Source organism: Sinohyriopsis cumingii, unplaced genomic scaffold, assembly GCF_028554795.1.
Source record: "Sinohyriopsis cumingii isolate HCF-2022 unplaced genomic scaffold, ASM2855479v2 utg003301l, whole genome shotgun sequence".
NCBI classification, from domain to species: domain Eukaryota; kingdom Metazoa; phylum Mollusca; class Bivalvia; order Unionida; family Unionidae; genus Sinohyriopsis; species Sinohyriopsis cumingii.
Window position 1 is genome coordinate 3,819 of NW_028316451.1, and position 144,179 is coordinate 147,997.

The 144,179-nt window shown below is 36.1% G+C and overlaps 1 protein-coding gene across 1 annotated transcript; it reads right to left on the reverse strand.

Moving 5' to 3' along the window:
- Positions 1 to 30,787: 30,787 nt before the first annotated feature.
- On the reverse strand, positions 30,788 to 93,544 carry LOC149769746 (coiled-coil domain-containing protein 148-like). Its single transcript, XM_089949776.1, has 12 exons — positions 93,453 to 93,544; positions 90,712 to 90,908; positions 80,958 to 81,345; positions 71,493 to 71,671; positions 68,203 to 68,398; positions 66,930 to 67,077; positions 64,060 to 64,266; positions 58,595 to 58,735; positions 50,200 to 50,318; positions 39,505 to 39,622; positions 33,661 to 33,711; positions 30,788 to 30,931 (listed from the first exon to the last, which is right to left on the reverse strand). Exons 2-12 carry the CDS (start codon positions 90,767 to 90,769, stop codon positions 30,788 to 30,790), a joined length of 1,749 nt encoding a protein of 582 aa, XP_089805902.1. The 5' UTR covers positions 90,770 to 90,908; positions 93,453 to 93,544.
- Positions 93,545 to 144,179: the final 50,635 nt, after the last annotated feature.

A 144,179-nucleotide genomic window follows, 5' to 3' on the forward strand; every position in this document is an offset into this window, starting at 1 on the left:
CTTACATAGCCATGTCTTACATAGCCATATCTAACATAGCAATATCTTACATAGCCATATCATACATAGCCATATCTTATATAGCCATATCATACATAGCAATATCTTACATAGCGATATCTTACATAGCCATAACATAGCCATATCTTACATAGCCATATCATACATAGCCATATTGTACACAGCCATATCATACACAGCCATATCTTACATAGCCATGTCTTAATTGTCACATCTTACATAGTAATACCTTACATAGCCATAACATAGCCATATCTTACTCAGCCATATCTTACATAGCCATATCATGCACAGCCATATCATACACAGCCATATCTTACATAGCCATGTTTTACATAGCCATAGCTAACATAGCCATATCTTACATAGCCATATTTAACATAGCCATATTTACACATCCATAACATAGCCATATCTTTCAAAGCCATATCTTACATAGCCATATCTAACATAGCAATACCTTAAATAGCCATATCATACATAGCCATATCTTACACAGATATATCTTACACAGCCATATCTTACAAAGGCATATCATACGTAGCCATAGCTTATACAGCCATATCATACATAGCCATATCTAATATAGCCATATCATACATAGCCATATCGTACACAGCCATATCTTACATAGCCACATTGAACAAAGCCATATCATACACAGCCATATCTTACATAGCCATATCATACATGGCCATATCTTACATAGACATGTCTTATATAGCCATATCTAACATAGCAATATCTTATATAGCCATATTTTACATAGCCATAACATAGCCATATTTTACAAAGGCATATCTTACACAGCCATATCTTACATAGCCATATCTTACATAGCCACATCTTCCATAGCCATATCTTATATAGCCATACCTTACACAGCCATATTTTACATAGGCATAACATAGCAATATCTTACATAGCCATATCTAACATAGCAATATCTTACATGGCCATATTTTACATAGCCATAACATAGCCATATATTACAAAGGCATATCATACACAGCAATATCTTACACAGCCATATCTTACATAGCCACATTTTATACAGCCATAGCATAGCCATATCTTATAAAGGCATATCTTACACAGCCATATCTTACATAGCCATATCTTAAACAGACACATCTGACATAGCCACATCGTACATAGCCATATCTTACATAGCCATATGTTACACAGCCATATTTTACACAGCCATAACATAGCCATATCTTACAATGGCAAATCATACACAGCCATATCTTACACAGCCATACTGTATATATCCATATCTTGCATAGCCATATCTAACATATCCTTATCATTTACAGCCATATCTTACATAGCCATATCATACATAGCCATATCTTACATAGCCATATCTTACATAGCCATATCATACAAAGGCATATCATACATAACCATATCTTACACAGCCATATCTTACATAGCCATATCGTACATAGCTATATCTTACATAGCTATATCATACATAGCCATATCATACATAGCCATATCCAACATAGCCATAGCATAGCCATATCTTACATAGCCATATCTTACACAGCCATATCTTACATAGCCATATCTTACACAGCCATATCTAACAGAGCAATATCTTACATAGCCATATCTTACAAAGGCATATCATACATATCCATATCTAACATAGCCATATCATACATAGCCATATCTTACATAGCCATATCTCACATTGCCATATCTAACATAGCCATACCATACATAGCCATATCTTACATAGCCATGTCTTACATAGCCATATCTAACATAGCAATATCTTACATAGCCATATTTTACATAGCCATAACATAGCCATATCTTTTAAAGGCATATCTTACACAGCCATATCTTACATAGCTATATCTTACATAGCCACATTTGACATAGCCACAGCTTAAATAGCCATGTCTTACAGAGCAATAAATTACATATCCATATCTTACACAGCCATATTTTACATAGCCATATCAGAGCCATATCTTACATAGCCATATATAATATAGCAATATCTTACATAGCCATATCTTACAAAGGCATATCTTACACAGCCATACCTTACATAGCCATATCTTACACAGCCATGTTTTACATAGCCATAACATAGCCATATCTTACATAGCCATATCTAACATAGCAATATCATACATAGCCATATTTTACATAGCCATAACATAGCCAGATCTTACAAAGGGATATCTTACACAGCCTAGTCTTACATAGCCATATCTTAGATAGCAATATCTTACATAGCCACATTTTCCTTAGTGATAACATAGCCATATCTTACACAGCCATATCTTACATAGCCATGTTACAAAGGGATATCATACGTAGCCATATCTTATACAGCCATATGGTACATAGCCATATCTAACATAGCCGTATCATACATAGCCATATCTTACACAGCCATATCTTACATAGCCACATTGAACAAAGCGATATCATACACAGCCATATCGTACATAGCCATATCATACATAGCCATATCTTACATAGCCATGTCTTACATAGCCATATCTAACATAGCAATATCTTACATAGCCATATCTTACAAAGCCATAGCATAACCATATCTTACAAAGGCACATCCTACACAGCCATATCTTATATAGTCACATCTTGCATAGCCATACCTTACACAGCCATAACATAGCCATATCATACACAGCCAAATCTTACATAGCCATATCTTAAATAGCCATATCATACATAGCCATATCTTACATAGCCATATCTAACATAGCAATATCTTACATAGCCATATCATACATAACAACATCTTATATAGCCATATCATACATAGCCATATCTTACATAGTAATATCTTAGACAGCCATATTTTACATAGGCATAACATAGCCATATCTTACAAAGCCATATCTTACATAGCCATATCGTACACAGCCATATCATATACAGCCACATCTTACATACCCATGTCTTATATAGCCATATCTAACATAGCCATAGCTAACATAGCCATATCATACACAGCCATGTCTGACATAGCCATATCCTACATAGCCATGTCTTACATAACCACATTTTACATAGCAATATCTTACATAGCAATATCTTACATAGCCATATTTTACATAGCCATAACATAGCCATATCTTCCACAGCCATATCTTACATAGCCATATGTTACAAAGGCATATCATATGTAGCCATATCTTAAACAGCCATATCATACATAGCCATATCTTACACACCCATATCTTACATAGCCATATCTTACAAAGGTATATCATATGTAACCATATCTTAAACAGCCATATCATACATAGCCATATCTAACATAGCCATACCTAAGATAGCCATATCATACATAGTCACATCTTACATAGCCACACCTGACATAGCCACATCTTACATAGCCATATCTTACATAGCCATACCTTACACAGCCATATTTTACACAGCCATAACATAGCCATATCTTACATAGCCATAACTAACATAGCAATATCTTACATAGCCATATTTTACATAGCCATGTCTTACATAGCTATATCTAACATAGCAATATCTTACATAGCCATATCATACATAGCCACATCTTACCTAGCCATATCATACATAGCCATATCTTACATAGCAATATCTTACACAGCCATAACATAGCCATATCTTACACAGCCATATCTTACATAGCCATGTCTTATATAGCCACATAAAACATAGCAATATCTTACATAGCCATATTTTATATAGCCATAACACAGCCACATCTTACACAGGCATATCTTACATAGCCATATCGTACACAACCATATCATACACAGCCATATCTTACATAGCCATATCTAACATAGCCATAGCTAACATAGCCATATCATACACAGCCATATCTTACATAGCCATATTTTACACATCCATAACATAGCCATATCTTTCAAAGCCATATCTTACATAGCAATATCTAACATAGCAATACCTTAAATAGCCATATCATACATAGCCATATCTTACACAGCCATATCTTACATAGCTATATCTTACAAAGACATATCATACGTAGCCATATCTTAAACAGCCGTATCATACATAGCCATATCTAACATAGCCATATCATACATAGCCATATCTTACATAGCCACATCTGACATAGCCACATCTTACATAACCATATCTTACATAGCCATACCTTACACAGCCATATTTTACATAGCCATAACATAGCCATATCTTACATGGCCATATCTAACATAGTAATATCTTACATAGCCATATTCTACATAGCCATGTCGTACATAGCCATATCTAACATAGCCATACCATACATAGCCATATCTTACACAGCCGTATCTTACATAGCCATATCTAACATAGCAATATCTTACATAGCCATATCATACATAGCCACATCTTACCTAGCCATATCATACATAGCCATATCTTACATAGCAATATCTTACACAGCCATATTTTACATAGCCATGACATAGCCATATCTTACACAGCCATATCTTACATAGCCATATCTTACATAGCCATGTCTTATATAGCCACATAAAACATAGCAATATCTTACATAGCAACATCTTACATAGCCGTATTTTATATAGCCATAACACAGCCACATCTTACACAGGCATATCTTACATAGCCATATCGTATACAGCCATATCATAGACAGCCATATCTTACATAGCCATATCTTACATAGTCATATCTAACATAGCCATAGCTAACATAGCCATATCATACACAGCCATATCTTACATAGCCATATTTTACATAGCCATAACATAGCCATATCTTACACAGCCATATCTTAAATAACCATATCTTACATAACCATATCGTACACAGCCATATCATACACAGCCATATCTTACATAGCCATGTCTTACATAGCCATATCTAACATAGCCATAGCTAACATAGCCATATCATACACAGCCATATCTTACATAGCCATATTTAACATAGCCATATTTTACACATCCATAACATAGCCATATCTTTCAAAGCCATATCTAATATAGCAATACCTTAAATAGCCATATCATACATAGCCATATCTTACACAGCCATATCTTACAAAGGCATATCATACGTAGCCATGTCTTATACAGTCATATCATACATAGCCATATGTAACATAGCCATATCATACACAGCCATATCTTACACAGCCATATCTTACATAGCCACATCGAACAAAGCCATATCATGGTTTTGAAAACAAGAAGGCCGCTATCACATAACCGGCTTGAAGCAGCTGTTCCGGTTTTTTGTGCCGCTTTCATGATATTTGTGCTTGTTGCCTGTTTTCGTCTTCGTTATTGTGTTCATTATGTATTGGCTGTTAAATTCATATGTGTTTCTTCATCTCCTTGTTTTGGAAACGAGAATAATTAGACTTTTTCTCAGCTGTCTTGATCCACTGTTTTTGAACAAACTGCCATCACGCGATACATGCCAGTTAACCCGTTTATGCTACGATGGACCCTCATTAATTGCTTTAAATGTTCACTCCTTGGCTCTCCACACTACATTGTGCTCTAGACTAAACGAACTGGGACTACATTCATCATTACCTAAATATAAACAGAAGCGAAAAAAGAAACATTGTTTCAAAGCTGGCTGGCGTAGAACAGGAAGAAGAATTCCAGTTATCTCCCTTATTTTGGCACAACCATTTAAAACAATTTCGACCATTAATTTTGATAACCTAATTCAAATCCCAATTAATTCATCAACCTTTGTGTCAACTATCCAAGAAATACCTCTGCGCATTGTATTATTCAATGCCCAGTCAGTAGGACCACCAGAAAAGCGCACAGAAATAGTTAATTTTATCAACGACCAAAATGTTGACATATTTTTCCTGACAGAAACATGGCTAAAAACATCAGGCGATGAGCCCATGTGTGCAGATCTAACACCCACTGGTTACTCCATCAAGTCATTACCCCGTAATTCTCGTGGAGGTGGAATCGCTGTCATCACAAAGAACTCCATGATAAAACATCTTAACTATACCACAACATTCAATTTCGACCACACATCGTTTGAACTAGTCCAAACCACACTCACACTGGAGCAAAGGTCAGTCCATTTTCTGCCTATACCACCCTCCTCCTAGTAGAAAAAACAAGCTGATTGACTCTCGCCTTTTTGGAGCAGTTTCTGAATCTCCTGGACTATGGAAATTCGATAGGTGGCAACCTGATTATTCTTGGAGATTTCAACTTTCACTTTGACTGTCCTGGAAACTCAAATACATCAAAACTCATAGATTCTATTAATGTTTTCAACTTCAAACAGTCAGTTAACCAACCCACCCATAAACATGGTCACATTTTAGACTGGATTCTTCACAGACCTGATGATAACATTCTACAGTCCTCCCTGGTATCCCATGACCTTGCATCAGATCACCTATGCATTATATGCCATCTTGACATATCAGTCCCTAACCCTCCACCTTTATCTGCTTCTAAGCAAAACCTCCGTATGATAAATAGAACCAAACTAATGCACGACATCCAAGCTAACCTAACAACCTGCTTACCTCCTACCACAGAACAACTCAATAACTGTCTGCGTTCATTACTTGACAAACATGCCCCAGCTACCAAGTGCAGAGTATCAATTCAAAAGTGTTCTCCATGGTAAAGCAGTATTAGGGACCAGCTTCGCACTGCTAAAAGAGACCGCTGTAAAGCTGAGAGGCTCTGGCTTTCCACCAGACTCACTATTCATAAGCAAATCTATGAAGTCGCTAAGAAGAATATCACAAATATAGTCCATGCAGCGAAATCAGCCCACTACACTACTAAGATCATGGAAAGTTCCAGCTGCAAAGAGCTCTTCGAGATTACTAACAAGCTAATGTCAAGGAATAAATCAACACCACTTCCAACTACCTTCTCTCCAGTCAACCTTCCGGACATGTTTGCAAATTTCTTCCGTGACAAAGTACAAACCATTAGAGATAAGCTTGACACCACAATTTCAGTTGACTCATCGTCACCATACAGTTGGGATACAGAATTTGAGCAGCAACCATTAGCAGCATTTGAACCAGTCTCTATGGATTTCATGCATACAATCGTGATGAAGAGTGCACCAAAGTCATGTGAACTTGATCCAATTCCAACATCACTGCTGCTTGAGCGCTTAGATCCAGTATTGCCTTCACTAACTGATGTTATTAATACCTCTCTCTCATCTGGGGAATTCCAATCATTTTTTAAAACTGCCATTGTAAAGCCTCTGCTGAAGAAACCAACACTAGACCATAATGACTTAAAGAACTACTGCCCAGTTTCTAATCTCCCATTCATTTAAAAAATCTTATTATAGGTTGTTCTATCCCAGCTTGTATCTCATCTAAATTCAAATAGTCTTTTTAGCAATGTACAATCTGCATATCGCCCTTGCCACAGTACTGAAACTACTCTTCTAAAAGTAGTTAGTGTCATTCTCTATGCGTTGGATAGCGGAAAGATTACAGTCCTCACCCTCCTTGATTTGTCTGCAGCATTTGACACAATAGACCATGATATATTACTTCACCATCTCCAGCATGTATTTTGCATTCATGATACAGCCTTACTGTGGTTCAAGTCCTACTTGGTCAACAGGGCACAAATTGTATCTGCAAATGGAATACACTCCAGCCCAGTTCATCTATGTTGTGGTGTTCTACAGGGGTCTGTTCTTGGACCTGTTCTCTTCATTATGTACACTCAGTCGCTCTCAAGTGTCATAAATCATCATCCAGTTTCTCACCAATTGTACGCTGATGACACCCAAATATACAAATCTAGCCACCCAACTGAAGTTGATGCTACCATCCAAGGTGTAGAGAGGTGCATTTCTGATGTGAAATCATAGATGACTTGTAACAAGCTGCAAATGAATGATGATAAAACTGAGGCCATTCTGATCACAACACAAAGACTTTCTCATTCACATCCTTTACCTCAAACAATAAATATCAGCAACGCCAACATTAAATTCACACAAACAGTACGAAACCTAGGTGTTACTCTGGAAAGTACTCTGACATTGCACCAACATGTCATGAACATATGCAAGGCTGCATATCTTGAGCTGAGACACATCAGCTCAATTCGCAAATATCTTTCAGTTGATGCCACTAAAACACTTGTGTGTTCATTAGTACTTTCAAGACTGGACTATTGTAACTCAATTCTGTCTGGTTCATCTCAATATCTCCTCCAGAAACTTCAAAAAGTTCAAAACACGGATCATGCTTAGTGTACCACGATCAGAGCACACCTCCCTGCTGCTCTGTACCCTATACTGGCTATCCATTCGATCCAGAATCAAACACAAATTTTTTTCTCTGTGCTATGTTTCACTGTCGGACTCTAGTCCAACATACCTATCTGACCTCACCCATGTGTACACACCAGCAAGATACTTACGCTCCTCTTCTGACAATTGTATACTCATTATTCCCACTATGAAAACAAAGTCATATGGACAGCATTCTTTTGCAAACCAGGGCCCAGCAACGTGGAATGAATTGCCCACTGAACTTAGACACAAAGACACTTAGATGGCTATGTCTTCCATAGGCATATCTAACATAGCATATCATACACAGCGATATCTTACATAGCCATATCTTACATAGCCATATCATACATAGCCATATCTTACATAGCCATGTCTTACATAGCCATATCTAACATAGCAATATCTTACATAGCCATATCATACATAGCCATATCTTATATAGCCATATCATACATAGCAATATCTTACATAGCGATATCTTACATAGCCATAACATAGCCATATCTTACATAGCCATATCATACATAGCCATATTGTACACAGCCATATCATACACAGCCATATCTTACATAGCCATGTCTTAATTGTCACATCTTACATAGTAATACCTTACATAGCCATAACATAGCCATATCTTACTCAGCCATATCTTACATAGCCATATCATGCACAGCCATATCATACACAGCCATATCTTACATAGCCATGTTTTACATAGCCATAGCTAACATAGCCATATCTTACATAGCCATATTTAACATAGCCATATTTACACATCCATAACATAGCCATATCTTTCAAAGCCATATCTTACATAGCCATATCTAACATAGCAATACCTTAAATAGCCATATCATACATAGCCATATCTTACACAGATATATCTTACACAGCCATATCTTACAAAGGCATATCATACGTAGCCATAGCTTATACAGCCATATCATACATAGCCATATCTAATATAGCCATATCATACATAGCCATATCGTACACAGCCATATCTTACATAGCCACATTGAACAAAGCCATATCATACACAGCCATATCTTACATAGCCATATCATACATGGCCATATCTTACATAGACATGTCTTATATAGCCATATCTAACATAGCAATATCTTATATAGCCATATTTTACATAGCCATAACATAGCCATATTTTACAAAGGCATATCTTACACAGCCATATCTTACATAGCCATATCTTACATAGCCACATCTTCCATAGCCATATCTTATATAGCCATACCTTACACAGCCATATTTTACATAGGCATAACATAGCAATATCTTACATAGCCATATCTAACATAGCAATATCTTACATGGCCATATTTTACATAGCCATAACATAGCCATATATTACAAAGGCATATCATACACAGCAATATCTTACACAGCCATATCTTACATAGCCACATTTTATACAGCCATAGCATAGCCATATCTTATAAAGGCATATCTTACACAGCCATATCTTACATAGCCATATCTTAAACAGACACATCTGACATAGCCACATCGTACATAGCCATATCTTACATAGCCATATGTTACACAGCCATATTTTACACAGCCATAACATAGCCATATCTTACAATGGCAAATCATACACAGCCATATCTTACACAGCCATACTGTATATATCCATATCTTGCATAGCCATATCTAACATATCCTTATCATTTACAGCCATATCTTACATAGCCATATCATACATAGCCATATCTTACATAGCCATATCTTACATAGCCATATCATACAAAGGCATATCATACATAACCATATCTTACACAGCCATATCTTACATAGCCATATCGTACATAGCTATATCTTACATAGCTATATCATACATAGCCATATCATACATAGCCATATCCAACATAGCCATAGCATAGCCATATCTTACATAGCCATATCTTACACAGCCATATCTTACATAGCCATATCTTACACAGCCATATCTAACAGAGCAATATCTTACATAGCCATATCTTACAAAGGCATATCATACATATCCATATCTTACATAGCCATATCTAACATAGCCATATCATACATAGCCATATCTTACATAGCCATATCTCACATTGCCATATCTAACATAGCCATACCATACATAGCCATATCTTACATAGCCATGTCTTACATAGCCATATCTAACATAGCAATATCTTACATAGCCATATTTTACATAGCCATAACATAGCCATATCTTTTAAAGGCATATCTTACACAGCCATATCTTACATAGCTATATCTTACATAGCCACATTTGACATAGCCACAGCTTAAATAGCCATGTCTTACAGAGCAATAAATTACATATCCATATCTTACACAGCCATATTTTACATAGCCATATCAGAGCCATATCTTACATAGCCATATATAATATAGCAATATCTTACATAGCCATATCTTACAAAGGCATATCTTACACAGCCATACCTTACATAGCCATATCTTACACAGCCATGTTTTACATAGCCATAACATAGCCATATCTTACATAGCCATATCTAACATAGCAATATCATACATAGCCATATTTTACATAGCCATAACATAGCCAGATCTTACAAAGGGATATCTTACACAGCCTAGTCTTACATAGCCATATCTTAGATAGCAATATCTTACATAGCCACATTTTCCTTAGTGATAACATAGCCATATCTTACACAGCCATATCTTACATAGCCATGTTACAAAGGGATATCATACGTAGCCATATCTTATACAGCCATATGGTACATAGCCATATCTAACATAGCCGTATCATACATAGCCATATCTTACACAGCCATATCTTACATAGCCACATTGAACAAAGCGATATCATACACAGCCATATCGTACATAGCCATATCATACATAGCCATATCTTACATAGCCATGTCTTACATAGCCATATCTAACATAGCAATATCTTACATAGCCATATCTTACAAAGCCATAGCATAACCATATCTTACAAAGGCACATCCTACACAGCCATATCTTATATAGTCACATCTTGCATAGCCATACCTTACACAGCCATAACATAGCCATATCATACACAGCCAAATCTTACATAGCCATATCTTAAATAGCCATATCATACATAGCCATATCTTACATAGCCATATCTAACATAGCAATATCTTACATAGCCATATCATACATAACAACATCTTATATAGCCATATCATACATAGCCATATCTTACATAGTAATATCTTAGACAGCCATATTTTACATAGGCATAACATAGCCATATCTTACAAAGCCATATCTTACATAGCCATATCGTACACAGCCATATCATATACAGCCACATCTTACATACCCATGTCTTATATAGCCATATCTAACATAGCCATAGCTAACATAGCCATATCATACACAGCCATGTCTGACATAGCCATATCCTACATAGCCATGTCTTACATAACCACATTTTACATAGCAATATCTTACATAGCAATATCTTACATAGCCATATTTTACATAGCCATAACATAGCCATATCTTCCACAGCCATATCTTACATAGCCATATGTTACAAAGGCATATCATATGTAGCCATATCTTAAACAGCCATATCATACATAGCCATATCTTACACACCCATATCTTACATAGCCATATCTTACAAAGGTATATCATATGTAACCATATCTTAAACAGCCATATCATACATAGCCATATCTAACATAGCCATACCTAAGATAGCCATATCATACATAGTCACATCTTACATAGCCACACCTGACATAGCCACATCTTACATAGCCATATCTTACATAGCCATACCTTACACAGCCATATTTTACACAGCCATAACATAGCCATATCTTACATAGCCATAACTAACATAGCAATATCTTACATAGCCATATTTTACATAGCCATGTCTTACATAGCTATATCTAACATAGCAATATCTTACATAGCCATATCATACATAGCCACATCTTACCTAGCCATATCATACATAGCCATATCTTACATAGCAATATCTTACACAGCCATAACATAGCCATATCTTACACAGCCATATCTTACATAGCCATGTCTTATATAGCCACATAAAACATAGCAATATCTTACATAGCCATATTTTATATAGCCATAACACAGCCACATCTTACACAGGCATATCTTACATAGCCATATCGTACACAACCATATCATACACAGCCATATCTTACATAGCCATATCTAACATAGCCATAGCTAACATAGCCATATCATACACAGCCATATCTTACATAGCCATATTTTACACATCCATAACATAGCCATATCTTTCAAAGCCATATCTTACATAGCAATATCTAACATAGCAATACCTTAAATAGCCATATCATACATAGCCATATCTTACACAGCCATATCTTACATAGCTATATCTTACAAAGACATATCATACGTAGCCATATCTTAAACAGCCGTATCATACATAGCCATATCTAACATAGCCATATCATACATAGCCATATCTTACATAGCCACATCTGACATAGCCACATCTTACATAACCATATCTTACATAGCCATACCTTACACAGCCATATTTTACATAGCCATAACATAGCCATATCTTACATGGCCATATCTAACATAGTAATATCTTACATAGCCATATTCTACATAGCCATGTCGTACATAGCCATATCTAACATAGCCATACCATACATAGCCATATCTTACACAGCTGTATCTTACATAGCCATATCTAACATAGCAATATCTTACATAGCCATATCATACATAGCCACATCTTACCTAGCCATATCATACATAGCCATATCTTACATAGCAATATCTTACACAGCCATATTTTACATAGCCATGACATAGCCATATCTTACACAGCCATATCTTACATAGCCATATCTTACATAGCCATGTCTTATATAGCCACATAAAACATAGCAATATCTTACATAGCAACATCTTACATAGCCGTATTTTATATAGCCATAACACAGCCACATCTTACACAGGCATATCTTACATAGCCATATCGTATACAGCCATATCATAGACAGCCATATCTTACATAGCCATATCTTACATAGTCATATCTAACATAGCCATAGCTAACATAGCCATATCATACACAGCCATATCTTACATAGCCATATTTTACATAGCCATAACATAGCCATATCTTACACAGCCATATCTTAAATAACCATATCTTACATAACCATATCGTACACAGCCATATCATACACAGCCATATCTTACATAGCCATGTCTTACATAGCCATATCTAACATAGCCATAGCTAACATAGCCATATCATACACAGCCATATCTTACATAGCCATATTTAACATAGCCATATTTTACACATCCATAACATAGCCATATCTTTCAAAGCCATATCTAATATAGCAATACCTTAAATAGCCATATCATACATAGCCATATCTTACACAGCCATATCTTACAAAGGCATATCATACGTAGCCATGTCTTATACAGTCATATCATACATAGCCATATGTAACATAGCCATATCATACACAGCCATATCTTACACAGCCATATCTTACATAGCCACATCGAACAAAGCCATATCATGGTTTTGAAAACAAGAAGGCCGCTATCACATAACCGGCTTGAAGCAGCTGTTCCGGTTTTTTGTGCCGCTTTCATGATATTTGTGCTTGTTGCCTGTTTTCGTCTTCGTTATTGTGTTCATTATGTATTGGCTGTTAAATTCATATGTGTTTCTTCATCTCCTTGTTTTGGAAACGAGAATAATTAGACTTTTTCTCAGCTGTCTTGATCCACTGTTTTTGAACAAACTGCCATCACGCGATACATGCCAGTTAACCCGTTTATGCTACGATGGACCCTCATTAATTGCTTTAAATGTTCACTCCTTGGCTCTCCACACTACATTGTGCTCTAGACTAAACGAACTGGGACTACATTCATCATTACCTAAATATAAACAGAAGCGAAAAAAGAAACATTGTTTCAAAGCTGGCTGGCGTAGAACAGGAAGAAGAATTCCAGTTATCTCCCTTATTTTGGCACAACCATTTAAAACAATTTCGACCATTAATTTTGATAACCTAATTCAAATCCCAATTAATTCATCAACCTTTGTGTCAACTATCCAAGAAATACCTCTGCGCATTGTATTATTCAATGCCCAGTCAGTAGGACCACCAGAAAAGCGCACAGAAATAGTTAATTTTATCAACGACCAAAATGTTGACATATTTTTCCTGACAGAAACATGGCTAAAAACATCAGGCGATGAGCCCATGTGTGCAGATCTAACACCCACTGGTTACTCCATCAAGTCATTACCCCGTAATTCTCGTGGAGGTGGAATCGCTGTCATCACAAAGAACTCCATGATAAAACATCTTAACTATACCACAACATTCAATTTCGACCACACATCGTTTGAACTAGTCCAAACCACACTCACACTGGAGCAAAGGTCAGTCCATTTTCTGCCTATACCACCCTCCTCCTAGTAGAAAAAACAAGCTGATTGACTCTCGCCTTTTTGGAGCAGTTTCTGAATCTCCTGGACTATGGAAATTCGATAGGTGGCAACCTGATTATTCTTGGAGATTTCAACTTTCACTTTGACTGTCCTGGAAACTCAAATACATCAAAACTCATAGATTCTATTAATGTTTTCAACTTCAAACAGTCAGTTAACCAACCCACCCATAAACATGGTCACATTTTAGACTGGATTCTTCACAGACCTGATGATAACATTCTACAGTCCTCCCTGGTATCCCATGACCTTGCATCAGATCACCTATGCATTATATGCCATCTTGACATATCAGTCCCTAACCCTCCACCTTTATCTGCTTCTAAGCAAAACCTCCGTATGATAAATAGAACCAAACTAATGCACGACATCCAAGCTAACCTAACAACCTGCTTACCTCCTACCACAGAACAACTCAATAACTGTCTGCGTTCATTACTTGACAAACATGCCCCAGCTACCAAGTGCAGAGTATCAATTCAAAAGTGTTCTCCATGGTAAAGCAGTATTAGGGACCAGCTTCGCACTGCTAAAAGAGACCGCTGTAAAGCTGAGAGGCTCTGGCTTTCCACCAGACTCACTATTCATAAGCAAATCTATGAAGTCGCTAAGAAGAATGTCACAAATATAGTCCATGCAGCGAAATCAGCCCACTACACTACTAAGATCATGGAAAGTTCCAGCTGCAAAGAGCTCTTCGAGATTACTAACAAGCTAATGTCAAGGAATAAATCAACACCACTTCCAACTACCTTCTCTCCAGTCAACCTTCCGGACATGTTTGCAAATTTCTTCCGTGACAAAGTACAAACCATTAGAGATAAGCTTGACACCACAATTTCAATTGACTCATCGTCACCATACAGTTGGGATACAGAATTTGAGCAGCAACCATTAGCAGCATTTGAACCAGTCTCTATGGATTTCATGCATACAATCGTGATGAAGAGTGCACCAAAGTCATGTGAACTTGATCCAATTCCAACATCACTGCTGCTTGAGTGCTTAGATCCAGTATTGCCTTCACTAACTGATGTTATTGATACCTCTCTCTCATCTGGGGAATTCCCATCATTTTTTAAAACTGCCATTGTAAAGCCTCTGCTGAAGAAACCAACACTAGACCATAATGACTTAAAGAACTACTGCCCAGTTTCTAATCTCCCATTCATTTAAAAAATCTTAGAAAAGGTTGTTCTATCCCAGCTTGTATCTCATCTAAATTCAAATAGTCTTTTTAGCAATGTACAATCTGCATATCGCCCTTGCCACAGTACTGAAACTACTCTTCTAAAAGTAGTTAGTGTCATTCTCTATGCGTTGGATAGCGGAAAGATTACAGTCCTCACCCTCCTTGATTTGTCCGCAGCATTTGACACAATAGACCATGATATATTACTTCACCATCTCCAGCATGTATTTTGCATTCATGATACAGCCTTACTGTGGTTCAAGTCCTACTTGGTCAACAGGACACAAATTGTATCTGCAAATGGAATACACTCCAGCCCAGTTCATCTATGTTGTGGTGTTCCACAGGGGTCTGTTCTTGGACCTGTTCTCTTCATTATGTACACTCAGTCGCTCTCAAGTGTCATAAATCATCATCCAGTTTCTCACCAATTGTACGCTGATGACACCCAAATATACAAATCTAGCCACCCAACTGAAGTTGATGCTACCATCCAAGGTGTAGAGAGGTGCATTTCTGATGTGAAATCATAGATGACTTGTAACAAGCTGCAAATGAATGATGATAAAACTGAGGCCATTCTGATCACAACACAAAGACTTTCTCATTCACATCCTTTACCTCAAACAATAAATATCAGCAACGCCAACATTAAATTCACACAAACAGTACGAAACCTAGGTGTTACTCTGGAAAGTACTCTGACATTGCACCAACATGTCATGAACATATGCAAGGCTGCATATCTTGAGCTGAGACACATCAGCTCAATTCGCAAATATCTTTCAGTTGATGCCACTAAAACACTTGTGTGTTCATTAGTACTTTCAAGACACGGACTATTGTAACTCAATTCTGTCTGGTTCATCTCAATATCTCCTCCAGAAACTTCAAAAAGTTCAAAACACAGATCATACTTAGTGTACCACGATCAGAGCATACCTCCCTGCTGCTCTGTACCCTACACTGGCTATCCATTCGATCCAGAATCAAACACAAATTTTGTTCTCTGTGCTATGTTTCACTGTCAGACTCTAGTCCAACATACCTATCTGACCTCACCCATGTGTACACACCAGCAAGATACTTACGCTCCTCTTCTGACAATCGTATACTCATTATTCCCACTATGAAAACAAAGTCATATGGACAGCATTCTTTTGCATACCAGGGCCCAGCAACGTGGAATGAATTGCCCACTGAACTTAGACACAAAGACACTTAGATGGCTATGTCTTCCATAGCCATATCTAACATAGCATATCATACACAGCCATATCTTACATAGCCATATCATACATAGCCATATCTTACATAGCCATGTCTTACATAGCCATATCTAACATAGCAATATCTTACATAGTCATATCATACATAGCCATATCTTACATAGCCATATCATACATAGCAATATCTTACATAGCGATATCTTACATAGCCATACCTTACATAGCCATATCATACATAGCCATATTGTACACAGCCATATCATACACAGCCATATCTTACATAGCCATGTCTTACATAGTCACATCTAACATAGTAATACCTTACATAGCCATATCTTACTCAGCCATATCTTACATAGCCATATCATGCACAGCCATATCATACACAGCCATATCTTACATAGCCATGTTTTACATAGCCATATCTATCATAGCCATAGCTAACATAGCCATATCTTACATAGCCATATTTAACATAGCCATATTTACACATCCATAACATAGCCATATCTTTCAAAGCCATATCTTACATTGCCATATCTAACATAGCAATACCTTAAATAGCCATATCATACATAGCCATATCTTACACAGATATATCTTACACAGCCATATCTTACAAAGGCATATCATACGTAGCCATAGCATATACAGCCATATCATACATAGACATATCTAACATAGCCATATCATACATAGCCATATCTTACACAGCCATATCTTACATAGCCACATTGAACAAAGCCATATCATACACAGCCATATCTTACATAGCCATATCATACATGGCCATATTTTACATAGACATGTCTTACATAGCCATATCTAACATAGCAATATCTTATATAGCCATATTTTACATAGCCATAACATAGCCATATTTTACAAAGGCATATCTTACACAGCCATATCTTACATAGCCATATCTTACATAGCCACATCTTACATAGCCATATCTTATATAGCCATACCTTACACAGCCATATTTTACATAGGCATAACATAGCAATATCTTACATAGCCATATCTAACATAGCAATATCTTACATGGCCATATTTTACATAGCCATAACATAGCCATATCTTACAAAGGCATATCATACACAGCAATATCTTACACAGCCATATCTTACATAGCCACATTTTATACAGCCATAACATAGCCATATCTTACAAAGGCATATCTTACACAGCCATATCTTACATAGCCATATCTTAAACAGACACATCTGACATAGCCACATCGTACATAGCCATATCTTACATAGCCATATGTTACACAGCCATAACATAGCCATATCTTACAATGGCAAATCATACACAGCCATATCTTACACAGCCATATTGTATATATCCATATCTTGCATAGCCATATCTAACATATCCTTATCATTTACAGCCATATCTTACATAGCCATATCATACATAGCCATATCTTATACAGCCATATCTTACATAGCCATATCATACAAAGGCATATCATACATAACCATATCTTACACAGCCATATCTTACATAGCCATATCGTACATAGCTATATCTTACATAGCTATATCATACATAGCCATATCTTACATAGCCATATCCAACATGGCCATATTTAGCATAGCCATAGCATAGCCATATCTTATATAGCCATATCTTACACAGCCATATCTTACATAGCCATATCTTACACAGCCATATCTAACAGAGCAATATCTTACATAGCCATATCTTACAAAGGCATATCATACATATCCATATCTTACATAGCCATATCTAACATAGCCATATCATACATAGCCATATCTTACACAGCCATATCTCACATTGCCATATCTAACATAGCCATACCATACATAGCCATATCTTACATAGCCATGTCTTACATAGCCATATCTAACATAGCAATATCTTACATAGCCATATTTTACATAGCCATAACATAGCCATATCTTTTAAAGGCATATCTTACACAGCCATATCTTACATAGCTATATCTTACATAGCCACAGCTTAAATAGCCATGTCTTACAGAGCAATAAATTACATATCCATATCTTACACAGCCATATTTTACATAGCCATATCAGAGCCATATCTTACATAGCCATATATAATATAGCAATATCTTACATAGCCATAACATAGCCAGATCTTACAAAGGCATATCTTACACAGCCATACCTTACATAGCCATATCTTACATAGCCATGTTTTACATAGCCATAACATAGCCATATCTTACATAGCCATATATAATATAGGAATATCTTACATAGCCATAACATAGCCAGATCTTACAAAGGCATATCTTACACAGCCATACCTTACATAGCCATATCTTACACAGCCATATTTTACATAGCCATAACATAGCCAGATCTTACAAAGGCATATCTTACACAGCCATATCTTACATAGCCATATCTTAGCAATATCTTACATAGCCACATTTTACTTAGCGATAACATAGCCATATCTTACACAGCCATATCTTAAATAGCCATATCTGACATATCCACATCTTACATAGCCATATCATACATAGCCATATCTTACACAGCCATATCTTACATAGCCATGTTACAAAGGCATATCATACGTAGCCATATCTTATACAGCCATATGATACATAGCCATATCTAACATAGCCGTATCATACATAGCCATATCTTACACAGCCATATCTTACATAGCCACATTGAACAAAGCCATATCATACACAGCCATATCGTACACAGCCATATCGTACATAGCCATATCTTACATAGCCATGTCTTACATAGCCATATCTAACATAGCAATATCTTACATAGCCATATCTTACAAAGCCATAAAATAACCATATCTTACAAAGGCATATCCTACACAGCCATATCTTACATAGTCACATCTTGCATAGCCATACCTTACACAGCCATAACATAGCCATATCATACACAGCCAAATCTTACATAGCCATATCTTAAATAGCCATATCATACATAGCCATATCTTACATAGCCATATCTAACATAGCAATATCTTACATAGCCATATCATACATAGCAACATCTTATATAGCCATATCATACATAGCCATATCTTACATAGTAATATCTTAGAGAGCCATATTTTACATAGGCAAAACATAGCCATATCTTACAAAGCCATATCTTACATAGCCATATCGTACACAGCCATATCATATACAGCCATATCTTACATACCCATGTCTTACATAGCCATATCTAACATAGCCATAGCTAACATAGCCATATCATACACAGCCATGTCTGACATAGCCATATGCTACATAGCCATGTCTTACATAGCCACATCTTACATAGCAATATCTTACATAGCAATATCTTACATAGCCATATTTTACATAGCCATAACATAGCCATATCTTCCACAGCCATATCTTACATAGCCATATCTTACAAAGGCATATCATATGTAGGCATATCTTAAACAGTCATATCATACATAGCCATATCTTACACACCCATATCTTAGATAGCCATATCTTACAAAGGCATATCATATGTAGCCAGATCTTAAACAGCCATATCATACATAGCCATATCTAACATAGCCATACCTAACATAGCCATATCATACATAGCCACATCTTACATAGCCACACCTGACATAGCCACATCTTACATAGCCATATCTTACATAGCCATACCTTATACAGCCATATTTTACACAGCCATAATATAGCCATATCTTACATAGCCATAACTAACATAGCAATATCTTACATAGCCATATTTTACATAGCCATGTCTTACATAGCTATATCTAACATAGCAATATCTTACATAGCCATATCATACATAGCCACATCTTACCTAGCCATATCATACATAGCCATATCTTACATAGCAATATCTTACACAGCCATATTTTACATAGCCATAACATAGCCATATCTTACACAGCCATATCTTACATAGCCATGTCTTATATAGCCACATAAAACATAGCAATATCTTACATAGCCATATTTTATATAGCCATAACACAGCCACATCTTACACAGGCATATCTTACATAGCCATATCGTACACAACCATATCATACACAGCCATATCTTACATAGCCATATCTAACATAGCCATAGCGAACATAGCCATATCATACACAGCCATATCTTACATAGCCATATTTTACACATCCATAACATAGCCATATCTTTCAAAGCCATATCTTACATAGCCATATCTAACATAGCAATACCTTAAATAGCCATATTATACATAGCCATATCTTACACAGCCATATCTTACATAGCTATATCTTACAAAGACATATCATTCGTAGCCATATCTTAAACAGCCGTATCATACATAGCCATATCTAACATAGCCATATCATACATAGCCATATCTTACATAGCCACATCTGACATAGCCACATCTTACATAGCGATATCTTACATAGCCATACCTTACACAGCCATATTTTACATAGCCATAACATAGCCATATCTTACATAGCCATATCTAACATAGGAATATCTTACATAGCCATATTCTACATAGCCATGTCTTACATAGCCATATCTAACATAGCCATACCATACATAGCCATATCTTACACAGCCATGTCTTACATAGCCATATCTAACATAGCAATATCTTACATAGCCATATCATACATAGCCACATCTTACCTAGCCATATCATACATAGCCATATCTTACATAGCAATATCTTACACAGCCATATTTTACATAGCCATAACATAGCCATATCTTACACAGCCATATCTTACATCGCCATATCTTACATAGCGATGTCTTATATAGCCACATAAAACATAGCAATATCTTACATAGCAACATCTTACATAGCCATATTTTATATAGCCATAACACAGCCACATCTTACACAGGCATATCTTACATAGCCATATCGTATACAGCCATATCATAGACAGCCATATCTTACATAGCCATATCTTACATAGTCATATCTAACATAGCCATAGCTAACATAGCCATATCATACACAGCCATATCTTACATAGCCATATTTTACATAGCCATAACATAGCCATATCTTACACAGCCATATCTTAAATAACCATATCTTACATAACCATATCGTACACAGCCATATCATACACAGCCATATCTTAGATAGCCATGTCTTAGATAGCCATATCTAACATAGCCATAGCTAACATAGCCATATCATACACAGCCATATCTTACATAGCCATATTTAACATAGCCATATTTTACACATCCATAACATAGGCATATCTTTCAAAGCCATATCTAACATAGCAATACCTTAAATAGCCATATCATACATAGCCATATCTTACACAGCCATATCTTACAAAGGCATATCATACGTAGCCATGTCTTATACAGCCATATCATACATAGCCATATCTAACATAGCCATATCATACACAGCCATATCTTACACAGCCATATCTTACATAGCCACATCGAACAAAGCCATATCATGGTTTTGAAAACAAGAAGGCCGCTATCACTTAACCGGCTTGAAGCAGCTGTTCCAGTTTTTAATGCCGCTTTCATGATATTTGTGCTTGTTGCCTGTTTTCGTCTTCGTTATTGTGTTCATTATGTATTGGCTGTTAAATTCATATGTGTTTCTTCATCTCCTTGTTTTGGAAACGAAAATAATTAGACTTTTTCTCAGCTGTCTTGATCCACTGTTTTTGAACAAACCGCCATCACGCGATAAATGCCAGTTAACCCGTTTATGCTACGATGGACCCTCATTAATTGCTTTAAATGTTCACTCCTTGGCTCTCCACACTACATTGTGCTCTAGACTAAACGAACTGGGACTACATTCATCATTACCTAAATATAAACAGAAGCGAAAAAAGAAACATTGTTTCAAAGCTGGCTGGCGTAGAACAGGAAGAAGAATTCCAGTTATCTCCCTTATTTTGGCACAACCATTTAAAACAATTTCGACCATTAATTTTGATAACCTAATTCAAATCCCAATTAATTCATCAACCTTTGTGTCAACTATCCAAGAAATACCTCTGAGCATTGTATTATTCAATGCCCAGTCAGTAGGACCACCAGAAAAGTGCACAGAAATAGTTAATTTTATCAACGACCAAAATGTTGACATATTTTTCCTGACAGAAACATGGCTAAAAACATCAGGTGATGAGCCCATGTGTGCAGATCTAACACCCACTGGTTACTCCATCAAGTCATTACCCCGTAATTCTCGTGGAGGTGGAATCGCTGTCATCACAAAGAACTCCATGATAAAACATCTTAACTATACCACAACATTCAATTTCGACCACACATCGTTTGAACTAGTCCAAACCACACTCACACTGGAGCAAAGGTCAGTCCATTTTCTGCCTATACCACCCTCCTCCTAGTAGAAAAAACAAGCTGATTGACTCTCGCCTTTTTGGAGCAGTTTCTGAATCTCCTGGACTATGGAAATTTGATAGGTGGCAACCTGATTATTCTTGGAGATTTCAACTTTCACTTTGACTGTCCTGGAAACTCAAATACATCAAAACTCATAGATTCTATTAATGTTTTCAACTTCAAACAGTCAGTTAACCAACCCACCCATAAACATGGTCACATTTTAGACTGGATTCTTCACAGACCTGATGATAACATTCTACGGTCCTCCCTGGTATCCCATGACCTTGCATCAGATCACCTATGCATTATATGCCATCTTGACGTATCAGTCCCTAACCCTCCACCTTTATCTGCTTCTAAGCAAAACCTCCGTATGATAAATAGAACCAAACTAATGCACGACATCCAAGCTAACCTAACAACTTGCTTACCTCCTACCACAGAACAACTCAATAACTGTCTGCGTTCATTACTTGACAAACATGCCCCAGCTACCAAGTGCAGAGTATCAATTCAAAAGTGTTCTCCATGGTATAGCAGTATTAGGGACCAGCTTTGCACTGCTAAAAGAGACCGCTGTAAAGCTGAGAGGCTCTGGCTTTCCACCAGACTCACTATTCATAAGCAAATCTATGAAGTCGCTAAGAAGAATGTCACAAATATAGTCCATGCAGCGAAATCAGCCCTCTACACTACTAAGATCATGGAAAGTTCCAGCTGCAAAGAGCTCTTCGAGATTACTAACAAGCTAATGTCAAGGAATAAATCAACACCACTTCCAACTACCTTCTCTCCAGTCAACCTTCTGGACATGTTTGCAAATTTCTTCCGTGACAAAGTACAAACCATTAGAGATAAGCTTGACACCACAATTTGAATTGACTCATCGTCACCATACAGTTGGGATACAGAATTTGAGCAGCAACCATTAGCAGCATTTGAACCAGTCTCTATGGATTTCATGCATACAGTCGTGATGAAGAGTGCACCAAAGTCATGTGAACTTGATCCAATTCCAACATCACTGCTGCTTGAGTGCTTAGATCCAGTATTGCCTTCACTAACTGATGTTATTAATACCTCTCTCTCATCTGGGGAATTCCAATCATTTTTTAAAACTGCCATTGTAAAGCCTCTGCTGAAGAAACCAACACTAGACCATAATGACTTAAAGAACTACTGCCCAGTTTCTAATCTCCCATTCATTTAAAAAATCTTAGAAAAGGTTGTTCTATCCCAGCTTGTATCTCATCTAAATTCAAATAGTCTTTTTAGCAATGTACAATCTGCATATCGCCCTTGCCACAGTACTGAAACTACTCTTCTAAAAGTAGTTAGTGTCATTCTCTATGTGTTGGATAGTGGAAAGATTACAGTCCTCACCCTCCTTGATTTGTCTGCAGCATTTGACACAATAGACCATGATATATTACTTCACCATCTCCAGCATGTATTTTGCATTCATGATACAGCCTTACTGTGGTTCAAGTCCTACCTGGTCAACAGGACACAAATTGTATCTGCAAATGGAATACACTCCAGCCCAGTTCATCTATGTTGTGGTGTTCCACAGGGGTCTGTTCTTGGACCTGTTCTCTTCATTATGTACACTCAGTCGCTCTCAAGTGTCATAAATCATCATCCAGTTTCTCACCAATTGTACGCTGATGACACCCAAATATACAAATCTAGCCACCCAACTGAAGTTGATGCTACCATCCAAGGTGTAGAGAGGTGCATTTCTGATGTGAAATCATAGATGACACAACACAAAGACTTTCTCATTCACATCCTTTACCTCAAACAATAAATATCAGCAACGCCAACATTAAATTCACACAAACAGTACGAAACCTAGGTGTTACTCTGGAAAGTACTCTCACATTGCACCAACATGTCATGAACATATGCAAGGCTGCATATCTTGAGCTGAGACACATCAGCTCAATTCGCAAATATCTTTCAGTTGATGCTACTAAAACATTTGTGTGTTCATTAGTACTTTCAAGACTGGACTATTGTAACTCAATTCTGTCTGGTTCATCTCAATATCTCCTCCAGAAACTTCAAAAAGTGTACCATGATCAGAGCACACCTCCCTGCTGCTCTGTACCCTACACTGGCTATCCATTTGATCCAGAATCAAACACAAATTTTTTTCTCTGTGCTATGTTTCACTGTCGGACTCTAGTCCAACATACCTATCTGACCTCACCCATGTGTACACACCAGCAAGATACTTACGCTCCTCTTCTGACAATCGTATACTCATTATTCCCACTATGAAAACAAAGTCATATGGACATATCTAACATAGCATATCATACACAGCCATATCTTACATAGCCATATCATACATAGCCATATCTTACATAGCCATGTCTTACATAGCCATATCTAACATAGCAATATCTTACATAGCCATATCATACATAGCCATATCTTACATAGCCATATCATACATAGCAGTATCTTACATAGCAATATCTTACATAGCGATATCTTACATAGCCATATCTTACACAGCCATATCTTACATAGCCATATCATACATTGCCATATTGTACACAGCCATATCAAACACAGCCATATCTTACATAGCCATGTCTTACATAGTCACATCTAACATAGTAATACCTTACATAGCCATAACATAGCCATATCTTACTCAGCCATATCTTACATAGCCATATCATGCACAGCCATATCATACACAGCCATATCTTACATAGCCATGTTTTACATAGCCATATCTATCATAGCCATAGCTAACATAGCCATATCTTACATAGCCATATTTAACATAGCCATATTTACACATCCATAACATAGCCATATCTTTCAAAGCCATATCTTACATAGCCATATCTAACATAGCAATACCTTAAATAGCCATATCATACATAGCCATATCTTACACAGATATATCTTACACAGCCATATCTTACAAAGGCATATCATACGTAGCCATAGCTTATACAGTCATATCATACATAGCGATATCTAACATAGCCATATCATACATAGCCATATCTTACACAGCCATATCTTACATAGCCACATTGAACAAAGCCATATCATACACAGCCATATCTTACATAGCCATATCATACATAGCCATATCTTACATAGACATGTCTTACATAGCCATATCTAACATAGCAATATCTTATATAGCCATATTTTACATAGCCATAACATAGCCATATTTTACAAAGGCATATCTTACACAGCCATATCTTACATAGCCATATCTTACATAGCCACATCTTACATAGCCATATCTTATATAGCCATACATTACACAGCCATATTTTACATAGGCATAACATAGCAATATCTTACATAGCCATATCTAACATAGCAATATCTTACATGGCCATATTTTACATAGCCATAACATAGCCATATCTTACAAAGGCATATCATACACAGCAATATCTTACACAGCCATATCTTACATAGCCACATTTTATACAGCCATAACATAGCCATATCTTACAAAGGCATATCTTACACAGCCATATCTTACATAGCCATATCTTAAACAGACACATCTGACATAGCCACATCGTACATAGCCATATCTTACATAGCCATATGTTACACAGCCATATTTTACACAGCCATAACATAGCCATATCTTACAATGGCAAATCATACACAGCCATATCTTACACATCCATATTGTATATATCCATATCTTGCATAGCCATATCTAACATATCCTTATCATTTACAGCCATATCTTACATAGCCATATCATACATAGCCATATCTTACACAGCCATATCTTACATAGCCATATCATACAAAGGCATATCATACATAACCATATCTTACACAGCCATATCTTACATAGCCATATCGTACATAGCTATATCTTACATAGCTATATCATACATAGCCATATCTTACATAGCCATATCCAACATAGCCATAGCATAGCCATATCTTACATAGCCATATCTTACACAGCCATATCTTACATAGCCATACCATACATAGCCATATCTTACATAGCCATATCTTACATAGCCATATCATACATAGCCATATCTTACACAGCCATATCTTACATAGCCATATCATACAAAGGCATATCATACATAACCATATCTTACACAGCCATATCTTACATAGCCATATCGTACATAGCTATATCTTACATAGCTATATCATACATAGCCATATCTTACATAGCCATATCCAACATAGCCATAGCATAGCCATATCTTACATAGCCATATCTTACACAGCCATATCTTACATAGCCATACCATACATAGCCATATCTTACACAGCCATATCTTACATAGCCATATCTTACACAGCCATATCTAACAGAGCAATATCTTACATAGCCATATCTTACAAAGGCATATCATACATATCCATATCTTACATAGCCATATCTAACATAGCCATATCATACATAGCCATATCTTACACAGCCATATCTCACATTGCCATATCTAACATAGCCATACCATACATAGCCATATCTTACATAGCCATGTCTTACATAGCCATATCTAACATAGCAATATCTTACATAGCCATATTTTACATAGCCATAACATAGCCATATCTTTTAAAGGCATATCTTACACAGCCATATCTTACATAGCTATATCTTACATAGCCACATTTGACATAGCCACAGCTTAAATAGCCATGTCTTACAGAGCAATAAATTACATATCCATATCTTACACAGCCATATTTTACATAGCCATATCAGAGCCATATCTTACATAGCCATATATAATATAGCAATATCTTACATAGCCATAACATAGCCATATCTTACAAAGGCATATCTTACACAGCCATACCTTACATAGCCATATCTTACACAGCCATGTTTTACATAGCCATAACATAGCCATATCTTACATAGCCATATCTAACATAGCAATATCATACATAGCTATATTTTACATAGCCATAACATAGCCAGATCTTACAAAGGCATATCTTACACAGCCATATCGTACATAGCCATATCTTAGATAGCAATATCTTACATAGCCACATTTTACTTAGCGATAACATAGCCGTATCTTACACAGCCATATCTTACATAGCCATATCTTAAATAGCCACATCTGACATATCCACATCTTACATAGCCATATCTTACATAGCCATATCTTACACAGCCATATTTTACATAGCCATATCTTACACAGCCATACCTTACATAGCCATATCTTACATAAACATATCTAACATATCCATATCAACATAGCCATACTATACACAGCCATATCTTACATAGTCATATCATACATAGCCATATCTTACACAGCCATATCTTACATAGCCATATCTAACATAGCCATATCTTACACAGCCATATCTTACATAGCCATATCTTACATAGCCATAGACATAGCCATAGTTTACATAGCCATGTCTTACATAGCCATATCTAACATAGCAATATCTTACATAGCCATATCATGCATAGCCATATCTTACACAGCCATATCTTACATAGCCATATTGTACAAAGGCATCTCATACATAGCCATATCTTACACATCCATATCTTACATAGCGATATCTTACATAGCCATATCTAACATAGCCATATTTTACATAGCCATAACATAGCCATATCTAACATAGCCATATCTTATGCAGCCTTATCTTACATAGCCATATCTTATATAACCGTATCTTACATTGCCATGTCTTACACAGCCATATCTTACATAGCCATATTTAACATAGCCATATTTTACACATCCATAACATAGCCATATCTTACACAGCCATATCTTACATAGCCATATCTTATGCAACCATATCTTACATAGCCATATCATAGCCATATCTAACATAGCCATATCTTGCATAACCATATCTTACATAGCCATATTTTACATAACCATAACATAGCCATATCTTATATAGCCATATCTAACTAAAAATTTATTATTTTGTTAATGAGACTAGTGATTTATCTTGCTGAATGGGGAAATCAGTCTGATAATTAATGCCTTGAACAATAGCCTAAAATTCACAGAATAAGAAAATGGCACTGTAATCTCCATACCTTTATTGGAAAGACATAAAGCTCTTCAATTTTCTTCATTTCCTAAATTTAATTCATGTGTAATACATGATCTTGAATTAATATTACACTGATGTACTGTCATACTCCTGATGAAGTATTACACCTCTACTAAAATTCACACATGAACTGTCACATAAATGGCTTTATCTGTGTAATCTGCATGTTCCATTTTTCTATACTTGTTCACTGCCAACATTTATGCTAATTGTTTGGCAATATTATTAAAATAGGTAATTCACTGTGCTGCTGTGCAAACCACTCCAGTGGCCTAGTGGTGAGTGGTTAGAGTGTCCACCTCAGTTATGGGAGGTCACGGGTGCAAACCCTGGCCGAGTCATACCAAAGACTTACAAAAATGGTACTAACAGGTGCCTCACTTGGCGCTCGGCATTAAGAGGTTAGTGCTAGGACTGGTCGGACTGGTGTCAGGATAATGTGACTGGGTAGGACATCATGCTACATGTCTGCAGCATAATGCCACAGTGCTGGACATCACTATAAACTGCCGCGCTGCAGACATCATAGCGATATGAATGAATTTTTTAAAAAGCTACATTAAAAATCCAAATCACACACACACACACACACACACACTGCATGCAAGTATATTACTGTATATAATTACACATATATCTATTAACAGTATATACTGCACACAAGGACAAGAGCAGTTTAGGCACAAGTGTATGAATTCTAAACACACTAAAGTGTGCAGCAACATGTTTGATATCAGAAGGTTTGTAAATGGCACTGCTGTATTGTTTTCTGTGAGATAAACCCTTTGTGATATCAATAGGTCTGTATATTGCCGCATTGCATGCTGTCAGGTGAACCCTATGCAATATCAACAGGTCTGTATACTGCTGTATTGCATGCTGTGAGATGAACCCTATGTGATATCAATAGGTCTGTATATTGCTGTACTGCATGCTGTGAGATGAACCCTATGTGATATCAATAGGTCTGTATATTGCTGTACTGCATGCTATGAGATGAACCCTATGTGATATCAATAGGTCTGTAAACTGCTGTATTGCATGCAGTGAGATGAACCCTATGTGATATCAATAGGTCTGTATATTGTTGTAATGAATGCAGAGTATATTACCTGATTAGAACTGTAACCATGCACATCAAAGAGGGGTTTCTGTATATTTATGGAATTATCTTCAGCATCTGTCTTGTGCCCATGCCAAGCCTGATGTGGAAAACAAAATGGAAAATTACAGACTCAAATATTGTTAACATCAAAATAATTTGAAAGTTTACTAATTTGCTTATGTGTGACAGTGATATCTTGCTATAATGCACCTAGCTATTTTAGTCCATTGAAATCCTTCTCCACTGCCATTTGAATCATCAGGTCATACTAGCTATTTTAGTCCAGTGAAATCCTTCTCCATTGTCATTTGAATCACCAGGTAATAATAACTATTTTAGTCCAGTGAAATCCTTCTCCACTGTTATTTGAATCATCAGGTCATAACAGCTATTTTAGTCCACTGAAATCCTTCTCCACTGTCATTTGCGTCATCAGGTCATAATAGCTATTTTAGTCCACTGAAATCCTTCTCCACTGTCATCTGAATCATCAGGTCATAATAGCTATTTTAGTCTATTGAAATCCTTCTCCACTGTCATTTGAATCATCAGGTAATAATAGATATTTTAGTCCAGTGAAATCCTTCTCCAATGTCATTTGCATCATCAGGTCATAATAGCTATTTTAGTCCAGTGAAATCCTTCTCCACTGTCATTTGCATCATCAGGTCATAATAGCTATTTTAGTCCAGTGAAATCCTTCTCCACTGTCATTTGAATCATCAGGTCATAATAGCTATTTTAGTCCAATGAAATCCTTCTCCACTGCCATTTGAATCATCAGGTCATAATAGCTATTTTAGTCCATTGAAATCCTTCTTCATTGTCATTTGAATCATCAGGTAATAATAACTATTTTAGTCCAGTGAAATCCTTCTCCACTGTTATTTGAATTATCAGGTCATAACAGCTATTTTAGTCCATTGAAATCCTTCTCCACTGTCATTTGCGTCATCAGGTCATAATAGCTATTTTAGTCCACTGAAATCCTTCTCCACTGTCATTTGAATCATCAGGTCATAATAGCTATTTTAGTCCATTGAAATCCTTCTCCACTGTCATTTGAATCATCAGGTAATAATAGATATTTTAGTCCAGTGAAATCCTTCTCCAATGTCATTTGCATCATCAGGTCATAATAGCTATTTTAGTCCAGTGAAATCCTTCTCCACTGTCATTTGCATCATCAGGTCATAATAGCTATTTTAGTCCAGTGAAATCCTTCTCCACTGTCATTTGAATCATCAGGTCATAATAGCTATTTTAGTCCAATGAAATCCTTCTCCACTGCCATTTGAATCATCAGGTCATAACAGCTATTTTAGTCCATTGAAATCCTTCTTCATTGTCATTTGAATCATCAGGTAATAATAGATATTTTAGTCCACTGAAATCCTTCTCCACTGTCATCTGAATCATCAGGTCATAATAGCTATTTTAGTCCAGTGAAATCCTTCTCCATTGTCATTTGAATCATCAGGTCATAATAGCTATTTTAGTCCACTGAAATCCTTCTCCACTGTAATTTGAATCATCAGGTCATAATAGCATTTTAGTCCATTAAAATCCTTCTCCATTGTCATTTGAATCATCAGGTCATTAATATATATTTTAGTCCACTGAAATCCTTCTCCATTGTCATTTGAATCATCAGGTCATAATAACTATTTTAGTCCATTGAAATCCTTCTCCACTGTCATATGAATCATCAGGTCATTAATAGCTATTTTAGTCTGTTGAAATCCTTCTCCACTGTCATTTGAATCATCAGGTCATAATAGCTATTTTATTTTAATCCACTGAAATCCTTCTCCATTGTCATTTGAATCATCAGGTCATAATAGCTATTTTCGTTAACTGAAATCCTTCTCCACTGCCATTTGAATCATCACGTCATAATACACAATTAGATAAATTTTAAAAAATGCAACAAAAAAACCCAAACTTTTCTTTACTATTTCCTGTAAATAGGTAACTGTTGGTTGGGAAATAAAATCATCACAGGTTATCATCAAATGATCTTTTTATAATATGATGAATGATAACAATATTGTCACAGTTTATATACAATTTATACCAATGATCAAGATTGAGAAAAACATATAGCTGGGAATTAATCATGTTTGATGAAAGAAACAGAACAAAAAAAGGTAAAAAGGAAAGGACAGAAATATATTTTCTTATATTACACTTGGTATGGTAGAGTTTCTCAAGAACCACAGACCTCTTCCTTACCACTAGTGCATGCCGCATAGTTTGATCCATGTTTGTGATGCTGCACTAGTTTTATTGTACAAAAACCATTTTTATTCTTTCAGTCTTAGTTACCTTGACCTTTGATCTTTTGACCTTGGAATCAATAGGTTTTCTACCTACTATAAGTACAAGCCATTCACAAAGTTTGATAATGGCAGAGGGCAGTAAACTCGAGTTATTATATGGAAGTGAAATAGGCAACAGAATGACTGATGTCCAGACAAATGGGCATCATCACAAAATAGGCATTGCCTTATGCTGGGCATAAATAAAAAGTATTTATTTGCATTAGCTAGGACCATTTTAGTGCTTGCTATTAGATCACATGAACTACATGTCTGCTCCCATTTACCAACATATTTACACAAATTTCTGGGGAGAACCCTGGCTAATGGAAGCTGGACAACAGACACCATAACAATTCATAAACACATCTGATTTTGACTAACAGAGCTAACAAGAGAGCTAGCACTGAAAACAGGTATTTATCTTTTTCAACAGATACCTCTTTTCAAATCATTATTTCTTAAATTGTTATAAAGGCTAAGTCATAGGAGTAATTCTACTTACATAAGTTTCCTGTAGCACACGGTCAGGATTGTTCTCTGCTATTACTCGCACCTGCAAAATAAAATAATTGTATAATTGTCTCCAATTATAAAGAAACCTATGACACACAGTTTCAAACAAAAGATGTTTTAGATCACAAAAATGTCCAACCTCATCTAATAATTATTCTGACACTAATCTGCTTCAAGATCCATATTAAAACAGACCTGGTCTCTGTAGTCCAAGTAGATAACACATGGCACAGTTGTACTGTTCAGCAAAAAGAAAACTGTTCAAAGATAAATTGTGCTTACTCGCGTTCCCCTACTTCAAATGAAGCTGATGAATAAAACACATATATACTCTATAAACTCACTTATAAGTTGAGTCACATTGCAAAGATCCTGATATGCCTTAGCAGACCTGGATATATGTTGTTGGTTCTACTGACTACTTCAGACAAAACTGCACAGACCCAGATCTGATGGCACATTAATGCAATGGCAGATCTGGGAACGGGCAGTTTGCAGTTGGACTCATTTTATAAGCAAGTATATACTGGTATTTACATATTCAACTGCAAGATATATAAATCCAGATCTTTCAACACATAATGCATGGGCAGATCTAGGTCCATGCAGTTTGTTAGGAGTACAAAAAACATATTACTCTGTGTATCAGGTGCATGTTGGGGGTCTATGCTTTTACAGCAGGACCTGACTTGTACATGAGTATCTATGGCATAGCTGAGTCCAATGTTTTCGTTTTCCTTGTATTAATTGCTGTATTGACTTGTACATGAGTATATATGGCATAGCTGAGTCCAATGTTTTCGTTTTCCTTGTATTAATTGCTGTATTGACTTGTACATGAGTATATATGGCATAGGTGAGTCCAATGTTTTCATTTTCCTTGTATTAATTGCTGTATTGACTTGTACATGAGTATATATGGCATAGCTGAGTCCAATGTTTTCATTTTCCTTGTATTAATTGCTGTATTGACTTGTACATGAGTATATATGGCATAGCTGAGTCCAATGTTTTCATTTTCCTTGTACTAATTGCTGTATTAATCAAGACTGAGAGTCTCCAACTGTAACATCGGACTGACAAGTATATGTCTATTGTGAAATTAGAAAAGGTCATGTACACTTATATACCTATATTTGAAATAAGTAAGTTGTGTTACTCATGCTTACTCATCAGATTAAAGCTGATTACATGAAGATAGATGACTAAATAAAAGAAACATGGCAAGATGGTTTTTGGTTTTGTGTGTGTGTGTGATCTGGATTCTTAACATAGCTTTAACAATGTTTCAGTCATATCGCTATGATGTCTGCAGTGTGGCAGTTTATAGTGATGTCTAGCACTGGGGCATCATGCCGCAGACATGTAGCATGATGTCCCACCCAGTCACATTATCCTGACACCAGGCCGACCAGTCCTAACACTAACCTCTTAATGCTGAATGCCAAGCAAGGCAGCTGTTAGTACCATTTTTGTAAGTCTTTGGTATGACTCAGCTGGGGATCGAACCCATGACCTTCCGCAACCGAGGCGGATGCTCTAACCACTAGGCCACTGTAGTGGTCCTTTTGGTTTCGAGAGGTTTAGTCAAGTTATACATGGTAGCCAGTATGACAGGTGGAGAAAAAACCCAGGATGATCCCAGGAGGAACCACCAACCCACGGAAACTACTGGCAAGCTTGCTCACATACCCATACTGGTTGAGACTAGACTCATGCGGGCAGAGTGAGATGTGTGAGTGATCTGTAAAGGTGTATGCATTAGACCACTCAGCCACCCAGGGCAATTAAAAGGCTGTAGACCACTCAGCCACCCAGGGCAATGAAAAGGCTGTATGCTGTAGACCACTCAGCCACCAAGGGCAATGTAAAGGCTGTATGCCGTAGACCACTCAGCCACCAAAGGCAATGAAAAGGCTGTACGCCATAGACCACTAAGCCACCCAGGGCAATGAAAAGGCTGTATGCTGTAGACCACTCAGCCACCCAGGACAATGAAAAGGCTGTATGCCATAGACCATTCAGCTACCCAGGGCAATGAAAAGGCTGTATGCCATAGACCACTCAGCCACCCAGGGCAATGAAAAGGCTGTATGCCATAGACCACTCAGCCACCCAGGGCAATGAAAAGGCTGTATGCCATAGACCACTCAGCCACCCAAGGCAATGAAAAGGCTGTATGCCATAGACCACTCAGCCACCCAGGGCAATGAAAAGGCTGCATGCCTTAGACCACTCAGCCACCCATGGCAATGAAAAGGCTGTATGCCATTGACCACTCAGCCTCCCAGGACAATGAAAAGGCTGTATGCCATAGACCACTCAGCCACCCATGGCAATGAAAAGGCTGTATGCCATAGACCACTCAGCCACCCAGGGCAATGAAAAGGCTGTATGCCATAGACCACTCAGCCACCCAGGGCAATGAAAAGGCTGTATGCCATAGACCACTCAGCCACCCAGGGCAATGAAAAGGCTGCATGCCTTAGACCACTCAGCCACCCATGGCAATGAAAAGGCTGTATGCCATTGACCACTCAGCCTCCCAGGACAATGAAAAGGCTGTATGCCATAGACCACTCAGCCACCCATGGCAATGAAAAGGCTGTATGCCATAGACCACTCAGCCTCCCAGGACAATGAAAAGGCTGTATGCCTTAGACCACTCAGCCACCCAGGGCAATGAAAAGGCTGGATTTTAACAAGGTAGAGGAATACTGTAGTTGTGGTAATCATTTCATTTAAAACATATCAACTTTCACAAGAAGAAATTTTATTTGTCTGACTTAATTTCTTGACTATGCATACAGATATTCTTATTTTTATTGCAAAAATACCAGAAGGAATATTGTGTGCCACTGTTTTCTGCACATACTTTTTTCATGTAAACGCCTTTTATCTCAGTTTATAATAATGATAAGAAAAAGCAAGGAAGCAAAGAAATTCTCTTGATTTTGCAAGTAATTTATTGAACATTGAGCGGCAATATTTGTAAAGCACTGTCATCTAGAATTGGCCAACTCATCAGAATCAAGAAATATTTATGAAGAGAAAGTGGCATTCTATATAGTGTGACCCTGCAACTGCATGCACTGTTATTACATGAATTCAGATATAACATGACTGTGGCATGGCTCCCAAAATTTCATATACATGTACTTTTCTCACACAAAATGTTTTTCTTTCTTAAAAGTACATAAAGTAACATGTAAGAAGTTTATTATCATTTCTGGGGAAGAGAAAATGTATCAATTCTAATATAAGATGATCATGACATCGCTACTGCTATTTCATATACAAGTATTTTTCTTGTACTCAAAAGTGTTTTTACCATCTGTCGATTCACCACCACCCCCAACATTGACTGTTTAAGCTTGTATATACAGCCTCGAGTTTGGAGTGATAAAACTCAGAGGCATCATGAAAGGGAACCACAAACTTGATGTAAAATGCACTGGAATTTAATGTTAGATAAACAAATTCTTTGTTCATATTGACAAACCATCTTTACAATGAATTGTTATATCATAATCCCCTTATTCTGACCTCTGGCCTGAGTACTGTATGCTGTGATTATCTGCATTATTTCTTTAAAACATTTCTGAGAGAGGAGATCAACCAAGTGAGGCCCTATTTCATAATGGATCTTTTGGATGATATAGTGTTGGATTATTGGCTGATCGCTAGTAATTAATATATTTATTTTGACTGACCTATGTATGTGGGTGGGAAGTAAAATTTCTCTTCTTTTCACTCAGAATTAAATACTTTAAAATACTCATATTTTCTGTAGTAATCCCTGTCATAACAGAACAGAACACCTGTGTATTCATCATCTTTTTTATTAAAAATTCTGACACATGCATGGAAGGCAGCATCACTCTGCCACCAGAATTGTCACAAAAAAAAAAAAAAACCAAAAAACCAAAAAACCAGATATCTTTTTTTTGTACTATCTATGGCTCTGGGATTAGTACAATCAACCAACTTTTAAAGGCAGGAAAAGTAACTGCTACAATTGACCCAATGATGGCAAATTCCTTTTGTTTTTAAAATGTGCAGCAACAAGCTTTGAAAAAATATAACAAACTATTTATTTTCCTGGAAAAATACTGTAAAACTGAAAAAATATGGGAACTTATAGTTTCCAGAATCAAATCCAAAAATAATACAAGAATAATCCACGAACAAAATTTTTGAAGTCCAAATACTGAAATGTTCTAATGATTCCAAGTTCGAGTCTTGACGAAGAACCCAAGATGGAAGGCAATGATGTCAGTGTACTGTGTTGACGTCTATAGTTTCTTGTAAAATCAATAATTTATGCTCCATTTTGGAAATCCAAATAAAATTTTCAAGAAATGTCCTTGTTCAAGAGTTCTGTATGAATACAATAATATTTCCAGAGAAATGAATTGATCTTTTAGAGTCCAAGTAACCAGAAGAAGAATTAAGATATAACTCAAAAACTCCAAAATTTCAATACTGGTCAAAACAGAAGAAAACAATTTGACATCAAGTGTTTAAAAGCACAGACTCTCTCTCTAAACATCACTATTAATACTAAGTATTTTGCAAATTTTGAAAATGCCTAAATGCGAAATAGAGGATGAGGTGATCATGTTTACATGTAAAAGTCACATAGCTCCTGTATGTCCTTGATATGAACCAATCATTTTACTCCAAGAAAAAGTTGTTTACTTGACCCTCAATCAAGGCCAGGAACTTTGTCAAAAGTAGAAACAAGTGTTTCTATTATTAGGTATCTAAGGAAAAACTCAGGTCAAACTGAATTTTCTGGAAAATATCAAATTCCTTGTAAACAAATTTAGATTACATTGACATGGAAAGAAAATAAAAAGATTCCAAAACCCACAAACAATCAAATCAAATCAAACACAAATTAAATCAAATATAAATTAAATCAAACATATGTAACAGTATGGGGAGGCTATACCAACTATATGGGGAACAATACCACCTGCATGAGAAAACTATACCAACTGTAAGGAGAAGCTATTACAACTGTATGGGGGAAACCAAACCAACTGCATTGGAAAACTAAACAAGCTGCATGGAAAACTATATCAACTGTATGGGGAAACCATCCAAACTGTATAGGGAAACCAAACCAACTGTATGTAGAAACTGCAAGCTCTCAGCTTGATATAATCCATACACATCAGAAAAGGGTAGCATGTGTTATTTTGGATGCATCTATTGATTATTCATCATGAAAAGCATGTTCATAGAACTAAAATCTCCTCCAAACATAAAGTAACTGATTGAAACTAGAAGCTGCACTGATGCCACATTTTTTTCCATTTTCTCTCTTTATTTCCACCACCATCACACTACAACACAACACCTCTGAGTGAAGCAGAGGGGTGGTTGCATAAGTGTTGAATGAGCAAAACAGAATAGTTGGGCAAATGAGAAAAAAATTGTTGGGCAACAGATTGCAAATCATATTTCAGGGTTGAGGGACATGAAAACTCACCATCGAATACAAGAATGGATGCATGAATAGGGGATTCTTCTGGGATCCTTTAAAATTTATTCTGCTGTCTTCATCAAAGAAAAATGTACACTATAAGTACATTATTGTCTTTCATATTTTAATGTAAACACTATCATTTCCATTTGTATTCAGTGCTAATAAAAAAGTCAAACACTGTGAATTCAAATGGAAATGATAGTGTTTACATTAAAATATGAAAGATAATAATGTACTTATAGTGTACTTTCTTCTTAGATCGAGATAGAATAAGTTTTAAAGGATCCCAGGAATACTAAAATCATTTATTATATGCTCTTAGCCTAGAAACCAAACCTTTTCCCTGAGTGCTTCTAGCCTCATTTGTCTGTAATACTCCTCCTTATCTTTTTCATCCTCTTTATTTTTTCTCTCTTCCAACTTCTTCTCTAACTGTTGTGCTCTGAACTGGATTCTAAAATTAACAAACAAATAGAAATAACAGGCATGAGATGCTATAACAGATCTGCAATATTTTCCAAAGATGGACTACAGCCTGCTTAAAATCACATGGATTACAACATCTTCCAAATTACTTAAATGACAACATGTTCAAAATCACATGGATTACAGCAAGTTTCCAAATCACATGGATTACACATGTTCAAAATCACATGGACTGCAGCAAGTTCCAAAATAACATGGATTACAGCAAGTTCCAAAATAACATGGATTACAGCATGTTCAAAATCACAATGATTACAGCTTGTTAAAAACCACATGGATTACCACATATTCCAAATTACTTAAATGACAGCATGTTCAAAAATCACATGGATTACAGCAAGTTTCCAAATCACATGGATTACACATGTTCAAAATCACATGGACTGCAGCAAGTTCCAAAATAACATGGATTACAGCAAGTTCCAAAATAACATGGATTACAGCATGTTCAAAATCACAATGATTACAGCTTGTTAAAAACCACATGGATTACCACATATTCCAAATTACTTAAATGACAGCATGTTCAAAAATCACATGGATTACAGCAAGTTTCCAAATCACATGGATTACAGCATGTTCCAAATTACATAGATTACAGCATGTTCCAAATCACATGGATTACAGCATGTTCCAAATTACTTAAATTACAGCACTGTTCAAAAACACATTACAGCAAGTTCCAAAAATCACATGGATTACAGCATGTTCCAAACCACATGGATTACAGCTTGTTCGAAATCACATGAATTACAGCTTGTTCAAAATCACATGGATTACAGCATGTTCAAAATCACACGGATTACAGCATAATCAAAATCACATGGATTACAGCAAGTTCAAAATCACATGGATTACAGCAAGAGGTGGTGTTTGGAGTATGCGGGGCCTGGGACCGACCATGACTGCGCAGGGCCAGAGTATCGCTATCTTGATTGGTATGCTACTGCAAACACTGATCATGTCTAGATTAGATCAACTTTCACAATTTGGCACACAAATTTAGTTTTTTTCACTATTTATTTAAAAAATCTTGTTTGTGGACAACATGTTTTTTAATTGAAATAATAACATGATGATTCTCATTCTGCCTTTGGCCTAATAAACTGATTACTATTGTCATTTTTCAAATAACATGAAGACACAAATTAAAAACAATAATTTGCATGCATTATGTGCGGCCTGTATCAGCGTTTCCAATTTACCAGAGAATATAGCTCCTTAGGCCTGAAGTGCAGGGCCTGGGTTGGTCGCCCCACTTGCCACCCCCAAACACCATTCATGATTACAGCATGTTCAAAATCACACGGAATACAGCACGTTCAAAATCACATGGATTACAGCTTGTTTAAAATCACAAGGACTGAGAATAAATATATTTTATTACTACTTAATGTATTTAGCTTTAGGGCTGTTCCAGTAAAACATATACCCCCCGGGGGAAGGCACTTTCAAATTCAACCAACCCACAACAGAAGCAATTTTAAAAAATTATTATCCACTGTCAGATGTGTTTTAATCGAAAAAAAAGTCCCCCCTACAGAAGTATAATTTTTTAACATAATTTCTGGCTATGGGTTAGTGAGCGGTAGAAGCGATTTTAATATTGGGTTGGAGACAGAAGCGATTTAAATGACAGCTGGCTGGAGGTAATCTACCGAATTCTTATAGATCATATAATCTACTGCATATTTTTATTTTTGTATTCATTTATTATAATCAGTCTTTGTCCTTTTTGTTTGTTTGTCTGTCAGCCAAGTATGTCTCTAATACTGTGAAATCACAAATTTTTGTGGTGGCTTATTATTTGTAGATGTCATTTATCAGTTCCTTAATACCTACTAATTTAGCATCCATGAATACAGATTTTATAATAGATATTTCTATTCTAATACAGAAATCATGAATTTGTATCCTTAGTAAACTCTGTGTTTACTAAAGTGATCACTATCTCTTGCCATTTTTCTTTGTTCTCAGGCATGCTGCTTTTGATTAGAATAATAGTTAAATCTTGTATTCCTTTAAATGTGTGATCAGATTCTTTGATTCCTTATTATTTTTTTCAATAAATGTTTTGGTAAACTTATATGATTTGTCAGAAAAAACCCAATGATGCCTGTGGAAGTGATGTCGCATATTTTCTGCATACTTTTACGCTATACCATTTCTTGTAAGAACATCTTTATTAGTTACCGATGTCTTATTTTTACGCCTTGTTACAAGACTAATATAAAGTTATTTAAAAAAATATAGCAAGTCAAATATTTTGATATCATAAGTTAGATTTTAAAAAATGGATGAAAGTCAAGGAATCATTTTTCCCAGAGCACTCATAAAATCAATGTCATTGCAGTTAACTGTATTGTCAATAGCATCATCATCATCACTGATGGCCTAGCAGTAACATTCTGCACTTTCAATCCAGTTGTCACGGGTTCTATCTCCCACTTCTAGTCTTTCATATGAGACTTATACCTATGGCCTGAGGGGCTTTCATGGCAGAGTGATATAAGATGCTTGTCTTGTGATACAGATCTGAGGGGCTTCCATGGCAGTGGTACAATATGCTTGTCATGTGATTACTTGCCTCCAATGTGTAAATGAGAATGTTGCCAGTTACTTGTGGAAGGTCAGTGGTTCTACATAAGTGGTGTTTGGTGTCTCAAAAGGACTTGGATTTTCTTCAGCAGTAAAACTGGCTGCCATATATAGATTCTCTTCATCTGAAAATGGTGTAAAGGCCATAATGATCTACTGAAACCCCGAGATCTCGTGTCTAAATGACTTCAGCTGTTGGAGATAAATGTCAAATCAACAGAGGCTCCATATGCCCAAGTGTACTAAGGTGCTTGCTTTTACATCACTTGCACCTCTCACAGATTGAGTTTGTGTCACAGATCAACCAATTTTGGTTGGTGGTCTTTCAGGGTTCTTCCTCCACCTAATATATTGTTAAAAAATCACCAAAAAAACCCAAATCAAAACACACTAAATCAACCAACTAATCAACTGTGGCCATAGCAGCAAAGGTACTAGTCAATCATTTTTGCCACAGCTGAATGAGTTTATAACTTTTGACTCAAGTCATTTTTGTAGACCTTAGAATATCGTCAATTATGCCTTTCTGACAGTTACCTAAAAGTCTTCATGAGTTAGTGCAAATAGATTTTTCATGGTGAGCATATGAGATGGAAAAGACTCAAGCAATCCTGCATAACACACTGCTGAAAAGTCTACATTTTAGCTCACTTTAGTTTTCTCTTAACAATTTTCATTGTTCCAATTTGAACTGTTATAACTTATTCAAGCTATATTCACCAATATCTGGAGATATGCAACTGTAATAAATATTTGTAACAAAGTATGAGAATGCATCAATGTTTTTCAATGATGCATTTGAATTGAGCAACAACCACAATCAACAAACCAAGAAATAAAACTATTCACATCTCTCAGGCAGAAGTAGGGTATAATCATAATCTGCCAAAAGATTTTTAAATTTTTAAATTTGCCAAATATTTTTTCCAACCATACTAATTCAGTGGACATATCACCAGAATGGACAGAAACAGACCAGAAGGTTAAAATCGATTTGATACAGCTTTTAAATAGCTAAATTCATATTGGTTTAGTTAATTGTACATCCTTTATTGTCTTCCTTTTGATGAAATTTCTTACTAAAGCTAAGAAAATAATGTTACACACATAAAAAAGAGGCACACTTCAACTCATTGTTTTTATTAAACTTCTCCATTGTCCCCCCACATACTGCTTGTCTTGTTTATGATATGTATCTAAATTTCTCACTTATTTATCCTACTACTATACAAATGTTCTGTGAATATGCATATCAGTGTGAAACACAATGGGGAGACTAAATCCAAGATTGAAAACCTCTACATTTCTGGATGTATTCTGCTTGGATTCCATATTTCTGCACAAAACTCAAGAGTTCAGGACTCTCTGTACTAATTCAGTTCCCACTGTAAACCTGTGCAAACACCATGATATTAAAATTCAGTAACTTAACATTTCGAGTGCTCATGATCAAATTTGTATCAGTATAGACACATCTATGACGACAGGTTTTGTGAAAAGAAAACCATAAGAAGCCACACTATTTTCAGGATCTATACAAATCTGAAATGTTTGCTTTCAATACTGCACCAAAGTGTCAGCTGCTGATTTCAGTAATGAGTCGTCCAAACTCGGGTCTGTAAAGGGATGGAAATTATGTTAATAAAACAATGTCCCTCACTTTTTTCAGTTACAAGTAGGACAAGCTCTCAAAAGATTGTTTTTACTAAAATCTTACTTTCATTATCAACCAATCAAAGGGATTGTAAAGGGATGGAAATTATGTTAATAAAACAATGTCCCTCACTTTTTTCAGTTACAAGTAGGACAAGCTCTCAAAAGATTGTTTTTACTAAAATCTTACTTTCATTATCAACCAATCAGGGACAGCCAAACACATATATACTCTATTTTATCTTCACTGATTTATAGTATGGTTCTTGTTCTTTCACGTCTGTAATAATGCGAGTCCTTTAACAACTCTCAATGGTTGTAAGCCTTTTTCGACCATGCTGAATGGACACACTGTAAGATAATGTTCAAGTAACAGAAATACCATGAGATAACCAGAGACCACTAAAATTGAACAGTCAAGTTATTTCTCCTGCAGGGATGCTGCCAGGATTTCAGGATGTACTCTAAGTTTTGTGTGTGTGTGATCTCCAATGAGGAAGTGATGGCGGTGGGAATAGCCTAAATATCTGTCACTCTTTCTTACTGTTCCACTCTGTTACGACTCTACTGTTATCAAAATTCTCGAAGAGATGTCATCTCTAGTTGTATAGCGATTATTACTGTGATGTCATTGGGCATGGTCATGTGGTTGTGGTGGGGTCTTGGTTGGGATGGCATAAAGACCATAGGCTTACTCCATATTTGACAGCTAATTATGATGTTGTCAAAAGAATTAAAAAAATTCTAACAATTCAATTGGACTCAGATACTTGATTCATAGTCGATGAACAGGTTCTAAAACTGATGTGTTTATTTTGGAGCTATGTTCCTCCGTCACATTCAAGATTTGGATATACCAAAGGTGAAATTGGTATAGTTGCATCCTAAACTACTATCGTGGCTACTTCAAATGTTATTTAATGTGAGACTTTAATGCAAGAACTCGTAGCTTCAGTGATTTTGGGGTTAAAAAAAATTAATTTCTTCTCAAACAACTCAATTTTGTGCAGATTTTGATGTACTCTTATAATGGTGATGACTGGGGGGGGGGGCTTTCAACCACTAAATTCTGTCATTGTAAATATCAGCACAGCTAACTGATCAACACATTTTCCCACTATGCAGGTGACTGAAGCAGGACTGGCAAGTCTTTGAATTTTACCGCCCACCTAAATTAAAAAAAAAATGGTGTCCAATAACATGTGATTATAAGAGTTTCCGAGACCTCTCTCAGTTTTCACTAACATGAACTCTACCAAAGATTCACTTCCTTGAATCAGTGTTCTGCTGCCTCTTATGCCAGATTTTTCTCTTCCATAATGCTGTATTAGGGTTTTAAGTCCAACATTCCCATAGTCTGCTTATTTAAACATGGGTATCTTGAATAAATATAAACGGCATATTGTCCATCCAACACGTACATTGTACTCGCACTCAACATCAATTTTGGGCTCAAAATCACACACTGGTATTTCCAGTGACATTTTTCCAATGTCCAACAGACCGATATACATGAAATTCATTGTCATCATAGCTATCACCAGCCAGTATTTGCCGACTGAAAATGTTGTCTGCAGACAAACCGTGTTGTCATGCAACCATTTTGGTTTCCTGTGTGACCCTTATTGGAAACACGCATTTGTAAAGCTTCCACGATGAAAGTAAGGCTAAAACTCCATAAAATGCTTGTTCCAGGGCCATTGAACCAATCAAATTTAGTTTAACAGCCATTCATGTCGAACCGAAGTATCCAGATCTCTGGACGTCACATCAAGCGCTGTGAGATAGCTGCAGCAGCGCGAATTACATCGCGTAATGCACTTTTAAAGTTAAAAGTTTAATAAAAATTGCATACTGCGCAAAGCACATTTTTTTATATCCGCGACGTTGACGTAATTTGCTGAATGCGTAACACTGCTTTAAAAGTACGCGAATTTGTACAAATTACGTGCACTCGCATGTACCGGCATCATTTTCTAACCCAATGTTTTATTCACATTAGACCGCTAGGAGGGGGTTAGATGCGATTTTAAATATATATTCGGGTTTCTTTTCCTTCTTTCTGACAACCCCACCAGTGATTTCTCATTTTGTTAACACAACCCACAACAAAAGTTATTTTCCTAAATAACCTTCCACTGTCAGAATCAAAATAGTTCGAAACACAACCTCCTACAGAATTTTTTTTGAAGTGCCGTCCCTGGGGGGGATATATGTTTTACTGGAACAGCCCTTACAAGTCCTTTGTTAAATTCAGTGATAAGAGTTACAGACTTAATGTTCAGCACATAATTTGGTGGTACACTTGCTTAGTTTAACTTTCAACCTGACATGCCATAATTCTGAAATTCCAATCATACTACATCTCATCAATTCAATCATGCACTCTCTGATTTACATATCATCAATTCAATGATTCCCTCCCTCATTTACATATCATCAATTCAATGACTCCATCCCTCATTTACATATCATCAATTCAACGACTCCCTCCCTCATTTACATTTCATCAATTCAATCATGCACTCTCTGATTTACATATCATCAATTCAATGACTCACTCCCTCATGTACACATCATCAATTCAATGGCTCACTCCCTAATTTACATATCATTAATTCAATGACTCACTTCCTCATTTATATATCATCATTTCAATGACTCACTCCCTCATGTACATATCATCAATTCAACCACTCATACCCTCATGTACATATCATCAATTCAATGACTCCCTCCCTCATGTACATATCATCAATTCAATGACTCACTCCCTCATGTACATATTATAAATTCAATGACTCACTCCCTCATTTACATAACATCAATTCAATTCAATGACTCACTCCCATATGTAAATATCATCAATTAAATGACCCACTCTCTCATGTATATATCATCAATTCAATGACTCACACCCTCATGTACATATCATCAATTCAATGACTTGTTCCCTCATTTACATATCAGATTCAATGACTCACTCCCTCATTGAAATATCATCAATTTAATGACTCCCCCCTCATGTACATATCATCAATTCAATGACTCCCTCCCTCATGTACATATCATCAATTCAATGACTCACTCCCTCATTTATATAACATCAATTCAATCACTCCTTCCCTCATTTACATATCATCCATTCAATGGCTTGCTCCTTCATGTACATATCAACTCAATGACTCCTTCCCTCATGTACATATCATTAATTCATTTACTCAGTGAATGTTCTGAATCAATGCAAATAGTCTTTAATGTCCTGATATAACATAATGATGCAATCCAGAATATTTTAAATAAATAATCCCTGTCAATTACTCATTCCCTCATTTACATACCAATTCAATCACTCACTCCCTCATTTACATACCAATTCAACCACTCATTCCCTCATGTACATATCATCAATTCAATCATTCACTCCCTCATTTAAATATCAATTCAACCACTCATTCCCTCATTTACATATCATCAATTGACTCTCTTACTTGCTCAATTATGTATCATCAGTTCAATTACTCACTTCCCCATTTACATATCATCAATTCAATCATTCACTCTCTCATTTACAATCTCATCATTCCATGCACTCACATCATGCATTCACTTGTTCATATCACTAACTCGCTCATTTGCTTCATTCACTCCATTTGCTCATGCCAATTATTCACTCACATCACTCCCACATTTAACTCACTTCACTCACTCTAATCACTCTGTACAACTCACACCACTCAGCTCCTATCCAAACTATTCCAATGTTCACTCAAGCCATACTGTTCCACCCACTTAGTCACCTAAACCTCCACCATTACATTCATTCAACAACCTTCCACTTACTCCACAGTACTCCACTCATTGCTTTTCAGCAACCATATATAATTGCTTATAAGTCTATCTGACTATTCATGACTACAAAAGTCAATTTCTCTTTGACCCTTCTATAAGGTGACCTTCTATAAGGTCATTACATCGGTTCTTTTAGCTGAAATCGGTGAGTTTTATGAGCACTTTCGAAACAGGTCAGTGTCCTTGTCTAAGATCTATGGGCAATTCACTTCACGCCCTGGGATGCAAAAGAACATTGTCTGTATGATTTCATTTTAACAGTGGGAACAAAGTGTTTAAGGAAGAGCATAAGCTGCTAGATGGGGTGTATGCATGGGTGAGGTCAGACAGGTATATTGGACTGGAGCCAGTTAATGAAATGTAGCATAGTGAACAGATTTTTCATTTGATTCTGGATCAGATGGGTAGCCAGTGAAGGTTAAAGAGCAATGGGGAGGTGTGTTCAGTTCTTTTTACTCCAAGGATGATTGGAGCAGTTGTGTTTTGAACATTTTGAAGTTTCTGTAGTAAATACTGAGATGAACTAGATAGAAGTGAATTACAATAATCCAGTCTTGAAAGTACAGGTACTAAAGAACACACAAACAAGTATTTTAGTGGCATCAACTGAAAGAAAACTATGAATGGAACTGATGCATCTCAACTCCAGATATGCAGGTTTGCATATGTTCATTACATGTTGGTGTAATGAAAGCGCACTGTCAAGAGTGACACCTACGTTTCATACTGACTGTGTGAATTTAATGATGGTATGGCTGATACCTATTGCTTGAGGTAAAGGATGTAAATGAGGAGTCTTTGCATGGTGATCAGTATGGCCTCAGTTTTATCTTCATCCATCTGCAGCTTGTTACATGTCATCCATGACTTCACATCGGAAATGCATCTTGCTGTGCCTTGAATGGTAGCCTCAATTTCAGTTGGGCAGTTAGAATTGTATATCTGAGTGTCACTTGAGAGTGGCTGAGTGTATATAATGAAGAGAACAGAGCCAAGAACAGAGCCTTGTGGAACAACTGGACTGTAATGTTTTCCATTTATATGGACATGGTTTGTGTTCTGTTGACTAAATAGGACTTTAACCATAACAAGGCCATATCATGAACACCAAATGAATGCTGGAGACAGTGGAATAATAATATATCATGGTCTGTTATGTCAAATGCCACAGTCAAGGAGGGTGAGGACTGTAATCTTTCCACTATCCAAAGCAGAGAAAAGGTCATTACTTACTTTCAAAAGAGCAATTTCAGTACCACGGTGGGGTGATATGCAGACTGTACATTGCTAACAAGACTCTTTGAACTCACATGAGATACAAGTTGGGACAGAACAACTTCTTCTAAACAAATTTAAATGATAGAGATGTTAGAAATAGGGACGTAGTTCTTTAAATCAAAGGGATCAAGTGTCAGTTTCTTCAACAGTGGCTATACAATGGCAGTACTTGGAAAATGAAGGGAATTCCCAGGATGAGAGAGAAGTAACAACAACATCATTTAGTGAAGGCAATATTGAATCTATGCACTCAAGATGCTGTGATGTCAGAAACAGATCGAGTTCACATGACTTTGGGGTGATCTTCATCACAACTGTAGCTACCAAATCCAAAGGTTGCCATTCATATTCTGTATCACAACTGTATGGTGACAATCACTCAAACAAAACTGTGTTGCTATCTCAACCAGACTGAACACTGTCACTGAGGAAAGTTGCAAATGGGTCCAGAAGGTTGACTGGAGAGAAGGTCATTGGAAGTGGTGTACATTTATTCCTTGACATTAGCTTGCTTGTAGTCTCTAAGACCTCTTTGCAGCTGGAACTTCCAGTGTTCTTAGTAATATGAATAAAAGTTCTGAAGAATATAGTTGTCTGACTAAAATCATGAAATTTAATGCACAAGCAAGGCTCAAATAATTCACTTGTTCAAACTCCAAAATTTGGCCAAAAATATATTTTAAAAATTACTTTCTATAAATTCCTTGAACCTAATTATGAATTTATTTTACTTTTTGCATTAATGCATATATTTTAGAAAAGTCTCCTGAAAATGAAAGAAAACTCTCCTGAAGTATCATATGCATATTACACATGTCACAGGTCATGGTGACCTTGGGTACATATGTCAAATATATCACAGTTCATGGTGACCTTGGGTACATATGTCAAATATAACACAGGTCATGGTGACCATGGGTACATATGTCAAATATATCACAGGTCATGGTGACCTTCGGTACATATGTCATATATAACACAGGTCATGGTGACCTTAGGCAAATGTAATATATATCATGTCACAGTCATCTTTGATAAAGTTGAGTATTGCATTTTTCAAACAGCCCAAAAAATATCTAGTCATAGTATTGTCTTCTGTCTAGCAGAAGGATTTGCAATTTAAAATATTTTAAGCTCTCTTGTAAATATACTGAGTTAAAGTACCTCTCTTGGTCCAAGATGACCTGTTCTTTCAGCAGCTTCTGAATGGCCATCAGTCTCTGTCGAGCATCCTCCTCATGCTCCTGTTGCTTCTGATGCTTAATTTCCAGATATAAATCAACCTGATGAGGAAAATTATCATAAATACTCATAAAAGTCAATGATAAATTTCCATATTCTTAAATTTTACAAATATGAAATTTGAAGAAAAAGAAGAAATTCTGTATCTTTAATTCGTGAACTTTAAATTTTGGTGGCAAAAATTGTTTAACTCTGTACATTGATGTGATGTCACAATATCAAGATTTTTTTCTCTGACATTTGCTGACTGCTCCGTTGGCCTAGTGGTTAGAGTATCTGCCTCGGATGCAGGATGTTGTGGGTTCGATCCCCGGTCAAGTGATACCAAAGACTTACAAAAATGGTACTAACAGCTGCCTCGCTTGGCGCTCAGCATCAAGAGGTTAGTGTTAGGACTAGTCAGCCTGGTGTCAGGATAATGTGACTGGGTAGGACATGATGCTACATGTCTGTGGCATGATGCTTCAGTACTAGACATCACTATAAACTGTCACACTGCAGACATCAGAGCGATATGACTGAAAAATTGTTAAAGCTATGTTAAAAATCCAAATCACACACACACATGACATTTGCTAAAGTAGTGCAAATCAAAACTGGAGGTGGCAGAGGCCATACTGATTTACATTTTTTATCATGTTGGACTGAACTGGGAATTTCTTTCAGATAATATTCCTCTGCAGTAAAAAAAATCATTAGATTAACAAACTCTGCAGATTCCCATGTTTGCCCCATCAAAATCAACTTTGTTTTCTATATCCTGACAAGCTCAAAATGTCATAGGTCATCTGTGTGTAACTTTGACAATCAAGGGCAAAAAAAAGCATAATTTGTTTGGTATGTTTTGAACAAATTTGTTTTTATCTTTTTATTACAGTGGTCCTGCTCCTGAAAGGCACTCTTTGGACAGTGGCAAGCTGCTTTTTATGGTCAGAATCCTTTGGCACCAACGAGTTAGTATTGAAAAAATATTCTCTAGGAGAACCATCAGCTAATGGATACATAATGGTACTGACATGTGGAAATCTCAAGAATATTTGTTGATTTCTAACTTTTTTACCATGACATTTGTTCCAAGATACTGATAAAGTACTAAACATTATTCCATATAGTGAGTTAAGATATCCAATAATCCTTACAGCTGTTTCTTCAGATGTCGGGTTTTCTCACTTTCATAATGACAAATTTTAGGTCTCCAGGTTTTAAAATATGTAACAGAAAGAAAGTGAAACCAACAATTTAAGTAAAGTCTAGAAGCAATTTATTTCCCTTCAGTATAAAGTGATAATTCAAGAGATATTTACAATAATATGAATAAAGTTCCAAATAATCCTAAATGGCCTATCACAAGTCTAAAAATATAGAATGTTCTGAATCAATTCAAATAGTTTTGAATGTCCTGATATAACATAATGATGCAATCCAGAACATCTTTCACAGAAAGTTCACCTAAACCTAAAGTAATGTATTAGTCTAAAGAACACTTCAATAATTCCAATGAATATTTTAAATAAATAATCCATGTCAAACTATATCTGATGTCAACAACACAATTGTAAACACAAATCACAAATGGATTCATATAAACTGATCTAAACAAAAGAATAAATTGTTTATTTATCAAATCCCTATTTATACACATTTTCACTTGATTTTTATCATAAAAGAAACTAAAGCAATCCAATGGAAAAAACTAGTCTAATTGTAAACAATACTGGCCTTGAAATTAAACATTCTGTTTACAACTTATGACAATGGGCAAAAGTTAAGCTCACAATATAAATTAAATATGCATAAACTGGGTAATAATACCACTGATAGTTATATATGCATAAATTGGGTATTAATGCCACTGATAATTAAATATGCATGAACTGGGTATTAATACCACTGATAATTAAATATGCATGAACTGGGTATTAATACCACTGATAATTAAATATGCATGAACTGGGTATTAATACCACTGATAATTAAATATACATGAACTGGGTATTAATACCACTGATAATTAAATATGCATAAACTGGGTATTAATACCACTGATAATTAAATATGCATAAACTGGGTATTAATACCACTGATAATTAAATATGCATACACTGGGTATTAATATCACAATAATATGCTAAAACTGGGTATTAATACCACAGATAATTAAATATGCATACACTGGGTATTAATACCACTGATATTAAATATGCATAAACTGAGTATTAATACCACTGATAATTAAATATGCATACATTGGGTATTAATACCACTGATAATTCTCAAGAAGACAAAAGCTAACATTGAGAAGCAAAGTATTATTCAGCTCAAGTCAGTGTAACATCTGGTCAGCAAAAACAGTAACACTGGTACAATAGCTGTCATGGCTTCTGTCTCACAGATTATAAAATGTTTCTGGTTTTATGGGGTTTAACACCATATTTTTCAGCATATGATAATCTATACATGACAGCCAATATATCTGGTGGAGGAAAAACCCAGGCAGAACCACCAACTCATGGAAAGCAACTGGCAAGCTTTCTCACATACCCACAATGATGGAGCTGAGACTCAAACTCATGCAGACAGAGATGAGATGTGTGAGTGATCTGTAAAGGTGACCATTCGGCCACTTGTACCAGAATAAAACGTAATAGTTTGACAGTGGTGGAGTGGCCAGTGAATAAATATCTTGTTACAAAAAGTGCAAAATGTTGTCCAACATTCTCAGTTTAGAAGGAAAAGTGAAAGCATATCAGCTAAATGAAAAGTGGGAGAGACCTTTCATCACTGCTGAGATATTTGATGTCAAATTAAAATCATCACTTACACATTCCACAGAAATGATAAGATGGAATGGATGGAGAACGACAGTTATGTCCAGGAGTATTTGTACACTGATTTTATTGACAAGGCTTTTATTGTTTTGCACTGCAATTGATGGTTAATCATAATAATTTTTAAATAATATTATTACTGGGGTCTCAAAAATGCTTAATCACGCATCTTTGGATGCCAAATATTTATCTGGAATGCAGAAAATCACTGAGACAGGAGATCTCCATATGCATGTAATAGGTGTGCGGCAAAATTCAAAGACTTACCAGTCCTGCTTCAACCACCTGCTTTGTGGGAAAAGGTGTTGATCAATTAGCTGTGCTGATATTTACAATAACAGAATTCAGTGGCTGAAAGACCCCTTGATGAACATGTTGCCATTATAAGAGTACATCAAAAGAACATGATGCAATAGCTGGGTGGCAAGTTCAAAGGCTTTGACTGGTGGCTGGGTGGGAAAATGTACTGATATCTACAGTGATTGAATTCAGAGGCAGAAAGACCCAGAGATGAACATGTGGTCATTTATATTAGTACATCAAATAAACAACTTTAACTTTCATTATTGTGTTCATTTTTGAAGGTAGTGGAATAAGCATGTGACCTTAGAATCAAGACATATTGAGACTTAGACAAAATGCCATTCACAAATCTGGATAAGTATTTTGGGGTTAAATGGCAAACTTATGAAGATTGTAACGATATTCAGAAGAGAGCTAAAGCTGCTAGAATTGATAGTTTGGATGGGACAGTAGCCAAGTGTAAGAAAGTGTGTGATGCCTGGCTTAGTGCTTGGTATAAGACCTTCCTTGGATTGACAAAATTCAGTCTCACTCTGATGGATAAACAAGAGCTATGTCAGTGTTATAAAGAATGTAGGAATTAAACTCAATGGCAACCAATAGTTCTTCTAATTTTCATAGTTTTTGGGGAGGGCCAGGGGTCATGCTCACCTAAAAAATGTAAACTTCTCCTTCTTCTGTTAGGAAAGCGAAAAATACTTCGCCCGGTGCTTTTTAAGAGGTACATTGACTGACCTTACTTTTTTAGATGCCCCCTCACCTTAGCCCGGTTAGTTCTAGTGTTGTAGCAAAAGTTATTCAAGACATCAGTAGCTAGGCCTAGTTTTGATATCAGTTACGTTGACAAACTCTTGCCCATTCACAAGCATGTGTTTGAATAACTGACTGACCATAAACCATTTCCTGAGCAAGGTAGCAACTATTACTGCCCTATTTCTGCATGCTATCCTTTGATGATAAACACACAAACTTGTGTTTTGAAACTTTAACAATAGTGTGTGAATAGAAATTGTGTTTTAAAATCAGCCTCTTGTACACTATTTTGTCATAAAATTAGTTTGAAACTGTAAGTGAACCAGTAGGCCTAACAGGAAATAATGGCTGACATTGCTAAGTTTGGGATGTACCAGTTTATTAGATTGTCTGTTTTCATAAATCATCGGGCAAATATATTCAGAAAAATATACACTTCATTGAAAGCAAAGCCTAGTTATTATTTTATGAAAGATTTAACTTTAAAATGCAAATTATGAAGGTCAGAAAATGCAAATTATGAAGGTCAGAAATGTATGGAACAATGCTGTGTAGTATATTGTGGAATTCGTGAGATGTGTTTTATGGTCTAAGTTGTTTTCTGACTTGACACGTATTTGTGAAAATACAGAATAAAGCAGCAAAGCAGATGTTATTTAACCATTGCCTAAAATTACTACAAGTACGCAGACAAATAAATAAACCATAAACTTGCAATCTGTCAATGGACTTTTGCAATAAAGTTATATTAAAGTGAGTGGTTATATTATTAAAACCTCTCCTTCTAATAATGGTTGCACTTAGGTCTGTGTTGATTCTATAGGAAAGAAGGGTTTAGTTCATATACCAACTATAAAGGAGACATGTCTTTAAATTTATGCATATTAGTGTGTTATGTATGAATAGTTACGGTAATGTTTTATCTGCAACGAAGAAGTGGATGAACAGTATGATCTAAAGACGTGTGCTTTTGCCCTCATGTGCATGGTATTTAGAAAGTATAAATAAATAAATGAATTTTTAACAAATTGATTAAGGGTAGTTGATTAAGCATTTTTACTAACTTGAAATTACAGTAATATAATCTGGTTACTCAGTTAAAATTTGTTAAAATGTAGTTTCTGTTATTCTCTTTTAGAGTCATATGGCCAAAATAACTCAAAAAATTGTCTACTTGAAAAAAGTATTGCTTAATGCCAAAGTTAAAATGCAAATATGAATACTGGGAAATAGAGGGCTTGTTTTAAATAAGAGAACATAACACTGTGTATATATATATATAAGCCAAATTTAAATGCAAAAATGAATACTGGGAAATAGAGGGCTTGTTTTAAATAAGAGAACATATAACTCTGTGTGTGTGTGTGTGTGTCTATATATATATATATATATATATTGCATTTCGTGCTTTGCGTCCACTTCTCCCTGTTCTGTCCAAAAGAAGAAGTTACTTCTCCCTAAAATTCAAGTCTAGCTTGACCCTTGGAGAAGACTGCAACTTTTGCTGGTGGGACTCCTATTTGTACCAAAATGGGACTCCTGGACTCCTAGTTTTAAAATTCTAGCGAGACCTTTGATTATTATATGTTTTGTTACACTGACTGTATAACATGCATGTGATTTTTAATTGAAATGTCTGTGTGATTCCCCTCAAGAAGGGCCACCCCTTTTATAAGGCCACCTTCCTGTTGCAGACAGGGTGGCCTTAGAAGAAGGAGCCTATTGTATAAGGCAAGATCCAATTTATACATATTTTTTCAGGGTAAATTTATGACCATTTCTAATGGATTTAAATGAACACCTCATTGAGTTTAATGTATTTGCATCTACAACAACATATACCTTGTCAAAATAACATATTTTGTATCCAGAACAATATAATTACCCTGTCAAGATAATGTATTTGAATCCACAAGAATATATACCCTGTCAAGATAATGTAATAAAATCCACAACAATATATACCCTGTCAAGATAATGTATTTGAATCCACAACAATATATATCCTGTCAAGATAATGTATTTGAATCCACAACAATATATACCCTGTCAAGATAATGTAATAAAATCCACAACAATATATACCCTGTCAAGATAATTTATTTGAATCCACAACAATATATACCGTCAAGAAAATGTAATAAAATCCACAACAATATATACCCTGTCAAGAAAATGTAATAAAATCCACAACAATATATACCCTGTCAAGATATGTATTTTGTATCCACAACAATATATACCCTGTCAAGATATGTATTTTGTATCCACAACAATATATACCCTGTCAAGATAATGTAATAAAATCCACAACAATATACCCTGTCAGGATAATGTATTTTGTATCCACAATGATGTACATAAGATAAAAAGTTTAAAAGCAAAAGACCTGTCACCACCTTGGGGAGGTCAACCAAACCCCATGCCTACACTGGCAACTCATCCTCCAACTTTAAATCTAATGGAAGGCCCTGATCTACACTGACATATACCCTGTCAAGATAATTGACTTGTATTAACAACAACATATACCCTGTCAAGATAACTGACTTGTATTAACAACAACATATACCCTGTCAAGATAACTGATGTGTATCAGCAACAACACATACCCTGTCAAGATAATAGACTTGTATTAACAACAACATATACCCTGTCAAGATAACTGACTTGTATTAACAAAAACATATACCCTGTCAAGATAATTGATGTGTATCAGCAACAACATATACCCTGTCAAGATAATTGACTTGTATTGACAACAATGTATACCCTGTCAAGATAACTGTCTTGTATCAACAACAACATATACACTGTCAAGATAATGTATTTGCATCCACAATGACATATACCTTGTCAAGATAATGTATTTAATTCCACCATGGCATATATCTGTCAAAATAATGTATTTGCATCCACCATGACAAATACTGTCAAGATAATGTATCTACATCCACCATGACATATACCCTGTCAAGATAATGTATTTGCATCCACCATGACATACCCTGTCAAAATAATTTATTTGCATCTGCCATGACATATACCCTGTCAAGATAATTGACTTGTATCAACAACAACATATATCCTATCAAGATAATGTATCTGCATCTACCAAGACATATACCCTGTCAAAATAATGTATTTGCATCCACCATGACATATATCCTGTCAAGATAATACATTTGAATCCACCATGGCATAAACCCTGTCAAGATAATACATTTGAATCCACCATGGCATAAACCCTGTCAAGATAATGTATTTGCATCCACAATGACATATACCCTGTCAAGGTTATGTATTTGCATCCACCATGACATATACCCTGTCAAAATAATGTATTTGTATCCACCATGACATATACCCTGTCAAGATAATGTATTTGTATCCACCATGACATATACCCTGTCAAGATAGTGGATTTGTATCCACCATGACATATACCCTGTCAAGATAATGTATTTGTATCCACCATGACATATACCCTGTCAAGATAATGTATTTGTATCCACCATGACATATATCCTGTGATGATAAGTAAATTGTACCTCATGCTCACAGCTTGGAAAATTTACTTTTTTCTTAAACTGTTTTTAAAATAGCTTTTTAAACATGAAATATTCAAAGTATTCTATCAAACTATTCCATCTTTTTTATAGAAATTTTCATTTACAGTTCACCAGACATTTCTTTATCATCTTAAAACTTCAAAATATGTCAATCAATCAATAAAATAATCTAATATTGACCCCCTAATGGTAAAATGACACCTAAGCTTAAGAAACAAATTATTCTGACATGTACACTTGCTTATGCAGCAGTTGTGACCAAGGAAAAGAAAGATAACATAACAGGCACAATATGTAGTTACATGATTTTGTATGAATATTCAGTAGTCCAGATGATCCAATTGTGGTCAAAAGGTCTAAATGTGATTGATGGAATGATGATGTAAGCGTGATGGACAGTCATTTTATCTGTTACCTTTTGAACACTTGGGTCCAAGGGCTTTGATTATGGTAAATTTAGCTGACACGGACTCCATTAACACCTGTGCTGGTAGATGATTAACTTTTATCATCCATTAAGTCACTTATTAAGGCTTGGCCTTCAGAATGTCTTTGATTCCTTAACCATGGTTGATTAGTCTGGGATTGGCCAATAATAGAATACCAAAGTGAGACTAACTTTGTGACCATTGGGTATAAGAATAAACTTTCTCTCTTTGTGAAGTATATGAAGTGTACTCTGATTCATGGATTCAGTGAAAAAGTGTTCCATGCATGGATCACCTGAATCTGACACTCAACAATCTGACTTGCAAACACTTTAACACAAACCTTTATGTTGAGACAAAAACTAAAATAAAAGTTCATGCTCTAATCAAAATTACTATGAAAAGAATATATAAGAAGAAATGAGAAGACAACCTTCTGTTTTTCCTCTTGTCTTTTTCTTTTATCTCTTTCCTCAGCAGACCTCATGCGTTCCACCATTTCTTCTCTTCTCCTTTCATCCAACTCTGCCTTAATCAACATTTCCTGGTATTTCTGTTCTCGCCAATCCTCCACCTTAAACAGCGGTATAAATCGAGTGTTCACTGCATATTAAATTTAGTAAACAAACAGAATATTTCACCCTACCTCTGACAAGCTTCTAAATTTCTATTCATTAAAGTGTATCAAGTGGAGACCAAGCATAAGATCACAATATGTAGGACAAAATACCAGGTCACTGTGACATGATTTTTGCAATGAAGATACTCAGTATTTCTTGGTCTTGCTTCCACATGAATATTGACAACAATATCAATAGGTTTAATGCATTTACCCAATGATAATCCCTTGCTTGATAATTAGCCCACAATATAATTTTAGCAAAATGTGAGCAAAGATTTACAGAGGATACCTTCATTTGATAATCAGCCCACCCTTACCTTATTTTGATAAATTTATTAGGCTCATAACCTGATCTTATGATAGGAGAAATACTACAGTTTAGGTCATCAGTGTGGTATATTTGCTATGTGTTTTACAGTGCCTATTAGATTTCTGACTTATTCTTTATCTTTCTATAATTGGTCAGTAACATATGACATAACTGCTTAAGAACAATGAAGTTTCAGATTCTGTTTATTACAAAACTGTAAAGACTTTAAGTTACTTAAAGATGTTGCAATGTGATGTTTGACAAAGTACAATGTATATTCACTTATATGTCTAGTCCGACTACAAACAACATTGACCCTGATCTGTTGATGCATAATGTGCCAGCAGATCATGAACTATGATGTTTGTTCTTCTGATTACTCCTAGCAAAAAGCACAGATCAGGATCTAAGCAGATCAGGGTCTGTGCAGCCTGACACAATTGATAAGCAAGTATATACAGATTTATATGAATTTCTTTCCTTTTCTACAAGCAAAATGTTGTTGATACTTATATGGTGTATGTTTCTAAATGGCAAAGCATGTTTATTTCTGCTGGAGAAAAATCCTTTCCATTGTTTATTTCTCAACTGCTGAAATGTGCTTCCACTTTTTTATTCAATAATGGACACAGTATGTACAGTGGTTTCACTTTCACTGATGAGATAAAAAAAATCATGTATTCTGTGTGACACCAATTTTCATATATTCTGTGGGGTACCAATTTTCACGTATTCTGTGGGGTACCAATTTTCATGTATTCTGTGGGGAACCAATTTTCATGCAGTCTGTGGGGTACCAATTTTCATGTATTCTGGTGGGTACTAATTTCATGTATTCTGTGGGGAACCAATTTTCATGTTTTCTGTGGGGTAACAATTTTTGAGTATTCTGTGGGATACCAATTTTCATGTATTCTGTGGGTACCAATTTTCATGTATTCTGTGGGAAACCAATTATCATGGATTTTGTGGGGTACCAATTTTCATGCATTCTGTGGGAAACCAATTATCATGTATTCTGTGGGTACCAATTTTCATGTATTCTGTGGGATACCAATTTTCACAGATTTTGTGTGATGTAAATTTTCATGGATTTTGTACTGGCTGCAAATCATGAATTTAAAGACAAAACAAAAAGTCAACAACAAATGATGCAGATAGCACTCCCCTCACCACTTACTGATAAACTCCTAGCGAACAACAAAGCTCAACTGTTTGATAATTTAAGCTCAGTACTGTAATAAAATGTTATCTTTTACAAATGCTTGTCTTATTTTAACCCTTTGAGGGAAAAAATGATAAAGCATTTTTTGTTGTTGGCATGAGTACGTTTGCAGTATCTGGTAGCTGCTGTTTCCACTCTGTGGCTTGAATTAGCATGTAAAATCAACAAGGACAGAGAGAAGAATGCGGTTTCAACTCTGTGGCTTGAATCAGTATGTAAAATCAACAAGGACAGAGAAAAGAATGCTGATTCCACTATCTGGCTTGAATTAGTATGTAAAATCAACAAAAACAGAGAGAAGAATGCTGTTTCCACTCTGTGGCTTGAATTAGTATGTAAAATCAACAAGGACAGAGAGAAGAAATAATGAACAAAGTATTTAAGTACTATTATTAATGAAAATTAAAGGATAGCAAAATGTTTAAAAATATCAATCCTTCATTCATGTGAAACTGCTTTTGAAAATACTTGTATGATAAAACTGCACTCACTTTATTCTCTGCAATCTATGCTCAGTAATAAAACAAAAAAAATATAATCTACATGAAACACTGATAAATCAAGCATTGATACTTCTAAGGGTATGATACTTTCCTGTTAAAATGCAAATCATCCTCACTGTGCATTTCCATGCAATTTTAATTCCAAGGAACAACATAACTAAAATACTAGAACAATTGCTTGAAGCACATGTACTCATTATATATATATCACAGTAATAAAGTTCAAACATCACTGAATTTTTGGAAAAACCACTAAAAAAACACTGTGTCAATCAAGACTTCTAGCATAATCCAGAAATTACAGAATCAGACAGGTTCAGTTTTATCAAAGTAATGGATGATTAGGTCCTATCTCTCAGACATTTTGTCATTGGGGTTCTAATTGAATTTACCACTTACTTGCCATTATTGCCAGCTCCTGCTGATTGTGCAACATTATGAACCATGGTGGTTCAAGTAAAAGATCACATACAGCTGTAATTCAATAAATAATTTGCTTGGTGTTGTCCACTGCAGTGACACTCAAATGAAAACACTAACCTTTGCACATTTTAAGTAAATGGATTTCTTTACTACAATGAATTCATTTATTTTCTTTGATATGAACTTTTGCATATTTGTGCAAAAAGATATTCTGATTGGTCTTTGCATTGGTGAATTTGGGTCAGAATAGTGTTAATATTTTCACACAAGTTTTACTGTTTTACAATAGTTTTACTTTTTTACAGAAGAGTTACTGTTTTCACATAAGTGTTACTATTTTCACACAAGTGTTACTATTTTCACACAAGTGTTACTATTTTCACATAAGTGTTATTATTTTCACACAAGTTTTACTGTTTTCACACAAGTTTTACTGTTTTCACACAAGCTTTATTGTTTTCACACAAGTTTTACTGTTTTTACAATAGTTTTGCTTTTTTACAGAAGTGTTACTGTTTTCACATAAGTGTTAATGTTTTCACACATGTTTTACTGTTTTCACACAAGTTTTACTGTTTTCACATAAGTGTTACTATTTTCACGTAAGTCTTACTACTTTCACACAAGTTTTACTGTTTTCACAGAAGTGTTACTATTTCCACGTAAGTCTTACTACTTTCCCATAAGTTTTACTGTTTTCACAGAGTCTTACTATTTTCACACAAGTGTTACTATTTTCACACAAGTTTTACTTTTTTCACACACATTTTACTGTTTTCAAACAAGTTTTACTGTTTTCACACAAGTTTTATTGTTTTTACAATAGTTTTATTTTTTACAGAAGTGTTACTGTTTTCACATAAGTGTTACTATTTTCACACAAGTTTTACTATTTTCACACAAGTTTTACCATCTACCGTTTTCCCAAGGTTTTACTGTTTTAACATAGTTCTACAATTTTCTGAGACATTATACTGTTTTAACAGAAGTTTTCTTTTCACAGAAGTTTTTATTTTTACATAAGTTTCACTGTTTGTGCAGAAGATTCACTGTTTTCACATAAGTTTTAACATTTTCACTAAGGTTTTATCATTTTCACAGAAATTGAGCCATTTCAACAAAATTTTACCTTTTTCAAAGACATTTTACTATTTTTACAGTTGACAAAAATGGGGGTGAGAGATAGGGGTAAGGAAACTGGACAAAATGTGAGTACAGAAACCTGTCCCGATAAAAACTGACATGTCCAGGAAGTTCTCTGTACTTGGCAAAATTTCCCTACCTCTCCATTCCTAGTTAGAAGTATTATTACATCAACAACAAGATTCCCTTAAAAGGACTTATACCCTACAGAGCGAAAAGAATTTCCAATCACATTCTCCCTTCCCTCATGATGATTATACAAGTGGCACAAGATCCATTACAGACATGACAAGGATTAAACTCAACAAGTTCATTTTTTTCTTTTATATTACCCTAATTTAGATGTAAGTGACCCTGCCTTGAGACAATGCATGCCTATGATATATGACACTGCATCAAGTTAGGATATACAAATAATTAAAGATTCTTTCAAATATTTCAGTGATGTAAAAATAATACCCTGAAGATGGATTCATGAACATTTTTCCCCATGCATTGACCTTAACCTTGGAGCAAGGGGTGCAGCTGCAGTACATAACACACTATCTATGTGGCTAAAATCTTACTGAAATATTTTCACTAGCTAAAACTGACATCCAAAGAAGGACACAGGCACCTGATTTATATTTTCCCTGTCTGTGACCTTGATCTCGCTGCAAGGGTCAGCTGGGGTGCATGACACACTATTTATTCATAATAAAGTTTCATCAAAATGTCATCAGTATTTTCAAAGTTACAGCTCAAACAAGGATTCCCAAACTAACATGATTTTTCCCTTGCCTTGATTTGTGGACTTGACTATGGTATATGACAAACCATCAATTCATCATATTTATTTAGATAATTTCATCAAAATCTAATTAAAACTTGTTAAGTTAATGGCTGGACAAGATAATGCTAACAGATGGATGGATAGACACTGCCATACATTGATATGCTTGACTTAAGATGGGCCTATCAAGAAAAACAGCCAATTAACGTATCTTTTCAAAAACTGTACAATTTTAATGTGACTATGCTACAAGCTTTTCCAAATTATAAATGTGATTTAAATGACTCTGATGCTGGAATGATGTGGTCATCCATGAAGGAGGAAACCTCTACAATAGCACAGACCCTGGATAGGTAATCTTACTCTTTGAACCAGTATAATTCCAAAACAAGTGCAAAGTCAATGTACTAACAATTAAAAAAAAATCTGTCACCCTACTATGGTTCAGCCCTTCAATCATTTTCTAAAACTTGGCAATTTCTTGATAAATAGTTATTTTCTAAAATGAACAAATGACTATTTGAATATATTCACAGATAAATATTTCTTATTTAATACAACAGGACAATTTTGTAGAAGAAACTCCAACCTATTAGATATCAACGCTGTTATTTCTGCTTTGTCATTTTAAACTGACTGGTACTTCTTTCTTTCCTTACAGATAGGAGCCAATAAAAAAATAAAACAATGGTGACATCTGGTACATTGTATTTTCATCTGATAAAACATTCAAACTGGAGATAAATCAGAAATTTTCGTGGGCAAATGTATTTAAAGAGTCAGGCAGGTAACGCACTGTTTACTTTTCTTTAAAAATCAGTTTTGACCATTTCTAGAAACTGATAAAAAGACTGAATCGCGATGGGGTAACCAAAACTTTGGGCAATGAAGTAAAGCTACCTTTTGGAACAATGCCTTTCTTAACTCGTTATGTCTCTTGAGATATTCATTCTTAACTTCCTCCAGTTCATTAGCGATGCAAGCCTCTGCAAAAACAACTTGCGCTTTCTGCATGAGTTCTGTCCTATCCCTCTGCCAGTCCAACATCACAGCCTGACAGCGCTTGTGGAAATAACGGAAAGAATCCCACCAATCCTCATGTGCAACCTGCCAACAAAAGACAGATGTACACCAACTGGTAATTTAGAGACATTCATTAACATAACGTACCAAAAGTGTGAATAAACAACCAGTGTAGACCTTTTTTTAAGAAAGGGGACTGGGCTCATTATTTTGGAGAGAAAAAAATTTGAGGGTGAAACAACTGCAGTATTGTGAAAACTGTATGATTTGTAAATATTTCATAGTGGAACTGGCACTTATATTTTGCCCCTCTTGCAGCCTTAGTTTGTAAGATAAAGTAAGTTTCCAATAAAATAATTACCTGGTAATCCTTAGTATAGTGTGAAACAAATTCAGATATGTGATGTGAATGACTGTGGTCTTCTTTGAGGCCAACCGGCTTTTTAATGTTCACTCAAATGTAAATAATATGTTCTCAGAATTATTGCTTGAAATTTTACCTCAAAACTGAGATTCTACCCAAGATAACATCTGCAGAATGTTCTACTTTTAGCTATGATCTTTGTCCTCTTTCATTCAAACATCACAGGTAGTTTGAAAGTTAAGCACAAAAAACAATGTGCGCACACATAAAAAACAGTGAGAGTTCAGTATGAAAACAACATTCTCCTTTACTCAAACATCAGAGGTTAGGTGACTCATGCATCAGGGGTGGTGGGATGAATTCAGCAAGAAAACAATGTTCTCCTTCACTCACACATCAGAGGTGTGATGAAATCTGCATGAACACAACATTTCTCTTCACTCATACATCAGAGGTCAGGTGGATTCAGCATGAGAACAATGTTCTCTTTTACTCCGTATCACAAGTGGTGTGAGTTCAGCATGAACACAATATTAAAAAACAATGGGTCTCCTGCTGTGATGGGGGTATTTATGAAAATAAATTGTCAATAATAGTTTGATCCATATATAATCACAAATGCTAAGTTTGTGAAATCATCACCTAAGATTCAATTATAAATGATGATAAAAGAGTTATCTCTAAAAAATAACAGTTTACCTTTTCAGTCCAGTCTTATTAGCTTGCTTCAAATCATACTTTTTAAATTTACTTAAACCTTCGGTCAGAATGTAAGATTTTATATTTGCTGACCTCGATTAAATCAAATTTCTGTCACTGTACCAAAGAAATTGTCCGATAAAAGGAAATCAAGTTAGTGAGAACACAAAATGCTACTGCATAATGTCAATATCTGAATGAATAAAGTCATTCATTAATATAATAAGTAGGTCACTGTGATCTATGTCATGACCATTTATATCACTGCACTAAAGGGATTTTCAGATAAAAGAATATTATAGCAGTAAGACACATTAGGCACTAAGCATATCAACAGTGCAATGAACAACAATGGGGAGGTAACTGTCATCCGAGGGAGGTAAAGGTCATCCAAGTCATGACCATTTATTTCAATGTGCTCAAGGGATCGTTAGATAAAAGGAAATCAGACTGGTAAACACACATAAAGCCATTGCATATGTAAATATCTTAATAGATAATGAAAAGGTCATTCATTAATTTAAGGAGGTCTCTGTTACTCATTTCATATGCAATATTTTAGAATGGAACAAATCTAACACTATCATGCTAAGCTTATATGATCTAAAACTGACAAGATGCAAATCACAATTTTGCTGCTTGGAATTTAATTCTAATTCCAATCCCTAAACCATCTCCAGTCACTCATAAGAATGACTGGAACATGGTTTAGAATTCCTCGGTGGTAATACTTAGTGTATAGGTATTTACACAGAAACCAGACAGGCCTTATCCAGGTTGAGAGCTCTTCAGAACTGGCCCTCAAAAGCCCTAAACTTGGTGGAAACTTGTTACATTTATATAAAAATTACTCAAAGCTTTACAATGGGACAAATGTGTAAAATTATCCAGTTATTATCATTAATTCAATAGACAGACTGCTCCATCTATTTGTAAGTTACAGTGTCCCAGCCACATCGGGGTTATCACTGATGAGGACCAACAGTAGCCCCTTGCTATAATAAATGAAATGAGGTCCATACAAATTATTCATTATAACAAGGCATTCATTATACTTAAGTATGCAAAAATGCTCTCTGGGATATAATAAGAGTGGTATATAAAGAAACTTGGAATAGTGTGGTTTGTTAAATCAAGGTTTATTATATCGAGGGTTTACTGTACTTTCTTTGATTCATGGAACATTTTTAGTCACTTTTACTGCATATCCAGTGACAGAGTTATAACTGATAGTATAAAAACAGAATACTTAAAAAATTTAAAGAAGAGCATCAGATGCTGCCTGAATTTTAAAAAAAAAAATAACTAAAATAATGGACAAAGTCCAAAACGATGTGTGCCAAAATATTTTGAAAGAGAATGCTATTGTCTGAATGTGATACAGGTGTTTTCAGAAAACAATTTATTCTTTCTGGAAGAAATGGTATTTTCAGAGAATATAAGTAAATGCTTGTCTACATAAGACCAACTCTTGTGTGACCTTTAAGGCCAGATATTCATTGGTCTGGGGCAAATTTGGGGAGAAAGGCAAATCACACCCATCATACCTCTCCTAGCTACACAAAATGTCACATAAATAAAATTTTCAGAACACTGTACAAGATACTTGGAACATACAGCATAAATATTTAGGCATCTTAAGCAAACGAAATGCAGAAATATAATGTGAATGATTGATACTAACTATATCTGCTCTTGTCTTGCCTGGAAGATGTCGCTTGAGACGATCAATAATGAGCGATCTCCGGTTTCTAGTATCATAGGCATACTGGTCAAAAACACTGACAAAGACAATATGTTCCTCTTCTGTCCACCCTCCAAATCTGTCCTTACTGTAATGAAAAATAAAAACATTCTGCGCTAGGCTAAGTTTCATCTGCAGACACTAATATGATAAATGATCTATTATACAGAGAACCATAAACAAGTGTTACTTAAAATGAATCCATTTTCATGCCAAATTAACAAGAGTTTGAGATAATGCTGATTAAATAATATTCAGGAATTGATGATTAAAAAATAAATGATTTCCAACAAATCTTATGAACAAAAAAAAGGAGAAGAAGGAATTCGAGTCTCTACTCCAAGCTGGTGATATTGCTAAATAGTTCATAAGAACATATCATATAATCAACTACACTGCAACCATTAGGAGTTATGAATGTGAACTGACCATTTGTATCATCAATGAGCCTTCCATTCATAACATAAATATTAAAATTTCTGCATATATGTATTTAGGGTAAGCCAAAACTGTTATACACTTTATCATTTTATTGCCTCTGCATTGAAAAATTATCTGCATCATAATCAATATTGCATCCATACACAAAATCAAGTGTATCATCAGGTTTTCGTTATTCAAATAATGGGTGACATATTAAATTTAATCACATTTTTGTTTCTTAATGCAAACCTACTGATACTTACCTTGTCCAAAAATTATAACAATACCACTGTCCCAAACCTAATGGTGCATGAAATAATTGTTCAGAGAAAATAATTAAGGGTGTCTATAAATTTAGGACAAAGACAGTGTTTACTGTTATATTATTAAAATATACACTGTTATATTATAAAATAATACAAGGATTGACAGAAAGTCGAATATTGTAAAATGATACACCATGCCTTAAGATGCAACACATAATGGGAGACCACAAAGTCACTCTAAAGATGTCAATTTTAATGATGAAACAGGTGACATCAGATTCATGTATCTATAAAAAATAATAATACAGTTTTGCCTACCCACACAGAGGGTTGTATTTACTGGCCCATACATTCTAACCAAGGTGTTTTGGAAATGTATAGCTTGCACAACTGACCATTCATCTTTATGTAAAGCCATTATAACATGTCAAGTCACCCATTTAGTTTCTATTGGTTTTTTTTCTTTCTCAGTCACCTGTTGTCAGCAGTGTGAAATCAGAGAATCAGAGTAATTGGAAGATTACCCAAGAGCATACTGGTGAGCTGCCTCTACCATCTCAATTCTTTCTAGGTACATTTGGTCAATGTTGATGAACTCCTGTAGGACGGACACTTTAAGTTCTTCATCAGGGCATTCCAGGTCAAATGCCTCCTCTGGGATCCCTTGATCTATGTGGGGACGCTTCTCCAGGCTGCCCATCACAAAGTCACTGTACTCTCCTGGTGGGAGTAGTGAATAACTGATTGTGAGTGAATAACACTGCATTCAGAAGGTCAAGGAAGTGAATCTCTGATATCCAACAATGAGTATATGAAATACACCTTTATCACTCTTAATACTACATGTATCAAACACTGAGTGTATGAAACAAACCTTTATCATTCTTAATAATACATGTATCCAAAATTGAGTATATGACATACACCTTTATCATTCTTAATAATACATGTATTCAACATCGTGTATATGAAATACACCTTTATCGTTCTTAATAATACAAGTATCCAACATCAAGCATATGAAATACACCTTTGCCATTCTTAATACTAGATGTATCCAACAATGAGTATATGAAATACACCTTTATCACTCTTAATACTACATGTATCAAACACTGAGTGTATGAAACAAACCTTTATCATTCTTAATAATACATGTATCCAACAATGAGTATATGAAATACACCTTCATCATTCTTAATAATACATGTATCCAATATTGAGTACATGAAATACACCTTTATCGTTCTTAATAATACAAGTATCCAACATCAAGCATATGAAATAGACCTCTATCTTTCATAATATTACATTTTAATCTTTAGAAATTAAAACTGATTATCAATCAACAGACATGTTATGATATATCCAGTGTATCTTACTTCTTGTAAGTCTGTGAGCACTAACTGACTCTGATTACCAATGAATAACACAATGTGTGGTGTGATGAGTGAATATGTAATAGTGCTGATGATCAACACTTTATTCATGTCATGGAATAAGTGAACAGCTAATCGGAATGTAAACACCCATCCTTGTATATGAAAACAGAGTATTGTTGTATGCTGCACTGTGGTGTAGCAGAGTGCAGTGTCTACCCTGTCATGCTCTACAAAGAATTAATCATGCTTAGGTCTCTGAAGCCACCCACTCCTCCTAAGCTTTCAATGGGGCTCTGCCATTATGATAGATCAATACTGTTGGCACATCAGCACGTTTGAGGACCTGGAATTCTTTTGGAACACTCTATTATTTTCGACTTGTGTAGAACATTTTAGGACTATTTTGGAATTCATTCATAATACTGTAAGTTCCTCTTAAATTCTGATTTTATAACTTAGTATATTTACATTACTTGTAAGGTTTTACAAAACTTGTTGGTTTTGCTTCTTTCTGTGACACAGTTTAAGACCATAGAGTAGTTATATACATCTTAAATTCCATATTGTGTCAAGGTGGTGTACTGCAGTGTAGGTTACTGCATTATCTCTGTTTCTGATCCTAGATTAATCTCTAGCTGTGGGCAGCCCCAATACCTCATGGAACTGACTTTTTATTTTGGAGGAGTATGTTGCAGTGTATGTCCTAATAAGAAACTTGTGTGGCATTGTATTGTGGTTAAATAAAGTATAATTAAATTCCTGTACTTGTATACCTATGTTCATCTCTTGTAAGTGTAGGATTGTGTAGAAAGGTGCATCATCTGTTTTTGCACCCTGTGCAGCTCAGATAGTATTTGAAGGTGCACACCTGGTCCTGCAGCTTCAACTGTCTTGATGGGTTGATCAAGCAGAGAGGACAAATAGTTATTTATTGATTGCCTTCTGAAAGCATGCTGGTTTTAAAAAACCACTTTAGCCAAGATGCCAGCACTTATGAGGTTATACCTTTGATGGCCACTGTGGACATTTCATGTGCAAATCAGATAGTATCAGTGGGTACATACTGTGTTTTGTGATTGGCAGATCAGATAGTATCAGTGGGTACATACTATGTTTTGTGATTGGCAGATCAGATAGTATCAGTGGGTACATACTGTGTTTTGTGATTGGCAGATCAGATAGTATCAGTGGGTACATACTGTGTTTTGTGATTGGCAGATTTGATAGAATCAGTGGGTACATACTGTGTTTTGTGATTGGCAGATCAGATAGTATCATTAAGTACATACTGTGTTGTGATTGGCAGATTTGATAGTATCAGTGGGTATATACTGTGTTTTGTGGCTTTGCCTATCTTCATGAGTTGATCAAGAAGAGAGGATGAAGAGTTGTTAATTGATTCTTCACAATGAAATCAGGCTGTATCATTATTTTGACTGAGCTGTTGGAAATGAACTGCATATAGTTCAGATCCACAGATAGTGCATGCAGCTCACTCACCCTGCAAGCTGAAGCTAATGCTATCAGGAAATAAGTCCTGTATGATAAGGTTCTTAGCGATGTGAAAGGCAAGGGTTTGAACTTTCATAAGTTGAGCCATGTCAAGACCCAATGAAGGTTCCATTTTGGGAACAGGGTGAGCAAGCATGACTTAGATATGTTGAAAATGGACAACAAGTAAAAAACATGTTGTGGCAAATATCATGTCTTCCATGACATCTAACATGTCTGAAATCACAGAATGGTATCCCTTGATTGTGATAGGGGCTAGCTTCTTGTCCTTAAAGAGGTAAAGAAGATAGCCAGTTGAGGAATGGAGGCTGAGAGTGGTGTAATGTTGTTAGTATAGCCCCTCATGTCTTTTGTGGAGGCCTGCCTAGCTGTCATGTCTAACATTAGTACAATAAATATATACACACATTACTAAATAACCTAAGGAGAGCATAATAAATCATCAATGAAAACTGAGTATAACTGGTTAATATCACATGGAAAATAATAACTGGGTGGGGGGAAGAAATGTATAAATGCAAATAAATTTACTGGAAAGAAATACAAATGTTGTATACACAAGGTGTATGAACCTTTTGATACCAATGGAAAAGTATGTTGGATGGTCAAAAATGATGATAAATTGCAATAGAGACTTTAGTAGATGTTCCAAATAAAAGTTTAACTGAGCAAATACCTGATATATGGGAGGCCACCTAGTGGGAAGTTGGGATTAATCTTTAAGGATTACTTCCCTTCATCTCCATGATATATTGACAGATAAACATTTTTTTGTCTTTCAGGGAAGGCTCTATCAAAGGGGACCAGAAAGTAATTTCCTGATATTTATGTAACTGGTTATTGATGGAGAAATTGTCTAGTTCAGTGCATTACTGTCATCAAGTCTTATAGATTGCAATTATTTCTCAATATTTGTATACCAATATTTAATTCTTGTTCTATGCAGCGTTCTTCATGTTGAAGTCTCTGAAACACCTGCTCTTGCTGGGCTTTCACTGATTCTACAGTCTGCTTGATCTCTTTGTGTTTTTCCACTGTCTCAGGGGAACCTAGTTTTAACTCTGACATGTTCTCTTGCAACCAAAACTGGAGATCTTCCCTGGAAAGAAATTCAGATATATCTACAACACAAATCCTTAGTTATATTAACACAATGTAAAAATAAAATTATTATATTTTCTCCACTTTCTTTGAGAAACTTATTTTTAATTCACACATGTTTTCATGTAAATACTTTTCATCTGCAAAGAAGTTCTGGTATATTTGTAACAGTTATATTGTCATTCATGTTAATTAGAAATACCTGTTACTCTAAATGTTTGCTATTATTACTTACTAGTTATTCTAATAAGAGTGGCATGACATCTTAATGTGTTTATAAATTGTTTTTAGAATTCATTTATTTGTTTTTATACATTTCTACAGAACCAAAGGTGTACTGATAGAAATTATAACCAAAATATTAATATAAAACAACACACTGTAATGTAGATACATCTAATACATGTGAAAATAACAGCAAACAAGAACCTGTGTATCTGTCAGTTCAGGAATAGTACATTAGTTCTTTCAAAAAACATTTAATAGCATGATATTGTTAGTCACAATATGTATGTTGCATTGAAATACAAGTTAAAAATTACCTTATGCTCTATCAATAGTCTGTGTTTTCTGATGCTCAAATTACTCTATGTTATATTTAACAGGCACATTTTCTGATGCTCAAATTACTGTGTTATATTTAATAGGCACATTTTCTGATGCTCAAATTACTTTGTTATATTTAATAGGTGCATTTTCTTATGTTCAAATTACTTTATGTTATATTTAATAGGCATGTTTTCTAATGTTGAAATTACTTTATGTTATATTTAATAGGCACATTTTCTTATGTTCAAATTACTTTATTTTATATTTAATAGGTGCATTTGCTTATGCTCAAATTACTTTATTTTATATTTATTAGGCATGTTTTCTAATGTTCAAATTACTTTGTTATATTTAAAAGGTGTGTTTTCTAATGTTCAAATTACTTAGTTATATTTAATAGGCACATTTTCTTATGTTCAAATTACTTTATGTTATATTTAATAGGCATGTCCTCTAATGTTCAAATTACTTTGTTATATTTAACAGGCGCATTTTCTGATGTTCAAATTACTTTTTTTATATTTAATAGGCATGTTTTCTAATGTTCAAACTACTTTATGTTATATTTAATAGGTGTGTTTTCTAATGTTCAAATTACTTAGTTATATTTAATAGGCACATTTTCTTATGTTCAAATTACTTTATGTTATATTTAATAGGCATGTCCTCTAATGTTCAAATTACTTTGTTATATTTAACAGGCGCATTTTCTGATGTTCAAATTACTTTTTTTATATTTAATAGGCATATTTTCTAATGTTCAAACTACTTTATGTTATATTTAATAGGTGTGTTTTCTAATGTTCAAATTACTTAGTTATATTTAATAGGCACATTTTCTTATGTTCAAATTACTTTATGTTATATTTAATAGGCATGTCCTCTAATGTTCAAATTACTTTGTTATATTTAACAGGTGCATTTTCTGATGTTCAAATTACTTTTTTTATATTTAATAGGCATGTTTTCTAATGTTCAAACTACTTTATGTTATATTTAATAGGTGTGTTTTCTAATGTTCAAATTACTTAGTTATATTTAATAGGCATGTTCTCTAATGTTCAAATTACTTTATGTTATATTTAATAGGAATGTTTTCTAATGTTCAAATTACTTTGTTATATTTAAAAGGTGTGTTTTCTAATGTTCAAATTACTTTGTTATATTTAATAGGCACATTTTCTTATGTTCAAATTACTTTATGTTATATTTAATAGGCATGTTCTCTAATGTTCAAATTACTTTGTTATATTTAATAGGTGTGTTTTCTATCATTCAAATTACTTTATGCTATATTTAATAGGCATGTTTTCTTATGTTCAAATTACTTTGTTGTATTTAATAGGCACATTTTCTGATGTTCAAATTACTTTATTTTATATTTAATAGGTGTGTTTTCTAATGTTCAAATTACTTTATGTTATATTTAATAGGTGTGTTTAATAGATGTTCAAATGAATTTCTGTGCAGTGCAAAGAAGTTTTGTATCCTAGATTTTGTTCTTGAAACACTGCTGGCCATCTGACTTATTAAAATGAAAATGAGGACAGTCAACATGAATATATATATATATATATATATATATATATATATATATATATATATATATATATATATATAGAAGGCCATTCAAAGTCAATAATCTTTCTCCTACATTCTAGAGATGGTAAATTAAAAGTCTACAAATTTTATTCATAGAATTGTATAGTCAAACCCAAACCTGATTTAAAACACATGAATTTCAAAGCTTTTAAGATGTTATAGTCTGTTTGGCCAAAGCAGAATGTTGATGTAACCAACTTTCAATTTGTTTGGTCTCAAAAGACTGGTGATGTGACAAAGTTTCAATTTGTTTGACCAAAACAGACTGGTGATGGTACCAAGTTTCAATTTGTTTGGCATAAACAGACTGGTGATGGGATCAAATTTCAAGACAGTATTTAAGCCCATACCTTATACAAGATAGATACAAAATATGTATGACAGATATTATTAAGATGGATTTGCAAGTGCAATTTAAAACACCCAGCATGTGCATTGCTTTGGCTATAATGGCCTCATCATGTACAGTAAAAATGAGGGTACCTGTCAGCCATACACCCATTCTTTCAAATAACTCTTACCATTTAGCTTTAAACTTCAAATTAATCAGCTTAAACAAAAAGGTTTAGTTACTGTTTGCAAACAGAAATAGCATCTCTTTCAACATCATTTTAAATGCCACTCACAATCGCTTATCTGTCCAATATATTTTTAAAACTTTCAACCATCAACTAAAGGGAGGTAATTTATATAATATACAAATCTGGGCCCCAAAATAGATCCCAGAGGCACCCAAGAAATGACCCCCTACCATAATGAACCATGACTGTGTAAAGGAAAATTTTGTTATTTGTCAAATGAATATGATGAAAACCAGAATATTATCAGTCAAACTTCACTGAATTTTAGTTTATGCAAAAGAAGTTTGTGAGACATGGAATCAAATGCTTGTGAAAAATCAGTATAAATTAAATAAATCTGTTACTTATTTTAAGTTTTGCTTTAAATAAAATCTGAAAACACTTGCTAAATTGGTTATTAAAGAATGTTTTGGTGTAAAACCATGCTGTTCTACACATATATTAGATTCTTTTTTAAAATAGAAAAATGATTATCAAAATTTTTGCAAACAATTTGTACAGGATGGGTAACAATGACAAAAAGAAAAATAATTTGAGACAAAATATCTCTCACCTAATTAAAAGACTGAAATAACATTTACTTTTTGAACACATATGGAAAAAAATGTACCAGACTTTATAGACATGTTTACATAATCATACACTTAACTCATTGGAAAATGTTTTTAGATTAACAACAGATATATTATCAAAACAACATACGTTGTTACCTTGAGTGGCAAATTATTCTTATTGTTTTGTTGATGCAATGATTTTTAAATTTTTTTTAGCATATAGCTTATGTCATTTTTCATTTCTTGGTTCATTGTGGTGGACATGGAGAGTGAGCATAGAGACAATAAGGAAAACTCCATCTTTTAATCTCATAGGATTACTTTTCCTTTGTAAAAATAGAATAAGTTTGTGCTGTTCAAGTGTAGTCAGGTGTCCTTCTTGTCAAGTCAGTGTACAAGTTTGTTCATGTGTGTTTGAAAAAAAGTAATATCATAAAATCCAAGAAGTGGCAGTGGCCTACTTTCCACTGATAATGATGTCCTAAAGGGCTACATTGTCTAAACTAAATTGAGAATGCACATGTTTTGACGTAGGTAAAAGCTGTAAATAGTGAAACGCCTCAAACCTGAACCCTCAGTACACTAGAATTCCCTTAAGGGTGAAATTTTTGCTTTAATAATATCATCACTGTTTTTGCCCAGCAAACAGAAACTCCTGAACTATGAATACTGAAACAAATTTTGATCCCAAATTTCATTTTTATGTAAATAAAACAACAACAATAAAACTTAATACTGAAACTCATTTTCAGCTGCTAAATTCCTGACACATAAAAATACTGCCGAAGGTTTATCAGTGAGAAAAAGATTGTTCTAATGGGTACCCAAGGTTAAAACAATATTGCACATGGCTAACACAGATTAGGGTTGACAATTCTTTAATCTTAAGCCTCTGCCCCATAAAAATCCCAGCTCTGACGGCAAATTATTAATAAGTAAATGCTTGTAGGTATGCCATTTTAAAAGAATATGTTAGCTAATTGTGATTTATTCAATTTACAGGATCAACAGAATACATACTGCATTGGGTTTTCTTTGCAGGTGAATTAAATATCAGGTCTTTAGTACTCATGCAGGTGGCCTTGCTTTTGAGCCGATGGAAACCGACAGAACAGTATTCAAAATGTCAGATTCACTCAACTGATTTTCAAAAGATAAAACTTACTAAATCTTATACAGTGATTAAAAAACTTTGTGATTGCTAAAGATGAACATTTTTGGGCTGCTACATAAGAAATGGAGCCATCAACACAAGCCAAATAAGATGAAGAAAGATGCAAGAAAAAAACAATGCTCCACATCTTCTTCGAGCCAGGCTCTTGAACTGTGGATTTACATATTACACGGAGTATTTAAACATTATGGAGTACCATTCATAATTCTAATGGACTGACATTGTAATGTCACAAATGTATCTCATTCTTCAAATGTTTCTTCTAACAAGGACTGTATTTCTATGTGGAACAACTGTATTTATTCATGCAAAAGGACCTGACCTCTGGAATGAACATTTATTGATCTGCTAATTTTTTCATTAAATACTTAACTAAAAAACAAACAACTTTCTTAAATTTGTACACTTCTACACATAAAAGCTTACAAAAAGAAACCCTCAGTAAAACAAAAACCTCTCAAAACTGATATTTTTTCACTGTAGTAGTATTGGATAGAATCCGATCAACCTTTCATAACACACGTATTGTAGTGAACATATGAAACTCTTCTGAAATTGCAATGTGTATCTGATTTAATATATATTTATTTCAATTTAATTGTTTGCCAGTTTTAAAAAATTTTATTTTTCATCACGTGATAGTGTAATGTAAATTTGTTCACTAGAGACGATACTTTTTTTAGAAAATAGTTTGACCTTGACTTTTAGTTTATAAACACCAGGTGTTAATCTAAATCCTGACCTTTTTCAGAATTTGTAGCAACTTTCGTAAACAAGTTCTATTTTATTTTAAAATGATTGGTTGGTTCCAAGGTCATGATGGGACCTTGTCTTTAAGATATAAACAATTTTTTATTTTTTTTATTTCTTAGAGTAAAAATGATTGGTTTTCATCAGGGTCACACTGGGTAAACATGAGCTGAACAAGTATTTGCTTCTATAAACTTTTAGAAGATGATCATGTGACTCTTCGTTAACGTTTTAGAAAGCCCAAATAACCCATGTTTTGGAGAATTAATCAGTGGAAGTTGGGCTGTTAAATTTTTAGTTGTATGTTGTGCTGTTTAGAGTTATTTCAAATTACTTGGTTTGGAGTTATTTCAAATTACTTGGATTCAAAAGGATTAATTCTGTTATTTTTCTGAAAATTACATGTGCTCATGGACAGTTTTTTATAAAAATTTATTCAGCACATGTCATCGTCTTCCATCTTGGATTCTTCATCAGGATTTGAACATGAAATCAGTAGAACATTTTGTTATTAGGATTAATAAAATTTTATTCTTGGATTACTTTTGGATTATTTTTGGATTTTATTCTACAAAACCGTAAGTTCATATTTTTTTCATTTTTACAGAATTTTTCCAGGGAAATAAAAAAAAATATTTTTAAAAGCTTGTCGTTTTCACTCTTTCTTGTGTTACTGTTTATTCGAGCCTATACAAGTGACAAGAAAATTTTTATTATCCAAAACTTTATAATCACATAAAGAATGACTGATTCTTCAAATTGTATGTGATTGAAAATCACTCTAACGTCTGTCAATCCAAGGGTGGTCTGCATCAAATGGATATTCAATCAGTAAGGTTGACCAGTGTCATATTGTTTGAGAAAATTTGCTAACAATTCATGCCTCATGTTTATAAATGTCTTCTGACAGAAACTGAAATGCAAAGTACTTTCGGTAATGTCGATACATGTTACATAATATTACGACTTTAGACCGATCCTGAAACAAAGGAACTATCTTAGCCATTGCATTATGGTCAAATTCGCGGTTACTTCAAAGAAAACCTTGCCACAGTGGTGAGAAACTGTTTGTTTTGCAATCAGCAGCATGTCACCGGTCAGCTTAGGCTTAGAGACTGGACATCTGACACTATAACACATCTGTGCTACTACCCCAGACAGTTTTCAAAGAGACCACCGGTATCCAATCAGAACTAAGTCATATTTTGGGGCAGGTTTCTCACACAGCCAGAGATTATTCTTTTACATACATTTTGAATGGATCGGTGCATGTTTGTACCTTAGCAAGAACAGATCACAGGAAAGTTGGAGACACTAGACTGTGCTCTGAGTGCCAAAGTTGTGTGCTCGTTAAAAGGGTGGGAAGAGAATTCTAGGAACTTAGGACAAGATTTGGAACAAAGGCTTCTGAGGCAAAATATCTTTGCCCAAATCTGTCTCACTTTCCTAATTAGGTGTTGTAAGAATTTTACGTTATTATTTGCATTTAATTTAGCAGAACTTTAATCTTCTATGTATAGCTGAATTATCAATATGTCGTAATGTATTGTATACCAAATTAGTAATTTTCAAGATTAATATATGTAGTTGTTAGGATAAAATCAAAGTGGATGGTGTAATCTGCTACAATGTTGCATTGTGGTACAGAACTGAATTTAATAGTGTTGGAACTTGTACTTGTTTGTATTAGAATATAAAGTGTGGATTATGCAGAGTTAGGTATCGTTGGCCTCATGCATGTATAACTAGGAATTTTTATATTTGTATGTGTCTTTTATAGTTTGTAAGGTAGGAAATGCATAGGATGATGATTTTTTACTATGTAGAAAATTAGGGATATGCATGTACATGTATGTATCAAAAGTCATGATATTATTGTTGTTGTTATAGCCTTTATTATAGAACAAGTGTGTATGGAATATTTAGATGTGCGTTTATGAGTTGACCTAATGATTTAATTGCTGATGAAAGATCTGTGAGAATGTGTTAATTCTCCTGTGTTCAAAAAGTCAGCAAAATTGTAAGTACCTTCTAATCCACCTGAAGATTAGAGAGATGGAGATGAGGAGAGATAGTGGAATTAGGTAGCTGTGTGATGACACAGGAGACGAGGAGACAGAAACAAGGGTACCAGAAGTACCAACAAGGAGGCCTGGAGAACGGAAACAAGAGTACTGGAAGTACCAACAAGGAGGCATGAAAAATGGAAACAAGAGTACCGGAAGTACTGACAAGGAGGCCTGGAGAAAGGAAACAAGAGTACTGGAATTACTGACAAGGGGGCCTGGAGAACGGCAACAAGAGTACCGGAAGTACCAACTAGGAGCCAGGGAGAACAGAAACAAGGGTAATGGAAGTACTTACAAAGGAATACAAGGCAGAAATTACAGAGGAGTAACACAGAATGGACACTGGAAGGAAACACTCTCACCTTTAATTCTGTGTCATGAAATAACTGGCAGTTTGAATAGGTCTCGTACTGACTGGAAGCAACTGCATTGAAAAATTGTCCTGTAATTGTTGAATACCATGATATAGTTTATTAAATTGTAATACCTTTCACCTTCTTTTTTTTTAAATTTTATACACCTAGACCATTGGCTTTGCTGACTTGGGGCTCAGAGCTATTTAATATTTTTGTTGCCCATTCTTCTATGGGGTTAGTAATAATTCTGGGGGGGGGGGGGGCACATTACAACCAGCCACCATGGCAATGGAGTTGCACAAAATGTGCCAGCAGTTACAATGGTGATTTGTTGGTATTTACAGAATTTCAACATAGAAATAGGAGATTAATGGCACCATCGCAGTGCATAAAGAGATACAAATCACAATTTTAAGATTAAAGAAGAAACTTTTAAATCCAACCATGCCTCAAATGCAAGTTTGCAATGCAATCATATACTGTAGAATTTATGGATTGCAAAAAAAATGAAAAAAATATTTTTCTGCAAATAAGGGATATAAAGACAATTACTTCATGTAAAGTTGTACACTCTTTGTTATAACACCAGTGTAACAATGCATGGGTTCAAGTCTCGGATTCGGCCAACATGGGTATGTGAGAAAGCTTGCCAGTAGCTTCTCGTGGATTGGTGGTTTTTTCTGCCTATAATACCGGCTGCCATGTATAGCCTATTGTGTGCTGAAAAATGGCATTAAACCCCACAACAACAACCAGTGTAACAATGCTATAAATTTGGTGGTAAAATGACACACGGAGAAAATTGTTCTGTTTGATAATGTTGTGATAAATAGTTTTTTATTGTAGTTAGGGTAGTTTATGTGTCTCAGTGCAGAATCTTAAGATTTTGTATCACGTTCCTGAGAAATCCCCCAAAGATTCCTTACTTTCTGTGAAGGAACATGAGGCTGATTATGTTAAAAGGTGGCAGATAAATAGACATTATAATATACCAATGATATCACCATGTACTGTGTTGGACCGAACATATTTAATCTGATTCCTTTATCCTCATTCTTAATGTGATTTCAATGTATGCAAAGGGAACAATGGTAGTAATCAGTGAATCTTCTCTTGTACTATTCTATGAAGACAATGAACTCAGGCTTAGGTGATCTAGGGGTCAAAACATCATTATGGCAATGATATTTCCGAAATAGCATGAGCTGTGAGGAGCAAGATCAACTGGATACTTCAAACACACAAACCCTGATTTGCCATTGTATAATGTACCAAAAATTAGGGTCTATGTTGTTTGTTCTATTGATTACTCATAACAAAATGCACAGACCCAGATCTGCTAGCTCATTATGCACTGGCAGATTTGGGTCAGTACAGTTTGCTTCTGGACCCAACCAATAAGAGAGTATACATGAGACTTTAATTATCTTTACAAAACTTAGCAAATGTTTAAGAAAAAGCCTTTTTAATGATAATTAAGTCAATCAACAATTGCTGAAAACTTTACAAGGCTTGCACCGCCCCAAAGAAAACAAAGAAAAGTATTGTTGTAAAAATTTAATTTTTACATATTTAAGGAATAGTTTCAAATATATAAGTGGATGGTTAGCCTCATTTTCTGCTATTACAGGTGTCACAAATTTAGTTACCTTAAGTTCCACAATGGCTCAGTCGTTGCCTCTTTGAACTTTTGAAAGTCGGATTCCAACATTGCTTTGTAATCTTCAAAGTCCTGATAAATCTGGGCACAAATACTTCCCTCTTCAGTATTTTGTCGAATATGGACATCAACTTCATTCTGAATCTTCTTCCTCAAGCTATTTAATTTCAGAAATTCCTTTTGCCACATCAGCTTGTGTTGCTTGAGAAGGTGATTTTCCTTATTTTGTTTGGTCAACTGTTCAAACTTTTTCACTTTAAGAAGACTCGTGTGAGATGAGAATTTCTTTTCTGTGGCAATGGCTTTGAGCTTTTCATAGTCTACTGGTTTTATTTTGTTGCTCCGTACCCCATTTAAGGCTCTGCTAGCAAGACGGTCTGAAAAATTAAAATGATTCAATAAATTGATATAATCTTATGGTTTTGATAAACGAATCCATGGTAGGCATTCAATTTGGATTTCCATTAACACTGACCAGAAATAAGTCAGAAGCCTTAAAACATGCATTAGTAAATAAAGAATGTGTCCATCTAAGTCAGCTGTCCTGGCCAAAATAATGTGCAATTGCCAAGGAACTTTGGATTGATATGATCCTCATTTTAATTCTAAAAGAAGCAAATTGCATTGTAAAGCTCAGTGTAAACATTAAGATTAACAAGATACCAGCTGCCTGAAACCATGTTCCAAATAGTTTCATGGAAAAAATTACCTTCAGCTTATAGAAGTTGTTCATATCTTTTTCAAATTCTGTAGAAATCTTGATTGTCAGATGAACTTATAATTCCCACATCACTTGTATTTCTTATTAAAGCTTGTATTTATCAAGGCAGCACATTAACTATAACAGGATATAACCATTCACACCTAGTTTAATGTAATCCCCTCTTACATGTCATACAGGTGTTTCATTTTCATGAAGAAATAAAATACAAATTTAGATTATGTTTTTATTTCATAGTTATATGTATATAAACATAATATTTTCAAGAATCAAGCACAAGACCATAGCAAACGCACAATAAATATAATAGGTACAGTATGATAGTTTAAGTTTGCATTGTATTCCTGATGATGTTCACGTGATCTGTTTTTTTTTCTTTCTGGGTTGTCTTTATATTATCAACACATATGAACAACCAACAATATACACATATGAACAATAAATGATATACATGTATGAATCATAAAGACTCTACCATTCTGAAGTATGCTTATATCCATGACTTTGGATTGATATAATCCTCAGCTGAAGAGAGTGATGCAAAACAAAATCCTCTGCTGAAGAGAGCAATACAAAAGGGTAGCATATTTATTGACTATATCAAGACGGTGTGAAAAAAGAGATCACACGAACATCAGATGAGTTTAATGCAAAACTATGCAAACACACTGTATAACACATGTGGCGAAGGTATATATATCATAGCTTTGTACTAGATTCTCAAAACCAAGACACACAAGTGGGTCTAAGATCAATGATCTAGAGGACACTGGCAAAATAGACAAATGAGTTGGCCAAGATATCCAGGCCAGTAGGCTGATTTATGTTGAAATTTCTTCAAATTCTGTTAGCTGCATTATGTTAGGAGAACAAATATTTCAAGGGTTCTCTAGTTTATCTGTCTTCATTCATTCCTATCTCTTGGTACATATGCATCATTTGGTAACAATAAAAGACAGAATATGTTTTGTACAAATTGGGTCATATTCTGCCCTGCATTTTTTGAAAAATAAAGTTGTGTAAATGTTTGTTCTACCTTTAGTGCTGACTGGCATCAATTTAAAACTCAAAAGCCCTCTATGCCAGGATTCTCTCTCTTAAATTTGGTTAAGTTCATGAGGGTAGTTTTTGAGAAGTTATTAATATGTTTATCTATTTTTAACAGAAGTGGCCATATTTGATGACAAATTGGTATAATTTGCATGATTTGAAAGGTCTTCATGGCTTCATGGCCAGGATGCTTTCCATCAACATTGGTCAAATTCTAAGCAGAGGTTTTATAGAAAACGATTTTCAAAAGTTTTGCCTATTTTAAGCAATGGCAGGAAATCTAATGGTGGATCAGTGTTGTTTGTAGGGATTTTAAAGTTCTTCATGCCAGGATGCTTCTTGTCAAGTCTGTTAAAGTTTTTTTATCAACTATTTGGAGAAGCTGTTTCAAGGTTTTTCTATTTTTAGTCACAGTGGCCATATTTGATGATGGAATAATATCAGTTGTACAAACGTAAAAGCCCTCTAAGCCAGGATGCTGCCCACTTTGGTCAAACTCTTTCCTAAAGTTTTCAAAAAGAAATCTTTTTTTTCATTAATGGCAGATCAGCATCGTCTGTATAAAATTGATAGGTCTTCATTCCAGGATGTTTTCTGTTAAATATGATTAAATTCTGTTGGGCAACTTTGGTAAAAATTTTTCAAGGTTTTTCTATTTATAGTAATGGCAGACAAGCATCAGCTGTACAAAGTTACAAGCCTTCTATCATCACTTATACAAACTTTAAATTCTTTTCAACAGTTTCAGAGTAGTTCTTTAAAGCTTTTGCTATTATTGATAAAAGTGGCCAGTGCTCAAAGAAAAAATATTTCAGACACACACTTAGGTATGGTGACTTTTAAAAAATCACAAGCCCTGATATATTTGTCACACAATATTACAATTGCTACAATTAAAAGATACATTCAACAAGGTGCTTTTGAATGTAATGCAAGTGTCATTAGTGTTCATTACTACACTCACTAGAGACTGGATGGTCCTGGTGTTCAAATTTCTCTAATGGATTCTCTAAGTAAATCTTAAGGTCAGAACTGAGTTGACGTCTATTGATGTGCTGTTTGCAGTATGTGAAAAGAATTAATTGCCACTCCCCCATGTTACTCCGTCAACCAGTTCTGAAATTTATTTTTGTTGGGATTTGCTGATACTATTGATAGCTAATTGCTTCACTAAACTGGCTTCAAAAATGAATCAACACTTGCACACTATTCTGACAATTGAAACAATTATACTTCAAAGAAATGTTGCCACTGTTCACAAACTTGTCAAAAACTTATAATACACAAGGCTTAAACATTTTCATTCATAGCAAATATTACAAAATAATTTTTGCATCCAGCATTTCTTTGATTTACCTATAATGGATTGTTGAACACACCCTAATCATACCTATGCAAATCAGCACAATGGGCTCACACACTGCAGCCTTCAAACACACCTCACTAGCTATTGTCTGCCAGTTATGCAATATGTGAAATTGTGATTTATACCAGACCTCTTTGCCTCTTAATTACCACTATTTAAACTGCCCAATGGATACTTTTACATCAACTCCAATCATTACTTATTACCATTTATGTAATGGACATATAGTGAAAACAGTGTTTATTTGTTTGTTTTTCTTTTTCTTTTTTTGAAGATTAATTGTTGCTGTTGTAGGGTTTAACGCCATTTTTCAGCACACAATAAGCTATACATGGCGGCCAGTATTAATGGTGGAGGAAGAACCCGGAAAATCCCCGGAAAGAACCACCGACCCTCGAGAAGCTACTAGCAAGCTTTCTCACATACCCACATTGGCTAAATCTGAGACTCGAACCCACACAGACAGAGGTGAGATGGCAGTGATCCGTAACGGAGAGTGCTTTAGACCACTCGGCCACTTGAAGATTAATGAAAATTGTGTTTTTTCAAAACATGACCATTTAAGCGGGGTTCAGGAGTAAAAAAAATAATGTTTTATTATGACATGCCATGTTACTATTTGATTAAAATCAGATCTCTACTTCATGAAGGACAGTGCAATCTGATTTTAATCAGACTGCACCATGTTATGGCAAGTATGTCAACATCTTGAAAATACATTTCCACAGTTCACCAGCACTATCAAAGTTTACTCTGACAAATTGTATTATTATATATTATATATTACATCATTATTGATTAAACACCCTAAACCTGCTTGGAGTTTGTTTGCAAGAGGATGTGCTTGCCAGACTTGGAAAATAAAGCTCTAATTCACAAAAACTACTTTTTCTCATGTTCTGGTTTCAACATTTTCCTTAAATTTTATTTATCGTGAATATGTATGCATGATTTGCAAACTACCAAGATTTTCAAAATGGCCACTGTGATGGGCACATTGGATGTCTCAGTGGCACCAATTTTTATTGATGACCAGCATTCATAAGTAGCTTTAGGAAATATTACATGTTGATATGATGATGTATTTATAAACAGTTGCAGTAAAAATAACTCTCTAAAGAGAGCATTGCAAGGCATATGAGATCTGCAAGTGGCACCAGTCTAAAAGAGAGCATTGCAATTCATATCAGATGTACAAGTGGCACCAGTCTAGAAGAGAAAATTAAAAGAACATGAGATGTGAAAGTGGCACCAGTCTAGAGGAGATCATTGCAAGTCACATGAGATGTGTAAGTGGCACCAGTCTAGAAGAGAGCATTGCAAGTATCATGAGATATGTAAGTGGTACCAGACTAGAAGAGAGCATTGCAAGTCATATGAGATGTGCAAGTGGCACCAGTCTAGAACAGATCATTGCATGTCATATGAGATGTGCAAGTGGCATCAGTCTAGCAAAGAGCATTGCAAGTCGTATGAGATGTCAAAGTGGCACCAGTCTAGAACAGAGTATTGCAAGTCATATGACATGTCAAAGTGGCATCAGTCTAGAAGAGAGCACTGCAAGTCATATCAGATGTGCAAGTGGCACCAGTCTAGAATAGAGCATTGCTAGTCATATCAGATGTGCAAGTGGCACCAGTCTAGAAGAGAGCATTGTAAGTCATATGAGATGAGTAAGTGGCACTAGTCTAGAATAGAGCATTGCAAGTCATATGAGATGTGCAAGTGACTCCAGTCTAGAAGAGAGCACTTCAAGTCATATCAGATGTGCCGGTGGCACCAGTGTAGAAGAGATCATTGCAATTCATATCAGATGTGCAAGTGGCACCAGTCTAGAAGAGAGCATTGCAAGTCATATGAGATGTGCAAGTGGCACCAGTCTAGAAGAGAGCAGTGCAAGTCATATGAGATGAGCAAGTGGCACTAGTCTAGAATAGAGCATTGCAAGTCAAATGAGATGTGCAAGTGACACCAGTCTAGAAGAGAGCACTTCAAGTCATATCAGATGTGCAGGTGGCACCAGTGTAGAAGAGAGCATTGCAAATCATATCAGATGTACAGGTGGCACCAGTCTAGAAGAGAACATTGCAAGTCATATGATATGTGCAAGTAGCACCAATCCAGAAGAGAGCATTGCAAGTCATATCAGATGTGCAAGTGGCACCAGTTTTATTTAGGACAACCAACTATAATAACAAGTCTTTTATTGAAAACCACAAGTAAATATGACTTTTTGTTCAGGCAGAGAAGTGATAACAAAATTTTCAAGACAGCCACCATGGTGGTCATATTTAACAATAGATTAGCACCATTTTTATTTGGGATCAACTGGATATACAAAATGTCTTTCAGTGATTATGTAAACCAGTGTTTGTTATTGCTTTAGTGTGTTTAGTATTTTGGTGTTACATATTCAGTACAGTGATGTCCAAAAAATGTCCATATACATGATCTGTGGTACATACAGTGAGTGAGTAGTATGTGAGTTGCTTGCATTGCATGTGCCTAACATGTAACTGCTGATTTCTATTAACAAGTTCCCTGTTCCATTGTTCACTCCTCCAATGTCATTCCAGGAGTCAACTTCAACATTTCTGGGTGCAATAAGTTATTCAATACTTTGTGTGAGTGTGTGTGTGCGATTTGGATTTTTAACATAGCTTTAAAAAAATTTCAGTCATATCGCTACGATGTCTGTTGTGTGGTAGTTTATAGTAATGCCTAGCACTGAGGCATCATGCTGCAAACATGTAGCATGATGTCCCACCCAGTCACATTATCCTAACACCAGTCTGACCAGTCCTAAGACTAACCTCTTAATGCTGAGCACCAAGCAAGGCTGCTGTTAGTGCCATTTTTTGAAAGTCTTGGTATGACTTGACCAGGGATCGAACCCATGACCTCCCGCATCCGAGGCAGATGCTCTAACCACTAGGCCACTGGAACGGTCAATACTTTTTAAATGGTATCGAACAAAATAACTATTGTACATCAGAATGCTACATGGCACTGGACTTCTTCTTCTTCTGGTGATTGATTTAGTCATCATCAAGTCTGATTAAAGTACAATAACCCAGAGAGACATAACTTTTGTTATTTCTCCCATATACCCACAAGAGGAATTACAAGTACAACACGATGTTTAAGATGGCCACTGTGTCAGCCATGTTAAGCATCGAACAGCACGACTTTCTCTGGAACTAACAAACATCATATGAATTCTTCTGGTGCAAACTCCATTTCTTTATCACTTTCTGTTCAAGACAAATAGCACTGTCACCATATTAGATATCAGATTTGTACCATTTTCATTGAATGTCTCCTAGTGAAAACCTTGTATCAATATAACTTTCTGTTCAGGAGGAGTAGCAATAATTATTTTCAAGATGGATACATTGTGGCCATACTGAACATTAAGTCAGCACTGTTTTCATTTAGGACCATCTAGACAGCATAATAATTTTTGTCACGAAAGACCCCATATTGGTATGACCATCCATTCAGAAGTAGTGATAACAATATTTTTCACCATGGCAATTGTAGTGAATCAGATCAGCATCATTTTTATTTAGTACTAACTCAATATCATTTTTATTTAGCACTAGCTCAATATCATTTTTATTTAGCACTAGCTCAGTATCATTTTTATTTAGCACTATTTGATATCATTTTTAGTTAGCACTAGCTCAATATCATTTTTATTTAGCACTAGCTCAATATCATTTTGATTTAGCACAAGCTCAATATCATTTTTATTTAACACTAGCTTGATATCATAAGAAGTATTCTGCTTCAAACTCCAATTAAATATGACTTTCTGTTCAGGAGGTTGTGATCCAACATTTTCGAGATGGTTGTCATGGTGGTCATACTGGATTTCAGATTGGCACCATTTTCATTTAGATTCAACTAGATATCACAAGATGAGCAGTAGTGATAACAAGATTTTCATTATGGCTTCTGAACCATTTTTATTTAGGACCAACAAGATATAACATAGTCTTATAGTGAAAATCCCATTTTGATCTTGGTGTAGCAATAAGATTTTCAAGACTGCTTCCCTGGCAGCCATATTAGATGTCAGATTGGCACAATTGTCATTTATGACCAACCAGATATCGTAAGAAGTCTTTATATGGAAACTCCATTTGATATGAATTATCAATAACAAGATTTTCATGACAGCCACTATGGCAACCATACTGGATGTGTGAGCAGCAGCATTTTCATGTAGGACCAATAAGACCATGGGATGTGTGTTTGTAAAGTTTCATGACAATCCTCCAAGTGTTGTAGAAGTGATAACAAATTTGTGTTAATGGATGGACAGATGACAGACAACAGACAGGCAACAAATAATTTATAACATACCATCCCAAAAACTCTCTTGGCATATGATTAGTTGAAATATAGATAAGGAACAACAGATGATGAACAAATGCATCCCATAAACTCTTCTGGTATATGACCATTAGAGCCTTTAAAAAAAAATTCTATTCAACATATATTTTAATAAGTACTTCTTTTGGTTTTTTTTTGTTTGGTTCAAAAATTGAGTAAAATGGATATGTTCTATGACTACTGAAAAGATCATACAGTTTGATTTCTCTACTCTCAATTCTCCCTATTTTCTCCATCATTTTGTCTCAATTTTATGAAGAAGAGATATCGCTTCACCCAAAAATTTGAGTCCAGTGTGGATCCTGCATAAATTTTGTCAGAAACTGAATTTCCTAATGCAAAGCCAAATACCAATCTGATTTCAACCCATGAAGTCATTCAGAGTGAAATTTTTTTTAGCAAAAGATGGAAAATATGTGACATGGCCGGATGGATAAAGGTAACATGATCTGACCCATCCATAGATATGCTTGAGGTTAAAAAAATGATTTCCTGTCTTTGGGTATTTACAATTTCAGAAACCTTTGTGCATAGTATTTAAATCATGCAATTACAACCACAAAAAAAAAGACTTTCATACATACAGTCAAACCTACTTATCTCAACCTTGGTTATCTGCAGAACCCATGTATGTTTTGGTCCAGTCCCAAAGAAATCAATCTCTGGTATGCTCATTTTTCCCTGCTTATCTCAACCCTTGTTAAGTCGATGCTTTGTGGAACAAGCTATAGTCTAGATTATGTGACTTACAATCATTATAAACAGAAACCATGAAATTTCAGACCAATCTGGTACTCCTCCCCAACAAAGATGTGGTGACCAATTTGTTTTGAACAAGAATAAATAAAAGCAAAATTGGTATTTTTAAAAATGCATAGTGCCCTGTATTTGTTAAAACAATGAAGTTGTCCATCGCTGTGCCATGATCACAGATGATTCAACACAAATGGAACAAAGCAGAAAGTGACTGATAAGAGTAACATCTATGAAACAAAGAGGAGAGTTTTCATCTGTATTATTTTGAATCGAATATCAATGCCCTGTAATCCATGAAAGTGATATGCCGACTCTCCTTCTGGCACTGTGTTGTTGCTGAAGGTCAATGACAAAAGTCAGTAGGGTTATGGGACTACAACTGTACAAACAAAATAAGTCAGCTTCTTGCATACTTTGGTGTTTACACAGTTAACTTTAAAGACTTTAAACACATTTTAAAGTTTGCCGGTACACAAATACCAACAAACTCATCTTTTTTTTCGGGACAGAGGAAAATTTTATTGGTAAAAACTGGCATCCCGGTGTAAAGGAACCTCTAATGATCAACAAAAGTACTGATTTTCATACACAATTTTGGTCAGCTACATTTTTCTGCTAGTTAAAGTCAACATCAACAAAAGAAAATACTTTTAAAAAAGTACAATCCTACATGTACATGTACTTAAATTGGCCTAGATTTTGGTCAGCATGAGAAAACTGTTGCATTGCTGAGGCTACCAAAGGGATGAGGTTATTCACTGGGGAATAAAAACAACTTTAAACCACTGACATTTTTACAGTAACTTAAGTGTTATAAAAAGTTTGTGACTTATTACTCAATCTCATTTAAAAGACCTCCGATCTTTTTTCTGGCAACCTGGCATGACTAATTATTATTTTTATTGTGCATTAGAAATGCCAATTGTTTTGAGAAACAAAACCCCTCATGTTTGGTGCTTTAGAGTAGATTTGTAAACTAAACTCTGATATCTCTGGACCCAGTTATGAAACAACTTTTTTACATCCCTGACTTAATCAAGATAACCAGGCTTGACTGTATAATAATAATAGTAATAATAATAGTAATAATAATATCAATACTCATTTAGTCAAGGACTATTCTCCCTTGAGACCCTCTTAAGAAGAGTACAATAATGTGCATTATATCAAAGATAACAGTAATTACTGTTCATTTTAATGTGTTCAGTATTGAAATACTAAACATATATAGCAGTAATACAATAAAACCTCTCTAAGGAAACCACAAAAAGTGGTCTACCAATGCAGGTTTTCTTTCATTACAGGTAAGAACATACAATCTAAACATTGATGGTGCTGCCAATGATTTTATGGCCTGAAAACAATGATGTAGTTAGTTAGAGACAAAACGAGAAAAAAAAATCTTTCTTCATACATGTATGGTGAAATAATGTAAACATTTTCCCATACCTATTTCATCTGACACATAATGTGTCACAAATGGCTTGTATGGTTCAGGTTGACTCATGCTGTATGAATTGCTTGTGTGCTTCAGGGTGATTTGTGTTGCATGAATGACTGGTGTGCTTCAAGCTGACTTATGCTGTATCAATGGTTTATGTGCTTCTGTTTGGCTCATGCTGTAGGAATGGATTCAGTATTAAATCCTGCAATGAAAGTAAGAACAAAATGAACTTAACATTTTTTTAAATGTTCAGGACAAACACATAATTTCTCTAATGATACTGTAGTTCCACTAAGCAGTCCTGTCAATTATTTTAAATGTAGGGCAGTATGTTTATCACGAAAAAAACATTCTTAAAGAAAAATGTGCCTAAATTTTGTGAGCTGGGTATAGGACCATTATCAAACTCCAGATTTAGTTGAACAGGATACAATTATTTCAATGGCATGTGCTTTAGGTCCCAAATTAAACAATCAGGAAAATAATTTCAGCTATTATACGCAATGTCAACAGACTTGAGTTGCTACAGCTTTCAGTAGCATTTGAAACTTAAGGCTTAGTATATGATATACCCATATTTTTCTTAGACGAATAAGGAAATAATTGTATAGTTTTGCTGTGGTACTGGATACATCCTGAAAGGGAAAGTAAAAAATTACATTACAGTGCATATTTTGGTGATGCTAGAAGAACATTAACATTCTGGATTTAGTAACATTTTTTGCTCCCCTGAAAGACAGTGAACCATGTAAACTTTGTTGTACTCCCTTGTTAGTATTTACATTGCAGCATGTTTATCATCCGACACAATAAAATCAATTAATATGAATGAAAAATGGTACTAAAGTTCAAGTAAAGTAATGGATATATGATGGATATATTTAAATATTCATGTTAAAAGAAAAAGAGGCATGCCAAGCCACTCAAAAGACCTACTCTTCTACCCCAACTGTGTCCCTCCGCTCCTTTCACAGCGCCAATCTGCCTTCCTGAACTGAAAATTTAACAGCTTTATAAATACTAAGTCATTTCCCAAATGCCATGTTCGATAAATTGGTTGTTTTTCAAACATGTATCACTTTCTTGCCTACGTTTTATGCATCATTCCAAGTGTGTTCACTGATATGGCCCTACTTTAAGTGCATGTTTTGACAAGAATCAAATAATGTCATTTCATACTAGTCTGATAAATCAACCCCCCAAATCTGTGTTGATACTGATAGATGATATGTGGTCTTATGTAACCTGTTTATTAAAATATGCAATTTTGTTGCATGCAAATCTTTCTGGAACACACCTACGTACAGTTTACTCTTACTGGTATTTGATAATAGCCACATCTGGCATGAAATTGAAAATGGCCACAGTACATAGGGTTGTGCTATTCCACATAGATTTACAAGTCACCAAACAGAGGATCTGATCCAGAAATATTATATACATATCGCCAAAAAAAAACCTTCAGCTGATGGAAGCTCAACTGCCATGAGAAATACTGGTAAGTGTATAAAATGTACAATGATGTGTGCAGACAAGATTGTCTGCAGATTTTTGCAGGTTTGAAAAGAATAGGCAAAATCATGCACCTAAATGACAGTCAGCATAATTGTCTGCATATGTTTGCAGGTATAAAAGACAAAATGAAATCAGCGCCTAAATGCCAGTCAGTATCATAAAAGGTGGGTCCGATCTATTGGCCTAATTTCAAATGTGCATGGAACATCTGAAACATGAACTGATATAGTCCTATGACGTAAGACATATCACCCGACATTTTTTTCTGGGGGGTGATGGGTCTTACTGCCTGAACAACTGCCTTGTGTAGCGTGTTTCCAACTCTACTGACAGGAAAATAAGAGGTGAAATTTTCTGGATTATAACATACTTGGCAATAAATATCAACAGTGATCCACATATTTAAGAGTTACTGATATACTTAGTTTTTATCGTGATCAACTCAAAATCTGACACTAGCAGACGAATGCATTTTTATGTTCCTTTGACATACATTTCAGTTGGTTGCCATGCAATGGTGGCTGAGGAATACCAATGTAAGTTTCAACAAGGCCGTTATATTTTTAATGAAACAAAAGTATCTAATCATTTTATCAAACATTGCCATTTTGGTGTGCTTTATTCCCCATAGCCATAATAAAAAAAGTACATTTCTTTGATGTAGTGAAATAATAAATAGTGTATCTGTGCTTCAGCTGAGAGATTGGACTACAGTAGACAGCATTGGAACCAGTGAACAGTAAGTAACGTTTCGTTTCATTCAAGAAACATATTCCGACCTGAACCCACTTCATCATGCTTCGACTACCATCGCGTTTCAACACATTAAAATCTATGACAATGAGAATACTTAATATTAAACTGTTTTGACAAATTGTAAACGTTCAAGTCGATATCTTTAAGTAAAAATACGTCAATATGTTGCATTTTAGCGCTCTAAAATAGATCGAAAAACAGGCTTTCTGTCAGTATCTTGGAAGTTTTCGGTCCTAATTTTACCCAATATTTTCTGTTCAAATGAAAAAGTTTGGTTGACAAGGCTGACTTTGTTTAAAAGACCCTACTTCCGACCTTCCTGACCATCCCGTTAACAACCGTTTTCGTCTTTACTCCGAACGTGAGCTCCTATAATATGTTGTTACATTTCATGCAAATATTCATCCGTCTTATTGACTTATAACTACCTGATTATAAACAAATAGGATGAATCTATTTCATAATTAACCATTACCATTTAAAGAGGAAACAAACGTAAAAGGTGTGTTACTATCTATTTGTTTACATCTTTCACCGCCATATTGAATAAGAGTTGTGGGATTCAATCGGTGTCAGATCCAAATGTTCAACATTCAATTTATCCTAGGATATGATACCCTATCGTGGCATATTTCACGCAATATCGTGTGATAATCTGACTACTTTTTTTTATACAACATTCTTTCTTTATTTACAAATTCATTACTTAAAATAAATGACAGCTTTTTTTTTGGTGTATAGTTGTGTATGTGACCATATTTAAGTTATTTTGGATTGTATACTTCGTTTGGCGGGAATTTTGAACTTTACTAACGTAGACGAAAATCAAAAAAAAAGTTTGAATAAAGAATTTATATATGCTTTAAATTCAGAAAGACAGCAGTGTTAATTATTTTTCTTAAAACATTTTGGATTTAAATATTCACCTACTAAACCACAGTGTATACCCAAGTTAACCCTAAATCAGTCTTAATTTTGATGATATTATTTCAATAGTGAATTCTTCTGGATTACTTTGGAACGAACGCTCTTGTTATAATGCAACCATGGTGGAAAGATGATAGTAATTAATCTCTTAGGCAAGGTAGGATTTTCAAAATATTTGAGTGGCATACAAAATTACGAATTTGCGTTGTGCACCCCACCTACCTAAAAAAACACTTTACTTTGCCTACCTTGCCTTTACTATTTTATATATATATATATATATATATATATATATATATATATATATATATATATATATATATATATATATGGGTGTGAGTGGGTGTCTGCGCGCGCGTGGGTGTGAATTTTTAGTTTTCTTATTCTACATTTTCTTAGCTGGCGATATAAGGATATAAATTCCAGTCATATATATGTTGATTTAAAAACAAGCCATACACGCGCAGTTCCAGTCATAGATTCTGTATGTGCTTTTTAGGCTGTTTATGAGCAAAAATGTATTTTGCGCCACACTAATTGGAGAAGTCGTAGAATCGAGAACCTTATATCCATGTAGAGTTTTGTTTTATCTGTCATAGTCTTTCCCAAAAATGAGTCCTTCTAATGTTCAGATAACAACAGTTTAAAAATACTGAAATACTCAATATTTTTAATGATTATTTCAATGAATACTGCACACAATCAACAATAAGAAACGATCTTGCTGTAAATTACTTTAAAATCTTACAAACAAAAATGCTATAATTGTTGTTTAGAAATTCAGTATGTGTACGTACAATATTGGAAATGTATTAAGTTGGATGAGAAAGGGGGCTAGACAGGTTGCTTCTTTCCTTTCTGACCATTCTATTATGCTTGTTATGGTATTAATTGTTTTGTCTTTGCAATTTTGCTTACAAATGCAAACAAATCATTATGCAGAATTCACGAAGCGCATTATTAGTTAACATAGTTGAAACTGTTCTTCCAAAGAATCGTAGGGGAATTAGAAGTTCTTAATTGTCAGTCATAAATGTGCTACTTTAAACAACTAGAACATTTCATAGAACATTTAATCTCAGTATAAATGGCTTGGTATGTTTACTTTGTGGCTTTTTTTTAAATCAGCTCCCGCCATTAATTGTGCTATCTCAACGTGCAAGGTCGTCAGTATCATTTGCAGCTCTGACAGTAGGACTGTCATTGTCTTTATTATCCTTATCTAAACAAGTCTTACTTTGTCTTCTTTTCTGTCGTCTACAATTTCTTGTCGTACTATCGCAGATGGCGTAGCACTAGAGTATCACCAATAATTTTCATATCTATATTAATAGTGGTGTTCAATCCAAATTTAAACCAGTATTGTATATTATGATCCTTTCAGGTTTTCGTGACCACTTGGTAACGACAAAATACCGTCACCACCAAATAGTCTTAAAACGCTTATAAAACGTTCTGGAATTTCGTCACAATGTTTCTATCTGTGTCGTATACTTGTTGTCCTATTTTTATTAACTCCATTGAATATCTTAGTAGACTCTTGAGTACTGGAAATATATAACTTGTTTTTAACTTGTTCGTCTTAAATGTATATTTCATAACTGCTTTTACTTTGATGCGATATGTCAGGCAGTTACCATCTTGCAGAAGGATGTAAGTATGGACAGCAGGTTCATCTTTGTCTTTATCTGTCCCAAAATTAATATATCAGATTACAATATTCTCCAGTTTTCAAAAGCATCTCTTCGAAAATTGTATTTACATTTGTAAGCAGTTAACACAACAGCAGGCTTAACTCCACAAATCCCTCGTTTAGAGTTTTGTGTTGTTCTGGATTATTAACATTCTATATTTTCCCCCTAAAATAGTGATAACATCACTAATTTCTGTATTTTAGGTTCAATTACTACTGCATGGCTAATAAAAGTTCTGGAAAAACAATGACTTCAAAATCTATATAGTGTTATGTACATTTAATTTAATTATTTGCTTTATTATTTTTATTTCATCACATGCTATTGTAACGCAACATTGTATGCTGGACTTGACCTTGTCCAAAATTTAATTAATTTATGCTTGTCCTAATTTTAATTTTGTTATTATTATTTAATTTTATGTAAACAACTAATAATAGCTTCGTTTCTCTCTATGTGTATGATCTTAATATCAGGATTTTTATTCAGGTAAACAAGAAGGAGTAAATATGTTAATTTGGGTCAGGGTTTGGGGTTTCCTATTGTACATAGTATTGTGTTGTAAATAAACAAGGCTCATTAGATCATTCTAGAAGGTTATTTTCCATTAGATAATTGTTTAAAATAGAAAATGCTAATTGTAACCTGAGGTCAAGTAGAGAACTATATAATCATGTGACTGAGAATTTTACCAATCGTGCTTTAACATCTAACACTTTTAAGTTATATTACGTTGTGACCAGTTTAGGCTGAACTTTTTTTGCTTCAAATTATTGAATTCAAGTGATTATTTTCTCTGGAAATACAAAAGTACTTTAATAAAGTTCTTGGATAAAGACATTCACTGTAATTTATAGTATAGTCAAACATGGAATGATATTTCTGTGATTCAACAAAAGACTGTTGATACATCAGCCCTTCATTAGCTATCACAGACACGTCATCGGCTTCAGTTTTGGATCTCTTCGGAACTTGAACCGAGTTTTACACACATATATGTATATATTACATAGCTAAACGTGTACTGGTACTGGATTTTACTTCACCCATGTAATATAACGACCACTCCCTGATCAAACGATTGTGGTTAATTTGTGATCATTCTTTCTAAACTGAGGATTTAATAATTGCAGTAAAATTGTACATGGTTAAACTTTGTTCCAGAAACATGGAATGATTACATCAACATTTTATAAAATGTTTATTTACTTTTATTTTGCTTAAAATAACTTTGACTACCTTGCAGCCATGTATCTGTTTTTCAGCTTTTGTAAATGTATTTTGAATCCACTTCATAGTTATGAACGTTATATATTTGAATTGTGTCTGTAATTTAATGTATCAACCTTGTTATGGTAGTTTCTACATCGAAGTCGCTTTATCATGTGTTTCGTGTGTACCAGTTTTTCTTATTTACTGGTGTAGCTTTTTAACGCACTGTCTTCTTTTTCTGTTTTTCTGCGATGCATATAAATTCGTATGTCATGCATGTTCAAATCCCTTCTTTCTCTACTATGCTTTTTCATCTATAGCATTCTAGTACATATTATCTTATAAAAACTGTTTGTTCTTATGTGGTTCTCCATGGATATAACTGGCATTGTTTGGTCTGTCAGTTTGTGTAATGTGCATTTTTTTTTCTCTTAATTTGATATAGATCTTATAAGAAATTCTATCATACTGGCAAACTGCTTCTATATTAACGTCACGTTAATATATATTACGCATAGCCCTCTAAGAATATTATCACAAAACTGTTGAGGCATGGTCGATAATAAGAAAATACGTAATGTTTTTCATTTTGTAAGCACGCGCATACACGGACACACATAATATCAACGACAATAACAATTTAATGTCTATTAAATATTCATAGAACTAATAAAGAAGAGTTATAAGTTACATGTTAGAGTTTATTGGAGATGCTAATTTGTTGAAATAAGAATAATTGTATGGGGGTGGCAGTTTTGTTTTAAAAAAATTTAATTATAAAATAGGTCTATATGAAACACATAAAATATGAATCTATTAAATAGTTGACCTTATGTCGAGTTTTGTGTCAATGATAGCCTTTCCCAAGCACCAGTCTCCATATGAAACTATAAATAATAGAGAAAATAATTGCTTTGATTGATTGGATTCACGTCGCGTGCGCCCAGAAGGGCATGTGCGACGGATAAAAGAATTGCAAGTCACTAACACTCACCACACGGCTTGAAGACAGGATATATCCCAGTGATATAATATCCAGAATGTCTTTGAGTGAGTTCAAGATTATCCCAAAATATTGATTTAATCCAAAATGTAAATGAATAATATTTTAATAAATAATTACTCTGAAATTCTATCTGATCTGTGCACCAAACACAAGTTGATTCTAAAAGTTGAACTTAAATCTGAACCCTGTACAAAAATTTAGATCACCAGGATGCTAGTCACAACTTCGTTTTCATGAGATTCCATGGTCAAAAAACCGCCATCTCAACATGCTTACAAATATTTTCTTAAGATACAACACATAATCAATGCAAATGTTAGCTATCTAAACATTTCTTTAAAAATGACTATTAGGCCAAACTACAAAATACAGTCATGGATAGGACACAATGTAGATATACATAACAGTCCCTACTGATAAATCCTTTGTCAAATTTCTCGCAACAGTATTGGTATCGAAGAAATCCTGTGATGGTAGTAATTACATAGAATGCTACAAAACAATCTATTTTCCGTCAGTAGTAAATGGGGGCACCCTAGTGACAATGGGAATTAGCATTACAAGACCCCTTGGGCAACTCTAGCGACAATGGAAAATTAACATGGAGAAAAATCGTGGGACAATCTGGCGACAAGGGAAATTAACATGGAGAAAAATCGTTGGTCACTCTAGCGACAAGGGGAATTTAACATGGAACTATAGTGTGGGTCTGTCTAGCGACAAGGGGAAATTAACATGGGAATAGAGTTTGGGTCTGTCTAGGGACAAGGGGAATTGAACATATGGAAATTGAACATGGTGGGTCTGTATAGCGTCAAGGGGAATTGAACATGGTGGGATTGTCTAGGGACAATGATGGTAGAGGGTCAAACACAACAGAGACAGAAACATACATACACTAGTACAAGCGTGAGATTTATATATAAAGCATTACCAAGACCTGAAATCTTGCTGGGGTGTTCAAAAATTTGCATAATTGTAATGATGCTATAAATAGCTATAATCAAGGAAATGCTCAACGACAAAATGGATGTGACTAAAAGTAACGCTAAAATGACGAAATTGTCCCAGAATTTAAAGGAAAATAAACATATCCCCGAAAATTAAGTTACAATGGTTTAGACTAAAATGGATAAAATTAGTAACTACTTACAATATCAACTTCTGTGACGATCGTGAATAAATACCTATGTATCTATAATCAGCTGAAATTCCTATGAAATCCCACTATCTATTTATAGCTCCAACTTGTGGGTTTTTCCTTTGGAAAATCCCACTATCTTTTTATAGCCTCAGCTTGAGTGACGTTCCTGTTTATGAATTCTAGTATATATGTATAGCTACAAAATGTGGAAATCCCCAAGTCGATATTTATAGTCTCAAAATTTCCAGCGTCAGTGACGTCATCGTACTGAACACTAGGGGATAAATGTCAACAGTGTTGCAAGTGGCTGACCTGAATACACGCTACTGCAGGTAGGTAGGTAGAGTGTACCTGATAGGGATAAAGTGAGTTTTAATAGGGACAAACAGAGACCAATACACACACACACACACACACACACACACACAACGTACGCGCGCAGACATACGCACACACACACGCACACAGAGGGAAGAGGAAAAAACAAACCCCAAATATACTATCAATACAGAAGGGAGATAACACAAACCCCAAATATAGTATTCACACAACGTCGCTAACGCATACAAACCCCAAATATGCTATCCACACTCGGGAGGAAGAAGAAAAAACAACCAAATATACGATCTACACAACGTACGCGAACACACACACACACACACACACACACGCACACACAGAGGGAAGAGGAAAAAACAAACCCCAAATATACTATCAACACAGAAGGGAGATAATACAAACCCCAAATAAACTATCCACACAAACGTACGCGAACGCATACAAACCACAAATATACTATCAACACAGAAGGGAGATAATACAAACCCCAAATAAACTATCCACACAAACGTACGCGAACGCATACAAACCACAAATATACTATCAACACAGAAGGGAGATAATACAAACCCCAAATAAACTATCCACACAAACGTACGCGAACGCATACAAACCCCAAATATGCTATCCACACTCGGGAGGAAGAAAAAAAAACAACCAAATATACGATCTACACAACGTACGCGAACAAACACACACACACACATACACACACACACAGAGGGAAGAGTCAAAAACAAACCCCAAATATACTATCAACACAGAAGGGAGATAATACAAACCCCAAATAAACTATCCACACAAACGTACGCGAACGCATACAAACCCCAAATATACTATTCACACAACGTCGCTAACGCATACAAACCCCAAATATGCTATCCACACTCGGGAGGAAGAAGAAAGAAAACAACCAAATATACGATCTACACAACGTACGCGAACAAACACACACATACACACACATACACACACACAGAGGGAAGAGGCAAAAACAAACCCCAAATATACTATCAACACAGAAGGGAGATAATACAAACCCCAAATAAACTATCCACACAAACGTACGCGAACGCATACAAACCCCAAATATACTATCAACACAGAGTGAAGAAGAAAAAGTTTTTTGAAAGCACCTAAGCCCTCACCTGCAATGACCAACTCTGCCAAACACCTACACCCCACCCCCACTCCCAACACTACAAAACCCATTTAACCCGTTATTTTATGGCATCAGTGTGTGATTTAGGAAACATCAAGACACAAAATGATGGATGAATAGACTGACTATTGTTTACCGACTTGCATGCCTAAATAGCGTGCGTGAAGGAAAACATCCTTCCATTTCAATTCTAACTAAAACATGATCCAGAGGGATAGAGAGAGGTGAAAGAGCACAATTTCATAAAGTGTGAGTAAAAACAAAACACGCCATCCTTATTATACAATGTCAAGACCAAGAGACACTTACGTTTTCTTTCTGGTCTATTCTCTTTTAGAAGGTAGTATGAAATTTCACATCAGGGCCAACGCATCGGCTCACATTGTCAATTTTTCCATTTCCATGTCTTTACTGGCACAAGTTCTTCATCATCTTCAATTTCTTCTTCTTCTGAATCCCTCTTCTCTGTTTCGTCTTGTTTTTGTTTCTTCTCTTTTCTCGTAGGGCACTTGAATTCCAGTGTCCTTTCTCCTGACAACGATATTAGGTATCTTGACTTTTGTCTCTCTTTCTTAGACGAAGCAGGTATTCTGGAGACAAATACCCATTTACCTTTGCAGATATAGCAAACTTCATTAGCACTTACACACTTTCGTATGACTCTCATCAAATCAACGATCAAAAGAGTAAGTTTTGTTGCCACTTTCGCATGTGAATTATGCTTTCGTATGACTTTAAGCAAATATTTGACCAGCAGGTCGATCTGTGCTGACTCTTCCATCTTCTTGATCGTTTGAGAGCGGAATGAATACTCTGACGCTAAGACACTCTCCTTATATACAGGGACCTGCTGCGTATGAAACCTAGTCAAATGTAATTTTGCAATAAGATGAAACGATTTCATTGAGGAAGTAAAAAGCAATGATGTACCGTATCGTCTCACACAAAACCTGAAGTGTTAGTTCAAATCCGTGTCAGCGATTTCGAAGACGACATAACTGAGCTTTAATCAATGCTCTCCAATTATGCCACAAAACCACGAGTCCTGATTCACGCCAAAAGAAATTTCGTTCGGTCCATAAAAAATAGTATCATATCTGAGAAATGCAAAAAGGAACTTCCAGAAAACTGAGAAAGACGGCTTACACCTACAACGTAAATGTATGAGTTCAAGTAGTGCGTAAAACTTAGTCAAATTAAATTTTTATAGTCAAGACGAAACGATCTCTTTTCGAACAAGAAAGCAGACACCAAGCGACAATGGCGATCCGTGTCACACAACACTTTTCAAAATGTATATTATCAGAGGTTTGTTCTAGCGATCTGCACGGTTAAATTAAATGTTGATGTATTTTGCAATAAGACGGACACAATTTCCATGGGATCGCCCATGGTACGAATGTTCGTGCATTAGTTTAATTTTTAAAAATATTTTTTTTATATAAATCGCCTATAGAATAGACCCAGTAAAGCATGGCCATTCTCGTCACTGTCTGAATAGCTACTCAAGTCAATTCGAAGCGAACGCGGTAAGAAAATAAGTATAGCCAATGAAATGGCTTACAACGGGTGATGCATTGTTTTGTTCTAGGACTGTGTGGCATAATAATCCCTATGTTCTTGCGTTGTTACCATCACAGTGCAGACAGACTGAAATGTGAACTTACAAGCCCTCTTTGTGTGTGTTGTACCATTTCCTCTTACCACATCAAAATACTGAGCGTCACAGTATTGGTTCGCGTTTTCAAACTGACCATTTTTTTATATCTCACTTAAACATTTCGACATAAACACTCACACTCACATCGGTAGAGTCAGAACAGACGTGTTACAGTATTGAGGGGCATGTTATCTTTTCGTTTTCAAACTAATAAATTTGGGGCTTGTATGAAGTAAAGAACCGAAAGTACAGTGAAACTCAAAGATGATGACCCAATCTGTCTGTCTATTGATGCGTGTATTTACTTAAGAAGAAATATGACCTCTAAAACACAAAGAGATACGGCAAGCATGATTAGATCAAACACAACGATGTTTTCCTTCACGCCCGTGTAATTTAGAGTTTCAATCGTCTTTGAAGACAAACTTGGTCTCCTTTTGTAGGGCTTGAAATAATAAAAGAAACTGAAAAATCTTAAGCACTTTGCTATAGATAATTTCATCAACAGACTAAACAACATAAATACCGTTACAACAATAGAAAGCCTTAAATCTTCTATCAAAAAGAAATGCATGAAAAAATTAAAGATTAACGATAACTAACCAATGAAACCGAATTTAACAAAGGCAATGACATGTGAAGAAATGCCTCTCACTTTGGAAAGGTAGGCGAATGTACTCTGTCATGCACCATCAACTTGAAAAAAATTATAAACAGAGAGAAACCTGACTTCAAAATTCAGTTGTTTCTTTTTCTTCAAAATTGTTTCGTTTCTTTTTTCTTTTTTTTTTTGGAACAAATCTAAGCACTAATATAGAGTGGAAAAGGGAAAATGCACATACAAGCTTTGATATTTCTGAAAAAATGAGGGGATATTCCTAACGTTCATAACCACCTATCTATGCTTGGACTTGTCTGTGACTTATCCACAAAACAAGATGTACATATTTCTGGTCAAGCTGCAAGTGTGTGCGTGTTTTTGAAAATGGTAAAAATTGGATATACAATTTTCTCGTGACACTTATAAAGTGAAGAGTCTGTGCAAGTGTCAAAAGCCAAAGTCATATAAGTTTTGTATTTTGTACGGCTTGTAAAGATTTCCACTTTAGAAAATGTGAAGTATCACAAGTTATTATCACAAACAGAAGTGGAACATAGGGGCTTGCAAGAAAGAAAATAACCCAGACAGTTGGTGTCATCAAGAGTGCTAGAGACGGTACCCGAACTTGCTTGCTTGCTTACTTGAATTAAAGTGATTTTCGCTCTAATGGAGCATGTATCACTGGTTTAATAACGCACCGCGTGATTTTTAATTACTCCTGGGGAAGGAAAGAGAGCCTCATCCCCCCAGGCTTTTATGTACTCACAGACTACTTTTAAATTTAGCCAATCAGGTGTAGGACTAACTAGTCCTTAACAACCTGACTGAAAGGCTTTAAACATGAGTGGGAATTGTCTCACCACACACTCATTTTTCTGTCCGAGCGTGGTAAAGGAGGAAAATAAAAATGTTCTGGGCCTAATTCTTTAAATTTCGTTGTACCCGAACTTACATTATCCATATTATCACCAACAAAAAAAACAAAAAAAAAACGCACAGACCTAAAAGAAACACTCACTCACTTTTTACAGAACATTACTATTTTTAAAATTTTGATAAGCGACGGAAACGAACAACTTAGAGTCACACTTTCTAACCAAGATAAAGAAATCATGTGCTGATAGACTCACTTCTGTATTTTTTCTTCTAACTGACTAACATATCATAGGCAATGGAATGTTATTTCTTTTCGAGAGTATGGGGTAGCCCTAGCTTCAAGTTCCCCAGAACTCGGTGTGGAGGGAAGAAATATACGCAACAGCAGCGGGAGCAAGAAATGCAGACCTAGCCAGTTAGCACTGAGGCATTCTGCGTTTGACAATGCCTTTGATGTCGTACACGTCGTCTTTTTTGGTGTCACGACTTGATTTGAAATAAGTACGGGCTAGCGTTTTGGTGAGTACTTAACATCCATGGCTGTCTTGCTGAGCACCTTTTTCCTCCTTTACCACGCTCGGACAGAAAAATGAGTGTGTGGTGAGACAATTCCCACTCATGTTTAAAGCCTTTCAGTCAGGTTGTTAAGGACTAGTTAGTCCTACACCTGACTGGCTAAATTTAAAAGTAGTCTGTGAGTACATAAAAGCCTGGGGGGATGAGGCTCTCTTTCCTTCCCCAGGAGTAATTAAAAATCACGCGGTGCGTTATTAAACCAGTGATACATGCTCCATTAGAGCGAAAATCACTTTAATTCAAGTAAGCAAACAAGCAAGTTCGGGTACCGTCTCTAGCACTCTTGATGACACCAACTGTCTGGGTTATTTTCTTTCTTGTAAGCCCCTATGTTCCACTTCTGTTTGTGATAATAACTTGTGATACTTCACATTTTCTAAAGTGGAAATCTTTACAAGCCGTACAAAATACAAAACTTATATGACTTTGGCTTTTGACACTTGCACAGACTCTTCACTTTATAAGTGTCACGAGAAAATTGTATATCCAATTTTTACCATTTTCAAAAACACGCACACACTTGCAGCTTGACCAGAAATATGTACATCTTGTTTTGTGGATAAGTCACAGACAAGTCCAAGCATAGATAGGTGGTTATGAACGTTAGGAATATCCCCTCATTTTTTCAGAAATATCAAAGCTTGTATGTGCATTTTCCCTTTTCCACTCTATATTAGTGCTTAGATTTGTTCCAAAAAAAAAAGAAAAAAGAAACGAAACAATTTTGAAGAAAAAGAAACAACTGAATTTTGAAGTCAGGTTTCTCTCTGTTTATAATTTTTTTCAAGTTGATGGTGCATGACAGAGTACATTCGCCTACCTTTCCAAAGTGAGAGGCATTTCTTCACATGTCATTGCCTTTGTTAAATTCGGTTTCATTGGTTAGTTATCGTTAATCTTTAATTTTTTTCAAGCATTTCTTTTTTATAGAAGATTTAAGGCTTTCTATTGTTGTAACGGTATTTATGTTGTTTAGTCTGTTGATGAAATTATCTATAGCAAAGTGCTTAAGATTTTTCAGTTTCTTTTATTATTTCAAGCCCTACAAAAGGAGACCAAGTTTGTCTTCAAAGACGATTGAAACTCTAAATTACACGGGCGTGAAGGAAAACATCGTCGTGTTTGATCTAATCATGCTTGCCGTATCTCTTTGTGTTTTAGAGGTCATATTTCTTCTTAAGTAAATACACGCATCAATAGACAGACAGATTGGGTCATCATCCTTGAGTTTCACTGTACTTTCGGATCTTTACTTCATACAAGCCCCAAATTTATTAGTTTGAAAACGAAAAGATAACATGCCCCTCAATACTGTAACACGTCTGTTCTGACTCTACCGATGTGAGTGTGAGTGTTTATGTCGAAATGTTTAAGTGAGATATAAAAAAAATGGTCAGTTTGAAAACGCGAACCAATACTGTGACGCTCAGTATTTTGATGTGGTAAGAGGAAATGGTACAACACACACAAAGAGGGCTTGTAAGTTCACATTTCAGTCTGTCTGCACTGTAATGGTAACAACGCAAGAACATAGGGATTATTATGCCACACAGTCCTAGAACAAAACAATGCATCACCCGTTGTAAGCCATTTCATTGGCTATACTTATTTTCTTACCGCGTTCGCTTCGAATTGACTTGAGTAGCTATTCAGACAGTGACGAGAATGGCCATGCTTTACTGGGTCTGTCCTATGGCGATTTATATAAAAAAAATATTTTTAAAAATTAAACTAATGCACGAACATTCGTACCATGGGCGATCCCATGGAAATTGTGTCCGTCTTATTGCAAAATACATCAACATTTAATTTAACCGTGCAGATCGCTAGAACAAACCTCTGATAATATACATTTTGAAAAGTGTTGTGTGACACGGATCGCCATTGTCGCTTGGTGTCTGCTTTCTTGTTCGAAAAGAGATCGTTTCGTCTTGACTATAAAAATTTAATTTGACTAAGTTTTACGCACTACTTGAACTCATACATTTACGTTGTAGGTGTAAGCCGTCTTTCTCAGTTTTGGAGGGAAGAAATATACGCAACAGCGGCGGGAGCAAGAAATGCAGACCTAGCCAGTTAGCACTGAGGCATTCTGCGTTTGACAATGCCTTTGATGTCGTACACGTCGTCTTTTTTGGTGACACAACTTGATTTGAAATAAGTACGGGCTAGCGTTTTGGTGAGTACTTAACATCCATGGCTGTCTTGCTGAGCACCTTTTTCCTCCTTTACCACGCTCGGACAGAAAAATGAGTGTGTGGTGAGACAATTCCCACTCATGTTTAAAGCCTTTCAGTCAGGTTGTTAAGGACTAGTTAGTCCTACACCTGATTGGCTAAATTTAAAAGTAGTCTGTGAGTACATAAAAGCCTGGGGGGATGAGGCTCTCTTTCCTTCCCCAGGAGTAATTAAAAATCACGCGGTGCGTTATTAAACCAGTGATACATGCTCCATTAGAGCGAAAATCACTTTAATTCAAGTAAGCAAGCAAGCAAGTTCGGGTACCGTCTCTAGCACTCTTGATGACACCAACTGTCTGGGTTATTTTCTTTCTTGCAAGCCCCTATGTTCCACTTCTGTTTGTGATAATAACTTGTGATACTTCACATTTTCTAAAGTGGAAATCTTTACAAGCCGTACAAAATACAAAACTTATATGACTTTGGCTTTTGACACTTGCACAGACTCTTCACTTTATAAGTGTCACGAGAAAATTGTATATCCAATTTTTACCATTTTCAAAAACACGCACACACTTGCAGCTTGACCAGAAATATGTACATCTTGTTTTGTGGATAAGTCACAGACAAGTCCAAGCATATATAGGTGGTTATGAACGTTAGGAATATCCCCTCATTTTTTCAGAAATATCAAAGCTTGTATGTGCATTTTCCCTTTTCCACTCTATATTAGTGCTTAGATTTGTTCCAAAAAAAAAAAGAAAAAAGAAACGAAACAATTTTGAAGAAAAAGAAACAACTGAATTTTGAAGTCAGGTTTCTCTCTGTTTATAATTTTTTTCAAGTTGATGGTGCATGACAGAGTACATTCGCCTACCTTTCCAAAGTGAGAGGCATTTCTTCACATGTCATTGCCTTTGTTAAATTCGGTTTCATTGGTTAGTTATCGTTAATCTTTAATTTTTTTCAAGCATTTCTTTTTTATAGAAGATTTAAGGCTTTCTATTGTTGTAACGGTATTTATGTTGTTTAGTCTGTTGATGAAATTATCTATAGCAAAGTGCTTAAGATTTTTCAGTTTCTTTTATTATTTCAAGCCCTACAAAAGGAGACCAAGTTTGTCTTCAAAGACGATTGAAACTCTAAATTACACGGGCGTGAAGGAAAACATCGTTGTGTTTGATCTAATCATGCTTGCCGTATCTCTTTGTGTTTTAGAGGTCATATTTCTTCTTAAGTAAATACACGCATCAATAGACAGACAGATTGGGTCATCATCCTTGAGTTTCACTGTACTTTCGGTTCTTTACTTCATACAAGCCCCAAATTTATTAGTTTGAAAACGAAAAGATAACATGCCCCTCAATACTGTAACACGTCTGTTCTGACTCTACCGATGTGAGTGTGAGTGTTTATGTCGAAATGTTTAAGTGAGATATAAAAAAAATGGTCAGTTTGAAAACGCGAACCAATACTGTGACGCTCAGTATTTTGATGTGGTAAGAGGAAATGGTACAACACACACAAAGAGGGCTTGTAAGTTCACATTTCAGTCTGTCTGCACTGTAATGGTAACAACGCAAGAACATAGGGATTATTATGCCACACAGTCCTAGAACAAAACAATGCATCACCCGTTGTAAGCCATTTCATTGGCTATACTTATTTTCTTACCTCGTTCGCTTCGAATTGACTTGAGTAGCTATTCAGACAGTGACGAGAATGGCCATGCTTTACTGGGTCTATCCTATAGGCGATTTGTATAAAAAAAATATTTTTAAAAATTAAACTAATGCACGAACATTCGTACCATGGGCGATCCCATGGAAATTGTGTCCGTCTTATTGCAAAATACATCAACATTTAATTTAACCGTGCAGATCGCTAGAACAAACCTCTGATAATATACATTTTGAAAAGTGTTGTGTGACACGGATGACCATTGTCGCTTGGTGTCTGCTTTCTTGTTCGAAAAGAGATCGTTTCGTCTTGACTATAAAAATTTAATTTGACTAAGTTTTACGCACTACTTGAACTCATACATTTACGTTGTAGGTGTAAGCCGTCTTTCTCAGTTTTCTGGAAGTTCCTTTTTGCGTTTCTCAGATATGATACTATTTTTTATGGACCGAACGAAATTTCTTTTGGCGTGAATCAGGACTCGTGGTTTTGTGGCATAATTGGAGAGCATTGATTAAAGCTCAGTTATGTCGTCTTCGAAATCGCTGACACGGATTTGAACTAACACTTCAGGTTTTGTGTGAGACGATACGGTACATCGTTGCTTTTTACTTCCTCAATGAAATCGTTTCATCTTATTGCAAAATTACATTTGACTAGGTTTCATACGCAGCAGGTCCCTGTATATAAGGAGAGTGTCTTAGCGTCAGAGTATTCATTCCGCTCTCAAACGATCAAGAAGATGGAAGAGTCAGCACAGATCGACCTGCTGGTCAAATATTTGCTAAAAGTCATACGAAAGCATAATTCACATGCGAAAGTGGCAACAAAACTTACTCTTTTGATCGTTGATTTGATGAGAGTCATACGAAAGTGTGTAAGTGCTAATGAAGTTTGCTATATCTGCAAAGGTAAATGGGTATTTGTCTCCAGAATACCTGCTTCGTCTAAGAAAGAGAGACAAAAGTCGAGATACCTAATATCGTTGTCAGGAGAAAGGACACTGGAATTCAAGTGCCCTACGAGAAAAGAGAAGAAACAAAAACAAGACGAAACAGAGAAGATGGATTCAGAAGAAGAAGAAATTGAAGATGATGAAGAACTTGTGCCAGTAAAGACATGGAAATGGAAAAATTGACAATGTGAGCCGATGCGTTGGCCCTGATGTGAAATTTCATACTACCTTCTAAAAGAGAATAGACCAGAAAGAAAACGTAAGTGTCTCTTGGTCTTGACATTGTATAATAAGGATGGCGTGTTTTGTTTTTACTCACACTTTATGAAATTGTGCTCTTTCACCTCTCTCTATCCCTCTGGATCATGTTTTAGTTAGAATTGAAATGGAAGGATGTTTTCCTTCACGCACGCTATTTAGGCATGCAAGTCGGTAAACAATAGTCAGTCTATTCATCCATCATTTTGTGTCTTGATGTTTCCTAAATCACACACTGATGCCATAAAATAACGGGTTAAATGGGTTTTGTAGTGTTGGGAGTGGGGGTGGGGTGTAGGTGTTTGGCAGAGTTGGTCATTGCAGGTGAGGGCTTAGGTGCTTTCAAAAAGCTTTTTCTTCTTCACTCTGTGTTGATAGTATATTTGGGGTTTGTATGCGTTCGCGTACGTTTGTGTGGATAGTTTATTTGGGGTTTGTATTATCTCCCTTCTGTGTTGATAGTATATTTGGGGTTTGTTTTTGCCTCTTCCCTCTGTGTGTGTGTATGTGTGTGTGTGTGTGTGTGTGTTTGTTCGCGTACGTTGTGTAGATCGTATATTTGGTTGTTTTTTTTCTTCTTCCTCCCGAGTGTGGATAGCATATTTGGAGTTTGTATGCGTTAGCGACGTTGTGTGAATAGTATATTTGGGGTTTGTATGCGTTCGCGTACGTTTGTGTGGATAGTTTATTTGGGGTTTGTATTATCTCCCTTCTGTGTTGATAGTATATTTGGGGTTTGTTTTTGACTCTTCCCTCTGTGTGTGTGTGTATGTGTGTGTGTGTTTGTTCGCGTACGTTGTGTAGATCGTATATTTGGTTGTTTTTTTTTTTCTTCCTCCCGAGTGTGGATAGCATATTTGGGGTTTGTATGCGTTCGCGTACGTTTGTGTGGATAGTTTATTTGGGGTTTGTATTATCTCCCTTCTGTGTTGATAGTATATTTGTGGTTTGTATGCGTTCGCGTACGTTTGTGTGGATAGTTTATTTGGGGTTTGTATTATCTCCCTTCTGTGTTGATAGTATATTTGGGGTTTGTTTTTGACTCTTCCCTCTGTGTGTGTGTGTATGTGTGTGTGTGTGTGTTTGTTCGCGTACGTTGTGTAGATCGTATATTTGGTTGTTTTTTTTTTCTTCCTCCCGAGTGTGGATAGCATATTTGGGGTTTGTATGCGTTCGCGTACGTTTGTGTGGATAGTTTATTTGGGGTTTGTATTATCTCCCTTCTGTGTTGATAGTATATTTGTGGTTTGTATGCGTTCGCGTACGTTTGTGTGGATAGTTTATTTGGGGTTTGTATTATCTCCCTTCTGTGTTGATAGTATATTTGTGGTTTGTATGCGTTCGCGTACGTTTGTGTGGATAGTTTATTTGGGGTTTGTATTATCTCCCTTCTGTGTTGATAGTATATTTGGGGTTTGTTTTTTCCTCTTCCCTCTGTGTGTGCGTGTGTGTGTGTGTGTGTGTGTGTGTGTGTGTGTATGTTCGCGTACGTTGTGTAGATCGTATATTTGGTTGTTTTTTCTTCTTCCTCCCGAGTGTGGATAGCATATTTGGGGTTTGTATGCGTTAGCGACGTTGTGTGAATACTATATTTGGGGTTTGTGTTATCTCCCTTCTGTATTGATAGTATATTTGGGGTTTGTTTTTTCCTCTTCCCTCTGTGTGTGTGTGTGTGTGTGTGCGTATGTCTGCGCGCGTACGTTGTGTGTGTGTGTGTGTGTGTGTGTGTGTGTGTGTATTGGTCTCTGTTTGTCCCTATAAAAACTCACTTTATCCCTATCAGATACACTCTACCTACCTACCTGCAGTAGCGTGTATTCAGGTCAGCCACTTGCAACACTGTTGACATTTATCCCCTAGTGTTCAGTACAGTGATGTCACTGACGCTGGAAATTTTGAGACTATAAATATCGACTTGGGGATTTCCACATTTTGTAGCTATACATATATACTAGAATTCATAAACAGGAACGTCACTCAAGCTGAGGCTATAAAAAGATAGTGGGATTTTCCAAAGGAAAAACCCACAAGTTGGAGCTATAAATAGATAGTGGGATTTCATAGGAATTTCAGCTGATTATAGATACATAGGTATTTATTCACGATCGTCACAGAAGTTGATATTGTAAGTAGTTACTAATTTTATCCATTTTAGTCTAAACCATTGTAACTTAATTTTCGGGGATATGTTTATTTTCCTTTAAATTCTGGGACAATTTCGTCATTTTAGCGTTACTTTTAGTCACATCCATTTTGTCGTTGAGCATTTCCTTGATTATAGCTATTTATAGCATCATTACAATTATGCAAATTTTTGAACACCCCAGCAAGATTTCAGGTCTTGGTAATGCTTTATATATAAATCTCACGCTTGTACTAGTGTATGTATGTTTCTGTCTCTGTTGTGTTTGACCCTCTACCATCATTGTCCCTAGACAATCCCACCATGTTCAATTCCCCTTGACGCTATACAGACCCACCATGTTCAATTTCCATATGTTCAATTCCCCTTGTCCCTAGACAGACCCAAACTCTATTCCCATGTTAATTTCCCCTTGTCGCTAGACAGACCCACACTATAGTTCCATGTTAAATTCCCCTTGTCGCTAGAGTGACCCACGATTTTTCTCCATGTTAATTTCCCTTGTCGCCAGATTGTCCCACGATTTTTCTCCATGTTAATTTTCCATTGTCGCTAGAGTTGACCAAGGGGTCTTGTAATGCTAATTCCCATTATCGCTAGGGTGCCCCCATTTACTACTTCCGTCTGGAAAACCTGATCCGAGAGCTCCACAAATCACCTGAGGGTATAATTTCAATGTATAACGTGCAGCCAACACGTCTTAAACTTTCTGCATGTCAGCATGGTCACACATATTTTCGTTTGAAATGCACGGTTGCTGTAAAAGGAGTCTGCTTCTCTCTGTTGTTTGATTTTCGACTGCTGTCCCGTGCTTGTTCCCATTCTGCAGTATCATTCTTCTTAGCATAAGTTCCAACCACAACAACACCATGAGCTAGGCACATTTGATCTTGGTGACTGTCCATTTAGACTATACTTCTACTGCTAAGTTAATCAACCTGTTAAACGTTTCTGCATTCGCTACCGTTGGGCAGTGAAGCATGGACCGTGTGGAAAGTGGCTTTAACATGGGTCATATCAAACTCGTTATTGCATTGTAGAACATGTTGAATTTTATAAATGATTATGGAAGCTGCTACCGTTGTACCGACTTTGATCCAGACAGGTAATGTCAAACTGTCTTGACTGATGGAGAATATCAAACTATTGCTATCTTTAGCTTGGCGTTGTTGTTTCAATGTCAATAACAATCAATTCCATAAATCTTAAGTGAAACCCGATGGTTTCTCTGGTGGCACTTACGACTTAGCTCTATAACTTTCACCGCGTACTTGTAAACGATCATTCTACATTTTCTGGAAGTCACGTTATGAGTCTCTTTTTTCTTGTTTCTTTTTTTTTTTTTTTGTTGATGGTATTGGTTTATTGTTTCAGGCTCATTCGTATCGTCTTTAAAGTCACTGACACGCACTTGTACTAATACTTCATTTTTCGTTTGAGGACAGATTGAAATTCGTCGTCTTCTCTTGGTTTATTTATCTGATTCCTTCTCAGCAAAGTGTGATCATTTCTGCTTGATTCTAAATTTGAAATTATTGTGAATTCATTAAAGGACCCTTTGGATTATATTATTGTGTTACATCAAGACTGTTAACACATCGTCCCATTCCAGGCCATTGGCACCACTGGAATTTATTTGGAATTCTCTACATTTATACTTGTGATAGGATTTTTATGACTATTTTACGATTTCATTCACATTATTATAAGTTCTTTTTAAACTTTCACTTTGTATTCTAGAGAAAAGGTTATTTGTTGAATTTTACAAAACATGTTGGTTTTCGATCTTTTCTGTTACCGGGCCTCTAACCCTAACGGTTATCGGGGTTTTGCTTGTGTGCTAGTACATTTGTGTGTATGTAAGTTTAATGTGTGTTAAAAACACTTGTAATTTTGTGTGATTGTATAACATGCTGGCATTAGAGTGTGTATATTACCCACTTATTTTACATCCTACATCATCCTGTGTGATACAATGTGTGTTTGTAAGTATAATGGTTGTATAAACACTGCTACCCTTTGTCGTTACAATTTAAAGGTGTGTGTTTCGGTAATAATCAAAAGTATTTAAAACTTAACATTACCATTGCCGTTCATCTCCATAAACTTTCGATCCTTTGTCCCTTAACAATTTTAAAATTACCATTTCTGCAGGCCACCATAAACATTAAACATTTGACATTGTAAACGTGTTCCTATAATACAATCCCATTGTTAAACTTATGGGCAATTTTAACATAGGATTTTCCGTTTATCCCCCAAGTGTCTCGTACATCTTAATATATCGGTCCATGTTGATTCCCCTTCGTCCCCCGATACACCCATACAAATATTTATATCTACTCTATGAAATACTGAATTGAATGAAAAGTAAATCTTTGCTGTTATTTGCTTCGTACAAAAATAAATTATTTTTGTTGTGCTTACGATACATTTTTTATTTTATTTTAGTGTTATTTTGTCTCTCTGCTCGAGTGCGTTAGTCTAACTGTTACTATAACTCTCCACACGATTGAGCTAGTTTAACTAATTGCTACTATCTATTTCTACAAGAGTGCATTTGTCCAACTAAGTACTATATATTTATATACGAGTGCGCTAGTCCAACCAATTACACGAGTGGCCGAGTGGTCTAAAGCGCTCACTTCTGTCTGCGTGGGTTTGAGTCGCGGGTTCGGCCTATGTTGGTATGTGAGAAAGCTTGCCAGTAGCTTCTCGTGGGTCGGTAGTTCTTTCCGAGGTTTTCCCCGATTCTTCCTCCACCATTAATACTGGCCGTCATGTATAGCCTATCTTTTGCTGAAAAATGACGTTAAACCCAACAATAACAACAACAACCAACCAACCACTACTTTTTCTATACCAGTGCGTTAGTCCAACTATTTGTTACTATCCCTCTCTACGAGAGTGCATCGGTCTAATTACTACTATCTGTCGCCACGCAAGTGCGTTGGTCTAATTACTACTATCTCTCTCTACACGAGTGCGTTAGTCTAGTTACTACTATCTCTCTCTACACGAGTGCGCTAGTCTAATTACTGCTATCTCTACTTGAGTTAGTCCAATTACTACTATCTCTCTCTCTCAACACGAGTGCGTTAGACCAATTACTGCTATCTCTCTCAACACGAGTGCGTTAGTCTAATTACTGCTATCTCTACACGAGTGCGTTAGTCTAATTACTACTATCATTACTCGAGTGTGTTAGTCTAATTACTACTATCTCTACATGAGTGCTTTAGTCCAATTACTTACATATCTTTCTCCCCCTCTCACTCTCTACACGATTGCGTTAGTCCAATTACTACGATCTCTCTCCAAGCGAGTGCGTTAGTCTAATTAGTACTAGCTTGAACCGTCAATATTACATTGAGATATCGTACCCACGCACGAATATGACATTTGAATTATACACAGTTATCTTAGAAACGAAACTATCAAATTTATAAGATATTCAATTAGCCGTTCCGTTACCACCGATACAATAAATTTCATCATGAAATTGTGTGAACAATCGAAATCAATTGCCCAGCATACCTTCATAAACTGATTGCTTACCCGTTCGAGTGAATTGAGAGGTGACAGATTATTCGTAACTACTTTTATTCTGTATAAAGATTTTCAAATCATCATTTTTTTTTTAATTTGCCGCTTTCACCGCTGCATTGCTTGCACTGTGCTCGCAGCTCAGCAGCTGCGCAAGTAATAATTTACTTTAGACAGGTTTAATGTTTTATCATCGCTATTTATTACAGTATAGGTTTCAAATAGCAATCTGACTAAAAATTCAGTCGCAAAATTCCAACGTGGGGATCCGACTGACACCGATAAATATTTATCTTTTGGTGATGTTTGGAATATCTAGTCGTAACATTGAGATCAATGATATGATACAGTACATGGAGAACTCGCCCCATGGAAAATTCGCCCCATCGTATCTGGAGAAGTGTCCCCAGGGGGGTTGGAGAAGTTGCCCTAATCGGTTGGAGAAGTCGCCCCAAAACTTGTAACCCAGGAGGTTACCGCTTTACTTGATCGCATTTTGAATTGTTCAATTATCTAAGTGTCAATGCATTGTTGAATAAATGCTGTAGATTATATGCTGCACCAGTATCCTAATTCTATTTTATTATCTTTGTCATTCCAACATAATGGTGCAAATGTCATCATAGCAAAGTGTATATCACTTTTGGTTATTTTGGTAAATTTCGAAGTTCATCGACAGATGCAGTTATATCAAATTCATTCAAATTTGCTGAGATCATACTTTTCATCGGACATCTACGAAAATAGGATCACTTGTTTAAAAGTTAATATTGTTGGTATCAGGGGTTCATTTACAGAAATGTCTAGAATTGATTCGAGTGCATACAAGAAGCATGAGTCGTTATTGTTATTTTAAACTCTGATATAAACCTTTTTTGTTCTTAACTCATGTAGACAAAATCTATGTAAGTCCCGTGCGCAACTGATTTAAATTCATCGATGTTCAAATAAATGTAATTAGTTTTATCAAACGTACTATTTTAAATAGTCACAATCATTTTTGAGTAAGCAGAGGGTTCAGATTGTCAAACGGATCGTTGAATACCTTTTCTTTGATTGAATATGTTCAGCGTGTATTCTAATATCATAATACTGAATACTATGGTAGTAATTAATGGGGATACCCTAGGGACAATGGAAATCCAAGTCAAAAAGGTCGTGGAAACGTCTGGTGTCAAGAGGAAATTAACACTGGGAATTTTAACATGGTTGGGACTATAGAGAGACAAAAAATGTATTGGGACTGTATAGGGACAATAGGAATGGACCAGGTGAGGTGACGTCACGGTACTGAGTGTTGGTAACAAGGTAGCAAGGGGCTGACCTCAATCAGACCAAACAGCGGGAAAAAACTTAGAACACTTAGCGGGAACTGGACTATCGGAGCATAGACATATATAATACATGCAACACATATACATAGATTGATGAACATGAAACACATATATGGCAAGGAGAATAAATATCTTTTCGAGGCATATGAGTGGCCCTAAAAAGGGCCTTTCGGTTTCTTTTTGTTTGTCTTCCAATCTTTTCTTTTTCTCCACCAACTTCTTATTTTCTCCCCTACATTCTTCTTCTTTTTTCTTCTCCTCTTTCTCCTTCTTCTATTTATCCTCCTCTTTTTTCCTTTTTTCGTTTTCTTCTTTTTTTCTTTCTATTTTCTCGTTCCACTCTCTCATCCTTATTCTTTCTTCTTCGTCCTCCTTTACTTTTTCAGCAGCTCTTTCAATCTTCCTTCGTCTTCTTTGCATTCTTTTTCTTTCTTGGCTATGTGAATAGTTTAGACACCATACTCCAATTTCATGATGAATTTCTCCACCATCCTAAAACCGTCTATAGGCTCTTGCAATGTCTTCAGGACGTCAGTCTGATTTGAAGCCATCTTCTTTGAGTATTCCCTGTAGAATGGCGCGAATCTGTCTGTATATCTATCTATCTATCTATCTATCCCTAACGACCTGAATGAAGGGCTGTCATGAGTGAGAATAAACCCAATACAGACTCATGTTTAGAAATGAATTTCAGTCTGCCACAACTGAGCAGGGATGTCGACCAAGGCAGTATGTGACGCCAGTAGCGATTGGTCGCCACTATGACGTCCCATCGGGACAACAACCTTCAGACGGGTGGAAATTGTTCCACATCTCCGTCCATGTACGAATGTCCGAGAGAAGCAGAAGGCAAGGGACTCGGCAAGCCGGCCATGGATGTTGTGTACTCCCAGAAAAACCAGCTCGTACTTACTTCAAATCTAGTCCAGTTATATAAATGGACAACTAAATGCAAATAATGTGTAAGCCACCTGTGAAATTGTTCAAATCGTCTAAGTCAGAAATCTAGAAAATGATTCATTCTGAAGTTGGAATTTAGTGTACAGAGTGTAATTCGATATACTAATTAAATACCAATCGTTAAAGTCAAAATGACTTATGAATAGTTAGTATCACACTTAATGAAAATTAGAGAATACAAATTCTGATGGCGGTAACCAAACGGATCAAATTAGGATGCTGAAAAATAGAGATATTATCAAAAGGAGTTTCCAGCCAAAATGGAAACTGCATAATTCACTTAGGCAATTTTGGCAGGTTGCTCGACTTTTTCCATATCGAGATTCCGGGGGTCATCAGAAGGTAAGACAGCACCTGATTTTCAGCGCAGCTATCGTCAGTCCACATGAGTCAGCCAGTACCACTGTTTAGCCTGAGGGTCCACCCGTCCATTGGACTGCTAACATCCCAGCTGGTAGTTTGCTTGCATACTGAAATGTAAAGTTTCATTTTGACAACAGCAGTACCCTTCTAATAGCAGGAGACTCGTTAATATGCAGGTATTACCGGGCTTCTGTCTTTCTTCTTCCACAATTATGTGGGTCCCTGCGTCCGCACATGCAGCATGTTTCACATGCACCCACATACCACTCCGTCAAGATACCAGCCAGGGCTCTCATCTTACTCCCTCAAGGTCGCCAAAGTGAATGATACAGAAAGGCAGCTTTTCAGCGAAGTTATTCTGCACTATACTGGGTCGTACGAGGCAAACATATCGGTCCATGTTTGGCTGGTGGCTAATCATTTCATCAGTCTTCGTGATATAATACAAAGCCACCACGCGGACGCCAAGGTGCAGTGCTCCCCGATGTTAAATGGTCAACGTTCTCTTGCTGAATGATGATGAATGGAATGAATGGCGAGAATACGATACGATAATAAATTTAGGTCGCCTGCGCAGCTAGTGCTTGCGCGACCGGTTAAGTCCTGAAGGTCGGGTCTGTGGGTATTGTGCCACCACAGCCCCGTTTTTATGTGCAATGTCGCACTCCTTAATTTTGAGATTTTGGACATGTCTAGGCGAGGCAAAGAGAAAAGGGACCCCTGTGACGCTGTGAGCCATTGGATGCTGGTACGCCCTGGAACGCTGAGACTCGTACGATCAAATTTTCGTCCAGTTTTACTATTGGACACTTACTTTCCTAATAATGTGTGAGCCACCTATGCAATTTTCCAAATTTTCCGAGTTGTATAATTTTCTTTATTATTTTTAACAAAAGATTGGAATTTTGTGTACATGGTGTACTTTTATTTTTCCGAAAATTTGCCAATCAGATGGGCATCAGGTACCCTGTATACTTTTTGTATCCTGTTAGTTTTTTTGGTTTTGAATTTTGATGGTGGTAATCAAAGGTTCAGATTAGGATTTTGTGGATAGAGCTTTTGTCAAAAGAGGACTTCATAAACCAAAGGAAGAACCTCGTTAATAGAAGGCAATTTGAAAGTCGATGTCGGTCTTCTTTTTCTTCCTTCTCTGTCTTTTTTCTGCTTTCTGTTGTTGAGGTGGGATGTTTTTCGTCCCGACTCGGCTTTCAATTTTGTAGTCCGGTATGATGTTTGCGACTGGTCTCTCTGGTTATTAGGCCATTGTTCTCATTTACTTGATGGAGTTTTGGAATTACGTTGTGCCTCTAAGTGTTATTAGTCTTATGAAAATGTTAGACTTGTGTAATGTTGGGCTTAAGATGTTGTGTTTTAGATAGTTTGAGGTCTGTACATCTGTTATTACATACTTTAATTTCCGCCTTGTTCGGTGGGCTTGATGACTGGGCTTTGTCACCTTATACTCTGATTTCGTTTTGGGCCTTATGGTTAAATGATGGTTTGTTTGAGTATTGCCAATCTTTGTCGCCTTGTGCAACCGCACCTCATGGCAGGGATTTGACCACCTCATATATTACTATTTCCTTGGGTTGCAATTGGTTCTTACAGACCTATGTGTTTGTTATTATGTTAGTTTGGAGTGCACATGCTGACATGCAATAAAAAAGAGTTATTGATATATACAAACAGACATACATATTCGTATACACCTTTTAAGAACAATGAAGTAAATAATTTTGTTTTTGTTTTTTTGTTGTTTAATACTGAATTATTATTATTTATCTTTTGTTATTTTTATTTTTTTATTATTTTTTTGTAAAAATTTTTTGGGGGTGAGGGGTGGGGGTGAGTGATATGGACTTGCCTTTTGGCTAGAGATCTTACCTTATCTCTTTAGTCCAGTCCGGTGTGGATGTAATTAATCTTGTGTTATTTGTGATTTTAGGTCTATTTTTGTGTTTTGATTTATATGGCCCTATTTTAGATTAAGTTGGTTAGGGTATTTATTATTATATATATATATATATATATATATACGTAAAATTTATTTATTTATTTATTTTTTATTTATTTATTTATTTATTTATTATTATTATTATTATTATTATTATTTCATTAGGTTATTTGTAAGATGTTTATTTTTCCAGTTAAGTTTGTTTTGATGAGACCGACGTCCTTGCCGAGTAATCTGGTGACTTTTTAAGGACATCCGGTCTTTTTTATTCCATAAGTTTAGGTTTATTAATCTGTTATAGTTATTTCTATTTTCAGGCTGATTATTTATATAGTGTTAACTTTCTGGCTACTTCTATTTTGATTAAGACATTTGTCCTTGCTGAAAGCTCGGGTCATTAAGACTTTTCAAGAACATCTAGTCTTTTTTGTTCAATTTTTTTTGTTTTTTCTCCTTACGTTTAGATATATTAGACTGTTTCCTAGTTGTGTTAGTTTTGATTTCTTTGTTTTGTGTGTTGGTATGTCCAATAATTTCTATTTTGTTTTGTTAAATTTTGTCATATTTGTCAATATGTTTTAGGTACCATATTATATTTTTGTATGTATTTTCAATATTTTTGTTATGTATCTTATTTAACATGTTTGGGTATGTTGTAGGTGATCCTAGTTTATGTTGTTTGTTGTGGAAGTTATTTCGTTGACTGCGATATTTGGGGCAGGTCTTGAAAACATGGCCCAATGTTTCTATTCTTGGACAATGGGGACAGTTTATGTTTTGGTTTGTTTCTTTGGTGAGGTACTTTCCAAAGCTGCTTTTAAGAAAGGTTTTCCTGTTTTTAATCTGTTGATAACACGGAGGTCAGTGGTGTTTATGTCTTTAGGTGTTATGATGGTTTTGCTGACCGCTTTTTGCAGTTGGAATAGTTGTCCGCCCTTGTTGGTATTTTCCCAGAGCTGTTGTCATTTGTTGTTAACTTTAGTTTTTATTTGGCTGTATATCTCTTGTACAATATAGTCAAGATGTGTTACTGAGGTGTTCATAAGGTTTAGTTTTGCTTGTTGGTCTGCTTTGTCGTTTCCTATTAGATGGATATGCGATGGTACCCATATAAAGTCAACACTGTGTTGTTTTCCTTCAATCTCTCGAAGAGATATTTGTGTTTCTTCCAGCTTGTTACCTCTGCCTTTTGTTGTACCAGTCTCTAGGGATTTTAATACTCTTAGAGAATCTGTTATGATAACATATTGTTTATGTGGCTGAGTTTTTATCCATTGGAGTGTCTTGTTTATCACCCAAAATTCTGCTGTATAGATGGAGTATGCATCCGGGAGTCTGTCTCCGAGCGTTATCCTGCTTTGGGATATTATTATTGCCGCTGCCGTTCTCTTTACTTCTTGGGATTTGGAACCATCAGTATATATTTTAAAGTGTTTAGAGTAGTTTTCTTCGATGGTCTTGTGTATTTCTGATAATATTCCTGTAGGGTTGTGCAGTTTGGATCCAAATGTTTGGGCAATAAGATTGACTTTGGGGGGTGTTGTTTTTCCATGGGGTGGAATCACATATTTTGTATTGTTCTGCTTGGATGTCTGGCAGTTCCATTTCTTTGCAGAGTGTATGTACTTTTTGGCCTGCTGGTGGGTGGGGTACAAGTTTTGTGTTGAACGGGGTATTACATCTTTCGATCGTAAGTTTAGTTGGGGGTTGGTGTTGTTATGGATTGAGTTTCTGGTGTCATATCGTCTCAGATGTAATAGTAGTTCACCTGTAAATGTCTGTAGATCTTCCACTGAGAGTTGGGTAGCGCTCCGGTACAAAGTCCGAGTGCTTGTATTGTATGCTGTTTAGGTTTTGGAACAGAGTATTGTTAGCTGACATATTTGGCAGCCGTATTCAAGTTTAGCTCTGATTAGCGATTTATAGAGGATGAGCATTGTTGTTTGATCAGCTCCCCATTTTGTTCCCTTGATGTTTCTTAGTAGGTCGAAGTCTTGTGAGCATTTTTTGGTTAGTTCTGTAATGTGTTTCTCCCATGTGAGGGTCTCATCCATTAACATTCCTAGGAAGTATGTTTGTTTAACAAATTGTATAGGTATGTTTTGTACATAAAGTTTGGGATATGTTGCTTGTTTATTTTTTGTTGGTGAAAACAACATTCCTACTGTTTTGGTGTCCGATATTTTAAATCCCCACTTGTCAGCCCAGTTACCAATTTCATCTAGGCTTTGTTGTATTTGTTTGAAGTTGGTTTGGTTTTTTGGGTTGCCTGCTTTCCAGATTCCACTGTCATCGGCAAATTGGGATAGTTCAATTAGTTGGTTGGTAATGTTGTCGTGGTGATTGTTGACCATTATGTTGAAGAGTGTGGGGCTTATTACACTTCCTTGGGGAGTTCCATTGTCCAGAGTGAATATGTCAGATATAGCATCACCTACTCTGGTTTTGATTTGTCTCACTGTAAGGAATCTTGCTATCCATTGGTGCATTTGCCCCGTTATGCCATATTGGTTAAGTTTAGAGATGAGGTTTTTGGTCCAGACCATATTGAACGCCTTTTCTAGGTCTAGGAATATTGCAAGCAGGTGCCTGTTTCTCTTTCTTTTGGCACTGAATGCTAGTTTGATGCCTGCTTCTAATCTAATTAGTTGGTCAATTGTTGAGCGTCTGTTTCTAAATCCGCTTTGTTTCTCTGTTAGCATGTGTTTTTTTCCAGGTGGTGATTTAATCGGTTGTTGATCATAGTCTCCATGATTTTACAGATGGTGTTTGTTAAGGAGATTGGCCTATATGATGTTGGGACTTTGGGGTCTTTGCCTGGTTTTGGTATGGTTATGACTACTGCCTGTTTCCACAATGTTGGTATATTTCATGTTGTTCATATTAGGTTGATGAGTTCTAGTGTTATGTTTTGCATGTTTGTTGGTAGATGTTTGTAGATGTCGAATCCAAGATTGTCTTCTGCTGGGGATGTTTGTCTTTTTATTGGCTAATGCTTTTTTCCATTCTGCAATATTGAAGGGGTCGTTTAGTGGTGACTCTTTGTTGTTTTGATCCGTGAATAGGTGTGGATATTTTTTTTATAGTGTTAGTCTTTGTGCCGTAAATATTTGGGTGTGATTTTTGCTGCTGCTGGAATTGGCGAAGTGTTGCGCTAGTAGTTCTGCTTTTGCTTGGTTTGAGGTCTTTTTCCTCTCATGGCTTTAATTTTTGTCCAGACCTCTTTGGAGTTTGTGTGATGGTTGAGAGTGGAGCAGTATGTTTGCCATGAGTTAGTTTTTGCTGTCTTTATTACATCTTTGGTGATATTTTCCTTTTGTTAGTAAATTAGCAAGTCCGAAGCCCTTTTGGTGTGTTTGTAGCGATTGAGGGCTTTCTTTTTTTCCTTAATGGCTATTCGACAGTTGTCGGTCCACCATGGTAGACTGGTTTTGCGAGGTTTCCCACTTGTTTTGGGTATGCTGTTTTGTGATGCTCCATTTATTGCTTCAATTATATTGCTGTAGTGTTGGTTGGTGTCCTCATTATAGATGTCTTCTAGTTGTATTTGCCTCAAATGTTGTTGGAACGTTTGCCAGTTGGCTTTTTCTGTTTTCCATTTTGGTATATTTTGTTGTTGTTCTTTGAGATTTCTTTGATGTATTGTTAAACATATTGGGAAGTGATCACTGCCCAATGTGCTTTGTTGCAAGACTTCCCAGTCTGTAATCAGTGCAATGTTTGGTGTTGCTAGTGTGAGGTCTATTGGGGTTAATTTTCCACTATTGGGGTCGATTCTGGTGGGAGTGCCTGTATTTAATATTATGAGCTGGTGTTCCCAAGTATATTTTTCAATGTTTTATTTACGTGATCTCCACCCCATTATATGTTGTGTGCATATAATACTGTTTGTGCCCTTTTCTTTGAATATATCGGTATAGTTTTGGGTGGAGTTGACACTAGTTACCCCTGGATCATAAATGTTGTAGATGTTGAGTTTTTTGGGGACCTAAATGTACAGTAATTTTCTGACATTCGATGTGGTTTTCTTTTAGATCAATGTCTTGGTTTATTTCAATTACCTCTGGGACGGTGTTGTGAATGTCGATAGCTAGTCCTCCCCCTTTTTCCCATTGGGTCTGTGCTTGAGAAATTTTGTCTCGTAGTCAGTTATTTTTGGTATTGTTTTACTTGTTTCAGATAGGTGTGTTTCTTGTCGGCATAGTATGTGGGGTCTGGTGGTGGCAGTGTTTATGGCCGCTATTAACTCCCCATGATTTTATATTAGGCCTCTGCAATTCCACTGTCATATGGTGAATTGATTTATATAAGTTTTTTCGTTATCCATTGTTAATGGTTTCAGTTTTAGGTTGTGATTAATGTTGTTCGGTAGGTGTTATTTATCCTTCGGAAAAAAAGATCTCTATCATCTTAAATAGCAGTTGGAAGAAAAAATCCTGTTTCTTAATCTGATTTTGTTTTGTATTTTGTTGGATTCCCTCTTTTAGTTCATTGATGTATTGTGTGATTTGTAGCTGAGGTATTCCTTATTGGTATGGTGAGAAATATTTTTTGTTGGGTCGTTTCTGTTGATTGTTTGGGGGGTGTTGCTTTTAGTTTGATTTTCTATCAAGGGGGTTGTTTCTAATTGTGTAGGTGGTTGTAGGTTTTGTGAATATGGTGTTTGTTGTTTGCTGATATTTTGGTTTAGGTCTTTGTCTGATTGTAGGACATTTGTTAAGTTTCCATTGTTTGTATGGTCTTTGTTTCCAGTATGGTATAAAGGCAGTCTTTGAAGCAAGGAGTGTGTTTTCCTTTGCAGTTGGCGCATTTGGGAATGCTGTTAGTGCATTGCCCTTTGTGTTTGTCACCACATTTAGCACATCGTGTATGGGATCGGCAACTATAAGTGAACTGGCACCACAGTTGGCAGTTGTTACAGAATCGCGGTTTGTTTATATATTTTATTAATTTGATAGTTTTTCCTAAGGGTCCCCTTAATTTTACCGTTTTTGGTGGTGGTTCTGCAAATTCTATTAGGACTGTTGGTGTTTCTTTTCCCAGCTGATTTCGGAGTTTATGGACGCGTCTGTATTCGATGTTGTGGTATGTGAGGTCATATGCTATCTCACTAGTAGTTTTCCACTGCAGATTGCCTGTTAGTTTAAGTACGGCTTTGAACCCGTTGTTGGATTTGTTTTCTTCTTGGTTTCCGATGGTGGTTGTGGGTGTTATGGTGTTGTCATTTCTGTTGATACTCTTTGGGGTAGTTTTTAGTGGACTTGGTTCGGCTGCTCTGCATCTTTTGACTACGATTGGCATGCCTACTATACTTGTAATTTCTAGGTATTTTTCCAGTTGTCTTAAACTGTTACACAATATGATGATGTAGTTTGCATCCGGTCTGATGATCTTGAATGTGCCACCATGTTGTTGTACCAGTGTGTTTGCTAAGCTTTTGCTGCTGATTAACAAACTTTTGATTGCTGCTGCTAAGATACAGCGTTAGTGTTGTTGAGTGATATTGATACTTCATGGGTCTGTCATTTTTATGTTGGTGGTGTTGCCTGTTGGTTGTGTGTGTGTTTTGGTGTATTATTGGGTGGTTGTTGGTGTTTGACGTATTTTTGTTCTTGTTCATGTGTCTTTTGTTATTGATTTTTATATGTTTTGCTTGCCTTTAATTGGTTTTTTTGCCTTTACTTTGCCATTGTTCTTCTTCTTGGTCTGTTTTGTTGTAATCATTATTTGCTGTTGTTGTTGTTGTTTCTTTCTCTTTTTGGTCAGCTTCTTGGATGGCTCTTTTGATTTCTTCTATTTCTCTTTGTGTTATATGTTCGGATGACCTGCTTGTTGGCTACTGTGTATGGTGTATTTGGTGTTCTTGTTTGTTTTGGGGTGTAGTGGGGTTGTATGTGTTGTTGTTGTTGTTGGAGTTGTAGATGGTGCAGTGTTGTTATTTGGACGGACACTTGACTTTATATTTGTCAAGCACAGACGTGAAGTAAAACATCCGTTACACTCACTTCACATATTATCTACTATCCACATAAACGTACCTGAACTCATACAAACCCCAAAACATACAATCCACACAAGGAAGAAGACAAAACTATTATATACTATCCACAAACCAAAAATCTACTATCCACACACCGAAAGAAGAAAAACAACAAAATATATACTATCCACACAGATATACGTGAAGTATACAAACCCCAAAATATACTCTCCACATACGGAAGAAGAAGAAAAAAATATATGCTATCCAAACAAACCCAAAATATACTATCCACACACGAGAAGAAGAAAAAACACAAAAATATATACTATTCACACACACGTATGCCAACTCATACAGACACACACTGTACTATCCACACAGAAGGAAGGGGAAGATTAAAGACACACACTCTACTATCCACATAAACGTACCCTAACTCACACACACACACACACACACACACACACACACACACACACATATATATATATATATATATATATATATATATATATATATATATATATATATATATATATATATATATATATATATATATATATATATATATGAGTTGTGGTACGTTTATATATATACACACATCAGCAAAGGAGTCAGTGTTTATAATCACATCGCACCACATATACACCAATTGACATCTTCCAGGTCTGGCACCACAGATACAATGAGTCCAGTCCTGCTCCCAGTTCACAGTTGTGGTTGGGGCCGCAGAGGCCTCTTGAGGGGCATCAGAACCCCAATCTTCAGTTTCTGGGATTCTGAAGATTTGTTCCCTCTGTCTTCTTCTTCAAAGCCACAACCGGGGATGCTGTACTTGTTGTGGCTCCCGCTGTCTCTCCAGCTCCTCCTCCCAGTTTTCTGTCTGGAGGACAGCGGCCTGTCATATTCCAGGTGCATCTGAAGTTCCAGAAGCTTGGCGAGTCTGCTCATCTTCTTTTAAGTTTATGAATATACGACGGGTAGCCAGACTGATATACACTTTCGCTTTATATAGTGAAGCGCGGACGTGAAGGAAAACATCCCCATCACCAAAACATACAAGACCCGAATACGAATACGAAAAAGGATTAAAGTCGCCTATTGTAAACAAAGTACTTTCGCGACTGGTTAATTCCCGAAAGTCGGGATACTTAATTAGTCGGGTTGTTAGGAATGATGCCACTAACTACCCATGTTTATTTGCGATGGTCGCACTATATAATTATGAATGAGTTGGTAAAACAGGAATGGTATCCAGGCAAAGTATACAAGTTCAAACATCAGTTTAGTCCGCCAATTATTAAGTGCGTTCAATCAGTTGTAATTCACTTAGTTTGCAAAAGTTATCACTGTATAATCAAAGTTTGAAACCGGCTTGGAAAACAAGAGCAAAGAAATAATGCTAAGAAAAGGAAACGATTTGCAACCCGCCAAGCCTGAACAAAGGAAGTGCAAAAAACAAAGGAACTCTCAAATAAAGGAACAATAGGAACACGTAAAAGAAAACGAAGGAACAAAGGAGAGACTTGGAGCGGAGGAGCAGACTGGGCGTTAGGACAAAAACAAAAGATAAGTCATCATTCAATGCTAGACGCAATTAAGTAGAAGAATGCAGACTAGGTCCAAACAAATGGCTCTATTCAATCCAAACACGCAAACACACAAGCCACCAAACAACCCTATCAACAAATCAGTAAAAATAATGGATGTATCACAACTCCAAACAGCACCAATAAAGCATGTAAAACAAGCAAGATTAACGAACGTCGTACCAACCACAGCAAACTCCAATTCAACCAACATCACACTGGCACCCAAAATTCTGGTCACAAACACAGACCAAACAAACCACAAACCAGCAGACATAACTAACACCCCCACCCCACCCCACCAACAGAAACTACTAGAAATAAAAAAACTACACACCAGGGAACAATATAAATACAATGGCAATACTATCGCCAATCCTCTTCAAGGAAGCGGAAAAACCACACACCAATAAAAATATAGACACCACTATTCCAAACCTAACAAATGAATTTGACAGTAACCTACTTACCTTAAACTCCCCACAATTAGACCACATAAACATAACCAGCACCCCAAAATTCACCAATAATGAAACAACCAATCCTAGAAACATGCAAACAAACCAACAACAGGAAATCAAGCAAAAAACAATAAATCAAAACATTAGGAAAGAAACTATACGCTCAAGCCAAACACCTGGACCATCTGGGACAATAACACCAAGGGAACCACCAACCTATGGGAACAAATCCAATGAATTAGACACTACCAATCTACCCAGCAGCATCACTAATAAGGCAACCCAAAGACCCCAAAAACCCCAAACCCGCAAAACACATACCTAGGTAAAGGCAATTGCCCGCTAAAACCCCAAAACAACCAACCCCCAACCCCACAAGTAAGGTTAACTCAAAACAGGAAATAAAACAACAACAGAACCCCCAAAACAAAATTCACAATTATCATTCCATCGAACACACCATATACATAAGCAGCAGGTGCAACAGAATTACTAATCTAAGTACCAATAGTATTATGACAGCACTGGCCAAAATTCACACTGGACAATTCAAACTGATAAGACCAAGACGAAACTACCTGATTGTCCAATGCAGCACAATTCAACAGGTGGAAAAATTCATCCAAATTGAAACTATAGGCCCTATAAAGATCAAAGTAGAGAGACACCATAGCATTCAAAGGAAAACACGAGTCACTTCGAACTCCAAACACAGTGAAACCACAACTAATCTGGATCAACCCACTAAAACCATTATCTTTAAAAAAAAGTAATAGCACTAAACGGATACAACAAGGACATAAGCAATGAACTCCTACTTCATAACTCACAACAAACGGAACATAAACCACGAAAGTCTATCGTCTAAAAAATCACAAGGGACAAGAAACAAACAAAGCAGTTATAGAGGCTACCGAGCCAATACCCTCAATAATAAAACTAGGACAGTCAGGAGTGTACCATAAGCTGGAAAACTACATAAATAGGCCATAAATTTGCACCAAATGCCTGCAATGGGGACACTATGCCCTCAGATGTAGATTCAAGCCAAGATGTAAGTACTGCGGAGGTCCGCACAAAGGAGAATGCCACAAAACTAAACAAAAATGTGCTAACTGTAAAGAAAACCATTATCCTAGATCGGCAGAATGCAGATTTGCAATAAAAGAGAAACAAATAGTGGACTTAATGAACTAAAAACACCTCACCTACCATTCTACCAAAAACATTATCTTTAAAAACAACCCCAACACACCAAAATCTACCTCTGAAACAATCAGTGAGCACCAAAACTCTCTACACAGAATCAGAAGGGAAAACATTGCACCAAAAAACATACCCTCTAATCAGGAAACAAAAGAACCAAAAACTAAAACCCACATTGTAACAAACCAAGACCATCCTGATAACACTCCAGATGCAAACAAAACTGTCACCCCAAACATCCCCAAACCTAACACATACTCCAACACAGAATTAATACAGGAAGTAATGAACCTAACAACAGGAACCCTAATACAAGATCTCAATAGCATAATGAGAACCCTCAAAACCATTTTCACCATGCTAGCTGACTGGACCACAAGACTAACAGATAAAGACAACGTCAAAAATGGATAGTACAAAAAATAATAAAATCACCATCTGTCAATGGAACTGCAGAGGAATCTTTAAAAACCTATCAGAACTGCAGAACAAACTAAATAATACGGCCGTAAAACCAGACGTAATCTGCCTACAGGAAACCCTTATAATACAAGAACACAAACGCCTGCCCAAACTACAAGGCTATACCCAGGGAATCTTTAAAAACAGACCCAAGGGGCAGAAAGGGGGTGGACTAGCAATTTGTTTTTATATAGATACACTAATCTACTATGAAATAATAGTACCCCCTAACCTAAACATCAATAATAGCATCGAAATAATGTCAGTAATGATAAATATAGGAACCACAAACATTCAAATAATAAATGCATACGACCCAAGGGGTACCTTCTATAATACCAACCTAATCTCACCAAGGGCAATCACTAATAACAACAACAATCTAATTATCTGTGGCGACTTCAACGCACACGGTGAATTATGGGGAGGTAAAAAGAAAGATCAAAGAGGGAAAATTGTTGAAAAATGGATAACTGAGAACAATCTGGTCATCTTAAATGACGGATCGAACATTAGATTAAATCCTGAAGATGGCACTCTCTCGGCCATAGACCTAACCATCACTACCCCAAAACTGGCTCAAATCACAAATTGGTGGGTGGATCAAGAAGATACGTTAGGAAGTGACCATTTCCCCATCACAATCAATATTGAAACAAAAACTCAACACATTCCGAACGAAGCCCCACCTAAATGGAGGAACCAACAGGCAGACTGGGACCAATTCCAATTATTACTAGCTAGAGTAAATCCAGATAACTTAGAGAGCCCAAATATTGACATGTATTATGATAACTTAATAGACACAATTATAGAGGCAGCAAACCGATGCATCCCAAAGACAACTAATATCCACAAAAACAAAACCTGTACCATGGTGGACTAAACAGTGCACTATAGCACATAAAGACAAAAAAGGGCCTTAAATAAATATAAACGCACCAAACATTATATCTACTTCCAGCAATATAAAGATAAAGAAAAAGCACTAAAACAAACTATAAAAACTGCTAAAATTAATCTATGGAAAACCTTTTGCTCTAAACTGAGTCTAAAATCAAACTCAAAACAAATATGGTACAAAACAAAAGCCATAAAAGAGAAAGCAACTACCTCAGCCCCAAAAATTAAAAATGCCATAACAAATAAAGAAAAGGCAGACCTAATAGCGAAGCATTTTTCGAACATGAGTAGCAACAATAACCACACCAGAAACTTTCAAGAACACAAAAAACTAATGGAGGAAACCCAACCTCAAATGTTTCAAGACCAAGGAACAAAAGAATCTCACCTAAATAGCGACATCACAGTACATGAATGGGAAATAGCCCTACGATCCAATAATGAAACATCCCCTGGTAAGGATCAGTTAGGTTACATTATCTATAAAAAATTACCTATTAATATAACAATAGCCATAATCAAACTCTTTAATAGGATATGGGATAAAGGCCAACTACCCACCAAATGGAAACAGGCCATAGTAATACCAATCCCCAAGCTAGGTAAAGATCCCAACAACACAATTTCGTACCGACCCATCTCCCTTACGAACAATATTTGCAAAATAATGGAGACAATAATTGCAAATAGGTTAAAACACCACCTAGAAACCAATAACCTACTCTCCATAAATCAATGTGGCTTTCGGAACAAACGGTCCACCACTGACCAACTTCTCAGATTGGAAACAGACATCAAACTCGCTTTTAACGCACATATGAAAACCGACCGCAACCTCATAGCTGTTTTTCTAGACCTAGAAAAAGCGTTGGACCTAGTATGGACAAATGGACTAATGGCCATATTAAACCAATTTAGAATAACTGGACGCTTGTTCAACTGGATTGGCGATTTCCTCACAGGCCGGAAAATTACCACAAGAATAGGCAACACCCATTCGGAAGAATTTTCACTTGAAAATGGAACACCGCAAGGCAGTGTAATAAGTCCCCTACTATTTAACCTAATGATAAACGACCTTGACCTCAATGCAGCCTCCACAAAAATAAACGTGTCACAATTTGCAGATGATAGTGGCATACGGAGGAATGGAAATCCTGCCAATAAAACAGTAGTTAAAGAAATCCAGCAAAGCCTAGACAACATAGGGAGATGGGCGGACAAATGGGGTTTCAAAATATCTCATGAAAAAACTGTGGCAATCATATTCATCCCCAAACGAAGTAACAACCTAGTCTATCCAAACTTCTATATACAAAATCAAGTAATCAAATACGTAACAGTAGTAAAATTCCAAGGAATGTTCTTTGACAACCACCTCACATGGAAACAGCACATTGAACAACTCACCCAGAATTGTAGCAGAGATCTCAGTTTACTCAGGAACATCACCGGGACTGACTAGGGATCCAGCCAGGAAACCCTCCTCACGATATATAAAACCCTAATTAGATCAAAACTGGATTATGGTTGCCAAGCATATAACTCGGCTAAGCAACCTGTACTACAAAAACTTGACACTATCCAGAGAAAAGCCTTACTATTATTCACAGGAACACTCCCCTCAACATCATTAGAAGAACTACAGACACTAACAGGAGAACTACCATTACAATTACGTAGGCAAGAGTTGCTCCTCCGATACTCGATTAGATACCCACCCAGACAACCATCCCACCAAAATAGCTATAAACAAGCGTAAAGTTGTCTTCAAACCCAAAATCATACCCACCACACCAAGTGGCAAAGTAATCCTTGAACTAAGAGAAAAGATAACTCTACTAACAAAATAGGTAACAAACAATACAGACCAGAACAATTCACCATGGTTACAAAAACCATCAAGGATTAACATTGAAGCTACCAAATTAGGCAATAAAGAAGGACAAGGAAACTTACTAAAACCTGTGCTGGTAAAAGAAATCAACCAAAAATACCCGGACTATGTTAAAATATATACCGATGGATCAAAAACAAACAACCCACCAAGACCAGCAGCAGCAATAGTCATCCCTGAATTCAATATACAAACGGGATCCAGATTACCTGACTATTGCTCCATTTACACCACTGAATTCTGGGCTATACTTGAATCACTACAATGGATCAAAGACAACAAAATACCTAAAAATGTCATTATAAGCGATTCCCTAAGCGTTATCATATCGATCCAAAATCGCAATACACACTCTAAGGAACAATTCCTCGACAGAGCATGCCAATTAATCGACGATATCACCACAGCACATCAATTAGTCGAGCTCATGTGGATACCGTCGCACACTGGAATCTCTGGCAACGAAACAGCAGACAAAGTTGAACAAACCAAACAAAGAGATCAAAACTATATCAAGCTTAACTGTAGCTCTACAGAAGCACTAAGCTTCGCACAAACATATATAGACCAAAAATGGCAAGATTTTTGGAACTCCTCCGCAAAAGGTAAAAAGCACCATGAAACCAAAAAAAAAAAAAAAAACGTAGATAGGAACATACAGTTACCTAAGGGTACCTATTTAGAACAGAAAACCATAAACAGGATAATAATTGGAAAAACTAAACTAGCAAGCAGTTTTGTAAGGTTTATAGGACCCAAACCAGCAACCATTAACTGCTTTAACTGCCACACCACCGAAGATCTACACCACGTATTCAATATATGCCCAAAATATCAACCCGCTCGGAAAATATTTATCAAAAACCAAAATGAGATTGGATCACCACACACATACCCAGAGTTACTTATGGACTCTAATAAAAATAAATAATCAGCATATAAAAATATAAATAAATTCATAGACTCAGCAGGACTTAGGAACAAAATATAATTACTATCCCCACAAAACCAAAAGACCCAGTAACTAGCTAAATAAATTTAGAAGCCCCCACATAAAAACCCATAACATATCATTCAATTTTATAAAAATATTAAAAAGTAACTCACTTACGAAGCACCTATAAAAAAACTAAGGAAACCGCAAAATCGGATGTCCTAGATGTCCTTAAAGAACCGAATAATCAGCTAGGACTCCGGTCCTAGATGTTCTTAACGAACCGTGTAATCGGCTAGGACTCCGGTCTCTTGCTAAATAAAGTATAAATAACATTCAATCTAAAAAAACATTAATAAATAAAAATCTTAAAGAGGCAATATGTAAAAACTTATAAATAATATAACGTAGGAAGCACACACTAAACACCTCGACTAGTAATACCATAATAACCTTGAAAATCTCTCTTCATATATGATCATACATGATTTGTACTAACAACCTTTATAAACAGCATAGAACCCCACCACCACCACCCCCGTTTTTAGAACATTTTGACAATAAAAAATAATAAAAAATTTATAAAAAAAACACACCAGGCAAATGCAACAAGAAACCAGCGATGTGAAAAGCAACCAGGACCGTTCCCGATCTCTCCCTCCCACTAATGACGCCAACCATTCAACTGTAAAGGACCTTTATGGACCCACATATTGAGGCCAAACTATCAGGGTTACTTGAACCATAAAAGCCTGGGAGAGGTGGCACCACTCCCTTTCCCAGGAACAACTAACAGGCTGCGGTGCAGTCAGAAAAAAGTGGCACATGCACAATTGTGTGCACACCACTATAATTAAACACAACAACAACAACATCAACAAATCACTATAAAACACACCAATCTAGAAAATCAGCCCCCAAAAAAGTCAACTACCAATCAGAATCAAGGTTGCAAACCTAGTTCTTCCGCGTAAAATGCGGGTCGAGTTTTTCCAAATTTCAATCCGTTTAGTTTTTGGTTAGAAAATCGACTTGGGATTCAACAGCCAATCAGATTCGGGTTTACAAACCTGGTTCTCCCGCGCAATGTTGCGAGCCGAGGTTTCGATTTTCAATCCGTTTTAGTTGTTGGAGAGTTAGGAAATCAACCAAGTATGTAACAACCAATCAGGTTAGGGTTTACAACCCTGGTTTTCCCGCGTAAAGGTACTAGCCAAGTTTTCCAATTTTTGATCCGTTTTAGTTGTGAAGAAGTTGGAGAATCACACAGGGATTCAGCAGCCAATCAGATATGGGTTTACAACCCTGGTAGTCCCGCGCAAATGTGTGAGGCAAATTTTCCAATTTTCAATCCGTTTTAGTTTTGTAGCTCTATACACCAAGCACAGCACACTAGCAGCCCCAAAACGCCAGGACGTATTATCTTTTCAAATCAAGTCCGGTTTTACTAGTGGACAATTAAAGAAATCGCAATAACGTGTAAGCCACCTATGCAATTGTTCAAATCAAAGTTTCCTATTTTTTTTAGCAGATCTAATATTTCTAGTACATAGTGTACTTGTACAGTGCCCTATGAATTTTGAATTGAAAACGTCTAAAGGACAATAAGAAAATTTTGGTCACAATTAGGTGTTGAATATTGGTATTTTTAAATTTTAAATTTGAAGCGGTGGATAAAAGGATCAAATTAGTGTATTGGTTTTATCGAATCGGGTTTGCTAGCTAAATACAATCCCTTAGGTTAAAAAGGCAATATAAGTCCTTAGAAGGGCTGGTTTTTTTATGGCTGGAAGGTGCCCCTGCTGTATTCTGCAGTCTTGCATTTCAGTACGCTGCGTTGATCTCTCCCGGTGATATTTGGGAATGAATATCCATGGACTTCGGATAGATATTTCGCAGCTTAGACAAGTTGCCAGATTGGATAGTGACCGTAAGCGTTCTCGTAGAATGTGGAGAATATTCTTATTCCATAATGCCATTGTGCTGGTCTAGGTTTGTAAACCTCTCTATTTCGCCAGGGAGGGTATTTAACCGCGTTAATAAAGTGGCCTGCTTTCTCGACGCTTTCCATTGCCTGTTCTAGACCCATTTCTTTATAGCATTTGATGTTTTGGTGTTCTTCTTCTTCATCTTCCTCCTCTCCTATTGCTTCTTCGCTTCCTTCATCTTCCGATTCGTTCGTTTCTTGTTCTTGTTCTTCTTGGCGTTCGTTGGAAGATGTTGATATTTCCAAGTCACCTGCAACTGTGTCGGTGTCGCTGTTATCCTTCTGCCTTGGTGAAGTTGCCTTGTGTACAGGAGCATGTGCTGATATTTTTGCATATGTTTCCTGTATTGTATTTGTCTGTTGCTCAGCTACACGTTTCGGCCCGGCCCCATGTTGTTGTATTGGCTCCGTCGTTAGCTGGTTGTTGATTCTTTGTGGTTGAGTCGTAACCGGTGGGTTGCTTACTAACTGCAAGGATTGCTCCCTCTGTTGTCGCATTGTTCCACCTCTACGACGACTCGTGTGCCATCTTCCCGTTTCTTCTTTTTTTCTCTCAAATTAAGAGCAGAGTGGTTCAATTTTGTTGTGCTCTTATGCTCCAGCCTGATGGAATCAAAAGACCTAAGCCTTTTATTGCATTCAGTGCTTGTGCTGGGAATAATTGTTCCATTGCGACTTTTACAAGACCCATATCATCACCCAAAACAAACACGCGGACCTAAAAAACTACTCCCTCACTTTTTTAATTACAAACACTAATTACAAACGTAAACACATACAGACTATTTTTTGACAAGCCACAGAAACGAAGTGCTTATAGACAATCTTCTATTTTTGAACTTCCTAACATGCAATTTCCAAATGAACTTGTATGTTTTTTCTAGAGCATTGTGGCAGCCCTGACAAGGGCTTTTTTTTTTGGTGGACGGGAGTTATGGCAATTTTATCGTCTAAGATTGCCTCCCCGTCTGGTGACAGGCTTTCCCACAGTGTGTGTGTGTGTGTGTGTGATTTGGATTTATAACGTAGCTTTAACAATTTTTCAGTCATATCGCTACGATGTCTGCAGTGTGGCAGTTTATAGTGATGCCTAGCAAAAGGGAATCATTTCGCAGACATGTAGCACGATCTCCACACCCAGTCACATTATCCTGACATCAGACCGACCAGTCCTAACACTAACCTCTTACTGATGAGCGACAAGCGAGGCAGCTGTTAGTACCAATTTCCCACAGGATAAGGCCCGCTTCTTCGGAAAGAGATGGATAACTCTTTCGTGTATACACGACAGTCGACAAAACCTCTGTCTGGTTCCTGATGTTGTTGCTGTTGTTCTCTCTCCTCTCCTTGCGTCTGAAGTCTGTACTTCTTCCATTTTCTTTCTCTTTCTTGATTTCCTCTCTGAAGAGCTCTTCTATCAGGTCATCGGTCATTTTCAACATTTTGACATTCTCTATCCCTTCAGGCTTCAGTATCAGGCTTTGCATGACAGAATGTAAATTTATGTAAGCTTCGTTCAGCTTATCTAGTCTTGAACGCATCCTCAGATGAAGATGAGTCAACAATGGATGGTCAGACTGATGATGATGATGAGATTTTTTTAGGGTCGTTTGCTCACATAGTGCATGCGCGACGATTTAATTGTTCGAGGGGACGGAAAAAGAGCATCATCCCCCAACGCTTTAATGCTCACAGAGTGTGCTACTTAGTTGTGTCCGATTTCGGTATAATGTAATCCCACGGGACAAGCGACGAGCGGAAATAGAAGCACCAGTGCTCATTGTTAGTAATCTGTATCAATTGCTTCGCTTATTGGGGGATTACACCCCACTTATAGTGCTACCTAAGTATCGTGATGGCACGTTAATCGGACTAATAGGTTTAATACGTGCTAGCATAGTCTGATTGAATGTCCGGTTGACGGTAGGTATGGACAGCCTGGAGACTGCATCGCTTTATATGGTTCAAGCACGAACGCGATAGAAAACATCGCTACAATGTTTACAGTCGGAACACTATGATTGTTGATTTGAGGGTGAGGGATAGAGAGAAGTCAAAAAGCACGTATAATGATTTTTAAAAATGGAAACAATCGACAGACGCATTTTTTTTCAAAACACATTTTTTTATTCAAACAACTAACATCCAACAATTAACCATATAAATATTGTTTTCTTCAAACAAACAAACAAACAAAATTTTTTTCAAATAACCAACAATTTTTGACAAGGTTGACAACGTTGTGAAGTTAAGCTAAACTTCCAGTGATGGAAGTCATTGGGCCATTGATGTATACCACGTTTCCTAGATAAAGATAAAAGATAACCATAATGGTTATCATCGTTTCTGAAAGAGTGACAATCAAAATAAATCACGAAATGTTCTAAAGAATATCCAAGGCTGCGTTGATGACGAAATAACACACAATATTGTCCACACACCATGGAATCTGTGACTTGTAATTTTAATTATTGAATTGTGTCGTCTGGGCATTTTTTCTCATAATGTCGATGATGTCGTCTTCCAATGGTGGCAATCCATACGAATCAAAATACTCTACACAACCTACTTTAGGAAAGCAGACGGCTACCCAGTTGGTTCCTGGGAGATGACTGTCGTCCGCTTGATAGTCTTGGGGTTTGCAACGAGGCAGTTCATCTTTAGCACACACGACAGGATTCCAAGAAATAGTGTACGAACTGTTGTTCAAAAGGTAATAAAGTTCCCAGGTGTCCATTTTTGTGTGGGTTTTTTTTTTCTTCTTCTTCTTGTTTTTGCACAGGTAATGATATTTCATCAATTCGATCTGAACTTTTTGCTTGAAAATCTCTGACAAATAACCATTTCTTTGCTTCGTACCCGCACTCAGAGCCAAGAGAACTTCGATGTGATGGATCTCTAGAGCAATCAGTGGAGGAGAGGAATGATCACGCAAGTCTTTATACCACTGATGCAACACGGCTTCTTCCTAGATGAGACTCCAAGCTTTGTCCAGATTACTCATCCATTTTTTTCTTCTTGACACTGCAGCAGACATTTATCGTGTTGAATTTGACTGGGATGATCGTTTTGACACCCATATCAATCTTTCTTGATAAATTCCGTAATAGTTCTGCAAGGTGTTTGGCAACACAGGAGACTAAATGTTGTTCATGTTCTGGCCATCTGGACTTCATCACTATGTCCTTTACGTCTTTGTCTTTGGGTTCTGTTTCCTTGGAATCCCCTCATTCCATTTCCATAGATTCTATAACATTCAAAGAGAGATTGCAATCTTCCATAGCTTCTAATAATCTAGAATGACTTCTCTCAAACTGTTGATTTATATGGCATTATCGAATTCGACATACAAGATGACGTTCACCGTGTGGGGTAGAGATTTAGCAAAGTGAAGTTCCACGAATATGACCGGATTTTATAGGGTGGAAATGTCCCTCGTCGCTGCCTTGGTCTGGAGTGATATAAAAGGCCCACAAAGAGTAACCTTCTGCATAATCTTCGTACTTAATACCATGAGTGATGTTGGTCCCATACTGTCCGGTGGCTTCGTACAGGGACAAGTACGATGCTCAAACTTAGGTTCGAAGGGTCTGGTACACAAGGTCTTGCCATCAAGACTGACTTCGATCTTGGATAAGTCGTAGTGATAAAAGTCGAAAGGATTTTGTTTGCTGACTCCGTTGAAGACTCCATTGCACACAATACCAATGATCAATCGTTTGGGTAACTGTCCTTGGAACAGATGATCTTCGATCATTGAGTGCTGTCCAGTGCGAACGGTGAGAGTTTTCACTTCCACGCGTCGTATCAGATACTTGGCAGTCGTTCTGTTCAAAGTGTGACTGATGTCATTTCCCTCTTTAGGTAACACTTCCACACGTCGCGTTTGTCTTCCTCGATGAGTTTTGTAAGCGGCGTCTGTTGCATCCATCAAATGGAAAGCGGCACTGATACGATTTAGTCTCAGACGGACATCCACGCCGTACAGCAATACTTCTTTTGCAACCACATGTCCAAATACAATCGACCCATCAGTTCTAAATATTTTTCGTCTCCTTTGATGTTGTTTCGTCGTTCTATAAATCCTGCATTGTGTCTTTTGGTTTGATCCGTTTCGGTTTCGTAAAAAGGACCTGGAGTGTCAGGTTTCCATATCACGCAAGCATCCAGATGAGTGTTCTTGGCTTCTTTTCCGTACGTCAAGAGACGTTCCAGGTAGGCTTGGTAAGGGTAAGTATCCATACTGCTACTGACCAGTTTAATAATCAAGTATAAATCCACTGAGCTGAACAAGGAATGCATACAATTGTTGACGGGAGCTACTGCTTCATCGTTTATATCAGGGGTGTCCAAACTTTTTGCAAAGAGGGCCAGATTTGATAAAGTGAAGATGCCCGGGGGCCAATAGTTCCTTCTGATGTTTTTTTTTTTAAACTACAAAAGTTACATGCAAATATACACGGTTATAGAACAATAAATAAAAAAAAACAAATAAACAATAAATAAATAAAACAATTTTCATTGTCACAATCATCTTTATTTTTCAAATGGCAATGTAACTAAATATAAGCCACTCAGGCAGACATGAACAACTCTAAAAACACAATTCTGCCTTGCATTCCTATCTGGAGAGTCAGATAACATTGAACTGTATGTAATACCTTAAATTTCCATGAGTTAGATAAATATCTTTGCCTCATGGTCATTTTAAACAAGAGTTAACTAATGCAAAGTTTTCTGTTATCATTAAAGTTTAAAACAAGTGAATTTTTGTCTTTTGAAAGATCTTTCAGAAATCGCTGTTGTGATGCCAGAGCAGCTTGGAGTTGATTCACTTTTTCAGCGCGGTCACTCCCTGTTAACTTGTCGTATGTGTTACATGTTTGGTCTGGTAGTGTCTCTTTACGTTGAAATTCTTAAACAAGGCAACCGTCTCGTTACAAATGAGACAAACACAATTTGCCTCGATTTTCAGTGAAAAAGTACTGTAATTCCCATCTCTCCTGAAAGCGGCGGCCCTCATTGTCAACTTTCCTCTTTTTCTTTTCAGTCGCCATGGCAGAAATGAGCGGAGAAGGGTTCGCGTGCTAGCGGGCCATAAATAATACATTATATGACCGCAGCTGCGGGCCATATGAAATCTTACCGCGGGCCGTGATTGGACTTTGGACACCCCTGGTTTATATGACTTCCAGCCGGATCCTGAACTTTGACTTTCAGTTAAAATTAATTGCTTATCAGATCAATATAATCTTCGAGCTGTCCTTTGATTTCAAACTCGATGGGGTCTGATCCTGAGTCCTTGACGAATGAAACGGGATGAAATTCGACCCATTTGGATTCTTGAATCGTTATGATATTGGGTGGCATGGCAAACATATCTAGTTCCGACTTGAAAAAGGCGCAAGACTCTCGGTGGGTCATTTTCTTTCTTTCTTTATCTCTCTGTCATTTTCTTAATAATCTAAAACGTCCAAGTCTCGTACGGTTCTTCTTTTCTTAGTCTTTCTAGCTCCGTGAGAGTGAAGGCTTCTAAAGAGGTATTTTCGTTGTCTCTTTCTGCCTTGTCCTTGCTGTGGCGTCAGGGAAGCAGGAATGCCTGACTCAACAGTGTCCATGGCATTTATAACAGTTTCTATTCGGCCCAAAATGTATTTGCCCGTTTGAAGCAAGCCATTGTTGCCTGCTCTCAAGAAAGCTTCATTTGGGTTTTGTTTGTCGATGATGACCTTTTTGGAGAAATTCTTTGCCGTGCGTTAATACGGCATCTTTCAAACCATGCAATCCTCATGTCACCATCGGTTTCAACACCTTGACTACCGAACGAAGGGTCGATTTAAACATTTCTCCTTAACTATACTGCAATGATTTCTAATGTCTGTGTCGGGAGGGGAAGTGATTTTTAATTAAGCCCTCGTTTATTTAAACGTTAGACGACTATAAAAGGGAAGGTTACCTTCGATTTTATTTCGGAACTGTCCGGATCTGTTGTTTGGAATTCTATAAGTCATGCTGATCACACCTTTTGCGCCTGTTTATAAAAAGCGGAAAATATAATTAATCCTGATTGGTTACGCTAAATAAGGGACGTGGTTCCCACACGAAAATTCTTGGGGTTAAATTGCCCTCGTCGAAAAAAACACGTCAGTCTGCGTTTTTACTGCAAGAGTGAAAATATGATAGACTCCGAGAGTTAATTTGGAAGAAATTCTCTCGTAAAACAGTGGTCAAAGGGACTGGATATCTGGAAAGTCAACGGACATAATTATGGCGGTAGAAGAGGACAAAACTTGAAAACACAAGAGGAAATAGCTCCACGAACGTATCCCCGGACATATCCACTGAAGTTTCAACTGACGTATCCAAGTACCTACCTATCCAATTATTTACGTACTTACATATCCACCCAGCTACACGACGTTTGAGGGCCGAAAAGAGGCGAGACAGTAGGGAAGATGGAAAAGGGAAAAAGCGAAAGGACCTAGAGGAACCACCACAGTGAAGTTGGAGTGGATCCCAATAAGCAGGTTATGAATTTGTACAAGGCAATGACTTCAATCATTCACTCGATCATATGATGAACTAATTCTATCATTTAAAGCAGATCGGCTATTTATATAAATACATTTGTGTTTGGAATTCGGTGAAAGAAAAAAGAAATTGCATCTTCCTACTGTAATGTATTATCCCAGTTGTTTATGTAATTGATTCAATTCTTTTGTTTTTCCATGTACGGGGCAGTGTCATTCTGTTCTCTATATCTGCTCAGATATCTATTTATTCTATCTATAATTTCACTTCACGCTTTATTATAATATTTACTCGATCCGGGCAACAATAAAACCGAGGGCGATCACCCTCTAGATAACGATAGCCAAATAAAGCGGAAACCTTGTAAGAATGTACAACCTCACTACACTACCATCAGTAGCAATCCCTACAACGTGGGCGCTCGTCTAGGGATCGGAACATTTTATTCAAATAAAGAGTCTGAGAAAATATAGAATAGGATAAGTATCTAAACTGTGATAATTTCAATAGCACTTGAAAGAAATAGCGATCAGAGTGAATCGAATCATTGTCTGCTTATTTTTTTTTTTAATATTCTGTGCATGCAATTTTCTTGCCATTTCTTTTCATATTGTGACGAAAATACTGTAAGAGATTGGGGCAAATTCCTTGTGGTTCGGGTCGTATTCTAAATTTGTGAAGTAAAGTGAAGAATTACCTATGTATTCTCTCGAGAGAAGAGATATTTAGGCCAACCCTGCAATAGTAATTATGCCTTGAGTGTGTAAGCGTTACGCTGAATTTGGATAGACAGTCCAGTTGTGTACCGCCCATTTATTAATTGTTGGTGCAAGGATAGTCTGGTTTAACTGAATAGGCCATATTTGAAGTTGGACAAATACTTGTGGGGTATTTTTGAGTAGGGCAGTAAAACTTAAGTGCATGTAAAGGACTTAATTCTTGTGTCACCGTATACAAGTAGACCAGGATGGCGACAGACAGACAATTAGTTAGAGAATTTAAGTTGATTGGTAAGGACGAATTTGGTTTCGAAGAAGCCTCGTTATCTTAATTTGTTTAGCGGAGTGTTAGAGAACACAAGGAACAACTAGCAGATGAGCGCGAACGAGAGAAAAACAAACAAGTAGCTGAACGAGAGAAAGACAGACATTTAGCTGAGCGCAAACTAGCCAGATTGCAGGCCGAAGAGAAATCAAGAGAACGCGAACATATGTTAGCCATGGAGAGGCTGAGGATCGAAGCAGATTTCAGAAGGGGCGAAGACCTGAATGAATGTCCAGGACCCACAAGTAGGCGATCTGAAGACAGACGACCAATACAGATCGCCATGTCCATGTTCAACGACAAGGACGAAATCGTTGACAACATTTTGACGGAGTTCGAAAAGTTGGCACTGGTTCATCAGCTACCCAAAGTTCAGTAGGCTATCAATGTTTCGGCATTCTTACAGGGAGTCGCGAAAGACGTCTGCCACAATATGACACCGAACGATGTAGACGACTACGACGTTCTGAAGAAAGCGCTACTACGGCACTGTGAGCTGTGGGCGGAAACGTTTGGGAAACTCTCAGAGAATCATCAAAGAGAGCTACCGAAACGCACGCGCAATTCCATAGCCGCGTGCGCATACTTTTTGATAAATGGATGAAAATGTCTGGCACCGTGCTAACGTATGAAGGCATATGAGGAGAAATTTTGAAAGAACTCGTCTTAAGTACATACAGAAAAGACTTAATAGTGTTCTTAGCAGAGCATGAACTCTCAACCTTGGATGATATAAGCTTTATGGACGTGCGCTATGAGAGCGCGCACTCGCGTCCAACCACCTGGGGTGGCAGGGACCGACTTGGCATCGGCGAGCATAGAAAGACCACTGAGGTGGTACCCCAAAGACGGAATGGTCGGACTGGTGGTAAGCCATGGGCCGAAAATCACATTTCCATGGGTCCGGGAAGATTCAGGGGACAGAGAAGGATACCACGGGGAGGAAAGATGAGCTGGTGTGTTACGGCTGAAACAGACCAGGTCATGTTGTAATGGATTGTAGGAAGTATCGTCCGATAACAATTAATTCGGTAACTCCTAATACTGTTAAGAAACAGAAAACAGTAGAGTTGACTAACACGGCGGTAGCTATGGTTAATGGTGAGATGGCAACCGTGCTATATGATACCAGCTGTATTTATCCGGCCTTGGTAGATAGTAGATATGTCAAGCCTGGAGATTACACAGGTGAGACGGTTGACGTCCAGTTTGCTAACCGGACGAAAGATTCGCTCCCGGTCGTTAACATTGATCTTGATTCTCCGCATGCAAAGGGACGAATTGAAGAAGCGTGTTTGAAGGGACTGCCTCATGACGTAATATTAGGGCGCAGGTATGTGTTGCCACAGCCTAACCCTATGACGTGTACACCTGTACATTTTGGGTCCGTTGAGACGAGGACTGTGAAGCGAAGGTGAAGGTCAAAGCCGCTAAGACCCACGACTTTGCCCATGGACAATTTGCTACCTGGCGAGTTGAGGTAACTTCAAGAGGAAGATTTGTCTCTCAACAAGGTACGCAGGTATGCAAAAGATGTGTTCATACAGACATTGCCAGACGGCGAGGTGAAGTTCGCGACGAAACGCGGTATTTTGTACCAGTACGCAAGGACAGGGACCGATACGTTTAAACAGT

Bases quoted from the DNA above. Each gene is read 5' to 3' on its own strand.
- LOC149769746 (XM_089949776.1), bottom strand. From the start codon at position 90,769: ATGAGTCAACCTGAACCATACAAGCCATTTGTGACACATTATGTGTCA. The intron at 71,672-80,957 runs GTAACTAAATTT...ATTTCTTTCCAG, and splicing joins GAGCCATTGTGGAACTTAAG to GGAAGATCTCCAGTTTTGGT. The intron at 58,736-64,059 runs GTAGCTTTACTT...CCGCTGTTTAAG, and splicing joins GAAAGGCATTGTTCCAAAAG to GTGGAGGATTGGCGAGAACA.